Below are 142,462 nucleotides of genomic sequence, written 5' to 3' on the forward strand. Positions count from 1 at the left end.
TTGCTCCGTTGGGGGGGGGGGGTTAAGGTCACCTTTTTTAGGTCGGCCATGGGAATAATTTTTTTTTTTTTAATAATTAAAAAAAAAAAAAAAAAAAAAAAAAAAAAAAATCCAAAAGGGGGGGGGGTTTTAGGTTTTTTTTGGGGGGGTTTACACACAAAAAATTTCCAAAGGGGGGGGGTTTAACCCCCCAAACCCCCCCCTGCGTACGCGCCTGATGGTGACAGGTGCTCTGTTATAACAATCGCACCTGACTTTAGTACCAGGAGAAAATTAATGACCAGTCGGTCGGTCTTGAGAATTTACACCTGTTTCAGGGTTTCCCTGCCCTCGACTGACTCCGAATCCTCATCCGTGTTCATTTCATATCAGACATGCCATTGAGATGATACTATCCGTCTCTCTCTCTCTCTCTGTCTCTGTCTCTCTCTCTGTCTGTCTTTCTATGTCTGTCTCTTTCTCTCTCTGTATGTACATGTATGTATGTCTGTCTGTCTCTCTCTCTTTGTATGTCTGTATGTGTGTGTGTGTGTGTCTCTCTCTCTCTCTGTCTCTTTCTATCCGTCTCTCTTTCTGTCTTTCTCTCTATCTGTCTGTCTCTCTCTCTCTCTTTCTCTCTCTTTCTCTCCCTCTCTTCCTCTCTCCCGATGTACATGCATGTCTGTCTGTCTCTCTCTCTATTTCTCTCTCTGTCTCTGTCTCTCACTCTCTCTCGCTTTCTCTCCCTCTCTTCCTCTCTCCCTCTCTGCCTCTCTCCCACTCTCTCTGAGACAATGGTCAGTCTCATTCAGCTCACGGTCAGTGTGTGACGTATGAGATTGTGTAGCGAAAGGGCGGAGGTGTACGATATGCATGTGCCCCTATCCATAATAAATAGCGAAAATGAAATAAAGAGTCTTTAGAATATTTGTAATAAAATCATCTACGATATCAATATAAAAGCAAAAAGTTATTGTGCTAACGTAATTCAGCCAGAAAAATACCTTATTCCCTTCCACCACCATGTTCCCACACTCTCTGGCAGACAAATCAAATAGTGAAACAGCGCCCTCGTGAGGTCTCTCCTGCGCTTCGATGCCCCAAGTCATATGACTGAATATAAACAAGCCAGTACCCCCCAACTCGTTTGATCATATCGCAGTGTTTGAACGTTCAAAACTTCGTTGAATGAAACAATTCGTTTAAACATTTGACTGACAATGATTGTATGTCAAATTATCCTAATAATAACAATGAACTACAAATACTTACATTCTGACCTGACAATTTATGAATGTATGGGCTCCATCGTGTATGCCCTCAAATTGCTTTTTTCGGATAAGTGTATGTATTTCATTATACTCATACTACCCGTGTATGACTAGGATTTGTGTAGTACTTCCATTTCAATTGCCAGATGAAACCCGAAACAATGATGTCTTGAAAAATGAGATTATCCATGCCGAAGAGGGCGTCTTCCACTTTACCAGAAGAAGCGTTCAGACACTCGTCTTTGACAATGCAATCCTCTGGCCAGAAAGCAAATTTAACCATTAGCTTAATCCTTTTATATTTTAATTCATGAGCATACTGTTCATTCCATTCTAGAGTCTCCGGTAAACACTCATAACTCTAATAATATTTATATTCTACGAACGCGAACGGTTCCACTGCAATCAATAGTATCAATCTGACTTTTTACGACTTTGCAATAATGAATTTTTATTGCTACTAATTGTAAGTAATATTAGATTTTAAAAAATCAAACCAAGTTATGAGTCTTAGAGGAACCTCCCGGTCCAAAAATATGTAGATTATACGACTCATGCTTTACGATTGCTCTAAGGTCAATCCTGACACATTCCTATATTAAACCTTAGACCAAACACCATACGAAATCCCATCCCCAAACCTAAACTCTAAGACCAATCGCATCCTTAATCCTCAGGGGTGGTGTAGCGTCTTTGAAAGTGTGTATGTGTGTGTGTGTGTGGGGGGGGGGGGACAAAGGGATATCTCAACGCGAAAATACACTTTTTAGATATTGGTATATCCCCCTACCTCTACATTGTGATTACATTATCAGGGATGATTTCAATAATAACTTTGTTCTCTTTACATGGTCCGGCCAGCTACTGCTTGCATCATACTTTGTAGTTGGGTGTGATGGTCTGAATATTCATTATTTTAAAGATTTGTCAGGTCGCTGTGACGAAATTTACGTCTCATAAAGAGGGAGAGAAAAATATCCCGATGGGGTTTGGTACACAATTTAATCATTAAAGACTGCAAAGATATACAATAAGAGATATATTTATATCAACTATAAATGCGAGCGAGCGTAGCGAGCAACCTTTGGGGGAAATTAAAGAAACAATTGCTATTACTTGCGTTAAATTAGGGGGTAAATTTTATGGTTAAAAGAAAAAAGGCACTTATCAAAAGGGAAAAGGAGACTTATTGTAAAAGGAATTGAGCATGTGTCGAAGTAAAAAGGGCAAATATGCTAAAAGGTGAACATGCGGCACTTCTCGTACCTGAAAAGGGGCACTGACTAGGGATAAAAAGGGCACTTATAAAGGGAAAAGGGGCATTTGTTGAAATGAAATGGGCATCTATCAGATTTTAATAGGGGCATGTATCAGAGGTGAAAAGGGGCATTAATGAGCAGGGACTCTTTGGAAGAAAAAAAAGAGCCACATATTTGAAGAAAATAGGGTACTTATTTGAAAGGAAAAGGGGCATGTGTCAAAATGGGCACTTGTTAGAAGGTAATTTCTTATTAAAGAAAAAGGGGCACTTGTCAAGGTAAAATGGGCACCTTCCAGATTTGAATAGGGACAACCGTCATATCAGGTAAAGGGGAAACTTATAAGAATGTCGAACGGGTACCTATTTGAAAGAAAAAGGGGCACCCCCCCCCCCAAGCGCCGTCTCTGCTAACCCATGTCCGAAATCTGGACGGTGTTATTTTATTTCACAATCGCGATCCCTCCCATTCCCTACCTGCGACAAGCCGAAGATGGTGTAATCCACGATGATGTACCACACTCAATCTTCGGCTTGCAACAAGCTGGGACCATCGCTGTAATCTGGCCGGTTCGCTTATTATTTTTTTTAAAGACGCGGTCGGTTCTTTATATTATATTCCCTACAATTGATTTGAAGATGGCGTTATCAACGAACTCATATGATACGCTCACCAGCCCGCGTCCTATTTTTATCGTACCACGGCGAGCCCAGATTCCAGTATGAAATCATTTCCATACATTACAAGCTACGTCAGCTTGCAAAGAGGTCACAAACGATATGACTTTGATTGTTTATTGCTTTGCCTCACTATTTATAAAGGAAAAAAAAAACTTATATTGGAACCTTCAAGTCAACTCCAAAGAGCTATTAGTGACACGCTGTCCATACCGATTGAGCTAACGATGAGTTGATGAAAGATTGATTTGTATTTTATCACCCTATTGACCACCCTACCGGATTACATGTGCGCATGCGCTGGTTTCCTTCTTGAGTGCGCATGCGCAGGCTCGCCGTGGTACGAAAAAATAAGACGCCACCAGCCCAGCTTCGCCGGGCGTCCTAATTAGAATCCCTTCCCTTCTATAAAGAGACACTAGTCCTTATTTAATGATCACACCATCTTCGGCTGGCAGCAAGTCAGTTGGGGGGAGTTCGCAATTAAATAGGCCATATTCTGAACTACGCTTTACGGTGATGAATGGTAATTTCACCTTTAATGTTTTGAGACACGGAGCTAAAAAACTGGATCATTGCTGAATATGCCTGTCATATGACCATATCTAGTAAGTTGTCATATATGCAACAGTCCATGAGACCGACACTATCAGTCTCTCTAGGCTCTCTTATACAATAAGACCGACAGCCCCAACATTTGTTTTTTTAATGCCGGTTTCATAGGTTTTCTGACAAATTTTCGAGAGTTCACATGACTGGCAGCCCACGAGACCGATAACTCAATAGCCCAACACTGTCAGTATCGCTATCCAACCGTTTCCTTTTCGTATTTCTTTGTTTTGTAGGTCTCGTGGACCTATTGGAATATTCTACTCTTTTGGGGGTATTTTTATAGGCGTGTATAGGTCTATTTCTTTTCTTTTTTTTTCTGGTCTAGGGGACAGTCATAGGGTGTCGGGCTGCTAAGCTAACCGTTGTTGTTTTACAACGCCATCAACGATAAATGTCTTTTAGCCTTTTGGCATCAATTTTATGTGTCAAGTCTCACGCTCCTAACAGTGTGTTCAAAATACACCTTTCAAGCGCAAGCACTTAAGCCCAAGAGTCCGTGAAGGTATTTCTTTTATTCATGAATATTGAAATGATTTCCAAAACACACAATATTTTGGTTGAATTTCGCTTCTTAAAGATAATACAGAGTTTTGGTATGGGGTCATGAATTAGGTTCAAATATATTGGAAGCATATGCGATTTTACAATATTCAATGATCGTTGTCGCGGTTGAAATCGAGTCTAAAGTGCTGAAATTGTAAATAGTAAACTCTATATGTTGTAAAGCTCCATCTCAAGACTGATATAACTTTAGCTTTAAAACGATGTTTTGACTACAATCGACCGATTTGCTATTCCCGTTTGGAAATTATGTATCAAAACTGCATATTCTGAGGTTTAATGGTCGCAGCTACCATGGCGCTATTTGAAATATTTGAAATTTACTGGGAGCACCGGTAAATTTTGATTATTCTATTTGCTCGAAAGCAGACGTGCTTATTTTACATCCAGAGGGGCATCCAAATATATAAACATTTAAAAGAATTACTGTCCATCCAATTTTCAAAATTTCCCAAAACTTGACATTTCCTTTAAATAGTCAACAAGATAAGCAGTATTCATTTCAGCATTTACTTTTTTTCTTTTTTTCTCTTGTCACATCGTATGTAAGGCGACATTTCACCCCATATTCATTGTCTGTACATGATGTGAAGTCAGCACACCAGGGAACCGTTTCACAAAGCCTTTTTTTAATGACAAATTACATAAATCAGTAACAAATCTGCTGATAATCAATCAGAAGCAAAGATTTCACTAGCTTTGTGATTTGTTACTGATTACAAGTTTTGTGAAATGGGGCACTAGTATCGATATTATACAACCCTCCCAATTTAACATTATATGCCTAGCAAGCAGTTATGATAGAGAAAAGCTATTTTTCCTCCTCCTCCTCCTCCTTCTTCTTGTTCCTCTTCTTGTTCTTCTTGTTCTTGTTCTTGTTGTTCTTGTTGTTCTTGTTGTTCTTCTTGTTCTACTTCTTCTTCTTCTTCACCTTCTTTTTCTTCTTCCTCTTCTTCTTCTTCTTCTTCTTCTTCTCTTCTTCTTCTTCTTCTCCTTCCTCTTCTTCTTCCTACAATTCTTCTTCTTCTTCCGTTTCTTCGTCTCATTTTTTTTCTTTTCCTTCGTTTTCATGATTAGAATTAGAATCTTTATACGATGGTATTCTTCCTTTCTCAGCAGTTCTTTTAATCACTGTAAATCTATTAATTCCAGACATGAACTTATCATTTTTTATTTGCAGGGCTTAAACATTGACGTCAATTGTACAATAGCATAACCGCATTTGTAACATCGTTGGAATAACTACAACAATAGGATTTAAATGCTGTGGTAAACATTGCACGCTGATCAGCGGGGAGCATTATTTTCTCCCTCTGTGGAACATTTCCGAGAAGTATTCATACAAGTTTTAACAAATATAATGCTTGGTAAAGAGGGATGAAAATATGTGGTGGTTTGTACAAACAAACATATACTGAGATATCTTTTTTGAAAACTTGCTCGGAAGTGGTACAGAATGGAATGATCATGCTATAATCAAACTTCATTCAGATGCTTTAATTCATAAGAAGGGGGGGGGGTGTTTTTCTCAAACATAGTATACTTGCGCTCCGACTGGAATCACTCTTCACAAGTGAGAGGGGTGTACACATCCAAACTCTCTCAGAAGCAAGCAAAACGGAGGCCATTACCTTCTGCTGTGTACGAAGGGGGGGGGGGTGCCTTTTCTTCACAAACATAGTATACGAGCGCTTCGACTGGAATCACTCTTCAAAAGTGAGAGGGGTGTACACATCCAAACTCTCTCACAAGCACAAAGGAGGCCATTACCTTCTGCTGTGTACGAAGGGGGGGGGGGTGCCTTTTCTTCTCAAACATAGTATATGTGCGTTTAGACTGAAAACTGTGAGGGGGGTATACACAAGCAAGCAAAAAGGGTGCCCATTACCTGCTCCTGTTCACGTTTTTATCACCCCAAAAGGAGGGGTCAATCACACCCATCTTACCCCTCCCCCGATGGTTGTCTCCTGGTTGTCCATTCGTTTCTTACCTTCTACGTGTGAAGAGTGGACTTTTTCACTCCTCTGTGTTCAAATACGTTCAAAGTTTATATAGTTGACATGATTTGTTAACACAAACAATAACAACCTCAACAAATACCATACGGTATAGGCTACCGATAACAATTTGTTAGATTACTGGTAGTTTACAGGGAAAATATGTACATATAGAGAGAGAGAGAGAGAGAGAGAGAGAGAGAGAGAGAGAATATTTACTAGCGAAATGTTAAGTAAAATGGTCTCACTTAAGTAAACATCGACTACATCATCTGGATCTGGATCGGTAATTATCTATCCCTTTCATATCCAAACTTAATATACTGTTACTGTACTTAAGGAACCGAACTCATGTATTATCATGAAAGCGTTTCTTAGTTTTTACTAGATGACTTAATCGTTTATATTGCTCCACAAAGACCACAATCTCAGTATTTTGTACGAAAATTGAAGAGGTCGTCATGCCTCATGCGGTGCTCAATAAAAAGTGAACCACCCACGTTAGGCTTGTTTTCATTTTCATTTTCATTTTTGTTTTTATTTCATTTCCAGGAACATATAAAGGAGTATAACAATACAAAAGAATGACAACAAGAAAACGAATTACAATTTGCTCCCTCCATTTGTAATACCATTCTGAATTTCAAAGGAGTATCAATTACTTATCATTTTTCCTTGAAAACCCTATCGATTATGCATGTCGGTTGTATAGCCATTGAATGAGTAACAATAGAATCATCTGAACCCAGATAAAAATATAGCTAGATTTTAAGACCATAATAGACCATAATAGAGAAAGTTATGTCTAAAATGTATAGACAGCATTGAGTTTATATGGGCATGGTGATGATAGCCATAGGGGTTAATCGTTTAGGTTAGGTGCCTGGATATACGGTAGTCTGAAGTTGTGTAACCTGGATGTGGCAGATAGTTGTCCCATGATGTTGTCGTCCCGTTGCATTTGACTTGGGATAGTCGTCCAGGGGTAGTAGTCCTGACTCCCGGGTAGTTGCGCTGCGGTAATTGTTCAGGGGTGGGTAGTGGTACATGGTTGTCCGTAGGGAAGCTGCCAAGGTTAAGGTGTCTGGGGCTAGTTGTCCAGGGGTAGTCGTCCAGGGATAGCTGTCCGGGTAGTTGCCTCGATCGCCATATTTTGTAACAGTGCGAGGTCTAAGGGTTAGCTGCCCAATGTAGATGCTTGTATGTGGTACTAGTAAGGAATGGTATAACTATAGGATGTATGTGGTAGCTGCCCTTAAGTTGTTCCTTACATGTTTCCGTTAAACGTGGGACATGCTGCAACGAGTACAAATAAGATGAACACACAAGGGTCAGGGGGCAGAACGGAATGTTTCATCGAGTCAATTAAATTATCAGACCAATCAAACCAAACAATCAAACCAAAGCTAAAGTAACCGAAACAAAGTAAATAAAGTAGCATTCGCAACGGTTTAGAAACAAATTATTTGCGAATCAAAGACAAGACAATCATATTACAAGTTTACATACCACAGGTATTTGTTTATATTCTAATATCCCAGTATTGCAATTATCAGGGTTTATAGCATTCTCATGTTTACCAAACCGGAATAAACAACGCCAAAGTAAATGAACACCTGTATTCACCAACTGATGATTAATAACATTTATATAATATTGGATGGCTTTAAGTGTGATACAAGAATACATTGCTCGAGCTCGAGTTCAATATTGTCATAGCGAGAGAAATGTATAATATATATAATATATATATATGTAGAGGTGTTGTGGTCGAGTGGATACGTCGCCGGACTGTTGATCACAAGGTACGCGGTTCGAGTCCCGCCGCCGCACTAATGTCCTTTGGCAAGACATTGATCTACATTTGCCACACTCCACCCAGGTGAAGTCAATGGGTACCTGGTAGGAATTTATTCCTTGAAACGCAGCGCGCGTAACAGCTGCACCGCTAAAGCCAGGGTAATTATGCTTCATTATTGTAGAGCGCTTAGAGACTTCTGATAAAGTAAGTGTTAGGCGCTATATAAGCAAATATAATTATTATTATTATATTCTAGTATCACACAAAAACGAAGCCATTTACGATTATTATTATTAAACTACATATATCAGGCTGACCAGCGAAAAAACAAAATTTAACTTACCTCGTTAAATATGGCTTTTTTTGTGCCAAAGATATTGAATACACTGATTTATTGTACCACTTGGAAGCCTTATATAGATAAAAATCATCTACTTTTCCCTCTTGTTATTGTTCTTGTTCTTGTTCCTGTTCTTCCTCTTCTCTCTCTCTCTCTCTCTCTTTCTTTTTATCGACATTTTATATTGACTATAATTATTATGTAATGTTTTATGTATGTGTATTTCATTATGGCGACCCCATCACAAACTTCTTTCTTCATCCATGATGTTATTGCAAAATTCATTTGTATTCATTTGATTAAAAGAGGGAAATGATTTCAAATCTGATTTAAAAAAAAAAAAATTGGGGGCGGTTTTATTGTTGTGACTGAGGATGAAATCACTGAGGAGCTTAATTAGAGCACTCCCATGATCTAATGGTTTGACTATCTGTCATGGTTATAGTGTCCCTCCCATTCCCTCCCATGCATTCATCCAATCACAGACTGAGGATAACCACAATAATTCGTTGATTAAATAACCCACTTTTGCCCATAAATGGGAATGAATGGGAATGGCCTTGACTGATATAACTGGTGTAGCGCTTCGTTGGTTAGCTGTGTCAATTTCAGTCACAGGTATTTTATATGTCCATCTCTTCCAAATCTATCTCTCTTTAGCTCCCCCACTCTCTCTCTCTCTCTCTCTCTCTCTCTCTCTCTCTCCGTCTCTCTGTCTTCCTCTCCCTTGATCTACTGCGATGTGTCAGTCATTAGTGTAGCCAAGCCTGGGAACAATTTGACATCCGCAAGGTGCCCCACACAAACAAATATTATTGAAAAACAAATGAAAATATGATGCTTCTTTAATTATTGGAAACACTTCATACGCTCTCTAATGCCTCAAACTGGCAGGTTTTATTACATAAAAATGCAAATTTTCAGGTTCATCCCACAGAAGATGGTGACCTCTTAGTGCCCCCACTGGTGCAGGACCCCATTTGAGACACCCATTGCCACACCACTATGTTTGTTGAGGTTATGGGTGTGTCGACAGGGGTAGAGGCGTGGACCGGTTCCGCCTCCGCCCTTTGCTTGATAGCCCATGAGCAATCTTATTGTCAAAAGCGGTCATGAGTAGTCCTTAATCATGACATTTAGGCCCTCCCCTTCCCCCAGAATGGAATCGTTAGAGTAGGGATATTGTCAATGTGAGGATACCATAGCTTAAGGGTTCATCGGCAAACCAGTCGATTAAAAGCTCAGGGGGATCGACTCCCTTCCCGGTTCGTGTGTCCAGGCATTTTACCTACGGCAGATACTCTGAACCCAGGTGTAGAATGGCCACCATGCAGTGTTCCTTCCTCTAATAGTGTTCCACACATACTTTAGAAACGCGAAGAGACATTCAAAAATCATGTAAGAGGCGGTGTACACTAACGAACTTTTACCGTTATTTGCTAATTTATTTTCAATGTTTGAATAATGCGTGGTGCATGCGTTTGTGCACTTGCTGTCAACGGGGCTCAAAGGCTCGATTATGGCGAAAATGCTTTCATAAACATACCAACTCTGATAACAAAAAATAACGCACCGAAACTAAAAACAAAGAAAATGATGAGTAATTGCATTCATGTAATAATTCATAATTAACCACAAAAGGCACTATTTAGTTCAAATGGTATGGCTGGGTGTGGTAGAAATCGAATTACCAATCTGATATACAAATCTGGGGGAAACAACTCGTGAAAAACTCTAGATTAATTTTCCAACAGATCACATGTACTTGCAATCTGTCTCTTTTGGAAGAACTCCAGGAACCCTGACAAGTTTTTAAAAACCGTCATACATGTAAATGTATATCCTATTTAGGCGAGTTAATTCCCTGCGTTTCTAGAGGATGTCCACAAACTTAGACACGTTACCGTCTCGTGGAACAGGCCCCAGGCTATATGTCAGCTTGTTCGAGATTGCAATCATATTCCATATTTGCTTTGTCCTCATTTCCTTTTTTCTCGATTTACCAGTGACACTGTGGCAAAATGACACTCTGTATGGGTTACACACGCTTTCGAATTAATCAATAACAAAATTAAATATATAAAACTACAAAGACCACTACTAGGTCATGGCTATGAGCAATTTGTCGTAGATCTGTGTCGATGAGAGTAACTTTTGTGGAAGGGGAGAAAGGGAGAAAATAGAATAGAAAATTGTGAAAGAGTGTTCTGAAAGGTGCTTTGTGTACCGTACATCCTCAGGAGAAGGCAATAACCTGCCTGCCTGTAAACGGAAAGATAAATGAGGCTTGATACATTGTCATTTTCAAACCAATTCTATGCGCCTCTTTGATAGAAATCTCTTTCAAATCCATCACGTTAGTAAGCGCTCAATGTTGATATTGCAGACGTATTTGTCGATGTTTGACACCATGGCAATGCATTCATTCCCCCCTTCTCACCCCCCCTTTCTTTTTCTTGTTTCCTTCTCTATCTCTGTCTTTGTCTCCCTTTCTTCCCCTGTCTCTCCTTGTCTCTCGATCTCTCTTCCATTTTCTCTTTCTCCTTCCCTTCCCTTTTCTCTCTGCCCTACTCCTGATTTTCTCCTTCGCATTCGGTCGTTCGCCATGAAAGTAAAGATCTCTACTCTCCCACTTTCCCCCCTTTAAGAATGCTTGTTATCTATCTCATAATTCTCTTGATTTTTTTCATATTTACTCATTTTGTCTCGTCCTCTAGCGCTTTCAAAACATTGATTGCTCTCCTTTTCACCCTTCCAGACATATATATATATATATAATATATATATATATATATATATTATATACATGTATATTTCTCTCCTCATATATACCCCTCCCCCTAAACTATCTCCATTTTCATACCCCTTTCATCCTTTCTTGCATCACCATTTCTCAGGTGATGACATCAGGGCGTATTCTCTATTTAGTCGCCATCAAAACGATTCACCTGTCATCACTTTTAGTGCATACCGCATGAGATAATTATTTATTAGAAGCCAATAATAGCTGTATTTATTTTTAAAGTCAGATGTTGGTTACAAGATGTAACAGGTACTACATTTTGTGTCAATAGAAGTTCCGCATATCGATCACGAAAAACATGAACCATATTTTCGTTACTCGGTAGAATATAGATACCGCAATAGAGGAAGCATATCGCAATTGTAATTCACGGGGGTCTTGTTTGCGCTGAATAGGTGCAAATATGCCCCCTTGTGTGTTTCTGTTTAGCGTTGGAGGTAATATCGTGTCTTCATGCGTGATTGGAAATAATGAATGGATAGCCAGCCACACTCGCTAAACAAAACGCGTTGCTCATGCTTAGTTTATTTTTGCCATTAATCATTGATTCAATATACATAGATCATGTTGAATAAAAATAGAATTGGCAAGCAAGTCAGATTAGCTGGGGGAGGGATACTCTCAGCCTCCCTTAAAGAATATTGAGAGATTTTCTCGGTGCATAGTATGGACTAAAGTTAGGGCCACTTAATTCCAGATACATTTAGAGTAAAATGTATTTCCTCTCCTGCCTCTTTTCAAATATGGTATCCTTAAACAAATATTTACCCAGTGTAGTCGCAAAAAATGTAAGCTCTGTTGATTTGTCAGATTAGATCTGAATTAATATCTCACATTCACCCAATGTAATCCTAAAGAATGTAAGCTCTGTTGATTTGTCAGATTAGATATGAATTAATATCTCACATTCGCCCAGTGTAATCCCAGAGATGTAAGCCCTGTTAATTTGTTTTCACAAGCATTTCCTCCTCCAGTGAAAAGTGAACTTATCTAATATAAAATAAAACTTTGAAAGGTTTGATCTATATCCTAAAGAATTATTTTCAAAATCTTATCCTGGACTTCCATCGACAACGTAACAAACTAAATAACAACAAATTAAAGTAAGATTCTGTATTAACTCAAAGTTTAATTTGAGTCCTGAATCATTTGCAACAATAACGATTTGATTTGATTTTAATTGTAGTAATAAATCTATGGAATACTAATAAATAATATTTACTATAGGTCCAAATAATTTCCCAGCAAGGGCAGTTTTGACAATCTATATGCTGAATGTCTCCACGGCTTAAAGTGAATACAGTAAAATACAATGCTCATGTACTGGCAAAGCTCACATCCAGATTACAAACTAATCAGTATCCATCTTGTCACGACTATATTGAGCTTTTTTTATACTCTGGAATTTCAACAAAAAAGGAGTAACTGTAACTGAAAATCGCATAGTGAGAACCAAATTACCATGAACATTGGTGTACACAGGTAAACGAAAGCAGGACATGCGCCCACGAGTCAGAGTATTTCGGGGCGACACCCCTTGGTGTTTCGGGTCCATTGACTCCAAACTTGAAAAGTGGGTCTAAGCTGGGCGGATTCACACCATTCCCACGTTGGGCTGCCGAGCAAAGAGGAAGGCGTTACAGTATTCTCTTCTGGCACCGAGGAAGTCTCGTTCTACAGATAAATTGTTCATTTTTTGAAGAACCTGAACAAAGTGACCTGTCTCTTTTCTCAGACGAAATTTGTTCAAGAATACCTTTCATGATGATGTCGTCCTGGATGTCCTGGAAATTTGTCGTCATGTTCTTTGCGACACTTGTATCATCTGGCTTTTGCCAAGGCAAGTATTACCACACTGCTTCCTGTAACTTGAATTTCCAGAAGTCATACCGTAATAGCTTCACACACAATTCGATGTTGTCCTCTATGGCGTGACGTAATAATGAATGTGATGATGGTGCCATGGTGGTGGTAGTGGTGATGGGGATGGTGCTGATGGTAGATGATGAAAGAGAGGAGGACAAAGAAGAAAATGTTGGGTGAGGGGAAGGATGAGAAGAACAGTGTAAAAGAAGGAGGAGAAGAAGAAGAAAAATAAGAAATTAAAGAGAGGAAGAAGGAAAAAGGGATGGTAACGATGATATGGGGAAGGGGGCAAGGGTAACCATTTGTATGGAATTGCGGTTCTGGTGACACTTTATTACATTAAACATCCAGCCTCTAGAAAATTGTAAGAAAATACAGAACGGCTACTGACTACAGGTATATTGAGAAACAGAATTCTGAGAAAGGAGTATTCTTGACTCGAGTATGAATAATAATAATAATAATAACAGGTTTATTTATATAACGCAGCTTCTAAATAAATATACTCTACTGCGCGTAATACAAATTATCATATCATTACCCAGACTGTAGCTGAGCTACCATAATAAGGCGCTAAAGCATTTAATGAATACATGCATGTCTTGGAATGTGTTGGTATTTAGACTTGTATTAGAGATCCACTCTGGACAAAGATAGGTTTTTTCTCTCACCTGGGTGGAGAGTGGAAAATGTAGAAGAGCAAAGCATATTCAAGTGGATCTCTAATACGTGTCTAAATACTTACACATTCCCTAGACACACCTTTTCAGTATTTCTGAAATTATCCAGTTTGGTCAACCTCCAAATCATCTACCAGAATTAATCAAGAAACCTTTCGAAGGTAAAACAAAACGTTCAGTTTTGGTCACTATAGGCACATATGGCCCAGGAGTAAATCTTCTATTATACTTTGTTCGGTGAGGCCGTATCCATTGGCACCATATACAGTTATTTGTTTTAAGTGTTTGCGATATCCAGTTTTTTTGTTTGCATAATGAAATTATATTTTCCATCGTTGATCAGGGGTTGTCTTTAATTTGGGCTGGTCTCTTTTTGCATTCTACTAAGTATTTCCTGTTTGCATCATGCATGGTTTACAATGAGACGAACAATGAATTATGAGTTATTCAAACTTGTACCACGTTTAAACTTCGAACTCTTTGCACAGTTTCAAATGGTTGGTAGAGGATGCCAGTTGTCACACCCGTAATGTTTCAAACGTAACATTACATTCTCACACCGAATCATATTTCCATTCTTATTTCTTTACTATTGATTAACAGTTGCACCTATTTAAGGCGGATGTATGCTTGTAGTCATGACAGAGTACCTTCTTTTATCAATTACTATTAAAGTGCAGTGCCCCCAAGCCCTCGAACATTCTGTAGTTTAAAGATAACGTTGAGTTCTGGTCATGCGATTGCATTGTGAAAGAAACGTTGTGGAATCGATCAGAAAAGGTTGATCTTCTAACATATAAGTATCGGTGTGTACTGCAAGGTTCTGGAATCGTCAACATGATAAGAAATTTGGCCAAGTCTTGGTAAAGTTACAATCACTGTAGACAGAAAGATTTATATGGGACTACCCGAACATGTGGCATAAAATTCCGTCCCGATTGTTATGATGTTACATGCCATACTTAGAATATTAAGGCATTTGAAGAGCCATGCTTTTCAGGGAACATGTTTTATCTGATATTCTTCCACACTTGCATAATACAATGATAACGCTCACAAATTATTTTTACTTCTTCCCAGAACTCAACCTTCTCTTTAACAGTCGTTTCTCCTTAGCTTTTGTGGTCAAGCCTCATTTAATGTTCCTAATATAATTCTGCATTGCTGAATGCGAGTTCATTGATGTGATAAAATGTGATTAAACAACATTTATATCCTGATTTTACTAAATAACTGAGTTTCTATTTAAATGTCAAATTGACTTTTAGAAATGACGAAAATAGGTTCTCACATGCACAATCAAAGAATTTTCAACCTCCATGTTCAAGACTACAGATGAAAAGGAATTATTAATTTGCCAAAAGATTTTTGCTAGGAATGATTTGAGAAAGATAAGGAAGTAAAACGAGAATCCCCCGTCTACCCGCTTGCATAGTCAATATTGTTCTCACACGCCCATTGAAATAAAAACAAATATTTGTAGCAAGTTTTCGGTAGGTAATTTACATTTCCTGCTGAACGATTCGAAAATACTTTAATATAGTTTCACTCGAAAATTTGATACTGGAACTCAAGATCAGGTTTTAATTGAAGAAAAAGAGAATGAATGAAAAAAAAACGACTGAGGAACTAGAAAGCTTCTGTTGCTAGTTAAAAAAAAAACGAGAGAGAAAGAGAAAAAGAAAGAGAGTGAAGGTGAGAGAAAGAGAGAGAGAGAGTGAGAGGGGAGAGAGAAAGTGACAGACGGAGAAATAGAGAGGAGCAGGGGTAGATAGAGAGAAAGAGGAATGGTAAAGAGATCATCCTGCTATTATTGTTTTAGCGAAACATTATGGAACATAACTAAGTTATTAGTACCACTATCCGGGTTTAAATTTCTGTGCCCTTACTAGAAATGCGGAATAAAAATTGTTTTTATTATAGTATAACAGAATGTTTTCATATTTTTTAAATGAAAACTAACATGAAATACCAAATGCTAGTTCATCATATCTCCATCAAACACTTGTGAGAGAATGAGGCAAAGTGAGAAAATAGGAAAAGGTCTTGTTTGGTCAGATCAAGAGACGATTTCTTTTCTTGAGGAATAGTGTTATGGGAGAAGGTAACAGGACCTAGATGAAGAACCCTGAAAACCAAGGACCAATGGAAAAGACTAAAGAGGGGTTTAAGAGTGGAAAAGAAAATTTGAGACAAGCAAAGTAAAATCTAAAGCAATAAATTTGTGTTACATAGGCGTCAATCCTTACGTAATACCTATTGTTCAGGGGGATGAATGAATAGATCACCCCCCCCCCCCTGAACAATAGGTATTACGTAAGGATTGACGCCCAGGATTTGTTAAAATATTGAAATTGCATATTAGAAACACAAATAGAAGTATTACAAGGTGAAACATAATATGCAGATTAAATTTGAAAAAGAACTGGGGCTTCGTTGCACAAGAGTTGCGACCCGACAACACCTGCGCTCAGTCGTGACTTTTCCGGCATGCATGGGCCAATCAGGCGAGATCAAGCGTTTTAGTTGGAACTATTTCACTGTATGCGGGAACCTGATTGGACAATAGTCTGAGTTTAATGGTACCTGTTTTAACAAAAGACACGCCCCGTTTATGAGCCGCGGAAATCTTAATCAACATGATCATATTCATGTTAACAGTTGAGGTTTGCAAGATCCAACATTGAATGAATCGACCCTTTTGGTTGTTGTTTTATTTTTGTTTTGTTTTGTTTTGTTTGTTTGGATTTGTTTGTTTTGTAGACACTTATTAATTCAGAACGCTATGTGTTACACTGTTCACTATGTATGATCATTTGTTGATAATACATTTCAATAAAACCTAATAATAATGAAAATTGGGCCTTATTTACCCAGGGTAGCCACATTAATAGGCTATGTATAAATACTGCTAAATATATACTAAATATTACCCTAGCATAACCAGGTAACCATTTACACCTGGGTGGAGAGTGGCACATGTTTTGATTGATCTCTAGCCAAAGAATGTTTGTGCCGGGCTGGTATTCGAACCCTCGACCCTCAGACTGAGATTCATTATACCACGACAAAAATGTACCTTACTTATTATCGCCTGATGAAGAATTGTAAAATATATGATTAAAGACATGGCCAGTATTGTGTTACATGGTACATATCGGAGTAAACTATATCTTTGGTGGACAATCTCAATCCGGACAATGTAACTCTCTTTAGAGGTATCACTTTGTCAAACTAATATAGATAGCCTTTAACACTACGTCACAGGCTGTTAAACCCGAAAAGACCCAAACAAAGAGGACCTCTGTTTAAAAAGCAATTAACCTTAAAAACTAGCACACTTGATATTTATGACCTATAAACGTCACGAATATTGTATTCCATTGAGAAAAAGTAGTTCGGTTTGAACCTACGACCCAGTCGCGTGATACCAAGTGTTATAACCACTTCACTGCGATCTGTCCAGGAAGGGGGTGAGGTGCGAGGGGGGGGGGGATTTTGGCAGACTTTGGGATTTGACCCCTAATGCATCCCCAGAGTAATACAATATTTTTAATGAAATTTCACTGAGCAAAGGGCTCTCTCCCCCTTTGATATTTGAACACATCTCTCTCGTTCTTCTGAAGCTATTGGTGATGGAGGTTATTTTACTTGACTGCTAAGAAAGCATAAATGCGTGTAAGTAAGCAAGCAGAGGACCCTGGTAATGAGGATTAATGCCTTACCAAAGGGCACTAGCGCATCGACTTGGTTTCGAACCCGGGTCACCGGATTACGAGACCACTGCTCTACAGACTGAGCTATCGCGCCTCCGCACTGGTTGTCTATTCGCAAGCGCATACAGTTTCAGATACTTCTCCTGACATGGAAAGTTGTAAAGGGATTTGGTCTGATGGGAACATCGTAAAATACTTGATTGAGAATGAAGGACCATGACTGAAAATTATCAACGCCGACAAATAAAAGTCATTTAAATTGCACAATGATATATTTATTTTTTGTTCGTCATTTAGCCCGAAATGAATCAACAAGTTACTAAAAATGTACATGTAGTTAAATACTTTGTTTACATTAAAGTTTGTGCAGCCTGAATGTGTAAAGACCTTGGGACCGTAAACTTGGACTTGCGGAATTTGTCGATCGTCACAAACCGATGCACACAAGTGCAGATCAATGACTGGTTATTTGCTGTTTCTGGTGGTACTCCCACGAAATAATTCCTCTGCTGATCAAGGGTGAAAGCGAAGAAAAAAGGAATAATCTCTTTTATCCAGATAATGGATGTAAAAGGCCATAAACAATCTGATCATACTACAATTCAAGCATGTTGGGAGTTATAGAGCGAGAGAGAGAGGAAGAGAGAGAGAGAGAGAGAGACAGAGACAGAGAAAGAACGAAATAGATAGAGATAGAAACAGAGGGAGACAGAGAGACAGAGAGAGACAGAGAGACAGACATACAAAGAGAGAGAGAGAGAGAGAGAGAGAGAGAGAGAGAGAGCAAAACAATAAAAGAATGCTAGAAAATGAAAAACGAGCCAAACAAAAATTATATGTGCATAAAGAAAAGACATATTATGGAAAGAGAGAAATAAAAAAAGGGTGTGTGTGAAAGAGAGAGGGGAAAGATAGAGAGAGAGAGAGAGAGAGAGAGAGGGATAGAGAGAGAGAGAGGGGGGGGGTAGAGAGACTATATATGATAGTACTAACTAAGCAAGATACAAACAGAAGGTAATTATAAGTAGCTAAAAACAACATGCAAGAAAACGGAAAAATATTTTAAAAAAAGACAAAAATCATAAACCCATGGAGATAAATGACCTGAGAGCATCACGCTGGTTAGCGGAAGGTCATTTGATGAGTAATAAGTAGGTAAATTTAAACCTTGGGCCATTTATGAGAATCTTTGGTGCTTGGAATAGGTAGTTTTCAAAACAACACAGAAATGCATGAACGGTCTTCCTTTCTCGAGGGTGAAGGATATATACAAATCTATTTTTTTTTAAATCTTTTTTAATTTGAATTACCTTTTCAAATACAACATGTCAATAAGGGAGGATATCCCTATATGTAGGTGAAGACGTGTCATGCATCGTTCTTCTAAGAATCCTCTATTCTCCTGTTAAGTGAGAGTCGGTAATTCATTGGTTTAATCTAAGGGAAGATATCCCCTTGATAAGAATACGCCCCGAAAAGCTTACATTACTCATACATGCTGTAATAACATTCTTGAGGATAAAGGGGTGTGTGTTCGGTTGTATGGGGGAATGATGCCTTCCACGGCCCGGTAATGTTGATCAGACATCTGTATAGGCCGAGGGTGTGGTCCTGTGGTCTATGATAAATTGCTCTAAAAGCCACATAACAACAAAATGGAAGGTGTATGTTGTCATTTTGTTGTTGAAAGAATGTATTAATTGTGACTTTATTGTCTATTAGTATGAATCATATTTGTATTGTTGATATAAGCATATAAATATGCAAAACCACATAATACCCGGGCCAGTCTAACCACGCCTTGCAGTGTAACTTTCCTATACACAGATAAAGGGAAGGAGATCCGGGGAAGGTGGAAATAATTAATTTATAATGCTTCCTCGTAGGTATTTCATCAAATAAGCTTAGACAGAATGGATGCAAAAAGAGAAAGAAATAAAAGTAACTTGACGTGCAGGTGAAAAGCGTTTGAAATTTGCGCATTCTTAGTACAGAACTATAGTTTTCATTTGATGTTTTCTCGTCTGATTATGAGATATAGAAGCTCTAACTGGATATAAAAGCAAATGCTTCATTACGGGGATTATCTAGAAACACGACTCTAATCTATGCATGGTAGATCGTATTCAATCTCGTTTTTACTAGGTTGGCATAATTGAATATAAAAAATCCCTTCCATGACAAAAGCGAAAGATATCTCTAAGGAATCAGCCATATTAGTGGGTGATTGTTCTCTCTTCTTCTTCTTTGTTCTCATACAGCCTAATACATTCCTCCATGAGGGCGGACTGAGCTTTCTTTCAATTTTGTCTTCGGCGCGTGTAATGAATTTGAACCAGATAGTAATGAAGAGGTCCATTGAAGCTCGAATAAACTGAAATACATCCTTTAAACACAAACAATACTGACAAAATCCACGATCGGAAAAAGTCAAAAGAATGAGCGAGATATGCATTCAGGTCGCTTCCCCGTCAGCGATGATTGCGTCAAACGAAGACAAAGGATTATATGAACATTGGCGCCGGAATGGTGTGACAGGAATGCATCATGGTCTAGTAGTAACATATACAGTGCGTCCCAGAAAAAAAAACGAAACCGAGAATTATCGATGTTTTATCATAATTTAATCACAATTATAATCAATAAATGACACTTATTTGTAAAGCTTAGCTCCTCTTTCATTTGATGCAACTCATTATGACGCATATTTCACGCTTGAACGATTAAAAACAATTTGGAGAGAGGGTACCAAAAAGTAATTTGGCGGGCGGTATTTGAATTTCAAAGAGAAAATCACATTTCTATAAATATATGACAACTCAATCAGGAAAAATGAGCCAGGAATAACAAAGTTCTGTCGGTTTAAAATAATGCTTGCATTTAATAATAATATTTAGCTTTTATATAGCGCTGAGTACAATGTCTCTAAGAGCTTTACAAATATACTATTACCCCGGTCATTGGATTCAGTGCTTGCCCGCACACACTGTGTGCACAATCTCCACTGCCTGGGGAGCATTCCTGCTAGGCGTTACTTAACGCTCAAAACTGTTTGACCAACAAATTTGATCAAACGAATTCGTTTTCACTAGCTGCCTGCCGTAGCAATAAACAGAGTTGACAAAAGACTTAACTCCATTTCGTTGACGATCAGCCATGCATCAAGTCTTTTGTCTTCTTTTGATTCATGCAAGAAATGTGTGGCTTTCTTTATGTATTGCATATACTGATGATCTTTGCTTGTCAAACAAAAAGGATACCTAACTAGATAATGAATGAAAGCATGATTGAATGGATAACCGAATAATTAAATGAATTAATGAATGAATAAATAGGTAAATAAATATATAAATAAACCGGGTAAAACGGATTGTCGGCTTCCTGACATCTCCGTACTTCGCGGACAGAGAAAGGACTGATATGGAGTTGGTCAAACGGTTCCATGCAACGACCCCAGGTGACCGGTCGGTTCGTTCGTGGTGGTGTCGGTCTGGGGGTCCGTTGAGTTTCATTCCTAATATTTCCCACCCCTGTTAGTTTCGGACCTGTTTCATTGTTACCTATTCATCTTCGTAGTTTATTTATTTCGTACTCTCTGTCACTTAATTGTTTTTAATGATCACAGCTGTATTTTGGCTCGTAGGCATTTATCAATTCCATGTTATGACAGTAATTTAATTGATTCAATAAAACATTGATATTTTTTTTTCAAAAATATTTTAAATATACATGTATATTTAATGACCCTTTATTTTGCATTCACAGACTGTTCTTCGGATCCTTGTCTAGAGAATGCTCCTTGTGTCAATGCTACTTTGGGGTACTACTGTCAATGTCCAGTTGCTCCTGTTCCATCGCAACCTGAAAAGGAAAATGTTTACTCTGGACAGAACTGTAATGAATCATTTATTGGTAAGAAAAGACTCATAAATACCTAGTGAGGGTCAGCAGTTTTCTTGCGATATCTGTAGCCTTAAACCTAAGAGTAGTAACGCATTGCTAAACGTCGATTTTGTTAGATCATTACTTGAATCAGGGTGGCCTACTTGAAGATTGTCATCTCTCACCCCGAGCATGGCAGGACTGCAAACAATCATCACAAGTTGCAGTACAGAGAGAAAGGTTCTTGAATTAACTTAATGACCATATCCGAATTGAAATATGAAATGGTTGAATTATGTATCAACGGAAAGTTTATAAGCCATAGATTAAAATACTATCAATTATATGCCATGTTAGACGAGTATTTACAATGTCAGAGGAGTGTCAGCTTTCTGAAAAATCAAAATCTAAAGCTTTGAAAATCGGAATTTGTTGACCTAAAAACTTGCTATCGAATTGATGACATGTGTACGCATATTCACAATGACTTTGCATCAATTAAGCACGGCTCATCGCCTTAGCTATATATATATATATATATATATATATATATATAGGTGAACCGATCGGGTCTACATGTTATGTCGTCTCTGTAACTTCGGCAAATTGACCTCTGTTGAGACGTTATTTGGAGGGGGTACAGAAAATGAGGTTTTTAATTTGCTTGTGTGCATTAATGAAAGGTTTAATACTTTTTATTCCTTCATAATTCAGTTTTCAATTTACATTAAGTATTTTCAACGGATAGGGTCTTTAAGAACTTTCTGAAGAAGTCTGATGAGGACGAAAGCTTTACACAGAGATAGCGTGCGTAATCAATTGCCTGTATATTACTCTTAATCATAATATGGTTATTTATATAGCGCCGGTATCCGTTAGGTTCTGACGCTCATGGCGCCGAGCTGACAAAGTAACTAGCGCTCAAGCATACCAGGTACCTATTCACACCTGGGTGGTGGAGAGTGGCACATGTAGATTAACGTCTTGCCAAAGGACATTAGTGCCACGGTTGGACTTGAACCCCGTACCTTATGATATGCAGTCGGGTGACTTATCCACTAGTCCATAACACCTCTTACACAATGTTCTACATTATTATGCAAACAATGAAAATTGGTACACGTACACGTATCGAAACAAAATATACCCAACCTTGGCAGATTCCCAATCCAAGAGTAATTGATATTTAGACACCTTATGCATAACTCTGCTGCCTTGTTGGCGTCCCTTACTAGTTGGCGGCGTTCTGAGAACGTTTATCGGCGACTGATCGTATATCATTCGTCGATCAGCTTCCGTTCTTTTCTCAGCCAAACACAGCCCGGAAATAGTCGTCAAGCAATGAAGATCACTTGGTGATAAGTCACCGATCAATTTGAGATATGTTGCCTACTCTTGGAAAAGCTAAGAAAAAACTCTTTCACGACCAGTTTGGTCGGCAAACGATTTTCGACTACCCATATGATAACCATCGTTTGCCCTAGGGGGTAGTTGTCTGGGGGATAGTTTTCCGGGGTGGATGTCCAGGGGGTAGGTGTCCGGACACGGTCGTCAATTTATGCAACTTTTTCATCGGTTGTCGTCACTCTGTTAGTGATTTAGGGTTGCATCGGAATAGAAACGTTCAATCTATAAAATAATATCTCTTTTTAAAATATTTTAAATTCTTCGCAGGGGTCGCTGGATGCAATATCAATTACTACGACAGTGAAGGGAATATCACGAGTCCCGGTTACCCTAATGATTACCCAAATCGTCAGGATTGCTACTCTCATCTGAAAATCGCAGATGCAACACAAATCACGCTCATCCTAGAGGAATTCGATTTAGAATCACCGCTCAAGGACACCCTCATTTTTGGAAAAGGTCCCCAATCTATGAAGTAGATCCCAATCAACCGGACATTTATGAACGTGGTAATGACCTTGCAGGCCTGAGCGAAAGGACATATGTATTCAACGACACAAACCAAATCTTCTTCTACTTCTTCTCGGACAAAAACGTAGGCCGTCCGGGTTATCGCATTTCTTATACGGCTGGTAAGAAAAACGTCTCGTTATTTTTTTCCAGTATTAATTTTTGTAAACGATTTGTATTTATAGTTTTTATCCTTATCGGTGAAATAAGAATGGTTCTTTGATCCATGCAGGGCCCGTGAATGTATTCCCAATATTAATATTAGTAATGTAAATTTATTGTGATAATTTCACGTTATGTTAAACGATACGAATTCCTTCGCCTTTTAAAAAATCTTTAATGTACAGAAATGCTGCTCAGTATTATTTCTAATTTATGGCAGTAATTGTACAGGGCCAATATTCAGATGTATCTGCCTAATAATATTCTTCATAGTGGTCGATGTAAGATGAAGTATTGTTTACTCTCATTGCCTAAAACACTGAATGATGATAGCGGTTTGGTCAGGGTAGTTAATTTCATCTTACAGCCAGTATGGTTGTAAATGCAAGCAGAATATATATGCAGTCCCTTCCAAGGGAACCGCAGTTCTCCTAATGGACTATCACGCATCCTTTAGGTAATGACAATTATTACACCGTCCACTCGAAACGTATTTTTTTACAAACAAAATTTATCTTTATTATGTTACACAACACGATTAAATCGACGAAATAAAATCACTAGAAAGAGAGACAAATGAATTGATAATTTAATCAATTAACGAAATAATAGGTACATATTAATAGCTTTCCTGTTTGTCAAAACATACATTGTATAATGCATTGAGAATTCACATTAATAAATGTTATTCTTTCTTTATATTTTCACCAAGATATTGATTCGTGTGGGTCTGGACCATGTCTAAATGACGCAACGTGTATGGATAAATACTATGACTACTCATGTATTTGTGCGCCTGGGTATACCGGTAGAAACTGCGGAGACGGTTAGTATATATAAACAGTTATTCTCATCATCTGCATTTGAAATTTATATCGAAAATTGTTTTTATGATGGCTACATGGATAATATACAGTATGTTTACAAGGTTTCTAGGATTAAATATAGCAAGGTCGAGGTGTTATTCTTTCCGAGTCACCACACGAGCCTGGCGATGTGGAGGACGCTGGGTCTGCATGGCCTTGGCGTTAAAACCATCTGGCATGTTTATTCGGTAAAATTGTAACCAATTTTGAGTCGGTTTTACCCAAGTCGAGTACACTTTATTTCAATACTGAGTGACATTTTACCCAATAAACATGCACGTTCCCTTTTCACCAAAACTTGGGTAATACCTTGCCGAACTGTTTTTAGAACGAAAAGCAAAATGGGTGATCTAAATAGGCTTGTACTGCCAGATGACACGTCAATGACGTCCAAGGTCACGTTCAAAGTTTCACTTTACCCCCGCTACAATCCCATAACGTTTATGTCAGCGAAGGGGAACATATAACAAGTCCCGCTAGGATAATAATAATTATAATAATAATAATAATGATAAGAGTAGTAGTAACAGTAGATGTAGAAATAGTAATACAAATAATATTATCATTATTAAAAATAAACCGTTCTTGTATAGCACATATCATGTTATGATAGAACGGACCAATGCACTTCCACAGAAGTTTGGAAATGAATATCCTTAATTCTGGCTCTGGCAGCCGTAATAAGCGTACAGTGCATTTCAAGAATTAAATCCTGCAAAGTGCCCTTTTTACACCTAATGGAGATTGGTAAATGTAGATTGATGTATTGAAAATAGACGAGAGAGCCGAGCTGTGATTCGAACCCTCAACCCTTTGATTGAGAGCCAAGTGAAATGAACCATAAATCGACCACGGCACCTCCACAGGTAGATAGGTAGACTGTGCCTTGTCAAGTTTTGTTGCATGATCCTTTGTATGCGGGGAAAACGTTAACCATTTTCAAGTGTTATATACTTTGGATAAATATGCCCTCCATAAACATTAATCACGCATGTTTTATTCCCAGATATCAATGAATGTGGCTCCATGCCGTGCATGAATGGTGGGAATTGCATGGATCTTGTTAATGGACATTTCTGCGATTGCATTACAGGATTCAGTGGTGATTACTGTGAAATTAGTAAGTAGGCCATATTTGTTGCCCAGGCTCCCTCGAGTAGTCCCAAGTGGATTATACGACATAAGCCCTAGTGACAATGTTACCCCTCTTTGTTAAACATGTAATTTATTGTCATAACAAATGACAATTTGGACAAGTCATTGGTAAATGTCTGGCATAGCTGGCTGCGTTCGCGTGACGTTAGTGTTAAAAGAAATATCTTCCCATGCACTAAAGACAGGTGTTAATTCCGCGCAATTTACGACAACTTATCTCAATTCTTTTTTTCCTACCATGAAAGTCATCGTTTTCAAAAATACGGTCCCTGATTTTCACGACTGCTAGCCATTGCCAGGCTTTTATACATTTAAAGGAAGTATACCTACTTAAAACATGTTGGTCTCGAGCGCCGGGTAAATGTAGACCCTTTAAAAGTCCAACTAGAAAATTTGGACTTCAAAATACAGGTAAATTCACTCATTTGGGTAGTGTTTTAGATCAGTATCTTGATAAAGGATATAGGTGGTTTACATGTACTTTGGCTGGAACCCACTGCTTTGAAGTGCTTTCATTTCCACAGCCTAGTATGTATCTAAGGAAAACATTTTACTGAGCATCTCGAGAGAGAGTTATGAGTGTATCGACGTTTGGATTTAAGACACCAACACAAACTGTATAGTAACATCAATAAGCACCCCGAGGAAGAATAATTCAGTATTATCATTCTTAATATTTGTCGATAACCCCCCCCCCCCCCCCGAAAAAAAGAAGAAAACCCGGTTGCTTTCAATGACTTTTCCAAATTTATCACATAATTACTTACACAAACATTGGGAAGCGTATCATGGTGCCAAAACAATGCGTGAATATTAATACAAGAACGCGTACGAAAATGAAATAGTCTATTGATATTTGTGTGTATCAGTTTGTCATTTTCTTCTGTAAATTAATTTTCCAACCACTTTCTCTTTGTAGATAGCACTTTCTCTGCATCCCAATTTGTTTTTCATCTACTATGGTATCCTTATCTATATCTGACTCACCCCCTCCAAACATGCTCGTTCCTGCTCTTAATATGGTGTTGGTTTTGTTTTGTTAAACAGATGACGATGAATGTATGGCTAATCCGTGTCGGAATGGAGGCTCGTGTACTGATGGTGTAGCAGGATACACTTGTACCTGTGCACAAGGATGGGACGATCCCAATTGTCAAACAAGTACGTACAAGCATTAAAATTATTCTATCCTTTTTATGGTGTAAATATCCAGTGATATATGAAAGGAGATGACTTGTAGGGTCCCCTCTCCGAACTTTAAGAACTGAACTTCGCGAAATTATTATTAAGTTAGATTTAAAATGAACTTTTGGCAGGCCGCCCATACCACATGGATGTGTTGCATCAAACAAAATCATTAATTCTGCAACAAAACCGATTTCATTCATTTACATCATCCTCGGTAACGGTCTCCCAGGTAGATTTTCTCCTCATAAAGCTGTAACGTGTTGGATTTTTAATTTTTTTAAAAAACATGCGTTCTAGGCCTTATGACGTTATTGGTTCACCCGCCCCCCCCCCCCCCACTCAGTGTTATTTAGGGTACGCATATGCTCGTTCCCTCTTTTTGAAAGCACCCCCTATCTGAGGACTGCCAACATTTCCGAACCCCCCTTTCGCGGGCTTTTCGCGGGCTTTTCCTGCCTTGGAGACCCCCCTAAATCAGGAAAAATGCTCAATGTACCCCCCTAAATTCGGAATAATTTCTCAGGAGTCCAAAGAGATGAGAGAAAAAAAGAAAAAACACCCCCTTTTTAAAGAAATCTCCGGGTGAAAAGTCAAATACACCCCCTTTTTTTATAATTCTCGGGCCGGACTTTGTCGCACGAAAAATACCCCTTTACCGGACATTTTGGCAACACGCATGCGGTCATTTCGAAACCTGAGTGGGGGGCCGGGTTGGTTCATACGCGTTCTTGCTGAAGTACAGTGTGTATATGGTGATCTTTGACAAGTTTTATGGTGTTTTTTGTTGTTGTTGATAAAATAACAAAATGCGAACCTTTCCCTATCTCCACTCTGATGGTGTGCCCACTTGGGTGCAGTAAAGGGGAATTCAATCGTAATAGCAAGTTGCTCTGAAGAAATGCTGAAAAACCCGTGAACCGTTCTCGTGAAATATTGAACGAAACCGTACAAACAACGAGAACATGGGCTTAGTAACAACGAACGATTAAATAATACTTTATTTATTTGTATGCTGATTTAAAGGGATCTGGTAACTTTGTCTTAGATTCTTTAAAAAATCCTTGATTTAGCTCATGCTGCAATGATAATTATAAACCTTTAGATCAGTCAGTAACCCCATGACTTTAACAAGCCGATCGCCTGTCTGATTATCAAGATATTTATGATTGAAAATCGAAATCAAATTTTGCTTTTGCAAAACGGTTTCCATAACACTACAGTCTATTGGGAAAACGAGTATGGAAGAACCGGTCACTCAAAGGTTTTTACTCTTTTGAGGCACTTCTTGATCATTTTGAAGCGCATTTTTTTTGTAGGGCTTCAATATAACACCATATCACAGACACTGATAACACGTAGGGCCGTGCATCTCAGATTTAACATTGTTAAACGATCCCTTTAAGCATCATTCATCCAATCGGATACTTGAATAAATTAGGTATAGTTGGGACACACAAGTCTCTTTCATTCAACATGAAATCAGGCCAATCTTGCATCAACTGAAAAATTATTAGATGCACAACAAAAGATTATCATAATTGGATTTCATACTGCTCTGTGGGGCACATACTTGTCAAAGAAAACATAACTTCTCATGTCATGCACGTAGCCGACGTTCTATCTCTTACTTCTAAAACTGCATAATATAAGGATTATCACTTTGTATTATATACTATTTTTTTTATTCATTATCCAGATATTGACGAATGTGTTCCTCAGCCCTGCGAGAACGGAGGAACATGTACAGATGGAATTAACATGTACACATGTACCTGTGCAGAAGGATATATGGGCGATCGTTGTGAAACAGGTGAGAGCTGAATACAACAATATGTCATACATATCGTTTCGAAAGATTTGTTTGAATATGATAGACTACTTGCTACTAGAGAATTAAAAGAATCAAGGGGGTCAGATAACTGATAAGATTAACCAGGACAAATAACGAAAACTTCCTTTGGATTATGTGGTAAGGTAGAAAGATATTCATCAAATCTTAAACTTTAAGTTATAGATATTGCAGAAAGCGTCTGCATATTTATTTGACTTAAGTTGATACTGTATGAGAACAAAGATTACAAGGAGTGAGGTGAAACGTAATTCAGATAGATCTTTATCCGTGATTTCAGTTACTTGCCCCATGCAAGTTTCTTTTAACTGTTTTTTTAAAGTAAATTTAATTAATGAATCCTGATAGAAGCAACTTTCTGGCTTTTGCCAAAGGACTAAACTCTTGGATCATGTGGGTAGAAGTGACAGCGTAACAAATATTTGACTGTATTAGTTCAAAATTCATATTTAGGCTCCATTCTAATCATATTTTGGATATTTTGATTTCTGTTGAACAATATTGCCCTAGATTAGTTATTTAATATTCAGGTTGTTTTGGAAAGGAAATTTTAAAGAGACATAGACATGATTTTTGTTCAAGAGAATATATAATAAAATTTGCAGGCCTTCACAGATTTCATTTGCGACACACCAGTGTGTTTGTTGTATAGGATATTGTCATGTTAGATATCGACGATTGTGCGACCGCCCCTTCTCGAATAATCATATTGATAGATAGGTACATGAACAAATGAATAACAATAACAAATAAACAAAACAAAAACTTGCAAAATTCTCGTTTTCCCCGTGTGAGGAATATTGTGGCAAATTCTTGCCAAACGTGATCATTAGTTTGACACATATTATACAATTGTGTATATTAAAGCGTAACCAATTAGATACCAACCCTCATGCGGGAAAACGTTTAGGGTGGATTGTTCAGCATGATTGATGTTTACACTTTGTTTAACCACTGCTTTTCACTATCCAGAGATTGACGAGTGTTCTTCCAACCCTTGTGAGAACGAAGGTACTTGTACCGATCTGATTGCAATGTACACATGTACATGTGCAGCAGGATTCGAGGGCAACGAATGTCAAACAAGTAAGTGTTTCCTCCTTTGATATTTGAGGATTCACTCCGAATTTCAGTTCAAATAAATAGCTGAGTTCAGGGAAAAGTGAAAAGTAATTTGTGATTTTTGTTTTCATTCTTTGTATGTTAGTATGGAAAGATACCATAGAGCAAATGTCCCCTGACTGACAAGGATGGCTCTTCAAATGCCCATATATTCAGAATATGAAAAGGGATAGCTTTGGGTATCTTCATGAAACTATGAAAACTGTATTGTTTTTGTTCTTACATTCTTAATTCATCCTTTCTCATTGTGTTCTGATATAACAGAATCTTCAAAGTCAGAAAAAGGTAATTGGTACCATCTTTTGGAAATTCACAGTGAGAAGAAAAGACATTCGTGCAATATTTAGAATTTTAAAGTCTTTTGCAGAATAAAGTTTAAAAAATTACCAATATAGCCGGATCTGAATAGATTACCAAGGAGTAAAGAAGTGTGTACGTGCAAGGCTTTCGAATGACAAAGAATAAGCATATTATGCATATATCCTATCATAACCCTTTCTTATTTAACCAAATGACCGATGTCATGTCCTTCTTCTCTTGATCCGTTCCAGACATCAACGAGTGTATGAGTGCACCGTGTCAAAATAGTGGTATTTGCGCGGATGGGGAAAACCAATACGTCTGTGTATGCACAGGCACCGGTTTCGACGGAACCCTCTGCGAAAACAGTATGTACCAATTTGTTTAAACTTAAAAACCATATTAATACAAAGATTGCTTAAATTAATAATAATAATATTGATAATAATAATGTTGATGATAATCATAATATGATAATAATAACAATGATAATAATAATAACAATAATAATAATAATAATAATAATAATAATAATAATAATAATAATAATGATAGTAATAATAATAATATAAAAAAAATAATAATAATAATATCAACAATAACAACAATAATAATGTAAAAAATTATCAAAATTTGTTTGTCCAGGGCAGCCTTATCAGCATAAATGCTGTTCTAGCTGGGGCCGTACAAGACTATTATTACCATCAATTGTCAGGTACCCACTTACACCTGAGTGGAGAGTGGCGAATGTGGATTAATGCCTTGCCGAACGATGTTAGTATCGGGCTTGGATTCGAACCCTCAACCCTTAGATTAAGATTCAAGTGAATCAACCAATATACTTAGACTTCTGCAGAATATTTCTTTTAATCCTGTGGTGTACGTCAACATCAATCCATCTAAACCCTTTTAATAGATCATTATGGGATTCAGCGTAAGATTATTGCGCAAAAATATCAGTATAGGGGACAGCTGGTTATACCAGCATTCCTTGTATTAGATGACCTGTATTGGCTCGCTACTGTTCATATAACATTTGATCTGATTTGATGTTTATTATACATCAACATATTAACAATGTTATACATTTAGACGTATGAAATCACATGGTGTATACAGAAATAAGTCGTCTTAAGAATAAGCTAAATTTTCTACTTATCTATTGTAAGTTATTGAAAACAAATAGCCTCCAACAAAGCTTTGAGTAATATGAAACCAAAAATACATTTTCCTAGGTAAGTGATGAATATAATACATTCACATCAATAACAGAAAAAATAGATCCTACCAAAACAAACAAACAAAGAAATCGAACGAACCCAAAGAATTAAACAAAAAACAAAGCAACATGTAATTTTCTGACGGTTTTCTGGAACGAACACTTTACACGCCGCGTAAATTTGTTATTTTGTTATTTTGCCAACATAGTTTGAGGAAAGATCACGATAAACCTTCTTTTTAAAAATTGGTTTGCTGTACGAATGATTGTTCTGATATTTTTAATTTATTTGATCTCATTTGCCTTAATATTTATCCATTCTTGTGAAAAATTATATTTGTGGAGGAGTTTTTATTCTATTTAAGTCTAAGGCATTTATTTAAAAATGTATATCATATCGAATGTTAAATTATTATGTATTGTATACGTATCTATTTGTAAAAATGCATATTATTTCAACTTGAAATGAATAAAACTCTTGAATTTAAATGATTCATGGACAATACAGGTTCCGATATTATATGTAGAGCTTAATTTATATGGATTTAAACAAAAATTGTGGGATAGTGAAGATTTATAATGTGTTTTCAGTCATTTGGGATGGATTTATGGAAGACCGTATCCGACCAAAAAATAAGTTACCTTACCTAATGTGACTTTCCTACTCCCTTCACCTAGATATTGATGACTGTGTTAATGGCCCGTGTTTGAATGGCGGAGCATGTATGGATGGGATCAATGATTACAGTTGTACTTGCGCGCCTGGATTCGTCGGAGAAAACTGTCAAATAAGTAAGTATGTTTGGTGTATGCATGTGTGTTTTCTTTGATATACTGCATGTAAAGATACTAGGAATATGATAATTTCTAGTTACTTACTGCTGGACAATATATATGTATATATATATGTGTTATATGTGTGTGTGTGTGTGTGTGTGTGGGTCTGTCAACATTCAGTTTAATCTATGGGGATCAGTCGAATGACTCACAGGATTGTCGAACATTTGAGCTGTTACATTATGTAATTGGCTAAATAGCTTTGCATATAATACCTGAATCTTGGCTTATAGTTTTTGTCTCTCAAGCCAATAGGTGAACTCTGATGTACATAATAAGCGCGTGCTTGTCTTGTAACAACCCCACTCTTCTCTTTTATTTTTTTTTACTATCAAATAGACTTCAACGAGTGTGGAAGCACACCCTGTCAGAACAACGGAACATGCATGGATGGAATCAACAGCTACTCGTGTGACTGTATGGATGGATGGACCGGTCCTTTATGTGGTGACAGTGAGTATCCCTAAGCTCTAGGAATCATCTCACCGATATGTTCTTGTGATATGAAGCTCTCATATGAAGTTTAAATATAAAGCTGAGTACTGGCCATGTAATCACATTTTGAAATAAACTGTTCTGGAAGCTATAGGAAATGTTGCTTATGTAGTACATACAAATTGGTGTGTAATGTGGAGTTTCGAAATGATAAAAAGGATAAGAAATTGACTCCGTCTTATTGTTGATGGCATGCACCGCACGAAAAATGGTATATGGGACTACGCACAGGTGTTAAGACCAACATTTTCAGCTATCTTTTGTCTAACTCGATTCATTAGGAATTTTAATTGGAATCCTTTTCATAATGCTTTTTCACTATCATGACTAATTTGAAATGCTTCAAAAGCTGACGTATAAAGAAAGAAATAACGTTTAAGTTACATCACCAAACAGATGAACCTCTCCGGCGATTTAATGAGAAAGATATTATCATATCCGATTGATACACGTCTGTATAGAAAATCACTCAAATACGGTGGTGTAGAAAAGGGCTATATCTGAAGGGACACCTGCTTTTCAGTTTGCATTTCTCTTCCATTTCTCTCGGATTTTATTTTTTCGTTATCGCGAATCGATTTGGAGAGCCAAAAGCACATAGATATTAGTGTAAATTTACGATTTACATGTACTACTTGACATGTAAGCAACCAAAAGATGGATTCGTGAACCATACCATGATCTGGAGATGTATGAGTCGTGTTCACGACTTATGGAAAGGTACAAATACATCACTGGTTTTGCACTCGCGGACCTTCAATTCCTATCCAACCTTCCTGAACGAATGTCCTTCTTGGTTATGGCTATCACTGGGATGCCACGATTGTATTTCCTACCTTCTTTGACTCTTTAAGTTTTTTTTCTGTCTTTGCCATGAAATTAAATGGTTGAATAAATAAATCTACATTTTGCTTTCTCTTCAGATATTGACGAATGTGCTAGTAATCCTTGTTCTAATGGTGGAACGTGTGATGACGGAATCAACGAATTCAGCTGCCAATGCGCTCCTGGGTGGACCAACCTTACATGTGAAACTAGTAGGTCATTGTATTGTTACAAGAAGTACCATGGAACAGTCGAGCCTTTTGTAATGCCAAGTTCTATATTGAGTATACCTCTGTCTGTAAAGGGGACTTTATAGTCTGCTACTTCCTGAGGTGCAATACAAATTGCGCATACTTTATTCAGATAATGCAACATAATGTTACCTCGGGCCCATTCATACTAAACGTTGTGATTGATTAGTTAGTATTAGGCGTCGGATTATGATTCCTAACCGAACAACGTATTAAGCAACAGGTACATGGCGATACGTATACCCCCCCCCCCCTCCCCTCAACACAAACATGTTTCATATCTTGTGTTTAAAAGATATAACTTGCGCCCTCCCCATGTGCGCAAAGACAGTACATATAGACCAACTTGGGATAGCTGTATTCATTTATTTATTTATTTAACTATTTATCTATTCCTTTATTTATATAATTATTTTGGTTCTTTGCTTGTCGTAGAACTTGCACGGCTGACAAGCCCCCGCTCCTAAACACGACTACTAGGGAACGAGTTGTCAGCCACTTATTGCCACCACTGCATCTTATTCTGTCGCTCTCCAACATTAAGACGCCTTCCCGAACAGTAATACAATTATCTAAGAGCAGTCTCTCAAATGTAAATCTTCCATCTTCATCGCAATGAAGAAAGCTATAAGTGTAATCATTTGCGCATACTGTCGTCTTTAGAAGAATTAAATCCTAGTTTTTGTAAAGATGAAACCATTTCATTACATAATAATGTTTGTCTTTTCAGATATCGATGAGTGCGAGAGTGGCCCATGTCAAAATGGCGGTACGTGCTACGATGAGGTAAATGGCTACACATGCATGTGTCCCGTAGGTGCAAATGGTACAAACTGCGAGATACGTAAGTACAATATTCCTCTGTGTTCAACAATACATGGTATCCACAGCAAGTGACATTCATGCAATCATTTACATAATTGTGTCTTAGCATTCCACAATCCTTACAACTAGCCACTACCCCAGTCTTTCCCAGGTGAATCACGAACGGCATATTCAAAAGTATTTTTTCAGTCTCACCTGCGTTTTGGTATTAGGCAACTGTATACTTCTGATCTGCAAATCCCCAGATTGGATTGGATGTTTCTCTTTTTGATTTTACAATGAACTGTAATCATGGGGTAAGAAGCATAGACGTATAAGCAACCAATTGTTTCTGTACATTGATAAAACGTTCTTCGTCAGTTTATAATACAATTCGCTCGTAAGTATGATTAAAAGTGTTATTCTTCCTTGTGAAGTTACATCTGCTTCAGTAATCATATAATATATTATAACTTATTATTAGGTACTTCAGCAACATTTGATTTTCCTATCACCCATTTATCAAATTGATAAAAAAACGAACTTTGCGGATTAAGTTTTTTTTTTTTTTTTTTTTTTTTTTTTTTTGGGGGGGGGGGGGGGGTTATTTTAATGTCCAAATTTTATGTACCTCATTTAACTTTAAACACCATTTGATTTAATTTGTACATTTCTTATTAAATTGTACACAATATTCTTATTTAACCAAAATAAAATTTCTCAGATAACGTTTGGAATGGACAGCCTGTCGAGGTGCAACGAGATGACACTTTATGACCATTTGTACATGCGTCAATACCACTGTCTGTGGCAACAATGGACTAGGGGTTTATTCCTTGGTTCTTTGTTGTGATAATCAAAACAAATATGTATATTATATATTGATTTTAATATTTCGAAATCCAATCCCATTTTAGTTGCGAACGCCTGTATGAGTGACCCTTGCGCAAACGGATCTACCTGCGTCAATTCCGGAGTTGACTTTATCTGTATATGCGCACCGGGCTTTGAAGGGGATCGTTGTGAATCGGGTAAGATATAAAAACATGTTAAATACTTAGGTAGAATCAGGGTGTCACCGAAAGGGGGCGGGGTAGGGATGAAACGCAAGTCTCTGTAAAACATTGTCGGAAGTTGTAGCTTTGAATTTTTTTTCTGCTTTTGAATTTGGAGTTTGGAGTATTCTTCTCTTCCTCATTTTCCTCCATAACTTCCTGCTCCGCTACCCCTTCCTCTTCTTCTTCTTCTGTTGCACAACTTTCTCTCTCTCTCTCTCTCTCTCTCTCTCTCTCTCTCTCACACACACACAGTGTCCATTGTTTGGATGAAGTAGGGCAAGCTCCCCCCCCCCCCCCGTTCAGAGAGAATTCGGACACTATATCAAAATATCCAATCCAAAGCTTTTAGATTTCGAATGATACTACAATCTGAACGTTTATATATTGAAACGCGATATTTTACTTGCTTATTTTCCTGACCTACGACATGTGATAATTCATATCATCTGTTTATTTGGCAATCATTTTGGAAAAATTGAATTGCACTGCCATGCAAAAGGGCAGACAATTATTTTTGGTTTCATAATATGTCCGACAAAGTGAAGTTGTCTCTTTCTTATGACGTTTAGGAGGGATCTATCGACACATGCCTTGTTTAGCACTTCTGCATCTTATATCCTGTCGGTCTAAGGTATCCTAATCATTCTTCTTAATAACAACATTTCTGCTGCTTGAAATTTGCTGTCCAAGATTTTATTTCACGTCCAGCACTTGCAGCCGTACAGGAGGACGGACCATACGTAGCACTTCAAAGTACCCGGACTTTAGTGATTACTTTTACTTTTAGTGATTACTCCTCTGCCCATTTCCCAGGCCAAGGCCGAAGTCTGCATACGCCATTGTGTGCAGCTAAAGTGTATATGTAGACCGGGGTTCTGAAATTGGACACGTTGATCAATTTCGATTGGTAGACGATGAGAACTTTATAACAATATTTATTCCTTTATTTTGTGTTCTCTCCCCTTTCATAGAGCTTCTATCGGAGTCGCACCGATGAAAATACCGATAGAATTTTCCTTATAGATAGAAAGAAGAAAAATCGGCGATTAAAAATTTGATCGCCTATTTCTCTTCTTTTCATCGGCTATTCTATCGGCTTTTCCTCCTCTGTACCATTCATACTGGCCATTTCATCGGATGCGTCAGGATGCATCCGATGAAAATCAGGCCAGTTTGAAAGGGGTATGATCATTTTTTTTTAGAAATCAACGAGTGCCTCAGCCTACCGTGCCAAAATGGCGGTACATGCACAGATGGACTGGACATGTTCACATGCGACTGCCGCTTCGGATACTCGGGACTGATCTGCGAAATATGTAAGACTTATTTACAATTCTAAAAAGTGCTTGTAGAGCTGTTTGCTGAGTTGACAGTAATAGACCAGTTCTTATGTATCATTACGATAGAAACGACCCGAAAGACCCACAGATACTTTAAAAATGGAGAAATGCCACTGTACCGAATGCATTTTAGAACAAGAAGAAAATCACTCTCAACGTGATGAACATGCTTCATGAAAAATTTGTGACATTACCTTTGAAAAGAATGATAATGACGTCATACCTATCTTATTATCATTCAATCAAGGTTTTTAAAGACATGAATGGCAGTCATAGACTGAATTGTACATGCTATCACAGTGCAGGTAAAATACAATGCAAGTATAAATAACAACATGAGATCAGGATAAATGGAATTAAATATAATGTGTACAAGCATTAATTCAAAATTTGCTAGGTAGTGAAATATATACGGAATTTAAAATGAACGATTAATATTGCCTCACTGTTAAAAATAACATTATATTGCACAGTTGTTAACGTAATTATAAGCTTGGATTTGCATAGTAAAAGTTTAACATACGCGTGAGATTGGGAAGAGCACTGATACAATGGCCTTTGTCTGCTCATGCGCAGATATCTATTTCCAAATCTCTTATCACTAACACTCTGCATGTTAGTACGATACTATAATTGAACAAGCTGACAGCCGTATACTGTAATGAAAGGGCAATTCAACACTCGTTATAACGCCCTTGGCCTTGGTATGAAAGAAGTAAAATAAAAGAAACAAAATGGTGAAAGTGTGAAATATTTTGAAATGTTTTCCTTTTATATCTTTTTTCCTACTCTTATATATTGCGACATGATTTTCATTCATCGGAAATGGCCAAACAATAGTTTAGAAGAAAAAACACAAATATACAGATATAACAAAATATAGAGAATTAAAGAGAGAGAGAGAGAGAGAGAGGGGGAGAGAGGGAGAGAGAGAGCTGTTAATGTGGTTATGCTTCTTAAATGCATGCTCTTATGCTGTATCGTTATTTCTCTCTTTTTTCAAGTCGATCTGTGTGATTTACAGGGAACCTGGTACAACGAAATCAACGATAAATTGATCATCGTGCAGACATCTACTGGCATGCTTTTGGGAGACTACATGACGTATGTCGAGCAGCTTACTGGCATGGCAGGTTAGTTTATATTATATAGTACAAGCCTTTGTCTATTTTTTTTTGTGCCACTTAGTACATTATCAAGACGAGGGTATTCTTAACACTGGATCTGAATTTATTTCCAAATTTCTATAATTGTAAAACGTCTACAAGGAGATGATTAAAACAGGTTGCCATGGAGTTTAATGATTAAGACCAGGACAATGTCTACAAAACGGTAGCGATTACTCGCAATTTATTTGCGATTGATATCAATCACAACTAATACTAAGACAGGGCCCACAGATATTCATACCCTTCGTAACACATGGCGAAATCCTTCTGTTAATTGGTACCTAGTTCTGGACTCTTTTTATTGATTCTTAAGATCCAAAGGGTCAAATCTTCCCCGCCCTTTGAGAACTCATATATAGTGTTCGGAGATCTCTTCAGGTCCTAAGCATTGGCTGTATTTCAGCGTGTTGTAATTGATAATTACCATTAGTTCCAAGTTTTCCAAGCATTGAATTTTGATGAAATTGTCCAATCAAAGTTTTCACCTTTGCAATAATGATAATAAAAGTTTTTTTTTTTACAATCTTCGCACAGCTGCTTTAGGCTCGCCGCACACTGCGATCCAATTTACGAAGAAATAACAATAGTTAGATATGGAAATCTATCAAAACAAACATCATATTCCTGACTAAGGTTCTGAATAATGATAAGAATAGTAACAACCGGAGTTTTAGTGCACTTAACACTTCTAGTTAAAATGAAATACGGATCGGCTTCAAATCGTAGGTGATCGCACGACCGGTCTGACATCACTACGATTCTGAGCCAATTTAGCTTTCTCTCCTCAAGTTAACCCCTGAAATTTAGATTTGTATTACTCATTACTCCTCGGTCATTGAGATTGAAATGTTCATATCAAATGCTATTGCCAGTTCTTCCTAAATCGGACCGTAGACAGATCATATAGTGTGCGTTGGGTTTTAGGCGATAGCTTTCTTCATGCATTATGTTTGTGAATCTTTCGTGTTATTGATAATTTGCGTATACTTTCTCTATCGCCATTTCTGCAGCCTCCACCGTTGCTCTGGGGTATGCGGGGCTAAACCCTACTAACCCAACGTTCGGCTTTACCGTGGTCCGATGGGAAGGCCAATCAACAACCAGTTGGACCGGACAGTGCCAGATCTGTGATGAGCAGGAAGTCCTTTACTCAACCTGGATCAACATTCTATCCGTCAATACGTGTTTCGAAGTCAGGGAAGCAACAAAGTAAGTTGATGTTTCTCTCTTTGAAATTTATACTAACCACGATCGCAAAAGTGACAAGTAATAATAATAATAATATTCGGTTATTGTGTAGCTCATATCACATTATATTGCCTCTATGCGCTTCCAAAGAGCTTTGAAAATTATTATTAGTATATTTGTAAAGCGCTCAGAGTTGTGATAAGCGCTTTTTATAAAAACTAAATATTATTATTATTATTAGTAGTAGTAGTAGTAGTAGTAGTACCCCCAGACAACTACCCCCCCCCCTGACAACTACCCCCGGATAACGACCCCCTAGGTCAACTATCCCCCGGACAACTACCCCCGGACAACTAGCCCCAGACAACTACCCCCTACGACAACCATCCTCTACGACAACTACGCCCGGAAAACTATCCTAGGGGGTAGTTGTCTGGGGAGTAGTTGTCCTACGGGGTAGTTGTCCGGGGGTAGTTGTCTGGGGGTAGTTGTCCTGGGGGGTAGTCGTCCTAGAGGGTGGTTTCCCTAGGGGGTAGTTGTCCTAGGGGGTAGTTGACTGGGGTTGTTTATCCGGGGTGGATGTCCAGTGGGTAGGTGTCCAGATACGGTCATTTTGATCGCATATTACTTGCGCTGAATAAATATATATATGTAATGATGATGATGTAACACACCGTGTTCTCTTTCTCTCCCATTCCCCGTCGCTTTCTCTCTCTCTCTCTCTCTCTCTCTCTCTCTATTTCTCTCTCAATTTCTACCCTCTCCCCAATTTCTCTATATGTTTCTCTCTCTCTCTCTCTCTCTCTCTCTTTGTCTCTCTGTCTCTCTCTTTATTCCGTTATATTTCCTTCTGTGTAGAATCGGGCAGGACAAATGGACTCGATACATGCAAAGCACAGCACCTTCGAACAGCACTGTTTGAATTATGTAGACCTTTCGGACGAAGGAGAATGTTTACTTCATCTTACTTCAGCTCGTATCATAGGATAATACGGAAAGTAGAAGATTGGTATCAACCAATAAATTTCAAAATGTCGTCTTTTTGTGAAGGCAATTCTAAATCTGCTGGTTTGTGGTTTAGCTTTGATCGTACGTAAATATAAATACTTTTAGATTTTACCGTAGCTTATGTTATGTTTTTGGTTATAATAAGAGGGATTATATCTATATTTGTTATTTGTTATAAAATGTTTCCCTATTTGTACTTTTTGTGTCGTTTTAGAGGATAGTAATATACACGATACTGGTATAAAAGCATTCTATTTGGAAGGGTGTTGTGGTTTCATTTTTGTTCTCTATGTGTGCTTACAATATTACTTCAGTACGCATACCTGTAATAAGAGAGAAAAGAATTCGGGATGGTAAACATAATGATCCATATTCTACTACAATTTTAACAAAGAAATTTAGTATGAGGTCTAAGTTTTCCTTCTGTTAAACGTGATTTTCGACCCTGGGTCGGGTTGAACTGAATTAGTAGAATACGGAACAATTTATTGTTTTTTTCGTAGAGAAATAGGCATATAGGCCTAAAGCGTATATATATTTGGTATTTTCTAAGATAAAATATCATCGTATTGTACATATTTCATTGGTGCGTTTTTACAATTGTAATATTTGTTTTAGATACATTTAACATGCAGCTAAAGGGTGGTATTCTCATAAGTTAAGCCGGGACTAAGTCCAGACTAAACAAGAATTTTAGTTCACACTTCTATGGAATGCTAGGTTTCATCTTCCTCCTTCAATATTCATGACAAAGATAATCTACCAAAAACTTTGTTGAAATTCAGTTCATACTCATATTATCTTTTTCTTCCCATTTCATCGCAAAATTAATTTTTTGAAAACTCTTCATTGAAGGATTAAAATAATCTGTACAGGGTAAATTAGTTTGCAACAGGCACTCCATAGAAGTGTGAATTAACTAAGTATGCGCTAACTTAGTACGCGCTACCGGAATACCACCCTAAAGAGTCTATACGAGTATATCTTATAAATTGATTATTTTTACTACGTCTATCTTTCAGAAGATGTTTAACCATTACAACTGCGCTGGCACAAATACATATTTTTTTTACTGCCCTATAATATTAAAAGAACATCAGGTGTCGAATAATAGTATTGTGAATTACCATGTAAAATTTAATTGGGGACCAATGGCTTTTCAGACTCCCTCTGCTTAAAGGTCCTTTAGGATTATAATGGGGACATTACCCCCCCCCCCCCGACCCCTCTCAATCTCCTCCACCCTCTCCTTCTCCATCCCCTCCCCGACGACTAAAAGAACAAATTAATATTCTACGTTTTATTTTTTCACATGTACGTCCCATAACATTTTCACTGTTTAGGATGTACCATCCTTTGAGAAAAAGAAGACTTGAACTTTGCTGCAGTATCTATTCAGGTATATAATATTGTCAGGTTTATATTTTGCATTATACTACCTTTTTGTTTAAGCTCTTAAATTGGGTAATTTCTTTTAAAGAACTTAATGCATAAACCGTTGTGTTTATTTTGAAAATTGTTTATAATTCTCAGTAATGGTAGGATTGTAATTAAAGAGTAGAAATTGGTAATAACTGACATCCCTTGTGTTTATATTTTATGATTGAGGAAGACTTTTTCCTCATCTTTTTATTCGTTGTATTGAGCAATTTCTCTATAAATTGCCATTCAACAGTTTATTGTGTCTTTTTTATGTACAAATATGCTCTCACTCTCTTTATATGTATGTCCGTTTCTCTTTCTCTTAACTCTCCCTCCCTCTGTCTATGTATGTCTGTATGTCTGTGTATGTCTATCTGTTTGTCTATGTTTGTTTATGTATGTCTTGTATGTTGTCTATGTATGTATGTCTATGTACGTATATGCATATGTCTGTGTGTGTCTATGTACGTCTGTATGTCTATGTATGTCATCTCCTTCTCGTCTCTCTACTTCTCCCTCTAGTTGTCTCTCTCTTTCACTCTCTGAACAAAATATAAGTATTCCAATTGTCCTCGCTCCTCTCCCAGAATAAAAAATCATGGAAAAGAGTAACATATATAGCGGAAGAAAAAACATGTCAAAAATATTGCTATTTCCAGAAAACTAACAATTTCTAAACTGCCAAAAAAACTTAGTATTAGCATGAAGAAATTGGATTAGGCCTACATTATTATTGCCTGCTCACATAAAGGTCATTTTTGCCACATACTACACATAGCATTTGCGGCTTTCATGCGGGCAGCAGACGATATGTTTTTGAGGCTTCAGTTAGCTTTAAATATTTGGAAAACAAAAACAAAAAAAATCAATAAGGGGGGGGGGGATTAAACATTTTATGCAGTACGCTTTCATAAGGAGACAAGTTATGATATCGTCATGAAATACAAATCAAGTCGGCTTATACGCCATTTTTACTTCATTACCTTTTCTATATAACTCGGGGATAAGGAGAGTAGGATGGGTCCTATCCACGTCTCTCTTCCTCTCTCTCTCTCTCTCTCTCTCTGCCCTCGCTCTCTTCATCTCCTCTCTCTCTCTCTCTCTCTCTCTCTCTCATCTCCCATCTCTCTCTCTCTCTCTCTCTTCATCTCCCCTCTCTCTTCATCTCCCTCTACCTGGTATTATATTCACTGTTCATGTACATTATTCCAGTGTTTAGCTTTCAGGAAGGCTAAATCCAATTTACCATTCACATATCTTCCTATTTACACGAAAACTGATGAAATGTTTTAATATTTGGTCTTCGCAGCATTTTATTTTAAAAAACGAATGATAAAAAATGTTTAAAAACAAGGCAGTGCTTACAGTCAGACATATTCACATTTTGTTTCCAAGACCGTTAATTATTTAATACAAAATTTATTTGATCAATGATCCTATTAAAAACATGACGCATTAATACTATAAAAAGTGATATAATATGAAAAAACAAAAAGGTATTAATATATTGTATGATAAAACCAGGTTGGAATCAGAACAAGCTATACGAATAATGCGAATAACTAGGAGACTAAAATTTGAAGAAATACTGATTTGGTGAAATGTTTAACCGCCATGAATATGCTTGTTACTTATTCAATACTTCATAACATACATTTGTAAAACTTTTGTACAGCTATAATCTCAGGATAAAAATAGTTTTTCAATCTATGATAACTGCAAAACCGAGTATCTCATGTGACTCATTGACATTTGTTTAAAATACTTTAAAAAGTGCAAAGATTCGATAAAAGTTAGTACTAGTACTTTTTTCAAACAAATTTACAAGACGAGTACTAGATGTTATTCATGTTACAATATTAATGTAGTTAAATTGCCTATGCATCAGGCTGAGGTGCGATGCTCTGTTCATAACGCGTCCATTTGTCCTGGCCAACCCTACAGAATTCAAGATAAAAAGCGAAAATGAGGTTAAGTACTGATGTCACATATTTTTGATATTAAAACAAAAAGAAAATGGGAGTGAGGCTTTGCATATTTTTTATTTGCCCTTGTTAGGTATTGCACAGTATATAGGATTATGGGTGTTGCCGCATTTGGCTTCATTGTCAGTGTGTGGATGATATATTTCAGCCTTGACAATTCATCACTACACGTTTAACAGGTCAAATGGAATACTTGGAAATATTGACAATGAATCCAAAGGGTTATACGTTCAGGGAGACAAAGATAGAGAGAGAGAGACATAGATAAGATAGAAAGGTGAAAGGGGCAGCCGAGAAAGGAAGGGAGAGAGAGAGAGAGAGAGAGAGAGAGAGAAAGAGAGAAACCGTCAGAGAGGGAGAGAGAAAGAGGAAGAGAGAAACCGTCACAGAGAGAGAGACATAGATAAGATAGAAAGGTGGAAGGGGCAGCCGAGGAAGGAAGGGGCAGCCGAGGAAGGAAGGGAGAGGGAGAGAGAGAGTGAGGAAGAGAGAAACCGTCAGAGAGAGAGAGAGAGAGAGACATAGATAAGATAGAAAGGTGGAAGGGGCAGCCGAGGAAGAAAGGGAGAGGGGAGAAAAGAGACAAAGAGAGGGAGAGTCATTCAGAGAGAGAGAGAGAGAGAGACAAAGATAAGATAGAAAGGTGGAAGGGGCAGCCGAGGAAGGAAGGGAGAGGGAGAGAGAGAGAGGAAGAGAGAAACCGTCAGAGAGAGTCAAAGAGAGGGAGAGTCATTCAGAGAGAGAGAGAGAGAGAGAGAGAGACATAGATACGATAGAAAGGTAGAAGGGGCAGCCGAGGAAGGAAGAGGTACTCAAATTTTCAATGTATTTTTAACATTTTGGTAATTAAGGATTGAAGGAAAGAATGATTTACTGACTAGTGAATGAATGAATCAATGTATGGATACATGAATTCATTCATGTATGAATGAATGAATGCATACGTGAAAGCACGAATAAATATATGAATATTGGAATGATTCGATGAAAGAATGAATGAATGTACTCACATGTTTGATTTCTTGATGTCCTGGCAGGTGCTGACCATGTTGGTGTTGATCCAGGTGGTGTAGAGAACCTCTTCACCGTCACATAGATGGCACTGACCGGTCCAACTGGTAGTAGACTGACCATTGTCACGGACCACCGTGAAACCGAAAGATGGGAAGTCATAGTTGTTGCTGGCGTAACCGACCACGACGGTTGGGGCTGAATAAAAAGTATTATCAAATAGCAATTGAATTAAAATACAAAGGAAAGGGTAATTTCATGCATGCATAAAGGTCAATAACAGTCTTTATCTCTCAATCGCTTTTATGATTTAATTGAAATCAGACTTTGATAGATAGGCCTACTAATATTTGTTTTGCATTTAACGTGTCGAGAGGTAAGCAGGTCAATGGCCATTCATAGTCCCAATCATGTATACTACCAATATGATGCGCGTGAGGATTCGCGGGGGGGGGGCAATAATCGGATACTGCCCCCTTGAAATCCAAGTAGCATTACTGGATTCCTTGCGTTCCAAATGACATTTATACATCATTTTTCAGCCCCCCCCCCCTTAAAAAAATCAAAACAAATCCTGGATCCGCCCCTGTGTACGATGGGATTTATATTTACCTGCGTATCCGAGGGCACGTTCATTGTAAGTCATGTAATCTCCAAGCATCATTCCTGTAGAGGTCTTGGTGATGGTGACCTGATCATTGCACTCGTTGTACCACATACCCTCCAAGTCGCAGAAACCAACTACGAGAGAAGAAAAACAAATCATGAATAACATTTACACATATATTTGGGCGACCGCCGATTCGCTCCTTATGACGATTAACCAATCTGTTTGGAGTGTCGGATGCCTATCTTTGCATTTATTACCCGGTTTATTCGTCCTTTCAAAGACATCACCCATGCAGGAAAGAATAATTCTTTTTTCTACATTTTGTCTAGTTATCTCTTTCTCTCTCTCTTTCTCAATAGTCCATAAGTAGAGAAAATCAATCAGAAATATTCCTAATTCTCCTGTTTACTCATTTTCCTCTTTCAAACCCGAAATATATTTTCATTACTACCCTCCTCAAAATAATGTCGAAACCGTGCTCGACGACATTTATGGAGTAATTAGGCTCAATTTCTATTTATGATAGGGTCATATTCGTTTTGATTGGTCCAGTGCAACAATTCCAAAGTAGAGAGGTGCGAAAGCAAAAGTTAATTAAGTCTACTCTAATCATGGAGGCAATCATGGGCCCTATTTCATGCGTTAAGTGTTATAAGCTATTGAAATCGTGATTTGATAGGCTGGGAGAAAATTTGTCGTAGAAATTTAGCATTGGTTATTGATGAAACGGGGCCCGATTTCGGCAAATGACGCTGTATGTGCAACGGGCATTGTGGTTGTAATCGGTAAAGCGTTGGTTGTAACCTGAAATGTAATGTGTGATGATACATACCTTCCTCGCAGTTGACACCGATGTATCCTAGACGGCACTGACAGGTGTATCCAGCAATACCATCAATACATAGACCGCCGTTTTGGCATGGAAGACTAGCACACTCGTTGATGTCTGAAAGATTGAAAGAAAATCGATTGATTAATAGCTATTTGTCGCACACATATGGAGCTCAGTGAGTACTCAAGGCGCCTAAAAGTACGACTATTACCAAAAATGCTTAAAACATTGAATGAAGTACTTCCTCAGTTAACCATTTATTTCAACTGGTTTGATCTCGATTAATATTTGCTATGGGCGGCAGGAAGGTTATTATTTCATCTATTGTGTAAAATTAGGATAACCAAATAAAGCAGGCTAGGGCTACTTACCAATTTCACAGTTTTGTCCAGCATATCCTGGTACGCATTCGCAGACGTAGTCGGCTCCAACGTTTACGCACGTGGCGCCATTCTGGCATGGCATACTCCTGCATGCATCAAGTGCTATACAACATAGAACAAACAAATCGTAATCAACAAACATCCGCATAACACTCGCCTTTAGAAATATATCATGTAAAGTTATCAATTGCATAATGCAAGATCTGTTTTTGTGTGGGGGGGGGGTGGTACAGAAAGTGTCAAATTACATTTTACAAAAGACATTATGAGGCCGATGTGTCAACTAAACTTTCAAGCCATGTAGCTGCTACTTGACGAGAATATATACATGGTAGGCAAGGCATTTTTTTAAACATAATTGCAGAAGGATGTCATTTAGATGGATGGCAGATACCAATAAAGCCTATTTAAAAATAAAATCAGGAAATAGACTTCCATGTCTGACATGGTCAGAGAGTCTTTCACAAGTCTTCTTGTGCATTTGGGAAGTGTATACTTACAGATTTCACAATAAGTTCCAGAGTAGTTGGGAGGGCACTGGCAGACGAAACCATTGACTCCATCCACACAGATACCTCCATTTAGACAGGGGTCGCTAGCACACTCGTCGATGTCTAAGGAAACAATAAACAAATGAATGTAACTGAATTATAAAGGTTCATAAGCTGTCGTTCGGGGGAGGAAGGGAGTAACATCTGCAATTTTAATATTCAACATTGCGTTATGCTTCATGGTTGGATAATTTAGTAAAACTAGCTGTTTGAAGCAATATCTTCAAAATTTAGTGTTTCAAGGAATCCGTAAAATAAAGTCTCTTGTAGTTCATTAGGTTTTCAAATGATGTCCGAATATAAGATTTCACAAGAGACAATGATGAAGATTAAATTATTATTATTATTTTTAATTAAGACGTGGTTAAACTGCATTTTGCCAAGTCTGCTCGACTTGTATAGAAGAGTACGGGTCTGTAAGTTTAATGACGATTCATGATTATCAGTAACTTACTAGTCTCGCAGTTGCTTCCGGTGAATCCTGGCACACAGGCACAGATATATCCGTTAATGGTATCAGTACACACACCACCATTCTGGCAAGGGGCACTGGCACACTCGTCAATATCTGAAGAAAAAAACGAAAATAAAACAGATGAGTAAATTCCCGTCCAATTCTACGTAAGAAGGCGATTCCGTGCAATAGATCCCTACGGCATATGTCTCTTTTACCCAAATATATTTCACCCTAAAATGAGGATTCTCTTAATATGACCATTAAATAATTGTACTTTCTGGTACCACTGCCGATAAACAAGAGATTTTCTTCATTCATGAATGAAATGTATATGTCATATGGGACATGTTGGACGTAATCGCCCCCAAATTTTCCATATTAAATAAAAATCCCATTGTCAGTTTGTTATTAAAACATTCGACGGGGAATAAAGTTAGAGCGCATTGTTATGGACGATCAAGTTATTTGTTTTGTTTTAATGGGCAAATGCATGGGAAGACGTAGTGACTTGCGTTAAACAAAAAATTACAATGGTACAGACAAGTCACAATTGTTTAGTAAAAATTACAAGTAGAGGAAATGATTTTTGTCGTTATAATTCAAAGCGTATATCAAAAATGCATGTGAAATTCAGACTGGTTGAAGGGATTAACGTTTTGATACCCTTGTGGAACCTCAATAGGAATAGCACAGTGATATGCTGGATATATCTAACTTTAAAAAGTTGTATTGGAATCTGTAGCTTGTCGGGTTTGTCTTGAATTTTTCTGAATTTTCTTAGTTTGTTATTTAAGTACATGCTCCGCAATTGCGAATTAGTATTGACCAGTAATTACTGGTCGTGCCGATTTTGAAGGACGAACAAGGCAAAAACGAAAAACAAAGTTACAAACAAAGACGCGGCACATGACGAAATGGCAAACATAAAATGGACATGCAACGTGACAAATAACGACAGTGTTATCTCTTTGCGCACAGAAATGAGAAGCAAGATGGTTTAACAATGAGGGCGCCCTTAAACATCTACCTTCGCTCTCACAAGCATAAATCACACGTGCAAATGATATGCAACACATTTCCCAACAATCGTGCTTATTCAGACATCCGTCATTTTCTCGCTACGCATCCAGTCAACTATATCCAGACAATTTCTGCTTATGATTGTATTGTATTGTATTTTAATCTTACTGAAATGTAGGAAAAAACTGTATAGCTCTAGGTTTTAGAGGAAATACATTACCAGTCTCGCAAATAACCCCAGTGTAGCCAGCTACACACTGACAGGTGTATCCGTTAACCATTTCAATGCACTCTCCTCCGTTCAAACAAGGCATGGAAGCACATTCGTCGATTTCTGGAAGAGGAGAAATTAGGAAATGTTCATATACCACTGTTTTACGAGTTGAAGTCCTTGAACACTTCTGAAAATAATTTTAAAGATTAATCAATTACCTTTAGAATCAGCAGCATTTCAAGAAGGTCACTGCCTTTTTTGCTAATCTTTCATGAAGTAGTTACATTCTAATTCCTGGACTTTACTGTTTATTCTAGATGTAAACAAATTGATTTTCAAGGCGGAACCTCGTCAACTAAAAGACACATTAAATTTGAATCAGTACTTTATTTGAATGATCACCGATTCACAATTTCTTTTTGATATCAATTCAAATCAATAATTACTGTTCGATTACAATAAATGATTTTGCTCATTATTTTCTCTTACAAGCTATATCTTTAAGAGGAAAACCTTTTTTGAATATTTTTTGAGTAATGGCCAGATTTCTTACCAGTTTCACAGTTATCGCCAGTGTAGCCTGGTGCACAATTACACACGTAACCATTAACTCCATCAACACACACTCCGCCATTTTGACAAGGGGCAGAAGCACATTCGTCGATATCTATAAATAGAAAGACAAGAAACAAAAGACCCTTTAGTTAATGTAGTTCAATTCATACTAGTTTCGCTCCAGAAACCCAGAGCATGTTTCACGAAACGGCCACAAGTTATTAGATATAATGATAATATGTTTCAATGGGCTGTCAGTGAACTTGTACTTTGCCAGTTTCCTGAAACAGTTCCCAGGTTACCAAAAGGATACATTTTCTATAATAAGTAATATGAAGTGTATCTCTCCCCCGTTAATATTCGTATGTGATGTACTTGGAAATGCAGAGCCAAAAGCACATAGATATTAGTGTAAATTTACGTTTGACATGTACTACTTGACATGTAAGCAAGATTCGTAAACCATACCATGATCTGGAGATGTATGAGTCGTGTTCACGACTTAAGGAAAGGTACAAATACATCAATGGTTTTGCCCTCGCGGACCTTCAATTCATATCCAACCTTCCTGAACGAATGTCCTTCTTGGTTATGGCTATCACTGGGATGCCACGATTGTATTTCCTACCTTCTTTGACTCTTTAAGTTTTTTTTTATCTCTCTTTGCCATGAAATTAAATGGTTGAATAAATAAATCTACATTTTGCTTTCTCTACAGATATTGACAAATGTGCTAGTAATCCTTGTGCCAATGGTGGAACGTGTGATGACGGAATCAACGAATTCAGCTGCCAGTGTGCTCCTGGGTGGACCAACGTTACGTGTGAAACTAGTAGGTCATTTTATAGTTACAAGAAGCACCAGGGAACAGTCGAGCCTTTTATAATGCCAAGTTCTATGTTGAGTATACCTCTGTCTGCAAAAGGGACTTTATTGTCTGCTACTTCCTGAGGTGCAATACAAATTGCGCATACTTTATTCAGATAATGCAACATAATGTTACCTCGGGCCTATTCATACTAAATGTCGTGATTGATTAGTTAGTATCAGGCGTCGGAGTATGATTTCTAACCAAAAAACGTATTGAGCAACAGGTACATGGCGACACGTCATGCCCCCCCCCCCTCCCCTCAACAAAAACTTGTGCCATATCTTGTGTTTTAAAGATATAACTTACGCCCTCCCCATGTGTGCACATACAGTACATATAGACCAACTTGGGATAGCTGTATTCCTTTATTCATTTATTTAACTATTTATCTATTCCTTTATTTATATAATCATATGGGTTCTTTGCTTGTCATAGACTTTGCAGGGCTGGCATGCCCCCGCCCCTAAACACGACTACTAGAGAACGAGTTTTCAGCCACTTATCTCCACCACTGCATGTCATTCTGTCGCTCTCCAACATTAAGCCGCCTTTCCGAACAGTAATACAATTATCTAAGAGCAGTCTGTCAAATGTAAATCTTCCATCTTCATCGCACTGAAGAAAGCTATAAGTGCAATCATTTGCGCATACTGTCGTCTTTAGAACAATTAAATCTTAGTTTTTGTAAAGATGAAACAATTTTCATTTCATAATTACATAATAATATTTGTCTTTTCAGATATCGATGAGTGCGCGAGTGGCCCATGTCAAAATGGCGGTACGTGCTACGATGAGGTAAATGGCTACACATGCATGTGTCCCGTAGGTACAAATGGTACAAACTGCGAGATACGTAAGTACAATATTCCTCTGTGTTCAACAATACATGGTATCCACAGCAAGTGACATTCATGCAAACATTTACATGATTGTGTCTTAGCATTCCACAATCCTTACAACTAGCCACTACCCCATTCTTTCCCAGGTGAATCACGAACGGCATATTCAAAAGTATTTTTTCAGTCTCACCTGCGTTTTGGTATTAGGCAACTGTATACTTCTGATCTGCAAATCCCCAGATTGGATTGGATGTTTCTCTTTTTGATTTTACAATGAACTGTAATCATGGGGTAAGAAGCATAGACGTATAAGCAACCAATTGTTTCTGTACATTGATAAAACGTTCTTCGTCAGTTTATAATACAATTCGCTCGTAAGTATGATTAAAAGTGTTATTCTTCCTTGTGAAGTTACATCTGCTTCAGTAAACATATAATATATTATAACTTATTATTAGGTACTTTAGCAACATTTGATTTTCCTATCAACCATTTATCAAATTGATAAAAAAACGAACTTTACGGATTAATTTTTTTTTTTTTTTTTTTTTTTTTTTTTTGGGGGGGGGGGGGTTATTTTAATGTCCAAATTTTATGTACCTCATTTAACTTTAAACACCATTTGATTTAATTTGTACATTTCTTATTAAATTGTACACAATATTCTTATTTAACCAAAATAAAATTTCTCAGATAACGTTTGGAATGGACAGCCTGTCGAGGTGCAACGAGATGACACTTTATGACCATTTGTACATGCGTCAATACCACTGTCTGTGGCAACAATGGACTAGGGGTTTATTCCTTGGTTCTTTGTTGTGATAATCAAAACAAATACGTATATTATATATTGATTTTAATATTTCAAAATCCAATCCCATTTTAGTTGCGGACGCCTGTATGAGTGACCCTTGCGCAAACGGATCTACCTGCGTCAATTCCGGAGTTGACTTTATCTGTATATGCGCACCGGGCTTTGAAGGGGATCGTTGTGAATCGGGTAAGATATAAAAACATGTTAAATACTTAGGTAGAATCAGGGTGTCACCGAAAGGGGGCGGGGTAGGGATGAAACGCAAGTCTCTGTAAAACATTGTCGGAAGTTGTAGCTTTGATTTTTTTTTCTGCTTTTGAATTTGGAGTTTGGAGTATTCTTCTCTTCCTCATTTTCCTCCATAACTTCCTGCTCCGCTACCCCTTCCTCTTCTTCTTCTTCTTCTTCTGTTGCACAACTCTCTCTCTCTCTCTCTCTCTCTCTCTCACACACACACACAGTGTCCATCGTTTGGATGAAGTAGGGCAAGCTCCCCCCCCCCCCCCGTTCAGAGAGAATTCGGACACTATATCAAAATATCCAATCCAAAGCTTTTAGATTTCGAATGATACTACAATCTGAACGTTTATATATTGAAACGCGATATTTTACTTGCTTATTTTCCTGACCTACGACATGTGATAATTCATATAATCTGTTTATTTGGCAATCATTTTGGAAAAATTGAATTGCACTGCCATGCAAAAGGGCAGACAATTATTTTTGGTTTCATAATATGTCCGACAAAGTGAAGTTGTCTCTTTCTTATGACGTTTAGGAGGGATCTATCGACACATGCCTTGTTTAGCACTTCTGCATCTTATATCCTGTCGGTCTAAGGTATCCCAATCATTCTTCTTAATAACAACATTTCTGCTGCTTGAAATTTGCTGTCCAAGGTTTTATTTCACGTCCAGCACTTGCAGCCGTACAGGAGGACGGACCATACGTAGCACTTCAAAGTACCCGGACTTTAGTGATTACTTTTACTTTTAGTGATTACTCCTCTGCCCATTTCCCAGGCCAAGGCCGAAGTCTGCATACGCCATTGTGTGCAGCTAAAGTGTATATGTAGACCGGGGTTCTGAAATTGGACACGTTGATCAATTTCGATTGGTAGACGATGAGAACTTTATAACAATATTTATTCCTTTATTTTGTGTTCTCTCCCCTTTCATAGAGCTTCTATCAGAGTCGCACCGATGAAAATACCGATAGAATTTTCCTTATAGATAGAAAGAAGTAAAATCGGCGATTAAAAATTTGATCGCCTATTTCTCTTCTTTTCATCGGCTATTCTATCGGCTTTTCCTCCTCTGTACCATTCATACTGGCCATTTCATCGGATGCGTCAGGATGCATCCGATGAAAATCAGGCCAGTTTGAAAGGGGTATGATCATTTTTTTTTAGAAATCAACGAGTGCCTCAGCCTACCGTGCCAAAATGGCGGTACATGCACAGATGGACTGGACATGTTCACATGCGACTGCCGCTTTGGATACTCGGGACTGATCTGCGAAATATGTAAGATTTATTTACAATTCTAAAAAGTGCTTGTAGAGCTGTTTGCTGAGTTGACAGTAATAGACCAGTTCGTATGTATCATTACGATAGAAACGACCCGAAAGACCCACAGATACTTTAAAAATGGAGAAATGCCACTGTACCGAATGCATTTTAGAACAAGAAGAAAATCACTCTCAACGTGATGAACATGCTTCATGAAAAATTTGTGACATTACCTTTGAAAAGAATGATAATGACGTCATACCTATCTTATTATCATTCAATCAAGGTTTTTAAAGACATGAATGGCAGTGATAGACTGAATTGTACATGCTATCACAGTGCAGGTAAAATACAATGCAAATATAAATAACAGCATGAGATCAGGATAAATGGAATTAAATATAATGTGTACAAGCATTAATTCAAAATTTGCTAGTTAGTGAAATATATACGGAATTTAAAATGAACGATTAATATTGCCTCACTGTTAAAAATAACATTATATTGCACAGTTGTTAACGTAATTATAAGCTTGGATTTGCATAGTAAAAGTTTAACATACGCGTGAGATTGGGAAGAGCACTGATACAATGGCCTTTGTCTGCTCATGCGCAGATATCTATTTCCAAATCTCTTATCACTAACACTCTGCATGTCAGTACGATACTATAATTGAACAAGCTGACAGCCGTATACTGTAATGAAAGGGCAATTCAACACTCGTTATAACGCCCTTGGCCTTGGTATGAAAGAAGTAAAATAAAAGAAACAAAATGGTGAAAGTGTGAAATATTTTGAAATGTTTTCCTTTTATATCTTTCTTCCTACTCTTATATATTGCGACATGATTTTCATTCATCGGAAATGGCCAAACAATAGTTTAGAAGAAAAAAATCAACACAAATACACAGATATAACAAAATATAGAGAATTAAAGAGAGAGAGAGAGAGAGAGAGGGGGGGGGGGGGAGAGAGAGCTGTTAATGTGGTTATGCTTCTTAAATGCATGCTCTTATGCTGTATCGTTATTTCTTTCTTTTTTCAAGTCGATCTGTGTGATTTACAGGGAACCTGGTACAACGAAATCAACGATAAATTGATCATCGTGCAGACATCTACTGGCATGCTTTTGGGAGACTACATGACGTATGTCGAGCAGCTTACTGGCATGGCAGGTTAGTTTATATTATATAGTACAAGCCTTTGTCTATCTCTTTTTGTGCCACATAGTACTTTATCAAGACGAGGGTATTCTTAACACTGGATTTGAATTTATTTCCAAATTTCTATAATTGTAAAACGTCTACAACGAGATGATTAAAAAAGGTTGTCATGGAGTTTAATAGTTAAGACCAGGGGGGTGTTTCACAAAGATCGTAAGTAGAACTTAACACTAAGTTGGACTTAAAAATTATGGACAGCCATTGGAGCCTTAAAATGAAATATATTCAAAAGCAGAAATTCAAGTATTTTAGACTTTTTATAAATTCCACATCAAGAACATAGAATCTCCCATGATAATAGAAAATATGAATAATTGGAATCAACATGTTTTTGCTTTAAACAAAAATTTTACAAAATATTTTCACAGATGCCAATGGCTTTCCATAAATTTTAAGTCCAACTTAGAGATAAGTTCAACTTAGGATCTTTGTGAAACACTCCCCAGGACACTGTCTAAAAACGGTAGCGATTAATCGCAATTTATTTGCGATTGATATCAATTACAACTGTTAATAAGACAGGGTCCAAACATAGGTTATGCACACCCTTCGTAATCCTTCTGTTAATTGGTACCTAGTTCTGGACTCCTTTTTTATTGATTCTTGAGATCCAAAGAGTCAAATCTTCCCCGCCCTCTGAGAACTCATATATAGTGTTCGGAGAGCTCTTCAGGTCCTAAGCATTGGCTGTATTTCAGCGTGTTGTAATTGATAATAATCATTACTTCCAATTATTCCAAGCATTGAATTTTGATGAAATTGTCCAATCAAAGTTTTCACCTTTGCAATAATGATAATAAAAGTTATATTTTACAATCTTCGCACAGCTGCTTTAAGCTCGCCGCACACTGCGATCCAATTTACGAAGAAATAACAATAGTTAGATATGGAAATCTATCAAAACAAACATCATATTCCTGACTAAGGTTCTGAATAATGATAAGAATAGTAACAACCGGAGTTTTAGTGCACTTAACACTTCTAGTTAAAATGAAATACGGATCGGCTTCAAATCGTAGGTGATCGCACGACCGGTCTGACATCACTACGATTCTGAGCCAATTTAGCTTTCTCTCCTCAAGTTAACCCCTGAAATTTAGATTTGTATTACTCATTACTCCTCGGTCATTGAGATTGAAATGTTCATAACAAATGCTATTGCCAGTTCTTCCTAAATCGGACCGTAGACAGATCATATAGTGTGCGCTGGGTTTTAGGCGATAGCTTTCTTCATGCATTATGTTTGTGAATCTTTCGTGTTATTGATAATTTGCGTATACTTTCTCTATCGCCATTCCTGCAGCCTCCACCGTTGCTCTGGGGTATGCGGGGCTAAACCCTACTAACCCAACGTTCGGCTTTACCGTGGTCCGATGGGAAGGCCAATCAACAACCAGCTGGACCGGACAGTGCCAGATCTGTGATGAGAAGGAAGTCCTTTACTCAACCTGGATCAACATTCTATCCGTCAATACGTGTTTCGAAGTCAGGGAAGCAACAAAGTAAGTTGATGTTTCTCTCTTTGAAATTTATACTAACCACGATCGCAAAAGTGACAAGTAATAATAATAATAATATTCGGTTATTGTGTAGCTCATATCACATTATATTGCCTCTATGCGCTTCCAAAGAGCTTTGAAAATTATTATTAGTATATTTGTAAAGCGCTCAGAGTTGTGATAAGCGCTTTTTATAAAAACTAAATATTATTATTATTATTAGTAGTAGTAGTAGTAGTAGTAGTAGTAGTAGTACCCCCAGACAACTACCCCCCCTGACAACTACCCCCGGATAACGACCCCCTAGGTCAACTATCCCCCGGACAACTACCCCGGACAACTAGCCCCAGACAACTACCCCCTACGACAACCATCCTCTACGACAACTACGCCCGGAAAACTATCCTAGGGGGTAGTTGTCTGGGGAGTAGTTGTCCTACGGGGTAGTTGTCCGGGGGTAGTTGTCTGGGGGTAGTTGTCCTGGGGGGTAGTCGTCCTAGAGGGTGGTTTCCCTAGGGGGTAGTTGTCCTAGGGGGTAGTTGACTGGGGCTGTTTATCCGGGGTGGATGTCCAGTGGGTAGGTGTCCAGATACGGTCATTTTGATCGCATATTACTTGCGCTGAATAAATATATATATGTAATGATGATGATGTAACACACCGTGTTCTCTTTCTCTCCCATTCCCCGTCGCTTTCTCTCTCTCTCTCTCTCTCTCTCTCTCTCTATTTCTCTCTCAATTTCTACCCTCTCCCCAATTTCTCTATATGTTTCTCTCTGTCTCTCTCTCTCTCTGTCTCTCTTTGTCTCTCTGTCTCTCTCTTTATTCCGTTATATTTCCTTCTGTGTAGAATCGGGCAGGACAAATGGACTCGATACATGCAAAGCACAGCACCTTCGAACAGCACTGTTTGAATTATGGAGACCTTTCGGACGAAGGAGAATGTTTACTTCATCTTACTTCAGCTCGTATCATAGGATAATACGGAAAGTAGAAGATTGGTATCAACCAATAAATTTCAAAATGTCGTCTTTTTGTGAAGGCAATTCTAAATCTGCTGGTTTGTGGTTTAGCTTTGATCGTACGTAAATATAAATACTTTTAGATTTTACCGTAGCTTATGTTATGTTTTTGGTTATAATAAGAGGGATTATATCTATATTTGTTATTTGTTATAAAATGTTTCCCTATTTGTACTTTTTGTGTCGTTTTAGAGGATAGTAATATACACGATACTGGTATAAAAGCATCTATTTGGAAGGGTGTTGTGGTTTCATTTTTGTTCTCTATGTGTGCTTACAATATTACTTCAGTACGCATACCTGTAATAAGAGAGAAAAGAATTCGGGATGGTAAACATAATGATCCATATTCTACTACAATTTTAACAAAGAAATTTAGTATGAGGTCTAAGTTTTCCTTCTGTTAAACGTGATTTTCGACCCTGGGTCGGGTTGAACTGAATTAGTAGAATACGGAACAATTTATTGTTTTTTTCGTAGAGAAATAGGCATATAGGCCTAAAGCGTATATATATTTGGTATTTTCTAAGATAAAATATCATCGTATTGTACATATTTCATTGGTGCGTTTTTACAATTGTAATATTTGTTTTTAGATACATTTAACATGCAGCTAAAGGGTGGTATTCTCATAAGTTAAGCCGGGACTAAGTCCAGACTAAACAAGAATTTTAGTTCACACTTCTATGGAATGCTAGGTTTCATCTTCCTCCTTCAATATTCATGACAAAGATAATCTACCAAAAACTTTGTTGAAATTCAGTTCATACTCATATTATCTTTTTCTTCCCATTTCATCGCAAAATTAATTTTTTGAAAACTCTTCATTGAAGGATTAAAATAATCTGTACAGGGTAAATTAGTTTGCAACAGGCACTCCATAGAAGTGTGAATTAACTAAGTATGCGCTAACTTAGTACGCGCTACCGGAATACCACCCAATGAGTCTATACGAGTATATCTTATAAATTGATTATTTTTACTACGTCTATCTTTCAGAAGATGTTTAACCATTACAACTGCGCTGGCACAAATACATATTTTTTTTTACTGCCCTATAATATTAAAAGAACATCAGGTGTCTAATAATAGTATTGTGAATTACCATGTAAAATTTAATTGGGGACCAATGGCTTTTCAGACTCCCTCTGCTTATACGTCCTTTAGGATTATAATGGGGACATTACCCCCCCCCCCCCCCCGACCCCTCTCATTCTCAATCTCCTCCACCCTCTCCTTCTCCATCCCCTCCCCGACGACTAAAAGAACAAATTAATATTCTAGGTTTTATTTTTTCACATGTACGTCCCATAACATTTTCACTGTTTAGGATGTACCATCCTTTGAGAAAAAGAAGACTTGAACTTTGCTGCAGTATCTATTCAGGTATATAATATTGTCAGGTTTATATCTTGCATTATACTACCTTTTTGTTTAAGCTCTTAAATTGGGTAATTTCTTTTAAAGAACTTAATGCATAAACCGTTGTGTTTATTTTGAAAATTGTTTATAATTCTCAGTAATGGTAGGATTGTAATTAAAGAGTAGAAATTGGTAATAACTGACATCCTTTGTGTTGTTTATATTTTATGAATGAGGAAGACTTCTTCCTCATCTTTTTATTCGTTGTCTTGAGCAATTTCTCTATAAATTGCCATTCAACAGTTTATTGTGTCTTTTTTATGTACAAATATGCTCTCACTCTCTTTATATGTATGTCCGTTTCTCTTTCTCATAACTCTCCCTCCCTCTGTCTATGTATGTCTGTATGTCTGTGTATGTCTATCTGTTTGTCTATGTTTGTTTATGTAGGTCTTGTATGTTGTCTATGTATGTATGTATGTCTATGTACGTATATGCATATGTCTGTGTGTGTCTGTGTACGTCTGTATGTCTATGTATGTCGTCTTCTTCTCGTCTCTCTACTTCTCCCTCTATTTGTCTCTCTTTCACTCTCTGAACAAAATATAAGTATTCCAATTGTCCTCGCTCCTCTCCCAGAATAAAAAATCATGGAAAAGAGTAACATATATAGCGGAAGAAAAAACATGTCAAAAATATTGCTATTTCCAGAAAACTAACAAGTTTTAAACTGCCAAAAAAACTTAGTATTAGCATGAAGAAATTGGATTAGGCCTACATTATCATTGGCTGCTCACATAAAGGCCATTATTGCCACATACTACACATAGCATTTGCGGCTTTCATGCGGGCAGCAGACGATATAATGTTTTTGAGGCTTCAGTTAGCTTTAAATATTTGTAAAACAAAAAAAAAAATCAATAAGGGGGGGGGGTGGATTAAACATTTATGCAGAACGCTTTCATAAGGAGACAAGTTATAATATCGTCATGAAATACAAATCAAGTCGGCTTATACGCCATTTTTACTTCATTACCTTTTCTATATAACTCGGGGATAAGGAGAGTAGGATGGGTCCTATCCACGTCTCTCTTCCTCTCTCTCTCTCTCTCTCTCTGCCCTCGCTCTCTTCATCTCCCCTCTCTCTCCTCTCTCTCTTCATCTCCCTCTCTCTCTTCATCTCCCCTCTCTCTCTCTCTCATCTCCCATCCCTCTCTCTCTCTTCATCTCCTCTCTCTCCCCTCTCTCTCTTCATCTCCCCTCTCTCCCCTCTCTCTCTTCATCTCCCCTCTCTCTCTTCATCTCCCATCTCTCTCTCTCTTCATCTCCCATCTCTCTCTCTTCATCTCCCCTCTCTCTTCATCTCCCTCTACCTGGTATTATATTCACTGTTCATGTACATTATTCCAGTGTTTAGCTTTCAGGAAGGCTAAATCCAATTTACCATTCACATATCTTCCTATTTACACGAAAACTGATGAAATGTTTTAATATTTGGTCTTCGCAGCATTTTATTTTAAAAAACGAATGATAAAAAATGTTTAAAAACAAGGCAGTGCTTACAGTCAGACATATTCACATTTTGTTTCCAAGACCGTTAATTATTTAATACAAAATTTATTTGATCAATGATCCTATTAAAAACATGACGCATTAATACTATAAAAAGTGATATAATATGAAAAAACAAAAAGGTATTAATATATTGTATGATAAAACCAGGTTGGAATCAGAACAAGCTATACGAATAATGCGAATAACTAGGAGACTAAAATTTGAAGAAATACTGATTTGGTGAAATGTTTAACCGCCATGAATATGCTTGTTACTTATTCAATACTTCATAACATACATTTGTAAAACTTTTGTACAGCTATAATCTCAGGATAAAAATAGTTTTTCAATCTATGATAACTGCAAAACCGAGTATCTCATGTGACTCATTGACATTTGTTTAAAATACTTTAAAAAGTGCAAAGATTCGATAAAAGTTAGTACTAGTACTTTTTTCAAACAAATTTACAAGACGAGTACTAGATGTTATTCATGTTACAATATTAATGTAGTTAAATTGCCTATGCATCAGGCTGAGGTGCGATGCTCTGTTCATAACGCGTCCATTTGTCCTGGCCAACCCTACAGAATTCAAGATAAAAAGCGAAAATGAGGTTAAGTACTGATGTCACATATTTTTGATATTAAAACAAAAAGAAAATGGGAGTGAGGCTTTGCATATTTTTTATTTGCCCTTGTTAGGTATTGCACAGTATATAGGATTATGGGTGTTGCCGCATTTGGCTTCATTGTCAGTGTGTGGATGATATATTTCAGCCTTGACAATTCATCACTACACGTTTAACAGGTCAAATGGAATACTTGGAAATATTGACAATGAATCCAAAGGGTTATAAGTTCAGGGAGACAAAGATAGAGAGAGAGAGACATAGATAAGATAGAAAGGTGAAAGGGGCAGCCGAGAAAGGAAGGGAGAGAGAGAGAGAGAGAGAGAGAAAGAGAAAGAGAGAAACCGTCAGAGAGGGAGAGAGAAAGAGGAAGAGAGAAACCGTCACAGAGAGAGAGACATAGATAAGATAGAAAGGTGGAAGGGGCAGCCGAGGAAGGAAGGGGCAGCCGAGGAAGGAAGGGAGAGGGAGAGAGAGAGTGAGGAAGAGAGAAACCGTCAGAGAGAGAGAGAGAGAGAGAGACATAGATAAGATAGAAAGGTGGAAGGGGCAGCCGAGGAAGGAAGGGAGAGGGAGAGAGAGAGAGGAAGAGAGAAACCGTCAGAGAGAGTCAAAGAGAGGGAGAGTCATTCAGAGAGAGAGAGAGAGAGAGAGACAAAGATAAGATAGAAAGGTGGAAGGGGCAGCCGAGGAAGGAAGGGAGAGGGAGAGAGAGAGAGGAAGAGAGAAACCGTCAGAGAGAGTCAAAGAGAGGGAGAGTCATTCAGAGAGAGAGAGAGAGAGAGAGAGACATAGATACGATAGAAAGGTAGAAGGGGCAGCCGAGGAAGGAAGAGGTACTCAAATTTTCAATGTATTTTTAACATTTTGGTAATTAAGGATTGAAGGAAAGAATGATTTACTGACTAGTGAATGAATGAATCAATGTATGGATACATGAATTCATTCATGTATGAATGAATGAATGCATACGTGAAAGCACGAATAAATATATGAATATTGGAATGATTCGATGAAAGAATGAATGAATGTACTCACATGTTTGATTTCTTGATGTCCTGGCAGGTGCTGACCATGTTGGTGTTGATCCAGGTGGTGTAGAGAACCTCTTCACCGTCACATAGATGGCACTGACCGGTCCAACTGGTAGTAGACTGACCATTGTCACGGACCACCGTGAAACCGAAAGATGGGAAGTCATAGTTGTTGCTGGCGTAACCGACCACGACGGTTGGGGCTGAATAAAAAGTATTATCAAATAGCAATTGAATTAAAATACAAAGGAAAGGGTAATTTCATGCATGCATAAAGGTCAATAACAGTCTTTATCTCTCAATCGCTTTTATGATTTAATTGAAATCAGACTTTGATAGATAGGCCTACTAATATTTGTTTTGCATTTAACGTGTCGAGAGGTAAGCAGGTCAATGGCCATTCATAGTCCCAATCATGTATACTACCAATATGATGCGCGTGAGGATTCGCGGGGGGGGGGGGCAATAATCGGATACTGCCCCCTTGAAATCCAAGTAGCATTACTGGATTCCTTGCGTTCCAAATGACATTTATACATCATTTTTCAGCCCCCCCCCCCCCCCTTAAAAAAATCAAAACAAATCCTGGATCCGCCCCTGTGTACGATGGGATTTATATTTACCTGCGTATCCGAGGGCACGTTCATTGTAAGTCATGTAATCTCCAAGCATCATTCCTGTAGAGGTCTTGGTGATGGTGACCTGATCATTGCACTCGTTGTACCACATACCCTCCAAGTCGCAGAAACCAACTACGAGAGAAGAAAAACAAATCATGAATAACATTTACACATATATTTGGGCGACCGCCGATTCGCTCCTTATGACGATTAACCAATCTGTTTGGAGTGTCGGATGCCTATCTTTGCATTTATTACCCGGTTTATTCGTCCTTTCAAAGACATCACCCATGCAGGAAAGAATAATTCTTTTTTCTACATTTTGTCTAGTTATCTCTTTCTCTCTCTCTTTCTCAATAGTCCATAAGTAGAGAAAATCAATCAGAAATATTCCTAATTCTCCTGTTTACTCATTTTCCTCTTTCAAACCCGACATATATTTTCATTACTACCCTCCTCAAAATAATGTCGAAACCGTGCTCGACGACATTTATGGAGTAATTAGGCTCAATTTCTATTTATGATAGGGTCATATTCGTTTTGATTGGTCCAGTGCAACAATTCCAAAGTAGAGAGGTGCGAAAGCAAAAGTTAATTAAGTCTACTCTAATCATGGAGGCAATCATGGGCCCTATTTCATGCGTTAAGTGTTATAAGCTATTGAAATCGTGATTTGATAGGCTGGGAGAAAATTTGTCGTAGAAATTTAGCATTGGTTATTGATGAAACGGGGCCCGATTTCGGCAAATGACGCTGTATGTGCAACGGGCATTGTGGTTGTAATCGGTAAAGCGTTGGTTGTAACCTGAAATGTAATGTGTGATGATACATACCTTCCTCGCAGTTGACACCGATGTATCCTAGACGGCACTGACAGGTGTATCCAGCAATACCATCAATACATAGACCGCCGTTTTGGCATGGAAGACTAGCACACTCGTTGATGTCTGAAAGATTGAAAGAAAATCGATTTTTGTCGCACACATATGGAGCTCAGTGAGTACTCAAGGCGCCTAAAAGTACGACTATTACCAAAAATGCTTAAAACATTGAATGAAGTACTTCCTCAGTTAACCATTTATTTCAACTGGTTTGATCTCGATTAATATTTGCTATGGGCGGCAGGAAGGTTATTATTTCATCTATTGTGTAAAATTAGGATAACCAAATAAAGCAGGCTAGGGCTACTTACCAATTTCACAGTTTTGTCCAGCATATCCTGGTACGCATTCGCAGACGTAGTCGGCTCCAACGTTTACGCACGTGGCGCCATTCTGGCATGGCATACTCCTGCATGCATCAAGTGCTATACAACATAGAACAAACAAATCGTAATCAACAAACATCCGCATAACACTCGCCTTTAGAAATATATCATGTAAAGTTATCAATTGCATAATGCAAGATCTGTTTTTGTGTGGGGGGGGGGGGGGGTGGTACAGAAAGTGTCAAATTACATTTTACAAAAGACATTATGAGGCCGATGTGTCAACTAAACTTTCAAGCCATGTAGCTGCTACTTGACGAGAATATATACATGGTAGGCAAGGCATTTTTTTAAACATAATTGCAGAAGGATGTCATTTAGATGGATGGCAGATACCAATAAAGCCTATTTAAAAATAAAATCAGGAAATAGACTTCCATGTCTGACATGGTCAGAGAGTCTTTCACAAGTCTTCTTGTGCATTTGGGAAGTGTATACTTACAGATTTCACAATAAGTTCCAGAGTAGTTGGGAGGGCACTGGCAGACGAAACCATTGACTCCATCCACACAGATACCTCCATTTAGACAGGGGTCGCTAGCACACTCGTCGATGTCTAAGGAAACAATAAACAAATGAATGTAACTGAATTATAAAGGTTCATAAGCTGTCGTTCGGGGGAGGAAGGGAGTAACATCTGCAATTTTAATATTCAACATTGCGTTATGCTTCATGGTTGGATAATTTAGTAAAACTAGCTGTTTGAAGCAATATCTTCAAAATTTAGTGTTTCAAGGAATCCGTAAAATAAAGTCTATTGTAGTTCATTAGGTTTTCAAATGATGTCCGAATATAAGATTTCACAAGAGACAATGATGAAGATTAAATTATTATTATTATTTTTAATTAAGACGTGGTTAAACTGCATTTTGCCAAGTCTGCTCGACTTGTATAGAAGAGTACGGGTCTGTAAGTTTAATGACGATTCATGATTATCAGTAACTTACTAGTCTCGCAGTTGCTTCCGGTGAATCCTGGCACACAGGCACAGATATATCCGTTAATGGTATCAGTACACACACCACCATTCTGGCAAGGGGCACTGGCACACTCGTCAATATCTGAAGAAAAAAACGAAAATAAAACAGATGAGTAAATTCCCGTCCAATTCTACGTAAGAAGGCGATTCCGTGCAATAGATCCCTACGGCATATGTCTCTTTTACCCAAATATATTTCACCCTAAAATGAGGATTCTCTTAATATGACCATTAAATAATTGTACTTTCTGGTACCACTGCCGATAAACAAGAGATTTTCTTCATTCATGGATGAAATGTATATGTCATATGGGACATGTTGGACGTAATCGCCCCCAAATTTTCCATATGAAATAAAAATCCCATTGTCAGTTTGTTATTAAAACATTCGACGGGGAATAAAGTTAGAGCGCATTGTTATGGACGATCAAGTTATTTGTTTTGTTTTAATGGGCAAATGCATGGGAAGACGTAGTGACTTGCGTTAAACAAAAAATTACAATGGTACAGACAAGTCACAATTGTTTAGTAAAAATTACAAGTAGAGGAAATGATTTTTGTCGTTATAATTCAAAGCGTATATCAAAAATGCATGTGAAATTCAGACTGGTTGAAGGGATTAACGTTTTGATACCCTTGTGGAACCTCAATAGGAATAGCACAGTGATATGCTGGATATATCTAACTTTAAAAAGTTGTATTGGAATCTGTAGCTTGTCGGGTTTGTCTTGAATTTTTCTGAATTTTCTTAGTTTGTTATTTAAGTACATGCTCCGCAATTGCGAATTAGTATTGACCAGTAATTACTGGTCGTGCCGATTTTGAAGGACGAACAAGGCAAAAACGAAAAACAAAGTTACAAACAAAGACGCGGCACATGACGAAATGGCAAACATAAAATGGACATGCAACGTGACAAATAACGACAGTGTTATCTCTTTGCGCACAGAAATGAGAAGCAAGATGGTTTAACAATGAGGGCGCCCTTAAACATCTACCTTCGCTCTCACAAGCATAAATCACACGTGCAAATGATATGCAACACATTTCCCAACAATCGTGCTTATTCAGACATCCGTCATTTTCTCGCTACGCATCCAGTCAACTATATCCAGACAATTTCTGCTTATGATTGTATTGTATTGTATTTTAATCTTACTGAAATGTAGGAAAAAACTGTATAGCTCTAGGTTTTAGAGGAAATACATTACCAGTCTCGCAAATAACCCCAGTGTAGCCAGCTACACACTGACAGGTGTATCCGTTAACCATTTCAATGCACTCTCCTCCGTTCAAACAAGGCATGGAAGCACATTCGTCGATTTCTGGAAGAGGAGAAATTAGGAAATGTTCATATACCACTGTTTTACGAGTTGAAGTCCTTGAACACTTCTGAAAATAATTTTAAAGATTAATCAATTACCTTTAGAATCAGCAGCATTTCAAGAAGGTCACTGCCTTTTTTGCTAATCTTTCATGAAGTAGTTACATTCTAATTCCTGGACTTTACTGTTTATTCTAGATGTAAACAAATTGATTTTCAAGGCGGAACCTCGTCAACTAAAAGACACATTAAATTTGAATCAGTACTTTATTTGAATGATCACCGATTCACAATTTCTTTTTGATATCAATTCAAATCAATAATTACTGTTCGATTACAATAAATGATTTTGCTCATTATTTTCTCTTACAAGCTATATCTTTAAGAGGAAAACCTTTTTTGAATATTTTTTGAGTAATGGCCAGATTTCTTACCAGTTTCACAGTTATCGCCAGTGTAGCCTGGTGCACAATTACACACGTAACCATTAACTCCATCAACACACACTCCGCCATTTTGACAAGGGGCAGAAGCACATTCGTCGATATCTATAAATAGAAAGACAAGAAACAAAAGACCCTTTAGTTAATGTAGTTCAATTCATACTAGTTTCGCTCCAGAAACCCAGAGCATGTTTCACGAAACGGCCACAAGTTATTAGATATAATGATAATATGTTTCAATGGGCTGTCAGTGAACTTGTACTTTGCCAGTTTCCTGAAACAGTTCCCAGGTTACCAAAAGGATACATTTTCTATAATAAGTAATATGAAGTGTATCTCTCCCCCGTTAATATTCGTATGTGATGTACTTGGAAATGCGATACAACTTTGAAGAACGACAACGTTTCACTATATGCTATATCTTATTGCAGAACAATAATTTGTCTTCATATTTAATTGGTGATCGGAGATATTCGAAACCAGGACAGCTTGTGACAGCCTTAGAAAAAGAAAATAAATACAAGTATTTTGCATTCGAAGAGATTGGGATTAAATTGCTAGAGTAATTGAGATAGAAATGTAAAGGTGACGAAGCTTACTGATTTGGCATCTGACACCAGTGTAGCCAGCAGCGCAAACGCACTCGTACGAGTCAACTCGGTCGATACACTGTCCTCCGTTTAGACATGGGCTGCTTGCACACTCGTCAATTTCTGAGGGTAAAAGTTGGAAAGATGATACGAGTTGTATTAAAAAAATATATCAAACTCAAATGAATTTAAGATGTATTATATGCCTTATTAATTGTCTGGTATGTGTGGAATATTTGTGCATATATTGTTGTATTTTATAACTTGATGTTTTTTTTTATACAGCATTTCTTCACATGGGAAAATACGAAACGGGAAATCTCTACATTGACGACACAAAAGCACTAAAGACTAATGTTTTTGTAGGCTGCTCAGTGGTGCAAAAGTCAGAAGAGTGTGTGCAGGAGATACTTTGTTCAAAGTAAAAGATTAGACATTAACCCGCATCTATACAAAATATACAAATAGTATACACGGTAATGTTTTCACGTGTATATTATTCATACTAATCATTGGCCCCCAAAGAAATCTTGATTGTAGAGTATGTTATGGCTGTCCTATGTTGGGATGATATTACAGGAGAATTCAGAGAATATCCCTTAGTGTCTTCCATGCTAAAGAAAAGAAAAGATTTGTTGTTGAATGAATGTTGTTTTTTGTTTTTGCTGCAGTAGACTTACCGGTGTCGCAATGAATACCAGTGAAACCAGGCAGACAGAAGCAGACGTAGCTATTGACCTGGTCAACACAGAGACCACCATTCATGCATGGAGAGCTTGCACACTCGTCCGTGTCTGCATGAGGAAAAAAACACACAATCAGTTTCAACTTAGTAGAATGAACATAATTAATGAAAGCATTATGTAACTATTTAGGTATTCTAATAATCTTCTTGGATTCGTTCTTATCTAATCTTTAATTCTACTTAATCCCAACAAATATCCACCTGGGCAACGCTGTATTTATCATGATATAGATATATCAAAGGCTTCAAGATTACTTGACACTTTTCAATGCACAAAGCAATCATTCCATCAATCGGTCCATATTGTTTCGTGCAAATTTGCATGTGTGTCGAGCAAGCGATTGTGCAGCGAGGCGAAAAAACAAAAACAAGTTGAACAAGATAGACAACAAGGACAGAGTTATAGAACAAGATAGTACTTACTGATTTCACAATTGGTTCCCTCCCATCCGGGTAAGCAAGTACATACAAATCCATTCACTACATCCATACAAGCTCCACCATTCAAACATGGGGCAGATGCACACTCATCACGATCTGAAAAAAGAGAACAATTTATAATTTTTCTTCATAATATGAATTAACAGATTTGATGTGGAATCAATTTGCAGATAATTTTATTTCTCGAATATCCATATGGGGTGTAAACGCTAAAAGCTCAATTCAATATCAGACTCTCTGATAACACACTTTACATGTAATATTTGCAAATTTAAACAGAACGATCTTATTTCTAAATTGAAAATGGTAAAGGTTTTTCTGGACATATGAAATGCATTCAAGAAAACCGTTTACGATAAAACCCATTCATATTGTTTACAAGCTCTAATGGCTGCTATTGACATGAATATGTTTGTATATCGAGGGGTCAGAAAAGTTGGTTTATGTGTCACTGAGCACTTGGGCCTTTAGGAGTTTAGTCTATGTTTCACTAGCCATTGACTTCAATGGCTAGTTGGGTAGAGTTAATTTTTTGTTGTTTCCTGTAAAGCCCAAATTTTCTGAACATTTTGACATCAAATGCGCATTTTGGCAAAATATGGAGTTGCATCTTTGTGTCACTGAACCCGATAAGTGGTTTTCCCCAAGGACTGTACAATTACCTGTTTCACAGTTGACACCGAAGTATCCTGGTGCGCACACGCACACGTATCCATTGACTTGATCGTTACAAGTACCTCCATTCAGACAAGGAAATGAGGCACATTCGTTAATATCTGGAACGAGATGGTAGAACAAAACAACAGTTATATTCCAAACTATTCTTGCAAGATGAACGAAAATGAAGGCATTACGTTTGGCGACTGGGTTTATGGGGTAAATGGTTAACCATGACGTTGGCAACCCAGTATCCTTTGGGTTATTTGTATTGATGCCTTGAAATGTAGTATGACCCTACGCACGTTTGGATACTATCAAACGTTAATTATGTAAATCAATACGCTATAACATGTTAATCACATGTGTTAATTTCATTGAAGGTGATTTCTAGCAAGTCTAACTTACTATTTTTCAGTTCAATTTAGAACTTAGAGCCAGTCTCTCGGAAGGCATTGACTTTACAAAACCTGAAGATTAGCTTATAGCTCTGACGTAATTAATTCTTACCTGTTTCGCAGAGGACTCCCGTGTATCCTGGAACACAGGTGCACACGTATCCATTAACCTGGTCTGTACACGTGGCTCCGTTTTGACATGGGAATGAAGCACATTCGTCGGTGTCTAGAAAAATAAAACAGAACATTAGAAAATTACCATGGGTATTCAAAAACCAACGTTTTGGAAAGCCTCCACATTATTCGACAGATTTTATTGAATTTAGTTGGTAAATAACTTTAAGAAATGCTCAAAGCAAATTCGCAATATTCAAATTTGATGTTTTAATTATCAATGCAATATTACCCCAAAATAATATTTAACTTAAATAATTAATGATATGTGAGGAAAAGATTCTACAATATATAGGGCTTTTTGTTTTAATGCAAAACTATGGGAACTTTCTAGCACACAGTTGGAATAATTGATTCATGGCAGTTTATATTGACAGCTAGGGCAACTAAACTACGTGAGTGTGAACAATTTTTAAACAACTTTTCTTGTTCAAGAAGATTTCCAGTCCTTACCTGTCTCGCAATTAGTTCCCTCGAAGCCTGCTGCGCATGTGCAGATGTACCCGTTCACTAGGTCCGTGCAAACACCACCATTCAGACAAGGCATGCTAGCACACTCGTTGATATCTAAGGGTAAAACCAAGAAAGGATGTAAATATTTAAAAAAAAACTTGAAATCACTCATTGTCTAATTACTGATGACACGAGGAATGGAATAGTATGACAGCTATCGTGCAAAGAGTGGTTGTGATTGTAAATGGTTTTGCAAACAAAAAGACGTTTAACGCACGAATAAGACAGGATCAAGTGAATGTAAGGTTATAAAATGCAGACATAGAGGGTTATGATCACGTAAACTTAATTCGGGTCATACTAAAGTTGGGTTAGTATTGGCATCGAGATGCGTTCTTGAAGCAAATAGAGTTTTACCACAGGTCACTTTCAAATAATTGGGGAATTTGAATGATCAAACAAAAAATAATTGATAACGGTCGATATAATCTCAATAGAGTTTGTAAAAAAAAAAAAAAAAAAAAAAAATCCACTGGTCATGACACCTCAAACGTAGCAATATTTGGTCTAATGCAAGCTCTATAACTTAATTGTAAAGCGCTTTGATATAAATGTCTTATGAAAAGCGTTATATAAGTAAAAGTTATTATTATTATTATTATACTATAATCACATATGTTCATGTGGTCGGCAATATTCGACATAGTAGCTTGTCTTGCATGCACAAAGAGCATTGGGCAGCGTAGCTAAGAATTTGCTGAAGCGTGCTCGCTGACGTGGAACATATGCCGTTAATGAGGGACATCCTTGCCCCCCCCCCCAAAAAAAAATAGTCCCTCTCCATGTGATATGGTTAGTTTGTTAGCATATAAGTGCTTGACAACAAATCAAAACATTCACGGACAAATTTTTGTTTTTAAAGGAAAAAACAGATTATAGTCACTGCAAGCATTCACACAGTCACATGATCACTCGTCAAGAAATCAAAACAATCGGCCATCTTGATCATAACTCATGCCATTTAATTGGGTCTATAGTCCGGTATAGCAATTATTTTAGTCATTTAATTGCACTATCTGGTGTGTCCCGTCTCTATGTGAAACTAAAGGGAAGATCAAACACACGGAAGACACATCACACTAACTTCCAACGTTATCAAGAAATTGCTAATAATGTTTCAATAAAAAGCGTGGATATCAATTAAAAATAAAATCATAAATTTTAAGCTGAAATGTCCCTTTATCATGTCACTGTGCTACCTGTTTCACAGCGCACTCCTGTGAACCCTTGCACGCATACACAGGTGTACGAAGCGATTCCTTCCACACACGCTCCGCCATTTAAACACGGATTCGATGCACATTCGTCCGTGTCTGAAAGAAAGTACCGGAAATGAAATTCATTTTATTTATACTCTTTATGGAGATCTCTTAGGGTATCTTTCTCATATGAAAACTACTGAAGACGATGAGGACGATAGCCGTTTTCCTAGGTTTGAATACAGGTTATAAAATAAATTACAATGGCAAAACCATTATGGACATACAGATGTACAAGAATTCGGGCAGCTGAACGCATTAACTAATATTTTTGAAGCAATTAGCAAAGAAAGTAATAGGGTTTTGTTTAAATGATCGAATAATTTCGTTAACAAATAAAAGCACTTGCTTGTACAGGACACAAGACATGTGTATTCATCTTAATCGCCTAGACGTACGGTTTGTACATTTTTTCATTACCATTTTTGTTTTTATTTTTGAACAAGTTTTTATAATAACGCTCCCCTTAACAAAAAAAAAAAGGGGGGGGGGGGAGGATGACCTAACTCACCGATTTCACAACGTGTCCCCTCGAATCCAGGTGGACAGATACATTCATATCCAGCTTGAAGATCAATGCAAGTCGCACCATTAAGACAAGGATTGGAAAGGCATTCATCGGTCACTGTGCACAGAAATGCATACAAACGGATTATTAATAATTAAACGTGTGTTTCTACAGCAAAAACATAGAAAATGTCTTCTTTTTTGTGAGCGATAGTAAGAAAAGGGAGTTGAGCAAAGCGCATGTATATGCATTCTAGATTTCAGAAAATGATGAATATTTTGCCACGTCATTGAAGCGAGAGATTGAGAAGTCTTTTCTACATATGATTGCTCTAAAATATGCGAACACTCGATGAAATATGATTGTCTAATCTGCTGAAATCATGCAAACTAACTGTTTTCACGATGATCAATGATACTGAAAAGATATGCGTATGTAAGAGAAAAGAAAAAAAAATAAGAACTATAATCATGAGGAAAAAAATCCACACAAATTATTTGCCCAAGGTTGAAATGCACATCATACGTCATGACTGTACAAAGTCCTTGCTGAACGAAATTCATCACAGCATTTGCCCTAATAAAGCTGCTGCTCAACATTAAAATATATTCTAAAGAATCCAGCTTTAAACGAAACGAAAATTCATCAGGTCATATATACTTGAATGGATATTCCAAGTAATATCTTACCACGTTCACAATTAACTCCTTCGAAGCCGGAAGTAGCTATTTAAGTCCGCCACACAGATTGCACCGTTCTGGCATTGGTTGGAATAACAGCTCTCCAGTTCTATGTGTAGAACAGTGCGCAATTTCAATGTCTTGGTTTCAATGAATATTTACATGTAGATCAACATCCGATTATCATTTCATAAAATACTATCATAGCACCAAGGCTCCATCCTGTAAAGCGCCAAATGTTTTTTTTTTATTGGCAAATATTGTCCATTAATTGATATCCTTTAGCTAGCTTAAACAATCTCATTCAAATTTTGCAAAAAGAAATATATTGAAACCAATGCTAAAAAAAAACAAATAGTAAGACAATGCTAACGCTAAAGCCGAGATGAAAAAGTATCGTATCCTTATTTGAATAAATGGGGCTGCAGATAGAGCTTCGGAAGATTTTCAAAGAACTGGTTTTACATCAGTACACTTTAAGAACTGTTTAAATGTACTAATTTTGGCCCATCATTATTAAATTCTCATTACCAGGACCCGGTCTAACAAAAGTTGCGATTGATCCAAATCAATCGGAAATTTGTGTATATAGATGAGATTGATATTATTCGAAAAATAAGTTGCGATTAATAAGACTGAGCCCAGGGCTATATATATATATATATATAAGCCACCATTAATGATAAAGTTTTGTTGGCAAGAATATGATATATTTCTTCGTGTCGAAGTATATTCATGGTTATTTACAGGTTGAAAACTGTCTATACCAAGAGATATCGTCCACAATACATGAATGCATATATCAAAGAAGCGCATTGAATGAAATAAAGGGGAGGGGAGTACCTTTTCAAAGTTTGCCATCACCCTGCCTGCTTTATAGACGACACCTCCAGAAACCAAGGGGGTAGAAGAATTGGGCTCTGAATATATTCCCTGCTTAATACCAAAATTGGCTTGGAAAAAATGTTGGTTATATAGAGACAGTTCAAATCCATTACCTTATATTAAGTAAATAGAATGGTTCCATGGTTATAGATGCAAAGTTTCTCTATAAAGTGTTTCGTTGAACTCTGTACCTAACCAATATATTCAGAATTTGTATTACGTCTGGCAATTATTTTCCTAGATATTTTACTACCATAAAACAAGTCACACCACGCCATGCAAATGCACACCAAACCATACACCCATCATACCTACAAAACAGGCACACTGTCACTGTTTCACAACCACTCAAAACACTCGCACGTTCAAGCTCACACCTGTGTGCGCCCATATACACTGGTGAGGTGGGGGAACAGAGATGGCACAGAGTACCACTGTGAAGTCTACGCATGGTGATGTTAGAAGAGTGAAATTAACACCGCATACAGGGGAACTTTATACAGTGTAACTCCTTGAAAGACATTACAAATTCATGTCGAAGTGCGGAATCAATTTCTACTGTGTTCCTCACTTGGACGAAAATGCGACAACATCGTAGGAGTTATACAGATAGAAAACAGATAATATAATTGTCGTAAGAAAGAAAGCATATCTGCAAACTACGATGACGAAAACTATACCAGCTACGGTGTTATAGCATATGGGTAGATTAGAAAGATGTTAGCAACGAATTAGCTACAAGACCAAATACAAGTGAAGAAAATGGGTTAATGAATGGGTTTATTATATAAACAGGACATGCAAATGGGTACACTTAATAATCTTGCAATCAAAGAAACATTTTTAAAATATCAGTTCGATCATATTTGTAGGCCTACTGCAGCCGGATATAATTCTCGCTTTTGGAAATTTATTTATAGCCAAAATCTTTGGTGAGCTGTGAAATTCCTCTTTTGCTGAAATAATGTTCTTTCTTGTAGGAGAGCAGGTAAACTGAACATGTTTTAGTTCAGATCACTCAATAACATCCAGTATAATGAATATACTGTATGGCATTTAATTTCGAGATCAGACACTTTCTTTGTATGTTCCTCAACCGAGAAACGAATACGAAGCTATGTATTATCTGTGTACGTTACCGGTTTCACAAAGGACTCCTGTGTAGCCAGCAGAGCAGGTGCAGACGAACCCGTTTACACCATCAACGCAGACAGCTCCGTTCTGGCAGGGACGGCTGGCGCATTCGTCAATATCTAGTGATGAAATGGAATTCAGAGGATAAGCAATGTGTTCTCGGTAACAATACATTTGATGCGACTTTCTTTTTAATTGTCCACACGGTTCTTACAGTTCACATGAGTTTGCTTTATGATATGCTTCAATTAAAATATGCAACGTATGATTTACATACCTAAAAGTAAGTTCCCTTTTTTCTTTATCTTGAAACACGGATCCATACATGTACATAAACTTATGCATGTAGTTACTAGAGGTGGTTCATCTAAGATGCATGAATTCACAAACAATTGTCTCTGTCATTGGTTGCTTTTGAATGTGTTAACTAAGACTCTATCCATACACCACAAAGAATAATTCAATAGAGCTCGCTGGAGCAAAAGAAAAACCAGACTTACTGTTCTCGCAGTTGAGTCCGTCAAATCCAGGAGCGCAGATGCAGACGTATCCGTTGACTCCATCCACACAGTCACCTCCATTTTGGCAGGGGGCGCTTGCGCACTCGTCGATGTCTGTGAGATGAGAATGTTGAACATTAAGAAAAGAGTGGTTTTAGATCCATAAAAAAGGCAGCATTGTGGAAACAGACCATGACAAAAATAATAAAAGTAGTAATGATAATACTAATGATAAAGATACCAATAATATTAGATGATGCTTGTGCATACCAATCATATTGATAATAGTGTATGCAATTTGTAAGGCGCCGGATCTACTTGAAATCAAATGGTCAAGGCGCGCTTGTGAAACAAAACAAGACATCAAATTAAAAGCATCTGCATTATAAACAAATGAACAGAAGATAGAACATACAAAAATGACAAAACAATTGATTACATGCCGAATAAAGCAAATACGTTTTAAGATTACTTTTTAAACACACATTTCAACACCATGTGTGAACACACCTAATATGAGGTATACACTGGTCATGAGGGACTTTTAGATTTGCACGACGAGAACGTGGACTGCCATCCTTTTAAGGCAATGAAACGTCCTTTTAAGACACTGCTTGGCACTGCCAGTGCCTTAATAGGACGTCACATTACCTTAAAATGATGTCACACGTGGAAGTCCACGTTCTCGTCGTGCAAATCTAAAAGTCCCTAATATTGTCGATAGTATGACCACATGGTGTTGAATATCGTGTCAAATAGTACGAGTCATGTAATTATAAACCAGAATATATCGAATGCATAACATGAAGGGGGGAAAGGATCCTTTCTCAAGTCTTATCCGTTCTGACGCATATAGTACACGCATTTCTTTTTTGAAACAAAAATGTGTCAAAGGTTACCAGTTTCGCAATGGGTTCCGGTGTATCCAGGTTGACAGTCACACATGTATCCGTTCACACCGTCAATGCACACACCTCCGTTCTGGCAAGGAGCGCTAGCACACTCGTCAATGTCTGCAGGGAGAGAAAAGAGGTACAGAGCATTAGCGTGTAGTAATGACTGGGACAGATTTAGAGATATGAAATGATGGAGCATATTTCCTTACAGAGGTTTCATGAAGAAAGAAATATCGGGAGGGAAAATGATGTTATTACCATATAGTTGTGAGATAAGCCCTAATTATTTGAGGCGATGTAGAATAAGTGGTATGAGTTTTCTTCTGATATTTTAACGATTTATTTAACTACTAAAGATGATATCTCTTGTTTAGATTATGTTCTATTTGATGCAATATTTAATTGATAATTACATGAATAATTTTCCAGATATATGAATGTCTGTAGGTGTAATCATTATTCATCTCTATTTAATCTTTACAAAAAAACTGAGGACCTTTTTGCGGTAATCCTAGAGTTTCTGAATGACTAAATACACTTTTATGTATCGACACTGTCAATAATGTTCTGTTGGGGGTTAGGTGACAAAATATAAATCTCAAAGATGTTCGAGCAGGCTCTCGATACTTACTGTCAGCGCAGGTAGGGCCGGTCCAGCCGGGGGCACAGACACACATGTAGGCGTTGACAAGATCCACACAGGTTCCACCATTTAAACAAGGGATGCTAGAGCATTCATCATCATCTGGTAAAATGCAAAATAATAACAAGGATTTAAGGTCAATTCCTACTCGAGCTCGGCCCTAAACGAACCATCAATAGCCATGCATATTAACATTGAAAGATCACCTACTCGCCACTTCATATGACGAGCATATTTCTCAACTAACCGGTGATTAAAGAAATCCTCACCCCAAAGAAAATAAGTGGGTATTCAGAAAAATGAGATGTATTCCTGCCCTTTGATCAGATATCAGGCTATGATTGTCTAATCCGCTATGAAACAGTCTAGAGTGTATTTTGCTGTTGTAACATTCAGTGCACATGATATTAAACATGCCAGCTATGGCTAACGTCTGACAAAACCGTGGTGATGTAATTTATTTTTGCCTTTTTGTCGGTCTAGTTTCGGTATGACAATGCATTACATATTATCAATTCACAATGTTTGAAAGCCGATTTTCTTTTTTTTTCTTTTTTTTTTGTAATTATTTTTAAAATACTAAATTTGCAGTTCCATCTATCAGAATGTAGGATTAGCTTTCAAGAAATCTAGATAAATCTAACCCTAACCCTAACCTATCCCTGTTGGGGTATACTTACTGTTTTCACAGTTATCTCCGGAGAAGCCGAGAGGACATGAGCAGGTGTATCCATTGATGCCATCAATACAGATACCACCATTCTGACAAGGGGCACTTGCACATTCATCAATGTCTAGAAAGGAAGAAAGAATTTTCATGAAATATTTGCATCTATTCGTAGATTTTATAATAGGATATCATTCAAAAATATGAAAGGTGATTACATCTGGGAAAAGTAAAGATTATACCCCAATTTTGACTAACAAAACGTGGAAAATTATATGAAGTCTATAACATGCCCTTATTATTTGCGATGTTTAGTTACAAATCATTATTGATACTATGTACTCGTTCATAGTTAATGTCCTTGTTAACTCTCTAAACATGGCAATTAGTCGTTATGTAACTTGAATAATACGGTAATCTAAATTGTTCTCCTGCAAATATTGTCTCCCTTCATAGCAGTATTGAAATAAGATAAGGAGCTCAAAGCCTTTTGGAAGTTATAATTCATGAAACTCTTTAAAAGCTACAATTTGTATAATCACACATCGCCCTAGAATAGACACCTATATACGGTTAGTTGTCGCCGTAAAATTTCCGGGATTAGATGAGAGAAATGATTTTACTTACTGACTTCACATCGTACGCCAGTGAAGCCGGCTAAACAGGTACACTCAAACATGTTAACGCCATCAACACAGATGCCTCCGTTAAGACAAGGGCTGCTTGCACACTCATTGATATCTGCAATTAAAAAGTTATCCATTATAAATTGATTGGACTCGCACATAAGTTTCTTTATCGTATTGAAAATCATTGAAATGAAATTAGTCTTTTATTCCCATGACGATGCCATACATATAATCTGATATATAGTTATGATTATGTTATAACAAGTGAGTGCCCTCGTGGCTCAAAACAGATGATATATCCACTGTCCTTCCATGGATACTATAACGATGTGGTCGAAAAATGTTTTCAGCCGCTAGATAGAGTGAACACTAAGCCCAAACACTACCAAGTATAGGTCCTGTAGCTAAATGTATACTGCTTCCTATTCTTATTTAAGTCGATTCCCAAGTTCCCAAGCACATATACAAAGGATTGTATGAAACTTAATATTGCACCGTAAGGTGAGTCTAGAATCTGGCATTGGCGGGAAAAGGGGAGCGGGAAAGAATGACAACGTGGTACATGTACTTTACATGAGGTTTACTCTGAAAAAGCTTCAGAATGTCTTTAGTCGCTGCTTTTCTTCGATTGTACAGTTACCAATCATCTCTAGATTGTAGGAAGACACCGTTGACTTACTGTTTTCACATTCATCTCCGTCGAATCCTGGGACGCAGTTACAGACATAGCCGTTGACTCCATCGACACAGGCGCCACCATTCTGACAGGGATCACTGGCACATTCGTCAATATCTGCAAGGTTAAGGGTCACAGGTTTAACGAGTCCATTTCATCGTGTTTTTTCTTCATTAATCATGGAGGGGAAGAATTCATTCTCATATAACAGCCTTGATATCGTAACTACAATAATTCAATTTTAAATAGTCATTGAACGAGCTTGGAATCTAAATTTAATTTGTTCAATAGATCATTTTTAATTAGCATTTGAATTGGTAGTTTACCTCGTTATCCTGTTATACATTATTGTATTTTTAAAGTTTAGATTGCGAATCCCATATATTAGTTGTTATCAGTTGGACAAAAAAATATGCTAGAATTGAATGCCATTAGGCATAGCAGGTGAATTGAATAGTTACCTGTAGCAGTTCAGGAGAGAAATATGCATGAAGTGAATTGCAGTACCCTAGTAAACGTGGCTCATATTCATTATACCTCACCAAGCCTATGTGTCAACTAAGTACCTACAGCCCATGAAAAGGTTTTATGAATATGGACCAATTGGTGCTTACCGATTTCGCAGTTTCTACCCGTGAATCCTGGAGGGCAGGTACAAGCATAATCATTCACGAGGTCAGTACAGGCAGCGCCATTCTGACAAAGGTTGGGATCACAATCGTCTCCATCTATACAAATGATGGATAAATTCATTCATTAGTCAAAAATATGTTACTAAAAAATAGATCATTCTTAAATTATCATGTTCTGTCCCTTTCATATTCATTTTTTTTTTTTTTGGGGGGGGGATAAATTTACAAAACCTTATAAAAAAATCTTTAGATTAAAGGCCATCTGTACTAATTTGGCTAGGAGGGATTAGACAACCCAGGGTGGTCACTGACAGGTGGCTATCAACTCAGCTCTCGATTAACATAAGAAATAGAGGATCATGGGGGACCAATGGTCACCGATTAGGCATTGTGTTCTATATAGAGGGAGCAAGTAGCTTCAAGTAGTACAGTGGAGCTTTAAAATGGACCCGATAGTATTTTTAAGAGAATTTTTGTTTTATACAAACATATTAAGGTCTTACCTGATGAGAATGTAATTCTGAATCCCCTGTTGACGATATTACGATCAGTACTGAAGATGAACCAAGCCTGATCGCCCTGGACAGTGAAAGGAGCTGGGATGATGTCGTCTTGTGTCAGGTTACCTTCGAACGAACCGAGGGCCTGGTTGAAGTCTGCCTCTGGCCCAATACCATACTCGACAACGTCTATACAAAAAAAAAGAGACATGTGGTGATTTTAAAACGTGGTGAAACAAGTGATGTCTTTATGTTATGCAGTGACGTCATGAGGACCCATTTTTATTATATATAATTTTCAATATTACAAGTTACGTGTAAAATAATTCGTAAATGTATATAAGGGAAACAAAAACTATATCCAAGGAAATGGCAATTTATCACAATGTGTAGGCCTAACTATTTTGACTTATAGACCCTGGTGAGAAAAATAAGTACATTGCATCCATATTGACGATTAATACAAATGCACGAGGTAATACAAGAGACTAAAGGGGTCACCCCGCTGCCCGAATATGAGTTGACGGTTGCCCGATTATTGCTAATTATTGCTATACCGCTTCATAATAATCATGGGACGACAGCCCCTGCCCCCTTTGCTTACCTCGTACCCCAACGATCGTAGCATACATAGATACAGAATGAACATTATAGTAGCGCCATCGGGATTCAATATCGACTTTATTCACGAGTTCTACTGCAAGATACCAATGATATTCGTTGAGTTAATTACCTTTGAAGACCTCAGTCATGAAGTCTTCGATTGTGAAAGTGATGCTGCGAGCCTTGGTGATACGAACAAGATAAAGACAATCGGCACGGTTGTTGTACATGGCCGGGTAGTTAGGTGAATCGATCATACCGTTGGCATCGAAGACATTGTATCCGCAGTTTGAACCTGGTGTGTAGAATAAGTGATAGCAACAGTGATATTAAATTTCATGTATTAATTCTTAGCCTAAGTTACTTGGGCTTAGTATTTCGTTATTTCGGGTTACTTTGTCATCTATTTCTTAAAGAAAATGCAATCAAAATAATGACAACTACACCTAACAGATTATACAATCTTGTAGTAATAACTTACGATGCCGATTTTGTAATATAGTTTTAAAAGAAAAATCAGCAACAGTCCCATAATCGAGAGTCTAGATGTAGTTATAACTAAGGTTTTAAGAGAGCAAGTCCAATGTATCTGGTATGGTGTACCATACGATACCAAGTATTTAGGTATGCAAAATTGCCATGTCACTGTCAGAATATTGGGTCCGATCCGGGCCTTTTAGTAAGGATATAAACTAAATGCATGGCCCTCACTATGAAAATGACGGACAAAGAAAGAGGACAAAATATACAGCTCCTCACTCTACCCTCAACAAATGCTGTGGTAGACAAAAGAACACCCCTTCACTGCTATTATCATGTAAAAATGTGTAGAACAGGTGAATATGCATGTGACACCTGTTCTACACATTTTTTACATAATAGCAGGGAAGGGATGTTCCTTTGTCTACCTGAGGAACTGTATATTTTGTCCTCTTTCTTTGTCCGTTATATTCATAGTGCCCGTTTCATTAAGCGTTACCAATAAAACGTAAAAGTAAAATATAAAAGCTACCGGAAATAATTACGTTTGATCGGCCGAGATTAATGTGTTATAGGATTTTGGCATGAGTTGTTGACAGGTAGTTTATGACACGGAGCCCAGATTAGATACCGGAATCTTAGATGCGGTTGGAATTGCTTTAAAAGGTTCTTACCTGTGAAACGGTCGCAGTTTTGTCCATCGTATCCCATGGGACACTGGCAGATATACGACCCTTCACCCTCCTGACAGGTTGATCCATTTTCACAGGGATCGCTGTCACATTCACCTGAAAAAGAAAACACAAGAGAGAGAGAGAGAGATGTGGAGAGGTAGGTAAAGAAAGAGTAAATACAATTGCTGAATCTGCCTCGAATCTAGTACAAGTGGCACTTAAGAATAATTATATAATACAAATTGAATAAATAGGCTAGTATGTGAATGATTACTATAAAGGGAATAAATGGCTCGTAATTCCTTTTCCACAAAAACTTGGTTTTAAAGTAGTGAGATAATCATGCCCTTTGATGATTCAGCCCTTGCGGGTATACTATGTAATGACAAGCCTTCGGTTAAAGGGCACGCCTTTGTATTCTGGTTTCTTTATATTCAAGCACAATGGATTCCTGCGTTATATGGTATGTGTGAAGATCAGAGAGAATGCGTCCTTCCAGTGATTACGTAACTCCAAGAATTTCAATTGGAAATGAGATAACGACCCCACCCTGTATTTGGGCAGAATGAAAGGAAGAATTCATCCTAGTTTCTGTCGCGAATATATTGGTGATGCAACGATAAGTTAGTATTTTGTATGTCCATAATATCTGCTGAAAGGTAGCAATCATAATTTTTTCTCCGTCGTTTCATTTTCCTCCTGATAATTGAAGTGTAAAAAGTTGTCTATTTGCATGGTATATTGCGATGCTTTATCCAGAAAAATATGTACATCACTGTTGGTGTTATGCTGTAGTCATATCTTTACAAACAAAACAAAATTTGCAAATTATTGTTCCAACAATGAAATATTCAATATAACAGAAATAAACAAATAATCACATCAATCTCCCTAAATTGACAAAACGGGTGGATGTATGTTATAAAAACTGGATGGTTTTGTAATCCAATTATACAACGGATTTTTGTTTTACCTCTAGCTTGCCTCCACAGGAAGCGAGATGGTCAAGACCAGTATTGGAAACGCCCCAATTTCAAAAAATGAAATGGAAGCTCTCATTACCAATCATGTGAAAGAATATGTTTTGACTAAAACATGATAAAAAATTTGCCGGGAAACTAATTCATAAATTTGGTAAATTTGTTTCTCCCATGGTCTGTGAGAGATATAGGGTAGTCCCATATACATCTTTCTGTGTATAGTGCTTGTAACTTTACGAAGAATGGGCCAAATTTCTTATCATTTTGATGATTCCAGAACCTTGCAGATGCTAGATGCTGGATGATCAACCTTTATTGATCGATTCCACAACGTTTCTTTCACAATGCAATCGCATGACCATAACTGGTATTATGTTCAAAATTAAATAACTATTTAATGATTTTTTTTTTAAAATTGTATTAAGTTGTCCCTACTTTGTATTGGCCTTAATATGGATGTATATTTATCTGTAATTATATATGTTTAGCTCATCTTTAGTATAGCTAGGATATTGCATTGTGCAATAAATAAATCAATTCATTGCTAATGCCAGTAACCTTTCACATATAGATCTATTATTTACCACAATAAGAGCACAGAGACCCGTGTCCTGAAGAATTTCTTACGGAGTTAAAAGTAAACAGTGTGCAATGTTAGTTTTAGAAGCAATATTGACAGATTTTCTTAAAATGCTGTCATGACCCAACTTGAGTCGAGAAACATTTCTAAAACTAAGTAGCAACAGTAGCAGTCTTCAAGAATGCCCCATTTTCACAAGACTCTCACTCTCGTATCTCAAAGACGATTATAAAGTTTGCATTTGGGATCCCAATTTTATTTTATTTGCGTGTGAATATCCGGTTACCGTAGCGTATTCCGTGGCATAGTAGACCCCAAAGAAATGCTTTTCATTCGTGCAATGTTCACGTTCTTCGTTATAAAGTTGGAGTTTACTGTTAGTTTAATGCATTGACATCTTACATCTACATATTCAAATAGTCGTTACTTCTATTAAACACACCTTCGCAAGCAAACTAATAGGGTCAAATGGGCGTGGCTGTTTTGACACCAAACCTGTCATAAGGTGTGGGATCAATAAGAAATGGTGTACGTGTAACCTATAATATTTATCAGAACTACATTTATTGTCCATGTACTCTGTATTTCAATTTATATTTATTTATAGTTCAGTTCATTCATGTACACTCAAGAGCCTTGAGCATTTTTTGAGAAATGAATATGGCGATTTACTTTACTTTTATTTCGTCTTAAATAGGCTACCGGTGGAGATCGTTACTGCCTATCTGTTAAAGCCTTCCAAAACAGACAAGTAGACATCCATTGAGGAAAAATACTATCCATATAAATTATGACCATGAAGGATACTAACGTGAATACACTCTCCACACACACCTTGCCATTCATAGAACTCTAGAAATTGATAGATGACTCAAATGACAATCACCGTCACCGGTCGATGAAGTAAAGTATTGTAAATAATTATTCACAAAAATACTACACTTAAGCATTTTTAGTGCCATATGGTTTTTATATGCATTCACGAATACATTAAATGGGAAATGACCGATATACGGAATGCATTTGGACATTGATTAGGATTGATTATCCTTAAAGTATAAGATATGAGGTGTATCGACGGAGAATAAATCATTGATCGACGATCTGTATGTGTATACTGCATTTCACTATTCACATGTGGAAGTATAGTACCTTTTCTAGTACACCCGAGTGCACATTTAACGCTAATCTCGGACTTTCCCACTGCGATTCAAACGCACTCGGGTGAAGGGTGCCTTTTCTTGTTGCCTACTTGAATACATGTACACGCTTAATTGAAATAAAGCATACTGCCCAAACGTTCCTCTGCCTCTGGGCCCCGTCTTAAAGATATATATGGTTGCAATGATCCGAATCTATCGCAAGTCTGAAAATCAATCGCAAGTTTGCAGTCTCGTCTCTTATGTAAAAAGTTGCGATTGATATCAATCGAAAACAAGATGCGATTATTCGCAACTGTTTGTAAGACATGGTTTAACAAAATGGCGTCAAGTCTGGTTATGTCATACCGGTGACTGAAATTATGCAAAATGCACTTTTCGTTCTCGTGCCGAATGCATGTGTTGCGGTACTGTGCTCACAAGAACGGATAATATATTTGTTAGATGAAGGGATGTATTTGTCGTGTTTGTCATGTGCAAGCATCTAAATTTCATCTCTGCACATTTTTATAAATACATTTTGGTGTTAAAAATTCACCTCACTAAGATTTTTTAGAAGAGTTTGCAACTTTTAAATATATTTTTGCGTCAGCAGTTGTAAATAAAAGTTCCACAATCTGAATCTGGAACGTATTATAATCTGAGCCAAGAAGTGCAATCATAAAAGAGGGTGTTTTTAAGATACGGGTGTATGGATGTCCATGAAGAATATTGATGAATAACCACATTGGTTTAAGCGGTACTGGTACTATTGAATAAAATGTCAATTGAAGGTCAATTTCGGAGTATAACAACAGTAAGCACAAGCAAACACATCTCAGACACGAGAGAAATCGGAGAAGTTGAAACCATAACAAATAAGTTTGATCGTTTGTCATTTTGGGGGTCTCGTGGCGATTTAACAAATTAAGATTTAAAGTACATGTATTAAGATTTAAAGTGAAATCTACAAGTTAGGTTTATAAGGCTAAACAGATGCATTTAAAAGATACAAATCTAAATGTCCCTCTTTTGTGGACTTACCTGTTTAATTGGGAAGTTATACATGCTTATGTAAGAATATCCATTAATGGACAGAAGTAATTAACGTGTTGTTAATCGATTTTTTTTTCAATAATTGAAATTCAACGTAGACTTAACGTCATAGCCTTGGATTGTCAGAATCTTGAATATTTCATAAGGAATCTCTCAACCCAATTTCCACGAAAAGTATGGTTTCAATAATGAGTCACACGTTTTCTTCTAATAGATAAATTCATGAAAAGTTGATGCATTCATCAGGGTGTACTCCTTTAATTTCTGAAGTTCACATTTTAAGCGACACGTTGCTATGTCAGGCGGAATGCGTTATTTATATTACAAAAACACGCAAACGCAACGGCGGCCATAATCTTACCTTGCCCGTATGTAACAGCTATCACGCTGAGAAGTAATACAGCTAGTAACCACGTCCTCATTTTGAAGCGTTCTTTTCCAGCGAAGAAAACAAAAGTCACTGGTAAGGAGCGTGATGGATGAGGAAACCGGCACCTGAACAATGTCCAACAAACGAACCTGCTTCAAGCGCTGTAGTCCACAATATACCAAGGACTCTTACGTATAACAACTTCCCCAAGCAGCGAGTGAGGTGATTTTGGCGTTGGCAAAGGTTTTATATCGCTCCACCCTTTTCTTTGGTTTGACATGCTTCAGTAACCGAGCACATTGGAAGAGCTAGAACGACGCTAGGAGACAAGACACGGGATTCTGTCATGCGTGGTGAAGCCGAACCGCGCCCATCTTTTTGTTTGCCCCAAACCCTCCTTCACCGTTCACTTTCATCTGCTTCTAGCCTGCCCCCCCCCCCTCTCCCCCTCCCTTCTCTCCACATAAAAGGCTGAGTTCCCTGCCCCATTGTTAATCATTGAATGGCTCTTTATGTATGGTGGCGACATTCGGGACAGAATATGCGACGTCTTAACACAATTATGTAAGGTCTTAAAGTGTAACACGGTGATAGAATGTTGAGGGTAATCAACAAGGATTTTAACCTTAACAGTGTTCAGTGGATTTGGAGTACCTGTTGGATTGTAACAATTTTATTTAGGGGCTCTCAATACTTGAAAGAGGCTTTAACTTTCGATCTACGTTACTAATTTGACAATTTTTAACACTTTTCTCACCCTTTAAAATATAAATAAAAGTACTGAAAATTAAAATAACCTGATCAGCCATGTACATTTTTCTAGATCTTGGAGAAGGAAGTGGAGGTAGGCCTACCAAAGGGATTTTTGTCCGAGATGGCCATCTTGCATGCTCCGGAATTTAAATTATTCGTCATCATTATCATCACTATTGTACGGCATAAAAAAGAGGGAAGGGGAGAGAGAGAGGGAGACAGAGAGAGATAGAGAGATAGAGAGATAAATAGAGGAGATATAGAGAAAAAAGTAATATAATACTAAAAGCACGAATTTCTCGACATCGCATATTTCTTCGCAAATTTCGTCTTTAATTTTTCGCGATTTCACAATTCGCGATATTCCTTCTGGGCCACCATATTTATGCGGTGCGAGTCTTAAATTCCAACTCTTTTGACATAACTTCGAGAGAAGGGATCAAGGCTGGGGGTGAAATAGTTGGGTCCTCCTTTTGAGATGTAAATTCATTACCCCCTCTTGGAATTTGGCGAGGTGTACCAAAAAGATAATCCCGGTGCTATAAGAATATCTTTGTCAGGGAATTCTAAAGACTTTCTCCGATTAAAGGGTCCATTTGTTTTGGAAGCGTAAACACATTACCAAACCGGTCCCATTTGAGCATGTCTAATGAGAATTTGGCATTCTATATTATTCAAGTACCAACGCTCAAAGTTTGCTTTCAAAAATCACAGGCGACAGATTCTATATCACAAGGGGATTGACAAACCAATCAAAACAATTGGTCGGCTATATCTCTCGTTTCATGGAATAAGTATCGCTTTGTCTAGTATCATTCAAGGGTATATTTATACCTCTTTAAAATGATACCATATTGTTTATGATCTGCAGCAATATAATGATTAGTAGGCCTACATCAGAATATGGGGCGTGGTCAAAAGTGAAAAGTGACGAATGCAAAGAAAAAAAGAATGCACACCCGAACAAGAGCAGAGCATTTTGTTACTTTTCACTTTTGACCTTGCCCCTTATTTACATGTAATGCACATTCCATGACTGCAAAAAGACAAACAACAACAAAAACAGATAGGGTATCATTTTAAAAGGGTAATATATATATAACACTTTTTGAAATGTTTACATTTCATAAAATTCTAGATTACTAATGTTATACACACTTCTTGAATTCAATGGATGGAATCCTATTCCCATAAAATTAGTTGTTGCTACATCGGGCAAGCTGTTGTTAACCATTTTAGTTGTCAAGAGATGCTCTTATATAATTTTCCTTAGTTTTGTCTTCGTTTGAGAGAAGGAGTCCTAACTAGCTCATTCCCTTTGTACCGCATCTTCGAAGCCGCCAGGAGAAAATATGTCAGGCATGTGCTTAACTGGATCTTTATGCAGATACGTAGACAAAAGATTCTTGCCTAGCTGCAAACTACCGGGCCACTTTCAAAGAGAATTATGCGTTTGTAAAGATAATTATTTTTCGCTACCACTCCTCTGATAAAACGAGCAGTGCACAGTGCTTATCTTTACAGGAGGCAAGCGAGAGGAATTCGAGCAACATTTTCTAAAATATTGATCACAATTACTCGATTTATATGCTTGCACAATAGAATCTACTGGTGTGCTGTTACCTTTGATGTCCACGGTTCGAAGCCGCCAATAACAGTTATTTCTAGAAGGTAAATGAATGAGTTGAATGAAGGAAACCTGCATACATGGACAGTTTTTTTTTTTTTTATTTATTTTTTATAGAAAACAGGTCTATTAGATAGTTAGTAACCATTGGGTTCAAATGATAAATATGCTTGAACTAATAGTAGCAAGCAGGTCTATTGAACGCTCTCTCTCTCTCTCTCTCTCTCTCTCTCTCTTACTTCTCATTAGTTCAATCAGAGTTCAGGCTTCCCATCCTTTTATCAACACCCCACCCTTCCCCTTTAGGCGGAAATACCCCCCTTCTCCTCCTTCTCTCTCTCTCTCTCTCTTACTTCTCTTTAGTTCAATCAGAGGTCAGGCTTTCCATCCTTTTAACAACACCCCACCCTTCCCCTTTAGGCGGAAATAACCCCCCCCCCCCCCCCCCCCCCCTCCTCCTTCTCTCTCTCTCTCTCTCTCTCTCTTCTCTTACTTCTCTTTAGTTCAATCAGAGGTCAGGCTTTCCATCCTTTTAACAACACCCCATCCTTCCCCTTTAGGCAGAAATAACCCCCCCCCCCTCCTCCTCCTCCTCCTTCTCTCTCTCTCTCTCTCTCTCTCTCTCTCTCTCTTACTTATTAGGTGAATCCGAAACAAAACCCAAGCATAATGTACATTGCCAATTTTGCGATAGCATAGCGCCAATCTTGCATGCGATCGACAAAATAATATAGTCCCTTTGCTTGTTGCATATGATATGAGCACGGGCGTAAATCTGTAATTGATACCTATTGTTCAGGGGGGATGAACTATTCATTCATCCCCCCCCCCTGAACAATAGGTATTACGTAAGGATTTACGCCCATGGATATGAGGCGGTATTGCTGACACGGGAATGCGTCAGAGACTGGCGTGGCATTTGAGACGCCACTCATGTGCGGTGATATCGCACAAAGAGCCAACAAAATTATTGCAAAGGATGCACACATTAGCTTGAAATCCTGTGGTATGTTGGTTGCATTCACATTCACGGGATTGATTGTCGCAGGTACAAGTAGTAACGCAATCCAAGTCTAATTGTTAGAAGGCTTTGATATCTTCTACTCGGCTTACACTAAATGGACGGTGAATGTGATTAACTTTATATTCGTATCGTGGCGTAAAAATCGACGTGAGAACACTATCACGTTTTCATAAGTATTCATCTCGGAGAAACCTCAGTATACCCGTAACAATTCGGACAATACGGACAATAACAGGCAATACAAAGGTTTTATTCAAACTGTACATCCTTTATGCCCTTGCCTCGACCAACGCCGAGATGAATCTTTGAGAAAGACATGCTAAAAGCTAGAAACTCTTACGACGCCTATGAAAACTGCAAAGTGAATTGAACGCTTTCAATCTGCCATAAATACGTCAGTTGATTTTATCGTCAGTTTCGCCGAATAATTGTTGAGAACAAACAACAATAGCAGAGTATTTTTGTAATACACGTTTATAAATTGAACTGCCCTACATGCTAGTAATTAGATACATACCAACGGCCATTGTACAGTTATATAAATAGAGTGGCAAAGAATTGCTTTAAATCTATGTGTCAAAGCAAAGAGCTAATGGTGCATGGATGAGTTGTACATAACGTTGTTCCTTTGGAGATAAGCAAGGACGTTTGTAGGTCATTTTTGTAATGTAACTAAATCTTTGTTAAGTGCCTTGATACAAATTATTTCATTCACCTGTGACATAATTTTTGTCCTACCGAGCAACAACCAATGTGTGCAATTCGCTTATATTGCATACAATTATTCGTAACAGATGAATGAAAGTGGCCTATTCAAACTTAATCGGTCGACAAATCTTGATAGTGAAAATGTAGTGGGCCTACTAGATATCTGCGTTCGTTCGGCACCTATCGATACTAATGACTGTATTCTCGACAGCTGTAAGGGATACGTTCACTAATTTTATTCATACATCTTGATCGAAGCTTTCTCTAGACAACTCTAAATCTTACCAGAAACATGGCAGACATGGCAAGAACTAACGCGTGCAATTTGGAGATGCCATTATGCGTATGAGGTGAATTTATTAGTAACTATGGGTTCTGGAGAGAAACATACATGAATAAATAGACAGGTTTATTAACATACATTTATATTTTGTATGCAGGCTCAGATTTGGTTTGGGAGGGGTGTGCGGCTGAATTAAGCCTCCAAACACATTCTCATGTTAAGCATCCTTTTGGCAGAAGAGGGTATCCTTTTTATAAGACTTAGGATGAAATACGAAATGATGTAATATTTGTTTTTGTATTTTGGAGATGCACTCTACGCCTGGAAGAGATATATTATTCTGAAAAATATAGAAATTCATGTTTAAAGTCCAGATCTAACAATGGTGCGATTTTTAGGGGTTTTCCAACCTAAAATAATATGAACCCTATGAATCATAATGTACATCACCTGTGACTAATTATATCATTGTCATTGGTTTATATACCTATCTCTAGAACATCATACTACTCGGGCCGAGCAGCAATAAACCTTATTACATCATACGTAATCAGAGGCGACCCTTCGGGGGGGGGGGGCAGGGTCACAGTGCCCCCCCCCCACTTTTTCAAGCACTTGACAAGTGCCCCTTTTACTTTGACAAGTGCCCCTATTAATTTGTAAAAGTGCCTCTTCCCCTTTTCAACTGTGATAAGTGCCCCTTTTATCTGGACACATGCCCCTTTTCCTTCGACAAGTTCCCTTTTTCCTTTCAGTGCAATAAGTGTCCATTTTCCATTCTCATAAGTGCCCTTTTTAATCTCTAGTAAGTTCCCCTTTTCAGGAACGAAAAGTGCCTTTTTCACTTTTGATTAGTATCCCATTCTTCTCTGATAATTACCCTGAGAGGTGCCTCTTTTACTTTGACAAGTGCCCCTTTTCCTTTGTAATAAGTGCCTCTACCCCTTTTAATAACTACCCCCGTTTTTAATTCGGATAAGCGCACCTTATATTTTCACATGTGTCCCTTTTCCTTTCTAACAAGTGCCCATTTTCCTAATGATAAAAGTGCCCCATCAAAAAAATATTCCCTTCCCCTTTTCATAAGTGCCCATTCTCTGGTACATGACCCTTTCAGATACGAGAAGTTACTCCTTTTCATTTTTAGATAAGTGCCCCCTTAACATCCGATAATGCCCTTTAAAATCTGATCGGTGCCCATTTTCTTTCAACTAATGCACATTTTCCTTTATCATAATACCCCCTTTTTCATTCACATTAGTGCCTCTTTAGATATCTGGTGATTGCCCCTTTTCAGGTGCGATAAGTGTCTCTTTTCACCTCTGATGTTTTCCTTTTAACAATGATACGTGCCCCTTTTTCTTTCTAATAAGGGACCTATTCCCTTTTCATAAATGCCCCTATCAAAATCTGATGGGGGCCCTTTTCCGTCGACAAATGCCCATTTCCTATTCTCATGACTGACTTTTTTTTTTTTTTATCCCTGGTGAGTGCCTCTTTTTGAGGGTGTAAGAAGTGTCCCATTTTCACCTCTGATAATTACTCTTTGTACTTTGACACATGCTCCTTTTCTTCTAATCACAAAACGCGCCTCAAATTTCAAGCGACTAAGTGCAATTTCTCCCAAAGCTCGCTCGCTACGCTCGCACGCATATATAGATGATATTTTAATTTATCAAGAGTCTTTTCAGTCTTCCGTTATGAGAATGTTTTTATAACCCCATCAGGATTGGGTTTTTCCTTTTTATAAGATGTAATTTCGCACTGCGATCTCACAAGTATTAATTGTTTTCCTTGCTCACTTCGCTCACTCGCAAATAAGTTATCGGACCATCACACCGAACTGCAAAGCATGATGATTAAGCAATATCTTGTACTTTAGTATGGTGTATAAAGTGAAACAAATATTGAAATCATTCCTGATAATGTAATCACAATGTAAGGGCATATACCAATGACTAAAAGATTGTATATTTTCGCTTTGAGATTTCCCTATTTTCTTAGCCCCCCCCCCCCCCCCCCCACTTTGGAAGTCGCTCGGCCGCCCCTGTACGTAATTACAGATCTTAGTCATTGCAAGCATAATGGTAAAATAAGGAGAAACATTTGCAGAAAAGGGTTCACATATTCAGATCTTAAAGGAGAACTAACCCCACAAAATAGCTTTGGTTGTTCTGAAAAAAAATGTATTGCATTCTTGCCCATTAATCTACAATATTCCCCACGACAGTGTATAAGAAAGGCATTGGGGCAAGAATGTTTCTCATCAGCAAGACATGGGCATCGCCATGATTTTCTTGATTGCATGACGTATTATGCGGAGTCAGTCGTTTGGTGTAATTTGTAATGCAATTTCTGTTTTCCTATATACTTATCAACTATTTTTTCTAAACCACTTAGAGGCAATTTGCGGTATACAAATATCTTGTTATTTTTATTATTATTATTATCAACTAAATGTATTCACATCTATGGATGCTTTCTTCCCAGATGTTTGTAGTCTTGAAGCATTTTATTCATCTGCTCATATCTTTTGTGCTCCAATAAAATTGCCAGAACGCAAATTGCATAAATAAATTGGTGCTGTTCTGGGGTGAAGGTTTCGCATGAATGAAATAGATTTTTCAACCGCTATATTTTACTTATTTTCAAATAAATGATTGTTATCTTATTATATCTTTTTCACTAAGGTAATTTGTACTTTCTCGGCTATGAGTTTCCCTCATTGAAAAGTAAAGGTTTTGTTATTGAAGTTGAAAGTCTTTCCAATTAAAGCTTGGTGCGTGGTGTACGTGTGATACATGTACAATTCCGCCTGGTACGTCACATTTTCAAGAAAATGACGCCCATGTCATGCTATAAGGCATAACATAATGCCCTGAAATCTTCATTTATATATCTCTTGTACAGGTTCGTAAGAATTGTTGTACATCAAAAGTCAGGAATTCATCTATTTTTACCGTATATCTGCACTGAATCTTTGGGGTTAGTCCATGACACGGAATGCGGAAACATTCGCAATGTCTTGTTATTATGACATCTGACAGCTAATGCCCTTTCCCCCGTCAATGGTCTTTTATCCCACTTCTTTCCTATTTGTATAGTTCAAAACAGTGAAAAGATTAAACTCCCTTGGATCGATTTGGGCTAGACTGGGACGTCACACATGTCTATAAAATCCCAAATCAAAACATTGGTGGTGAAATAGAACATGTTTGAATAGCTCTCGGAGCTCTCAATAGCTTCTCTCGAGTTCACATCGGGCGATCATGTGACCCAAGAAGAGAGGCGGTACCGGGAGTTCGAAAAGAAATGGGGAAAATGGGGCAGCTGTCAATGAAAAGAATGGACAACACAGCAAGTTGAACATCACATTTTAGAGGATGATGGGGGAGAGCAGAGGATTTATGGGGGAGGGGTTCATATGGGCCTGCGAATCCCCCCCCCCCCCCCCCTCCCTGGTCCACCTTATTTCTGTTACTTCGTCAACTCCTTTTCTTTCTCTTTCCCTCTGGGTTCGACATACAAGACGTTATGAAAGAGAGCAAATTTTGCCTAGGGTGTTTTGTTGTTGTTGTAAATAGGTCCAGTGAAAGAATGTCTGGATTGGCATGTACAGTATTCGAGGTTGGTCGGGTTCGATAGATCGATCAAACAAACTCATATGAACAAATTTGACCCACATTCGGCCAAAAGATCAATGAGGCATTTTGTGTACCTCCCACACAGACGACGAACGTTCGAGTGCACTAGAGCGTAACACCAAGGTACCGGACTCGTCGATATTTATGAAATAGGGGTTTATCGTAGAAAACTGGTGAGAGTGTGAATGTCAACACCGCTGTTGCGAGCGTGACTTGTCAACTCTCTCTCTCTCTCTGTCTCTTTCTCTCTCTCTCTTCCCTCTTCTTCTCCCCCAAAAAGAAAACAAATCAGGAAATTATATATATTAGTCTAGTAGATGCAGATGCACATCATTGTCATCCATCCCTCCGTCTAAGATGGGCGGGATCACCCTGCAATATGAATACGCGATTCCTTCACTACCAGATCGACCATGAATATTTAGATCTGCTCATAAAGCGAGTTCAGAGTGCCACTACTTTGCTAAATTTCAGGAAAACTAAAGAATTCAGTGTCTCATGAGAGATATAATCTAATCCCTACACATCTTTTTTGTAAAAGATCGTCAATAATATCTAAATTCCTTTCAGTAAATTGCTGAAATCAACATAAAATGTGTCTTTTCCATCGCCGCGGAGCTGAGTCAAATTCGATGGTCGAAATACGCACGGCTGCGAGCACGGTGTGTAAGCCTCATTGTCCGCTGTGTTAAAACCTCGCCTACGCACAATGCATAAATTACGGAGGTCGATGCGTAAATTTCAGAAAGCTTCTTTTTATTGGATTGAAATTGGCCCTAATTTCTCGACAACCAATCAAATTATGTGTTACATCAGACGACACGGGATTATATACCCTATGATTTGGCGCCCGAGATGGCCCAATAACAAGTCGCAGTTACTCCTTGAAGTACACAACCCCAGTGAAAAAGGCGAATTTTCCTGTGACCTCGATCCATAGAGAAATCACAAATTGAATGATTGTTGTCCATTTTTGAAGACGAAAAGGCCCTATTTTCCGGTATTCAAATCAGTTCGAAATTGGTATCAGTCGAAAGAACAGTATTTGAATATGTGATTTCCACCCGAGATGGTGTGTAATCAAAGTTTGTTTACCTCGTAGGAGCATTTCTTTGCACACTTAGCGCATTTTCAAAGACGATTTCACGTGTTGTAGACCGCTGAGCGAGACCGCGTGAGCAGATGCCCAAAATTTGTTCATATGTAATGGCCTTAACTTGTGAAAAATGAAATTCAATTCTGACATTTCAGATGAAGTTTTAAAAGTTATTTATTTATACTACTACTACTACTACTACTACTACTACTACTACTACTACTACTACCACTTCTACTACTACTACTACTACTACTACTACTACTACTACTACCACTTCTACTACTACTACTGCTACTACTACTACTACTACCGCTGCTGCTACTGCTGCTGCTACTACTACTACTACTTCTACTACTACTGCTGCTGCTACTGCTACTACTACTACTACTTCTTCTGCTGCTACTACTACTACTACTTCTTCTGCTGCTGCTACTACTACTATTACTACTTCTTCTGCTGCTACTACTACTATTACTACTACTACTACTACTACTACTACTACTACTACTACTACTACTACTACTACTACTTTTACTGCCACTACTACTACTACTTATACTATATTTGCATTGTCCTTACATAATACGGACCTCTTTTGCTAAATCCAATTTTTGTTGCTATTTGTTTTCCTCTAACGGCCGGATTAAGACGATTCCTGGAATTCTAATCACATTTGTTAATTATTATGAAAATGAGAAAGGAGGATTGTGTCACAGAATTACCTGGGTGGAGTACTTAAACAACATCCACCCGCTTTCGTTGAATGACGCCACAAGAAAGGCTTTTTCAAAGAGAGTTATAAAAGAACACGATTCTTAAATAACCCTCTTCGCGGCATAAATTGAACAATAAGCTTCAATTCTTTTGAGCAACTCTCATCTTACGACATTCGTCATAATCGACATATAATCAAGGGTCCTTTTAGTTCTTTATTCACAGATTCTTGTCTTGATAACCTTCCCTAAGCTAGCAGATTGTCAACTAAAATAAATGAGAAAGAAGGAGAAAGAGATGGACAAATTGACAAATGAAAATGAGAAAAGCGGGAGGGAAAAAGAACAAAGATAAGGAAAATAAGAGAAAATTATAAAAGGGGCAAGAAAAAATGTATAAGGAGAGGGAGGAGAACGAATACGAAAGGTGACAAAGGAGATAATACAGAAATGAGAAAAACGCACGTACTATTATACGCTGACGCAGTCTAGTCCTACGTCAGTCAAACTATGGCTTAAGGTTGTAAATCTTTTTAGTACATGTATTTTCTTTCAAACAATGTCAATCGATGTTGTTGTTGCTGTCGTTGTTTTTGTGTGTATGTGTGTGTGTGCTTTAGCAGGTTTAGTTACATATATTTGTATATTGATATAAATTACATGTGTCACTGAGATGTGAAATGATGTTGGGTTAGTTTAGTTAGGTAACTGATAGTTAGTTAGAAATTTGCCCAAAGTTATGTTACTCTTGCCCAAAACTGTTAACGACGAATTAATCAACTAGTGTAATTTAAGTTGCCTAGCCTTGGTTATAACCAACCTTTGTGGGCATATTAGTGTTAGGCAAACTGGACTGATGCATTTGAGTAAATTTATTGAGATGCTAATTATTATTAAGTAATCTCAACCATACGCAAATCATTGCCGGACATTATGGTAGGGAGCGCTATTATTAAGGTTTGCCCAAATGATGTGCATATCAACAGTGTAAATTCCGTTTTCCAAGTGAAGTTTTGGTAATATAATTAGCCAAAGTTGTGTAAATCTGTTTCATATCTGCTGGTAGTTTGACCGATTTGTGTCAAAGCAACATCTTCCCAAACGCTGGTCTCATTTTCACCCATAATTGGTGTACCTTATTCAGCAAGTTATATCCATCTGTTGGTAACATTACATTTTAACGAATAATATGCACTCTTAAAATCAGTGCTGGGTAGATTTAGATGGGATACAGATAGTTGGTCCAAAATTTCCCTACAGTTCTGCTACTTTTGAAGAAATCTGTTGAAGATATACTGACTAATTTGTGCAAAGCAAGAGATGCTCAACAGTTTTGTTGGTCGTATTCTAATCAACCATTGTGGGCATATTAATGTTGGGCAAATACCATGAACTGTGATTAAAGAGAACTTGCCGGAGCTCGTACATGTAAATAGATCAAAGAAATCAAATGAAAACAAGATGTCTACATTCTGGAGTCAAATATAGTTCAGCGGAGTACAGATAAAAGACGAGGTTGAACCAGTGAGAGTGTGGTTGGATATTACTCAAGCAAAACTACCAAGACCTTTGTTTGGATCGAAATCCTAATCCTTCCTTGAACCAATCGATTTAGTGCAATTGCGACCTCAATAATGAGCCTATTACCAAAACGATAATGGGACTTTACAAGCGCATGTGAAAATTCCTTAGTATTAAAGGGTATTACGCGTTACTTTCACCGCGTTGGACGTTTCTAGAGTAAATGACAAGTTTGTATGGAAGAGTTCTTTTTCTCGCTTAATGATTATGGTTTTGTTTTGATTTATTTTGCTTTGATATATTTTGTTTTGTGTCGTTTTTGTGGATTACCCAACCAAGTACCAAGTAAATCCCTGTAATGGCCAAGGATTTATTTCTTTAAGTACATGGCTTTGTACACGAAACCCATTGTCTATGGAACTGGGTGGTCCATGCGTTAAGTATATGGGAATGAGAAAACTCAAGAGTTGATGGGTTCAAAAGAAAACAAATCATTATTTTTGAGCAGACAACAAACTGAAATATAATCAAGATGGGCAGAAAACGAGCGGCTTTACCATCATAATACACTTTTTGGACAGTGTTTGTTTAACATTTTGATAATTAACAATAATGGAATGAAAATAAATCACATTTTTAGATTATTAGCATAAGAAAATACATACCAGAGAAGAAAAAGTATCATGATGTAACGCTATGTGTGATGATTGAATGGAAGAGCATGTTTATCCACTGTATATAAATGTATATATCATTTCCAAAATCTAATACATGTGGTAAATCTATCTGGAAATAAGATTATTGCAATAACATCCAGTCATAATAACACTGAACCTTACTTTATCCTGCAACTCATTTTTTTTTCAACCAAAGATGACAAGTTACCAAAATAAAACAGCAACAAACATGATATCATCTTTATCTTCAGCTTTTAATAATCAGATATTTTACAAGACATACAGTGATTGCATTGTATGCCAGCTTTGAATGCATCACACAGACATTTACATACCGTAAGTATAAATTGACCACCAAGAGGAAACAGCAATTGATAGCCACTTTCTTACTCAGTGTACTTTCTTTAGAATACCAAGCAATACATGACCCTCAAATGAGAAGACATACAAAGTACATGTATAATAGGATCAATACTCTCTGCAGGCTTTGCATAACCTGGTCATACATAGCTAGAGTAATTGATGTACTTTAAAAGGTACTATGTCCCATTTGCAGGCCAAAAAAATGAAAAAGTTAAATTCCAACTGCATTTGAAAGATAATACTAATTTAGAACTTCCCTAAAAAAGGTGGGGCTTGAAAATGTCTTCAAGTGGGAAAATAACAACTATTAGTTGTCAAATCGACTTTAGGGCTATAGAGCCCAAAACTAATAGTCTTGATTTTTAGACAATTGTACCGAATGATCATACGTTTTATGCTGCGCAAAGATTCAATCAGTTTAATCTTGGCCATCACATGAAGCGGGTTATTGATGTAGACAAATGCTCATGTACCCTTTACAACTCTTTTCATGTATGTTATTACCAAAGAAGAAAAAAAGCCAGTCAGTCACTCAATAGTGTCTGACGGTGAAGTCTAGCAAGTAAACAGGTTTCCTTGCATAGTTTGAATATGAGGACAATGCTGACGTTTAAATTTCACAGATAGGACATACATGACATATTCATAATTCCTGCAAAGTTCTACAGAATTGAGGTTGGCTGCAAAAGGGACATAGTACCTTTAAGGAGTTACTTTACATAATGACAACATTTAATTAAAATAAATATATGTAATAATCAATAGTTGTGCAGACGAGTGCCTAGTCTAGTTTGTCTTACAATAGAAGAATCTATCCACTGTATACAAGCTTTACCAACTGATCACAGTAAAATCAACTCGCTAAGGAAAACTATGGAAATGACCATGAAACGGTCGAAGACATAATATGGGTTTTACTCAGGGATTATGTAAGGATTCAGCATGATATGCACTGAATGTGTGTTTAACTGTCAATGGTCCTCTTCAATGGTTCTCATGGAGGCCGCTGAAATGTAATGAAAAAGTACAGCGAACTATCTTTAGATCATCTGTCTACCACCAATGCTGTTTAAATTCCATAGCCTCATATGCAACGTTACAATGCTATGACATAAGGAGGGTAGAGGCGGGGGGGGGGGGGGGGGGGGGGGGGGGGGGGATACAAACAGAAAATAAAACAAAACAGATTCTTTCTTTAACCCTAAAAGGGTTGGGCGTTAGATTCGACCCCCTGTAGTTTTAATGCGATAACATCGCAATTTTTGTGTTTGTGTTCCGGCACCTGCTAGTGCTGAGCCCTGCAAAGGATCATGTGAGTGAGTATAACTGTTGCTCTTGAAATCAGTGAATTTAATTTAAAAAAAGTTATGGTCACTTTAAAGATAAGTATATGTACTTCTCATCAGAGTTTATTGCAAATTGCATTTTTTTTTACCACAGTGGATGTACATGTACCTTTTTTCCCATCTGAGCCATATACTGTAACACAGAGGCTTTGAATCAATTGCCAATATAGAACAATGATTCTGATCGGTTAACGGTCAGCTTTTTGAACATTATGTGCAAGCAAGGATGATCTTGATTGGCCATTGTCATTTTGCAACTGATTGCAAACCTTTTGTGTTATGGGGCCCTGGTATTAGTGGACACTTCAAAGAGTAAGACTAAGTAAGCCCTTTCCTAACATTAGCAAGAAGAAGGTTTCAAATATTTTTACTTTCTCCTAAATAAACATGTATCGGTACGTATACATGTAAATACCACAATGTTTACATTACATGTACTTCATGTATCTCATCCTTGAAGTTCTGCTATTGTATTAAAGCATCATTATATGAACACAATAATCATGTTTTAATGTGCAATGCATCCGCCAGTTGACATTTAGACCTGTTATAAGGTTAACATAAAATAAATTGATCCCTATTTACGGGGAAAAAGTCGTGTGCATCGTTTCAAATATGACAAATAATGCATTTTACATGTGAGAAGTAAAGTAGAAGAGTTATAATGTCATAACATGAGAAACATTTTTTCACTGCTAATAAGATAATATTGTACATGTGGATAGAAGATAGCATCGAATGACTGTTACATGTAGAGCGGTTACCATCATCGTGTTGACTGGGTGATTCCACTTCCTACCGCTACTCCCTCTGATGCACTAGAATTGTCCTGTAGCTGGATAGAAAAAAATAAAAAAATAGAAGTAATAATTAAACCAGTGATGACGATAGAAAATTTGAAGTCATGAAATCAATTTCTCATCCCCTTCAAACAAAACTGCCTGTACATTTAGTCCCATTCCTGTTGTTATACCTACACAAGGCTTTGCATTTTTTTGGTATCATATGCAATTCTCACAACAAAAAGATTTAATTTGCCATCTATCATTTCCATGTAAGTACACTATACATTCTTCACCTTTTATTTCTATTACTAAGCATATGTGCACAATATTCAAATCAAACTTTGAACATCTTCATACATTGAAAATGATTATGCACCTACATTTACATTTCTGACTTTTCATTCTTGTTACAATATTGCAACATAGAGCAGTATCTGAACGAGAAGGAAGGGGGATCAAAACAATCAAAAAGGAGAAACTGGGAAACGTGTGCAAACTGAGGGGGGGGGGGGGAGGAGTAGGAGTAGATAGACAGGTACATGTACTGTGAGCAGATGGAAGGTTGTTTTGTTATATTAAACTAAATAATAAAAATAACCTGATGCTTTAGTATCAACACACTTTTCCCCTGGCCAGAATATCTCCAAATAAAAGATTCAAAGGGCTTGGCACATTCTTTTCAACAAGGAAACTTTTTTTGTCAGGGTATCTGGTTTATCAGCAAATAAAAGAATTTGAAGAAGAAAACAAATGTTGTGCAGGCAATGAAATCTAAGATGAATGGACCAAATTGACTACATTTTACATTTTTATGTACATGACATAATTATACAAAATGATGATGAAAAGACAAACAACGTTCATATGAAAGGAAAAAAAAGGAAAAAAGAGTAAAAATGGAACAAAAAATGCTAAGAGAGAATGACCCAAAATGTAGAAAGTAATTTTATTCACATGCTTACATGTGCACCATCTGTGGAGAAACAGAAGGGCTTCACTTTAATTTCACCTTAAAAACAAGCTGTTAACTCTTGGTTGCTTTCTCTGGCTCTATACGTGGTCACTTCTTTGCCACATGTGCAATTTTGCACAAAACAATTGACACCAATTAAGGATTCTTCTTCAACAAGTACATTGACTTTCCAGATTTTACTATGCTAAATTTTAATGAATATCATTATGTAATATAAAACACAGTACAAGGGGGCTTAACAGGTTGTCTTCTTTCATTCTGAACTATATAAAGCAACATTGGGGTATTTATTTTTAGGAGTATCATTTGCTTGTAGCCTGAAAGAGACCAAGACATATTCAGGCCTTTCTTGTTTTTCGCGTTTAACAAAAATTTGAAAAAGCTTTACAGAAAAAAAGTGACAGAGTCTGAATTCTGGCAAAAGCGTGAAAGTGGCATCTTTGGATCAAACTCAAAGCAATTATTAGAAACGCCCTTCTGATTCGCAGCAGGTTATATGGCAAACAGGGAGAACATGGGAGAGCAGGCAGGCAATATAAAGCCCTCACCTCCGTTCACACTCACATTAGAGAACTAGTACAGTTTAGCGTCCACATTGGAAGAAACGACACAAGATTCATGTTAGTTGTTATAATGGTAAAGCCCCCATCACACCAAACTAGTTCTCACTACGTTCTGGAACCGTCCTAAGTACGTTGTCTCTCCGTCTAATTCCAGGACGGGGACAATTTTGAACAGGCTCATACTTATTCAAAGTTCTAGAGCACTCTCCCGTACTAGCCAGTCCGAGCCCGTCAGACCCCATGAAGTTCTTAAACAGTTGCTACTACGTTCAACTTCGTTCGCACACAGTTGAGCCCGTTTGGCAACATTTTCCAGAACGTAGTGAGAACTAGTTTGGTGTGATGGGGGCTTAACAAGCAAGCGTGCCATATCCTTAATGCAAGAATCTGATTAAATCATTGGGCCATTTTCGTTACGTAATCACATTCAATAAATATTCAAGTCTTTGATGAGTGCCTTGTTACAAATTATTTCATTCACCTGTTAAGTAATTGTATTTCAATAGTCACAATGCAAATTGCATACATTATGTGTTGTGAGGTAGGAAAAGCTTTAATGTTTGTGCTAAATAGCAACAATTTTGCATGCAATTCAAATTCTGACTATTGAAATACAGTACAATTATTCATAACAGGCTCATTAAATAATTTGTAACATCGCACCTAACAAAGATTTATGCATTAAATTTGATTCATTAATAGTGATCTGTCAGTTCAGTGACCCAATCAAAATTTTATATCAAGTGTCTCTCCAAGTTCCTCGGTCTTGAGCCATCCGTTTCAGCATTTCATACTCTGTTGCTCTACATTCTGTAATTACGTCATCTAAAAAGCCTTTACGAGGTCTTCCTCTCTCTTCTTCTTCCCATGAATACGACCTTCTATTTAATAACCTTAAATTTGATTACATTACGAAAAAAAGGTCTATTAAAAAGAGATGGGTTGTTCATAATTTCACACTATGGGAATTGTCAATACTTACATGTATGAACACTACAGTACTTTGAGATAGTATGTGATACATCTCTAGATAAATAAATACAGATCTTTTTTTCTCTCCTACTAGTTTAAAAAAAACTTACAGATGATCTAACTTCTCTGTGTAAAACAAACAAAGGTAGCACAGTTGTCCATAAATACATCAGAAATAAAACCATAATGGAAAGGCTTTTTACTTTTCTCTTTTTGTTCACATTAATTTGATATGCTTCAAAAAGAAAAGAAAGTTTTGATGATCAGGAATGATCAAAATTTGTGCAAAATATCTTACTGCTTACGGCTATTTGCTATTAAAACCCCATACATACACATATATCGTTGCTGTTTTCACGAAGTGACGGTAGTGAAAAAAATTGCGTTCACTTTGCGTGACGATTTTCCTCACTACCCTCACTTCGTGAAAACAGGGATGATATTATTACCCTCAGGCTTTTGCTCTGGCAGCCGTAATCAGCGCACAGTAAAATTGTCCTCGGCTCAACCGAAAAATATGAAAGAAATGCATGTACATGCACGTTCATTTCAGTACCCTTCACACATGTACATATATACATGAACTTCTATAAATTCCTCATATTCTCTAATCATCATCACAAAAACAAAGTTTCCCCTTGACTGGAATAATCTGCCTTTGCATGATTTGGGTGAAAGTCCAGGGATTAGAGCTTAATTGTCTTCACTTACCTTAACTTGAATGTTATTCCTAAGCATGGCTGATCTCAAGATTAAAGCCTGCAATAGAGAAAATGATGACAATTCAGTGAATTCTGCACAAACTAAACAAATTTTTTTCAATCAGTGTCAAACTCAAGAAGTCGTAAATTTTATTATGCTTTCGGAGATGAAACAGAAAATCAGGTATTGAGTGGTTTCCTCTCAATGTTCATGTACATGCTCGATATTCACATCTAAACTTTATGAACAATATAGCCGGATGGAATATAGATGTGATATAACTGTTGAGTCTGGTTATAAATGACAATGTTTATAATGGGGATCTTCAACTTCATTTGCATCATTCATCAACGCAGAGCTACTACAATATTACCATAATCCTTAGCCCCCCCCCCCCCCCCCGAACCTTTAACAAAGTGCTTGTCCCAACTGAACAAAAACAAATTATAATTACAATAAACTGTAAAACATATGTCATGCAGCATAACAATAACTGAAATGCCTCGGATAGATTCTTGAAGTAAAAACTGATAAGATTCATTTGTTTTCTAGATAAGCATCCCTTTGCATCTTGTTTACCTTTAATTTCCAGCATAAAAGAGCATAAACATGAGTTCCGCAGCTGTCAATTGTCTCTTGTACACTGCGTATAAAAGAACCATCCTCTGAGCTTTCCTAAACTCTACCAATTATAGAGGAGAAAACTAAGATTAGGCATCTTACCTTTGTTCTTCTTTGGAAAGCCTTTCCCATTAGAAGAGACTTCTGAAACGTCGAGCTTCTCAGATCAATCTCTCGGGCATACAGTATCTGAAAAGAACAGAAATAAACACAGTAAACAACTAAATTATTATAACCCTTACCAAGTTTTGTAATTTCCCCAAGTATGAGATAGATTAGTTTGTCCCGGGCTACGATTCTTAAGAATGTGACATATAAAAGCTTACATCTAAAAGTATTCAACAAAAGCCCTTCATTAGCTAGTCCCCCTTTCATTTTGTTCTTCATTTGAATATCGCGTAGAGTACATTGGCTGATAATTTACATGCATGTCTTCAATGGTAAACACTTTTTTGGGGGGGGGGGGGGCTTTAATTTGTTCAGTAGGTTACAAGCACTTTTTTTCTTCAAAGAAATTGTAACTTTCAATGAAATACATGTATGTACCGATATTAAGAGGTTTAATTCTCGATTGCTAAAAGGACTAAAGAATTCACTTTGAAGGACTCACCAAAAGACGTTAAAAGATGGGAGTTGTTGCTACCTTGTTTGGCGTTCAACAATAAGGGATAGAGCAACGTCGATCTGGCGCTGCTCAGTGGCTGCCGGGCTCACGATCAATTGGGCAAAAAGAATTTCCGTTTCGGTTTAATAAAAAAATTTGGAGTGGACTATTAGGCTATTATTATTATTATTATTATTATTATCTTTTATAGCATGGTTATAAAGGAGTTTTTTCTGAAAGACGACAATTACAGGACTTTCTCTGTTCATGTATTGATGAAAGTCTATTATTACTTGATGTAATGGAATTTGTATCTGTATTGATGACGGCAACAAACATGTTATAAAAGAGAGAATCAAAGGCAGTTCCTTTTTTATTTCTTTTCTGATCAAATTTTAAGGATATGAGTCACGTTTTGAGGGAAAAGACTTCTTTTACTACATGTGATTAAAGCCCCTTTGCACTGGTTTGACCAGGAGGGACTAGACCTCCCTGCAAGGTCACTAGCAGGTGGTTATCTCATCAAATCAGCTCTCAATTAACGTAAGAAAAAGGGCATAGTGGGGGATCAATGGGTACCGCTTAGGCATTGTTGGTTGTATAGAGGGCGCAAGTAGCTAAAAGTAGTGCAGTGGGGCTTTAAAAGAAAGGTACGTGAAGATGTGATTTGTTCCTCATTTCCAAAATCGATTGTGTACAATGCAGTATGGTGCTGAGCTTACAACTAATTGTTTACATCCAATTGATCATATTGATTTATTCACATGTATTTTCAATGGATGAACATTCATGCTTTCCCTAATTGAATTCCAATTTGTAACTGTCTGCATGGTTCAAACTTAAATATTCATGCTGTTGCACAACCACTTTCCAATTTAAAATGCAGTCAGTGAATCCATTCAGTGACTTGTTTTCCCTGCAAAATATACATTTGAACTGATTTGTGAGTCCAGCCCCATTGTGATAGTGTAGCAGGCATATACTTGCATTTATACTTGCTAATTTATACTTGCAGGTGTTTTTTAAAAAAGATTTGTGATTGATTTGATTATGATTTATGATTTTTAAAATCTATTTACCTACAGCAATAAAGCAATACATTTCAAACAATGATATTCACGTTTTACATAAACAAGAAGGGAAACTATTGCTTGTTTAAAGGGGCCAGGTATGTTCTTGTCAAGCCTATATCCCTTAGGGCTACACAAAGTAGTTTGGTACAAAGTAAAGTTCAGGAAACAAAACAAAATTACCTACAATGTATTACAGTCAATACTTTAAAACCAAAACTTAACAATTTCTTACAATATACAAACTGATAACATGAAATAGAATTTGTGTACATATAAAGACTATTTGGATGGATTTTTCATTCAAAAGAGGGTTTTTTTTTGTCTCATGTCCATAACATACATGTACATGTATATATATATATATGCATAACAAAAAGAGAGAAGACATACATGTACTGGCTCAAAGCAGACAAATGTTCCCTTTCTCAGCTCACACATGTAATTTGGTCATAGATTTATTCACAGACTACACTGGCAATATAAAACCTTTTCAGAATCTTGAAGAAAAAAATAAGGGCATCTCTTCAGAAGCTTAAAAAGAAAGGAATGTCAACTAGTCTATAATTATGTATTATGTATCTGGGTCTTTGAGGGAGATCTTAAGAAATTCTTCAACTGCAGAAGACCCTGGATCGGCTCCTCCACTAAGTGGGACTCATCTTAAACCTGCTTCAAAGTGAACGTTACTGGCTATTGTACATGTACTCCATAATTATAATTATGCATTGGGAGGGTTTGAATGGTGAATAGTCTATTGTGGGATGCTTTTTGTCAAAGAGTTAGCTGGCTTATTACATAAAACAGGGTAGAAGCATGAATGGACCCTTTGGTGAGGAGGTGCCTCCGAGAGAATCGGATTTGGAACTGGGAGGTCCCAGGTTCGACTCGAGTCTGTGAATCTAGTGCCCTTGGTGTAAAGTCAATAATCTTCATTTCTCTAGTCCCTCCCATAGGACTTAGAGTCTACCAATCACCACAAACTATTTTGACTTGTATGTTAGTAGTTCCATGAAGGAATAGTACATTCAAAATATGAGCTTCAAAAGTTGATACTCCCCTATCAATTAACATAAATTAACATATATGCACACAAACACTTCAATATTCTTCTTGTAAATGTTTGCTAGATCTAGTAATTTTCATAATATCTTATTTTCTATGTTAATGTCATCCCTATAGTCTATTCTTTAATGCATACTTGATGATAATCCAGTTTTTAATTTTCATATTTACTGTACGGTATATTAATATCATTTACAGGATAAATGTTTCTCCCACTTAAACAAAAATTGCTAGCTTGCTAGGTGCCTTGTCTGTTCCAGAAATTGGTGATCAATGCTTTCCATCTAATTCTTTCTCTGGTTCTTTGAATTGTGTTTTTCCATGTATTTTTCCTCAATTTCTCTTCTCAAATGATCCCACCCCCCTCCCCCCCCCCCCCCCCGAAACAGGGGGCAAAAGCTTAGTCAACCCTCAAAGGTTCTCATGAAAAGATCTACAGAGCAATTAGTGTACAAAGAATGTGGCCAGGGTGTGTTCTCATCCTTTCCACCCCACTCCCACAAAACAAAGGATTTACTTGAGAAAAAAAGTTAAAGATGAAGTTGAGTTCTGGTCATGCGATTGCATTGTGAAAGAAACGGTGTGGAATCGACCAGAAAAGGTTGATTATCTAACATATAAGAATTTGTGTGTATTGCAAGAATCTGGAATTATCAAAATGATAAGAAATTTAGCCAAGTCTTGGTAAAGTTACAAACACTGTGCACAGAAAGATGTATATGGGACTACACGAACAGGTGGCGTAAAAATCCTACCCTGGATTTTTACGATGTTACATGACATGTTTAGAATATGAAGGTATTTGAAGAGCCATACTTTTCAGGGAACATGTCTTATCTGATGTTCTTCCACACTTGCATAATAAGAATGATAAGGCTCACAAATTATTTTCACCTCTTCCCAGAACTCAACCTTCTCTTTAAGATTGAGTAAATCAATAATCTCTTTGTATGATACCACTTGGCCCCACCTATAGTGGTATTGTCTTTATATATAAGAGCTGTCTCCTGCTCTTGGCAGCATTTAATCAGGTGCGCTGGAAAGTTCAAAACAGGTAAATGGCACCATACAAGTGCTGTTGATTCATCATTGAATGCCAACACATGTCCAAACAATGTAATTAACGCTGTCTCGTACTTGCCCGGGGGTGTTTCACAAAGATCCCAAGTTGAACTTATCTTTAGGTTGGACTTAACAATTATGGAAAGCCGTTAGCATCTTTGAAAATGTTTAGTAAAAGTTATTTTAAAAGTCATAAAATGTTGATTCAAATCATTCATATTTTCTATTATAATGGGAGATTTCATAATCTTGATGTGGAATTTATGAAAAGTATAAAATACTTGAATTTTTGCTTTTTAATATATTTTATTTCAAGGCTACAAATGGCTTTCCATAATTTTTAAGTCCAACTTAGAGTTAAGTTCGACTTAAAATCTTTGTGAAACACCCCCTGGAAGAGATCTTTAGAAAATGGATAATCTCTGAAGAAATTGATTAATGGTCTTGGTGACAAGCCCCTTATATGAATACGCATCATTACCAGTTCTACACCAACAGCACAAATGCAAATCAAGCTTTATTGATTGTAAAGTTGCGTTCTTGGCACAGATTTGTCCTGCTTTCTGACTTAAATAAAGCCAGGGTAATAATATGATTGCAGGGCCCTCAGGGTGAACATTTGTGGAAGTGGTAGTGCATGGTAGGGATTGTGGTAGTAGTAGTAGCAGCAGCAGTAGCATTAGTTTTGAAAGATAACTCAATATCCCGACTGGCTAGGACCACCTGCGCTCATTTAAAACTATCAAAGTGACAGGATAATCTGATAGCCAGGTTTTAATTTTTTTTAAATCAAAATATGCCAAATCATTCACAGATGAAGAAAACAATTGGGACAGGAAGCTCGTTATATGATTGCATCTGATGCATCACAAATCCATCACAAATTTACAAATGGATGTACATGTATGTAAATGTTTTCGTTTTGTTTCCACATGTAGTTATGAACAAACATCAAACGAGGCTACTGAAATATGTGGAAACCTTGGCTAATTTAGACTTAACCAATTGACTTCTGAATTCTTGTATTCCCATAGGCTTAACCCTATATAGCCTGGGCTAGTTTGAAACTGCATAGCCGGGGAAGGGAATCTCGGCCGTGAAACGGCCGATCGCCGCGAAAATTTGCATGCATGTCAAGTGAGGTGTACACCAATTGTTATATACTACAAACTTAACCTTTCCCAAATACTTCCAGAGAATATCTTTTACAAAAAAGTTAACTTCCTATGAAAATAACTTTACTTTTATCTCTAATAGAAAGTGTAGACTCTATGAAACCACATACACACTATCTGTGACCCATTGTGCGGTGATACCCTTTCTAAACCGCAAAGTGAACCCATTTGTGGCATTCAGGACATGGGTGAGGTGTAATCAGGCTCTCCTAAAGATTAGGACTTTCTAATTCAATGGGTCATTAAATCTTCCAATCTTCTCTCTCACAATGAGTTTTATAACATCTCCTCGAACCCACCGTAGTAAAGGAATCGTTTGGTAACAATGAGCGGCCCCAGGTTCAATCACATCAGGAGGATAGGACAGAAGAAATCTGTGAGCTATAAAACTCATTTACTTTCTTACAAGGAAGGATTTTAAAGTTTAATAGATCAAGGGGGAACTGTTTCAAATCTTTTCTTGATGGGGTCTAATAAAAAGGCTGAAGATCTATACACAAAGAATGGGTACACACCCATTATCCATCAAAATGTGATTAAAGTAAACCCTTTTTGTACAGGAATGAATGGTACGGAGCGTTTATCATCTTTTGCCACTTAGATTGCTTGGGATCGCCAGAGTCAGTTTGTAGCTAAGACAGAGAGCTGACCAAGTGAACGTGCCGCTAGACCAACTCACATCTCCACTACCATGATTATCAGCCACAGTTTATCACTTCAGGGGGTGTTTTACAAAGATCCTAAATTGATCTTATCTCTAAGTTGAACTGAACAATTTTGGAAAGCCGTTAGCATCCTTGAAAATATTTTAATAATATTATTATTATTATTGAAAATATTTTGTAAAAGTTATTTTAAAAGGCATAAAATGCTGATTCAAATCATTCATATTTTCTATTATCATGGGAGATATCATGTTCTTGATGAGGAATTTATAAAAAGTCTAGAATACTTACATTTTCGTATATTAATATATTTTATTTTGAGGCTACAAATGGCTCTCCACAATTTTTAAGTCCAGCTTAGAGATAAGTTAGACTTCGAATCTTTGTGAAACACCCCCCAGATGTGAATGGATCTTTACAATTTTGGAGTACCTGGAGCTTTAGGGAGGTTTGACATGATGATGATAGGAGGATGAGAGTGAGAGGGGCTTCAAAGCCCTACAACAGCTGCCTTTCAAGGGCCGCAAAGACTCGAAGAGAAGATGAAAGGGTTAAATCTGAGTGGGTTCATATTACAAAGAAAGGCCTAAGGGTGCCATTTGGGAGAGCTTCATCAGTGGATGCAGCAGACCATGACCAGAACAATACACACAAATCAAAGGGATGCCGAGGAAGAAGAATCTTCCACATCCCTGGGACCTCTTGATTGCTTGTTATTTCTCTTCAAGTGGTAGGACAAGGCTCAAAATAAACTTTTTCCTGGAAGTGTTAGGAAACAAATACAAATGATGGGGGTCTGTGTTGACCATGCCCATGCTTGCATTTTTTTGGCCCTGTATCAATCCTGAATGGGTTTTGGGAGGCTGTGGGGGGGGGGGGGGGGGGAGGGTCTGTGTGCACCAGGAGCTGATCGATACATGCTCCTGCAACAATTACTCTCCAGTTATTTGTATCACTAAAGGGATTGGGTAACTTTGTCTCAGATTCTGAAACAAAATCCTGGATTTAGCTCATGCTGCAATGAAAATTATAAACCTTTAGGTCAGTCAGTCAGGAACCCCATAAAATCTACAAGCCGATCGCCTGTCTGATTATCAAGATATTTATGATTGGAAATAAAAATTTGAAAATTAGTTCTCCTAACGGTTTTCATATCACTACAGTCTATTGGGGAAAATGGGTATGGTAAAACCGGTCTCTCAAATATCTTTTACTTTTTGAGGAACTTGATGATCATTTTGAAGCGCAATTTTTTTAGGGCTTCAATATTACACTATATCACAGACACTTATAACACGTAGGGCCATGCATCTCAGATTTAACATTGTTAAACGATGCCTTTAAACCAAATTGCTAAACTAAACCTTGGACCCAACCCGATATATAACCCTAACTGTCACCCTAAACCTAACCTGCATACCAAATTGCAACCCTTATCCTAAAAGATCCTTCTGAACCTTTTTCAGTTGTTGTGCATGCTAGAGTGTGCCCCTGAAGCTTTCCAGTTTAGGTGTGACCAGCCCTTACAAAAACACCCGCATTCTACACAAGAAAATTATAAGATGGATGAATACCACAACTCCTTCAATCTGCCCCATGCAGAGGGAAGGCGGTAACAATGTGGATGCTCTTCGGAATCTTTTAACAGGATTAGAAAGTCAGCTCTATGGCATCGCTACATAGCTGGCTTTGCAAAGAATTCCTAGACCTACGAAAAACACCTCCAACACTTTTGTGAATGATGCCAAGAAACCATAGACATGTTTGTAACTTAGTGGTATTTGTAAGACTTAGAAGGTATTACTTTCAAATGTGCATCTCAGCTCAACTAATTATTATGCACATGCCAGTTCAGTTACCAGCAGGTTTAAAAGATGTTATTTTTTTCTAGTGGGCTCAATGCAGGCCCAAACAGATTCATCATTATGAAGTTTGGACGATAATTACCTTATTTGCGCTTGCTATAAGCTCTTATGAATGATTCATTTTGTAAGATGCTCTCTTTGTAGCAAACAAGGAATACTCACACATATTCATTGGTGTACCAAAGAGAAGAGGGGCACATTTACCCCCTCCCAAAAAGAAAGAAAACGTGGAGGCCTAAAAGGAATGAGAGAAGAGAACATGGAAAGAGGACACTGGGAACCGCCCCCTTACCCTTCCCCCTGATCAATGGCTTTGTTCTTCATCCAGTGCCCTTCAAATAATGACAGTGTCCCTTCTTCTTGAAACATTTTTTGTTAGTCCCCCCCCCCAAAAAAAAAAAAATAATAATAATAAAAAAATAAAAAATAAATAAATAACCAAATAAATAAAAAAAAATAAAAAATGAAGAAAAACAAATTAATAAATTTAGAAAAAATATTAAAAATATTGAAAAAATATGGTAATTGAAAACATAGATTATATCATTGTATAATTGTATAGAGAACATAAAACCTTCCCCAAGGTGTGCAATTCAAATGTTTAAAGAGAACAAGGGGAAAGAAATAGATTTAATTTCAAGGATTGCATAGAACTAAACGTAACCCACATTTAACTCTTGGCATGTGTGCATATATAGCACTGCTTCGACTTGTCTCACTCACAAGTCACTTTAGGGTCATTTCATATCAAATCACCAAACAGTTGTTTTATTTTAATGAAACTTAGTGTACTTGTTTAGGGTGATCTCACAGCACCCAATCTCAAACTTTAGGTCAATCGGGTGAGGGGTTAGGGAGATATGGCCCACCAAATTTTGAGATTTTCAGCAAAAATGGGCGTGGTCGCCTTATTTAAACCCTTGTATCTCGGGAGCTAATGGGTCAATCTTCACAAAATTGGTATTGTTGGAAGGATAATTCAATAAGGATACCAAATCTGCCATAATTTCGAAGATTTCTACATGTTAGTGTACCTTGACCTTTTGACCTTGACATTGACCTTGTGGATCTTGTGACCTTGACAACATTTTTTATGAAATGTAATCTCTGACATGTTCACTAAAACATATACAATTTTCAGAGATACAATATTTGTTATTGTTGTTCTTGTACTTTTTCATGCCATGAGCACCGAAAGGTGGACCAGTGCGCTATACAAGAAGTCACTATTATTATTAAAAGCTAAACAGTTGAAACTGCAAAAGCAGTGGGTTGGCTGAAGATGTATGTGTATTGTACATGCTGTATGACATGTTTATTATAAAGTGTACAAACTAAAACCAATTTGGAAAATAAAAATGGATGAAAAAATCAAAGACGTTAGCAGTGTTAAGAAGATGTCACATCCCTGGAATTGAATAACATTCTTTTTGAAGCCTACCTTGTTATGTGAGTCAATTCTAGCGTTGATCTGGCCATCCAAGATGAGCGTCATGAGTTCATCCTCTAAGTCTGCTTCAGAAGTATTGAATGCACTGGCCATCTTCTGCATGTCAGCTGATACATACGGGCTGAAGTACTGTGAGAGAAGAGAAGAAGAATAGTTTTGGTACCAGAGCACAATCATCATTTATTTAAACAAGTATGGTGAAACATGCTTTAGCAACGAACTGCATAGAAAGACCACCTGCCTATAAATACCAGTAGACTATATTTTGTATACAGTGTATGTACCTGTCCAGGGGCAGATTATCTTTAATCTCCTTCAAGAGCTTGAGACAGGAGGCATTCTTTGACTTCATCATCATCATCATCATCATCATCATCATCATCATCACCATCATCACCATCATCCTCATCATCACCATCATCATCATCATCATCCTCATTATCATGCTCATCATGCTCATCATGCTCATCATCATCATTATCATCACCATCACCATCATCATCATAACCCTTATCATCCTCACCCTCATCATCCTCTTCATCCTCATCCCCACCATCATCCTCACCCTCATCATACTCATCCTCCTCATCCTCATCGCCATCATCCTCATCATCATCCTCATCCCCATCATCATCATCCTCACCATCATCATCCTTATCATCCTCATCTCCATCATCATCCTCACCCTCATCATCCTCACCCTCATCATACTCATCCTCCTCATCCTCATCGCCATCATCGTCATCATCATCCTCATCCCCATCATCATCATCCTCACCATCCTCATCTCCATCATCATCCTCACTCTCATCATACTCATCCTCCTCATCCTCATCCTCATCCTCATCATCATCACCATCATCACCATCATCACCATCCCCATCCTCACCATCATCATAATTACTACTATTATCGATAGATAGACTAACCTGTATGAGAGCTCTGTTTCTGATCTGTGAGTAGAGGACCGTGACATGTGGAGCCAGATACATGTCAAGGAGCAGATTATCTTTAATCTCCTCTAGGAGCTTGAGACAGGAGGCATACTTTGACTCATAGAACATGAAGATAATATCTCTCAGCTGTGGCTCCAGCTCCAGGAACAATTTGAAGGAGCTGAAAAAGTAAAAACATATAATTATTCTTAGTGTTACAAATCTGATGAATATTCATATTGAAGATAGTTAATCTAGTGCATGTGTATGGTTGATGTGAATTGGTGAATGGGAGATCAATTAAAGGACCAAGTAAGTCTTTTGAATGGTGACGTTGAAGGTCGTCCCCAGACTTAGATATTAATATCTGATTGATACACAGCTGTATAAGCCAAATTATATGGGCTAAACTTGGGTTAGTTGCTAACATTTTTATTTTTTCTTACTTTTTTTGTTGGGTGCCCTGAGATGCTGGAGGTGATCTAACGACCGGGGTAATAATATATCTCTAAAGCGCTTGGAGACATCGCTGATGTATTAAGCGTTATATAAAAGCAAAATATTATCATTGTATCCTATACTGATCACAAGGTGGCGCTGTTCACAGTCCAATCACTATGGTCAAAAGTTGCCATCTTCAGGATGTTCTACAGTAATGTTCATGCACACCTTAGCTGCCCAGAGCCAACTGATTATGTATCTTCATATATGCATGACACCAGGAACTCTGAGCATCGCGCATGGCGGATTCATAACCAGCTGTCCCTGTGCATGACCCTCACTGCAGAATGTCCACAAAATCAGAAAGAACATTATGGGAGAGTAAAGCGCTTTGAGACATCGTTGGTGTATTAAGCGCTATATAAACGCAAAATATTATTATTGTATATTATACTGATCACAAGGTGGCGCTATTCTGCAAAATGAATTCGTCATAGAGATCTCTGTCGCTTGAACCCTAGCACAGCTTTGACCCTGCACGAAATACAGATTATGATCACTGTAGGCCCTTGCGCACCGGAAGAGCACAGAGTTGCATACAATTATGTCTTTAAAACAGATTTGGAAAAATCCATGGTAACATCATCTTTGCTACAAGTAAAAAGTTAGATTGAGGCATTTTTCATTGCCACAGATGATAGTCACACGAGAGGGGATGGGACATTATAATATAGTGTAAGCCTAGTAGGGGTTCCAAGAACATTAGAGTTACTGAGGTGTGTGCACAAGAAAATATGCCCGGCATTATTTTCAAGACAGCTGGTTTGTATTTGCTGTCTGACATTATAATGGCTATATTATTCATGCATAAAATTTGCTCTGCCAGCTGCATGATAATATTATTCAGGCATAAAATTTGCTTTCATTTTACTAACAGCTGCATGAACAGAAGAAACAGAATAAATTCAGATATTTAATTGAATATCTTGGCCCAGTCTTATAAAGGAGTTGCAATTGATAATAAATAATTTTACAATTGATATTAATCACAACTCTGTACTAAAAAGAGAGGAGCTGCGGTGGATATCAATTGCAAAAAATATTTGTTATCAATCGCAACTCTTTTATAAGACGGGGCCCTGGAGTAGGCACATTATTACCTGCTGGAGATCACATTTTTCTGTAGTTCTTGTCGATCAAATGAAGCTAAAGCACAGAACCCACCATACATAGCTACATTATTTGGTGACATCAGCTGTATATAGTGATAGGAAAAAGAAGTTCTTGTTGTTCTAAAAGAACGTCGATTGTTTCATAAATACTGATGACAAATACATGTAAGGTTATTGTTGAGTCTTCATAGATTAGATTACAAAGGTTGGATATAAAAACATATAATACAGAGAAAACATTTTGGGAAAATTTATCATGCAAAATCTTACAATTGCCCACCATCATTTAATGACTCAAATAAAGATATAAAGAGTTTATTACAAGAAGCTTTTCATGACTTGAAAATGTTGTAAAGAGGGTATTTATTTTGATTGAGTAGTTTTCTGAGAGTATTTGGCTTGTTAAATATTGGCAAACACTGGTCAGTGCAAGTACATAATAGACCATTTTAGAAATGTAACAATTTAATGCATGCATCTTTGTGGAGTGTCTCGATACATATTATTTCATTTACCCATTACAAAGAATTGTATTTCAATAGTCAGAATGAAAATTGCATAGGTACATTAGATGTTGCTAGGTAGGAAAAAAAGGTATGGCTAGCCCAACCTAACAACGCGTCATGTGTGCAATTTGCATTCTGAATATTGAAATACAATTATTCATAATGTGTAAATGTGTAAATCATATGAGAATGAAATAATTCACCTCCAGGCACTTAACACTTTCACAGAGTTTGCATTAAATTTGGTTTTCAGTTATGGCATATTAAAACATGGATGTTCTCGAAAAATTAATATTTCAATCTATGATGAATCTGTAATAATATAATATTGGATATTTATATAGCGCACATATCCACCATGCATGGTACTCAAGGAGCTCCAGCTATTACCCTGGCTCTGCTAGGCAGCCGATTTTGGCGCTCACAGCATTCAAGGAATTTCTGCCTACAGGCACCTATTTAACACCTTTGTAGAGAGGGACTCGAACCGCAGACCCTGTGATACACAGTCCAATGATTTATTCACTAGACCACAACACCTCTATACCTCTTCATAGGGTAAACTTACATCAGGAAAGTCACAATGATCAAAGGAAGCTTGCAGGAAGTACTTTGCCGCTGGCTTGTATTTCTTGGTAGCTAGCTCAGCTAATCCAGCAGCACACTTCAGCTTGGTGGCTACCATTAAATTGTCTTTAGTATCTTTCTGTCAGGTCACAAAAAAAATTCATAAATAACATTGATCATCCATGAAAACAGAGGCCTTATTCTGAAAACGATGTTTTCTTTCATGCTTGGGGAAAATGATGTTAGTTTTCATAACAGACTCAAATTGCGTGGAGCTACCACTTGTAATTGGTGCTTGCGCAGATGTATCTTAAAATTTTACACAAACAAAGCCAGCTGTGAGTAGCTATTAACCTATTATTATTTTTCTTGTTTTGTTGTTGTTGTCACAATTAAAATCGGTTTCCTAACATAAAAGATATTATCATTACCAGAATACCACCCCAAAATATTACATGCAATACAGATTTCCCAAATTTCAAAAATCTATGAAACTCAAAGTATAGACAAATTCAGTAAAAACATACATGTAGGTGCATATGAAAAAAATATTTGAAGTGTTTTCTCTTCTGCTTTGATATATTAAAGTTTTATAATATAAGAATAGGACAGCGCTTAGAGACATTTGTATTAAGCGCTATATAAAAATTAAATATTATCATTATTATTATTAACTCGATATGCTTAGATTTCATGAACTACCGGTATACCCTTAGTTTAACTGCAATGTGTTATCTTGGCTTATACACAAATTGATGAAAAGAAGACTAAAGATTATTGGACTAAGTGAGAAGAAAACAAATATAGGAAATGAAAATATTTGTATAAATAAACGTTAGCTTTAAATAATGAACTATTCAAGAAAATATGTTGATGTTCTATTTGACTTACCTCTGACAGTTCAGGCGTTGCCTCTGCTTTGTTGACATAGCTTAGCACGTGAGACCAATTCTGGAGATGAATGCTTACCTGATAACAACAAAAATCATTCAAAATTTCATCTTAACTCTTTTTATATGACCCTGTGCCACATTGTATTTATCAGGGGATGAATAACTAAAGGCTTCAAGACTATTTAGTCAAAACCGATGTTAACAAAACGGGTGTCATGGAGCCACTCACGGCCGGAAATGGGTGATTTTGGAAATCCACTGTATTGCACGAAGCAATCCTTCCCTCAAGTGGTGCACACATGGCAAACAAGTGAACATGCAAAAAGACAAAGACAGCAACCAAAGTATTAATGTAACACAATCAGATAACAGGCTTCTTGCTCTGAACAACACTATGTGTTTCTACACTGCTCATTGTATTGAAAGGTACATCTTACAAAGTTTCATTTCAGATTCAACCTTGCAATATACCTAAGACTACACAGACATGGCCTTTTGAATATCCTTTCTACTGTAAAACAAGAAAATATGCATACAAATTTCACAAATTTTGCGAGTGGTCAGATTTGCGGAAGCTTCATGCTACAGAATAATGGAATCACAACATAACTTAGTGTAATTGTGTGAAGTATTTTCCCCTGAAAATGGCTGTCCTTAAAAATTCATGATTGTTTTTTGCTTTTACAGTCTTGCATCAATCTATATACATCTCCTCTCTGTTAAAGAAAACAACCACTAAACATGCCAACTATAAAAACTTGTGAGAAGCCTTTAAACATCTAGAATGTACTTACTTTAATAACATTGAGACACATGTTGATGATATGTTTGGGACTGGTACAATAGTCCCTGGCCCTGGAGTAACACTTGAGTGCATTGCTGAGGTCTCCTTGGTCTAGGTAGTGATCACCTAGGTCATCATGACCCCTCCTAGATAGGTTAGAGAGCAGAAAGGGGAGGGGGGATGGATACAATCATCTTCAAATAAGAACAATTGATGTTTTAATCTATACTTGGTACTCAGCTTTGTCGTAACTTCGCAAAAGAAATGATCTATCTTGTAAATTAACATGTCAGATTGTTCCTCAAGTTTCACATTTTTGTCCCCTTTCATTTTCTTGCAAATGGTTAGAATAAAATGTCAAATTATATTGTTTAGGTCACACATTTAACAACAATTTATCAATAGTAAATCTATTTTGTATAAGTCTACAATATCTAAAAATTTTTTTTACTAACCCGATCATACCAACAGGTATTTTCACAGAATATGGGGGTTTGGGCTGACCTACAAAATTACTGTACCCAGTGTCATTCAATAAATTCTTCTCAAAATCATCCGTAAAATGAGGTCATTGAAAAGGATATTTATCTATAAAATCAAATGACATAAATTAGGAATTTATATTCTGCTTCACAATAAAACAGAAGAATTTCATCAAACTGATTTCATTAAACAGCTGTAGCTACAGGTTTGTTACAGTTGAAACATTTTGGCACATACATGTAGCACTAACTGGCCTCAATTCATAAATTACCTTAGACCTTGGTAGAAACGCATAGGATATGGGCACAGCCTCATGTCGGATTGGCATACAATAATATGCATATACATATATACTTATTTTAATCCATGGTAGGTTCAAAACCATGATTTACACTATGTGAAAGATTGATCCTCCTCTTTGAATGTGGGACACTGAGGTCAAAGGTCACATTTACCTGATGCTCTCTTTGATAGAGTTACTCTTGTAGTTCTTGAGATCCGTGTCCAGCTTCTCCAGCTTGAGAGCTGCTTTCTTATTGGTTGTTTCAATCCATTGAGTGTCCAGAGAAGGTATGTTGTGCACTACACCGGCTACGGCATCGGGTAAGACCGATGCATTGGATCTGCAATGGTTGGTAACAAGAACAAAAGGAAAGAGATTGACAATTATTGCATTAACTGATAATTTTTGTTAATGTGTGTGCAAAGAAAGTTGGTAGCAAATGACTGAATCAGTAAACCACCAACTGTGAATATACTGGAGTGTAAATGAAATAAAGAGATTGTAAAAAAAAATGATATTCCTAAAAACGTTTTGTTTTAAATAGCCCTTACGTTTAAATAATATATACAGGAGGGGAACATTTTTTTTTTTTTTTAAATCTGAACGTTTTTTTGTTGAAGAGATGGGATGTATCAACTTGCTAAAACTCAAAGCAATCCCAATTTAGTGCAAATATAGCCTTCAAAAAATAGATTCCATTTTGTGTCGCTTGGATTCAAAAGTAAATAATGAGTTTACAGTGGATGTTGGTACTCTGTTGTGTACTTAACTCAAAAGACATAGATTTACTGCAGCTCTGCCAACAATTTCATGTTACAAAAGAGACAAAATATCCACTAACCAACTCTTAGCAAAGGTATAGTAAACTAAATTATTCATACCCGTACTAAGTTTTTGTAATTTTAAAAGTATGTGAAAAAATTGATTTGTCCAGATGTATGTTGACCTATTAAAGCTTACACTGTACATCTAAAAGCATTCAATAGTCCACCTTCCATTCTTGAGTTATGAAAAAGACACACCATTTTTATTTTTTACAAGGAAGGGTATTAATAATTTAGTTGTTAATGATATATTTTTTTCTTTTTTCTTCTTCAAATAAAGTCTTTATCCAATTTTTCTAAAAGCATAAAACAAAAGAAGCAAATGTACAAAATGATGGATACATACATTTGACAAAGAGAGGTACAATGAAAAACAAGATTCTAGTATTTAGATAAGTTGGACGCATATAATACAGTAACTGTATACCCGTATACACTATATAATAATAAAGAGCTACAGAAGAATCAATTGATGAATTGTTTCCTTACACAGCATCAGTGAGTTTCCTGTGTACAAGCTGGTACATGTGTGTATTGTAGGTTGTCTGTGTGTAGTTCAGTGCCATCCGAAGAGACTCAATCTTGAAGGCTGGACAGTGGAGGGCGACAAAGAGGAGTCTGTTGATTTTTGCCAATCCCATGTAACTTACTGCATAAGCTTCCACATCCTAAATTCAAATAATAAAAACAAATATCAAAAAAATATAACAGATAGAACTAAATTGTCATTGTGTATGAATAAAGAAAATACAAAATATAATTAAAACTACCGGTAATCATGAAACAAACAACGACAAAAAAGGTATTTCTTTCATTCCAGCTCGATATTCATTTGGTATCAGACTACCAGTACACACACACATAAAGCTATCACATTAAAGGTACTTTGTCCCATTTGCAGGCCAAAAAAATGAAAAAGTTAAATTCCAACTGCATTTGAAAGATAATACTAATTTAGAACTTCCCTAAAAAAGGTGGGGCTTGAAAATGTCTTCAAGTGGGAAAATAATGACTATTAGTTGTCAAATCGACTTTAGGGCTATAGAGCCCAAAAGTAATAGTCTTGATTTTCAGACAAGTGTACCGAATGGTCATACGTTTTATGCTGCGCAAAGATTCAATCGGTTTAATCTTGGCCATCACAAGAAGTGGGTTATTGATGTAGACAAATGCTCATGTACCCTTTACAATTCTTTTCATGTATGTTATTACCAAAGAAGAAAAAAAAGCTAGTCAGTCACTCAATAGTGTCTGACAGTGAAGTCTAGCAAGTAAACGGGTTTCCTTGCATAATTTGGATATGAGGACACTGCTAACGTTTAAATTTCACAGATAGGACATACATGACATATTCATAATTCCTGCAAAGTTCTACAGCATTTGAGGTTGGCTGAAAAAGGGACATAGTACCTTTAAGTGGTTAAAGTGGCATGTATGAATGTATTCTTTTATGAGGATATTAGTTGTGTTATTTAAACCAAATTACCCATCAAAGATACACATTCATGTTGCAGCACCATTGTGTTCTGTACTATACAAAGTATGGAAAAGACCGAGTGACGCTTGAAATCTGGCAAGAGCATTCCACATGTTAGGAGTCATGGATACCTGCTATTATCGTTAAAGAGTAGCAGTTACAGTTACAGTTTCATGTATGTCCTAATAGCTATTTTATGGTTTCAATATGCTGTCAGCAAATGTTTTCATATATACAGTGTATATATATATATATATATTTTTTTTTTTTTTTGGGGGGGGGGGGGGGCAAACAAGTTGAAAGATAAAATCACCTTCAAACTCATTTTAGCATTTAAACTTGTGTTGTTGTTCTGGGACCCATTTCACAAATTTTTTCAATGACAAATGACAAGTCTTCTGATAACCAATCAGAAGCAAGGATTTCAGTAGCTTATAACAGAAACTGTCATTTGTCATTGATTACAAGTTTTTTTAAACGCCCCCCAGGAATGAATTCTTACCAGTGTTGGATTTTCCACGCTGTACCTCAATTCTTCCTGTGAGTCAGAGCCCTCTCCTTGCATATCAACCTGCATTGGCTCTGCAGGGCCCTGTACATAGAGGAAACAACAAGGATTGTAATTATATAACAATATGGAGAACGCTGTGGATTAGATAACAGACGATGGGGGTGTTTAACAAAGATTTGAAGTCAAACTCTACTTTGGACTTAAATATTATGGAGAGCCATTAGTAGCCTTATAATGAAATATAGTCAAAAGCAAAAGTATTTTAGACTTTTCATAAATTCCACATCAAGAACATGAAATCTCCCATGATAATAGAAAATATGAATGATTTGAATCAACATTTTATGCCTTTTAAAATAACTTTTACACAATATTTTTAAGGTTGCTAATGGCTTTCCATAATCATTAAGTCAAACTTAGAGATAAGTTCAACTTAGGATCGTTGTGAAACACCACCCTAATTTGGTAGTATGCTCAAGGAAATTTACCTTCAGGTAACCTAACAGATGTGCTAGCAAAACATTATAAAAGTAATAATAATAATAATGGTTATGGTGATGATGATAATAATATTAATAATGATACAGATAATGATCCAATACATTATTGACACCTGTAAAACTAATCATCTTTTTTGCCCTTTTCTTTGTATACATATTATTTTTGTAATAATTTTTTCTTCATGCATGATATATCTGTCTATGCTTGTCCTTATTTTTTTCTGTCAACTCAAAACATCTTTTATGAAATTTGTCTTTTTGAATGAATGTAGACGTCTGTTTACCTGTTTGTATCCATGTACCATGTACATTGTAAGTACCACAACTCTACATCGCTAAGTGGACATTAAAGATGAACTCTTTGAAGCTTATGAACCTTATTCAAGTTACTTTTTTGTCACTCTCCATCCAGATGAGTCTTGAAATTTGAAATGTGTTTCTCTGACAGGATAGCATTTACGAGGGCATATCACTGCCATTTGCTCTCACTAAGCCATGATCAGGTCCGAGAATGAGGATCGTCTGCATTAACGAGGATTTCCTCGTAAACTCTGACAAACTGCGTCCTAAAAAATAAGGATTGTCCGCATTTTCACGAATTTTTTTTTTGCGCTCTGCGGCTTTTGGGTTTGCGATCTGCATACTGGCAATGCTAAAAAACGGCTTCTACGTAATAAAATACCCCCACTGCCCCAGTTCACCGTCTACTTTTATGGGCTAAAATCATCCATCTGTCCGCGTTAACGAAAACAACTTTTGTATAAGCGGACAACCCTTATTCTCGGACCAGCGTCCCTACTGATTGATGATCACCAGTTGTGAGGTCATAAATAAATAGAGGACCTTTTTCTCCATGCAAATCCGCATTTTCGACTACAACCATGACAACTAAGTCTAGATTTTGGTGGAGTTTACTGGCATAAATTCGCCATTCTGAACTTGTTTTGTCAGTCGAATGCCATTTAGTGTTATTATGGGGGTTCAAATCTTTCTATTGATGTAGTTATCTCAATATTTGGGATCGTCTTCAATCATACTTAGGAAGTTAGGCCAACACCTCCACCGGTACACATCCTGACATACAAATTACAGCAATTTAAATATGTGGGACTGTAAAGTGTAGTGTAATATACACAGTGCACGTATTCAATTAAAATATTCACTAACAAAGTACCTCTGCAACACTCGCTCCTATAAAAATTGATCATATCTGCCAATACTTGCACACAAATATATTATTTTGTTGTTATATTACCTGCATATACATAGGAAGCGGCATTTTTCCTGGTGATTTCTGAATTTCGACGTGAAAGGAAAACTGGATTTCGGCGAAGCTAGCCAGGAAAACAAAAGAATTTGTGCTATGGTGTCTTTACAAGAAAATCGGAAAATGAATGTACAGCACGGGTGATAAAGAGAAAAAAATTATGTATAATCATTTAACACTAGTCTCGAATGTGAAGGAAAAAAGTGGCATATATATATATGTATATTATAGCAGAACAAATTATTTATAAATTGGCACATTTCAAGCGTTGAAAACGTCTAATTTCATTCTAAAGTTGTAATTATGACACACCCATTTAGGAACACGCGATTCCACGGAGTTAAGCAAACGAATCCTACGGACAATTCTTTAAAAAAAAAAATTGAGATTGAACTAAACAAAATACTGAATACAAGTTTCAAGAGTTGCAAAATGTTACCAAAGCTTCAATTCTTTTAAAGCATAGCTCTGGTCCTCATCCAATACTATATATTATACCTTGATGCGATCGCGGGGATATTTCTACTTCTTCTTCTTCTCTTGTTCCTCCTCCTCCTCCTTCTCGAGTCCTTCTAGTTCTTGTTGTTGTTGCTGTTGTTGTTCTTTATTTCTTTATTTCTTTATTTGTTCTCTGTTCTGCATAAGGCTCTTCAGTATGGTCACGGCATTTACGGTGACGGTGACGGTGTAGTTCTCGCGCTATATTTTAAAAAAAATCGGTATTTAAAAATCTGATACCACCAATGGAAAGAAAAGCCTAAAATTACCCATAATTTTGTATTTGCTATGGAATGGGGTGTGACATTATGCAAACATTGACAAAAGATTTTGCAGCATTTTTCGTCCGTTGAGAAAAAATATGAGCTCACCGCAGTGGCGGATCTAGGGGGGGGGGGGTACAGGGGGCACATTTTCATTTTTGTTATTTAATTGGCCTTATATGTTTGATGGATCAATTTTTGTAATATATCGATCAGCTGTAACCTCCTGTGCGCCAATTAAGGTCTCAGTTTTTTTCAACGACTTTTTTGTCACTAGTTTTTGGGGAGAGATAAACATCCAAAAGCATAGAGAAAAGAGACAATATTCAAACCATCATACAATATAGTGGTCTTTAACTGGAAAAGTTGTAGAAATCAACAATAATTGTGAGCTCCAAGTAGTTTTTCAATAACTGATTGATTTTTGTATCTTTAAAGAATGTATTATTATTATCATTTTTGTTATGATTATGTTTTGTTAGGGGGATAGAAGGGGGAGGGGGGGGGGGTCTTTAACATTCGGAAATGGAATAATCAGCAAACCGAAGTTAGTCTTTGACGGTGCATGGCAAGGTGGGGCTGTATCACTGAACTCTATGCGTAATAAGGGTATCATTACAATATAGCGATGCCATATTTGAATAACATAATAAATGAAATTTGCATCGAAAAGCACAATCTTAAACCAAATAAAAACAAGAAGCCTCTTCTACTATCTCTACAATGCCCACTTTATTGAAACGAAGACAGGAGTGTGTGTGTGTGGAGGGGGGGGGGGGGATCTGGTCCCCGCTCCCGCTTCCCATTAAAAATATAAGTGAGATAAGTGGTCATGTTTTGCGACAACATTGCTCCTTTAAAATTAATTTAAAGCAAAGAAATGCAACTCTCACAATAGCCTAGTGTTCCTTGTAAGAATGAATTGCCCGGTCTTTATCCCTTTTGCTCTTATTTTAAACCAATTCATGACAAATTTTGTTGTGTGTGTGCTGCTTTATTCCATCACTGCAGTCCACCCCTCTCCCCCAATGATATCTAGTTTTTTTCCAGACAAGCCTGCCTCTCCTGCAACTGAAAGTGCCCCTTCTGTCATAAAACAACGGCCCCAACTGCAACATCAAGATATTTCAATTATCATTTGTTTTTGTTTTTTTAATTTCTTTCTCGTTCCTCAGCCATAATTCATACTTGACAAGTAACACATCACATAAGATACCTGCCCACACAATCATTTCATTTTGTTTCCAATTCACCAGGAGACAATATATTTATTAAAAAAACAAAATCTGTACATACTTCACAGGTTCGACATCTAGAATAGGGAGCATCACTTAAATTTTTAAAGATTTTTGTACTGGATTTACTTTTATACCTCTGCAAGAAGATTGTTGACATGTGGTGCAAAACGATGAAATTCCTTTTATACCATTCAGCAACCATTCAGTATAGCATCAGAACCCATTAATTGTTTGTTCGAATATCGAATATTGTTTACATCGAATATAGAATTTAAAATATCGCTATCAAGTACCCTTTTCAACCTCATTCAACTTTAAGGTCTAATATAGTGTTGTTGCTTATAACTTGGAGGTTGTTTTTGGTTCTGTGGAATTTTAACAATGCACCCTCTACACAAATATACAGATATAGTGTACAAACAAAACTCTTCTGAGATTTAAAAAATTCTAAATGAGATTCTTCATTTTCTCCCTTTATTCCCCTAATTCATACAAAACTTACACAAGGTTCTGATTGGCGTATTTTTTAACATACAATGTACAGATACATGTATATATACATTGGCACCACTAACAATTCCAATTTCCTGTTTATAAGCAGCTCAAGATGTTGTAAAAATAAACATCCATGACTTTCTGATACATCAAATGTTGTTTCCAGGAGAACACCAAGAAGTATATCATTATGTACACTCAACAATAACAATGGATTAACAGATAAATTTGGACTTTACCCATCTTTCCCATGCCAACCTACACTACAAAGGCGTACAGACACATTTTCTTGAGGGGAGCTGGCGCTTTCTGCCCAAATATCAACGCTTCGGTTCCAAAACTTTCCGCACATGAGCAAAATTTTGAAACTCTTATATTGTGAAAAGTTACAAAAATTACATGTTTGTGCACCTGCCCGAATATTCAAATATTTGGGCATCCTGCCACCAGATTATTAGATGGTGGTTGTCTGAATATCTGAACTTTCAAACTCCCCAGGGGGGCTGCAGCCACCCTAGCCCCCGCCTTGTACACCTATAACTACCACATTTCTTTATGTACTCATCCAATTACATTTAAACAAATCATATAAAAAAGCTTTTTTTAAAGAAAAAGAAGTTATTATTAATCTCGTCATCTAGTGCAATTAAAACAGTTTTATAAACTATGCACATGTTACTTGAAATTAGCGTAGAAAGCCATTTCAGAATCCAGGCAGTAAACTGCCACAACCAAATTGAATCTGATGGGTCTAGCATTTCTGTGGCATGTGCTGTATATCTGTATTTTGTAACACTCGGATAGTGGCTAGTGCTGCCTCAGCTATGTATTATGTACCCCCCCCCCCCCCCACACTGCCTTTTGCATTCATTAATTCACTTTATTCACTGGTACTGGTGTTCTGCAGTGTGAGTTTTGTGAGGTGGTTTACAATTTCACATCTGAATAGTCAGCAATACCATAGCAGCAAAGGTGGATATTAACCACTTCCAGTGCCTCAAAGTTTATGAACGATCAAATATTACATTTCAGTTGTCTAATACTTAATTTCAAAGTGTTTCAAGTTGAAACTAGGCTTGAAACAGGTTTTTATATATATTTTTATACCATAGGAGGTTGATATGTTAACCGTTAAATAATATTTCTGAATCAAAATCAAAATAGTGGAGAATGTTTAGGGGGAAATTTAACAAGAGACAACCCCCCCCCCCCCCCCCCCCTTTCCCCAATAAAAACCTTGTGCCATTTTGATATCATTAAACACTACATTCAGTAAATGTCCTTTCTCCGGATATAGAAGGAACATGCTAAATTATATTTTCTTTTCTTCTTCTTTTGAGAGGAGGGGGGGGGGGGGAAGGGGGGGGAGGTGAAATGGTGTATATTTCTTTGTTATCTTATCTACATGTACATGCAACGTTACGACTGAACTGTGTAAGAATTTGAGGTTCTCTACGGTTCAATACTAGTACATTCCAACGCATCTCCCAAACATTAATTATGTCCTATCTAATCGCTAATCGCTTTCACCCAGTCCGGAGCGTGTCAGGGCTGCCTCCAAGTGTTTCTAATCAATACACACATGTTCTTCATGAGCTCTGACAAGCCTATAACACTGAAGTCTACATAAGGCCATTTCTCCCTTTCTAAATACATTTTGTAGTATTTTCATTTGAATTCTAAAAAGAGACAGAAGAAAAAAAAGATGAAAATAACAGACTTGATGTCTGTACGTTGACTCGGGTCTATTAGTAAAAAGTCATATTTTGACGGTGAAAACCACTGGTTTCTGTGCTGAGGGGGTCGCTCCTTTCTTGAAGAGGGCTTTCTGGACGACTCCCGGATCAATGCCTGAGGGTACAGTTCCTTTGGGCATGCTTTCAAATGGTAACTTAGGATTGTTCTCAGGTCTCATGCCCCTGAAATAGAAAGAAAGAAAGAAGAAAAAGAATTTACAGCTTGAGTAATCAATGAGTAACCGTTCGTGTCATACAATCTATAGATACATTAAGAAGGAGTTGGTATAGTTTACCAATACCAGTACAATGCAATGTGAAACACAAATCAGCATGCATTCATGATTTTTTCCCACTATCCTACAATCAGTGAATAGAACACACTAAAACTTGAATGATGGGCTGGTGAAACAAGAGGAGCAAATCTAACACCTTTAATGACCATTTTCTTCATAACTTTTTTCATTAAAAAGATGTGGAATTGTGTTTACCTCCATATAACATACTTGTACTTGCGAGTTAGCCATAAATTGCACAGACTCCACCCCCCCCCAACCCTCTAGTAACTTTACCATGGTGGGAAGCGCAAGGACTAGAGGACACTTTAGAGGTTGTATACTTAACCCTTACTGTACTGGGGGGGGGGGGGGCCTGGGAGGCCCCCCCCCCCTCGACATTTTCGGAGATTGCGCCGCAACCGCTCGGAATTTTGAATTGTCGTTTCATGACTTTTTTCCCTCAAGTCTTACGCACATTTTGATACCATTTTCGTCGAAATCGGATATACCTGTAAGGTGTTACATAACAATTAGTATGCGCATGTCATCAAAAAAGTGCTATAATTGCGTATATTCATGTACAAGCAGAAATGTGAAGATATGAATTGATATCAAATAGGCCTGTTTACTAATGTATTCACGGACCTTTAAATTTGCACACGGTTGTAAGCTCTGGCAAACAAACCGAGCGCAGTGTCTGCTACGGCCCTGCTACACACACTTTGTATACGGCGATGTGGGGAATGCGAGGAAAAAAAGGCTGATCATCGTCCTAATAAACTTCGTTTAAAACTGTTAGTTTTCCAACCTTAGGGTATATAATTAAAATAAATATAGTTTTTCTCAGTTGTACATGACAAATCTTCGATTTTATTTTCCGAAATCCGACGAAATATCGCAAAAATGGGAGGTAAGCATTGCTGTTACGGCACGTGTAACAGCGATTCACGGTACGCAGACAGACCCCATATGAATGGTGTGTTTTTCATCCCGTTCCCCAAACCAAAGACGAACCTGGAGAAGTGTAAAATATGCTTTGAGTTTCTTTCTGTCGTAGTCAGTTCTATTTACTATCAGGTAGTTGAAAATGTCGTATAATCCGAAATCTGGTATACTTTCAAAGTTCTCGGTGTAGCCGGTGATTTTCATTGGGTCGTCGAACGAGCACCCCGCACGCTCCAACTTCTCCCGCAGCGACCGTGCGGAGTCGAAGCTCGCAAGGTCCGGGTCTTGGGGCAAAGCGATATCGGCCACAGCAGTCGCAAGTTGAACTAGTTTCTGTTTGTTGTACCCTGATGTCGTAACTCCTCTCTTTCTTAAATAATCGGTGAGCTCCTTCACTGTCCACTGCGAAAACGGCTTGCTGGAACTACAACTCGATGTCGAAGGCGATGCCATTGTAGAAATTAGGGTGAAAAAACGTCGCGGTCGCTAGCAATGGCTTTGTATGTGTATAGCGTAGCGGGCATGGAAAAACAATGTGGCGACCGTGCCGCACCACGCAAAGCTTGCCCTACGTAGTAACAATCGCTAGGGTGCGAGGGATTATGACGTCACTCGCATATCACTAGTAAACAGGCCTATTGCTTTTATATGTTTCTCAAAGTAACTTGATGTATTTTAGAACAAAAGAATACATTATAAATAAAACAATATATATAATAAGAAATAAAAAACAATAAAATACATAAGAAAATAAATAGTTGAAAATCGCATCAAATTTGCATAAATTATCATTATTAATTACTTCAAATAACTATTTTGTGTTAGAAAAGAAGTGTCATATGGATAATGAGTAACAATATTCAAAAGGTGGAGTCTGACAATTTTTGTAAGGATTCAAGTTCCCTATATATATTTCCAGATTTGATATTCATGGTTGCGTATTCATAATTTATGCAAATTAACCTATGCATTTTCAAATATCACAAAAATAATGATACCTCATGAATTTGAGATGAAGGAAACATTTATTCAATACATTTTCATCATTCTTCACAAGTCTACAGACAAATATGTAGAGTTTTCTGTAAAATGCATAAAATTAGCATTTTGCATAATTAATTAGGCTATAACGACAAAAATTTGCATATTAGCAAAAAACTAATTATACTATCTTGTTCCTTACGTAAATATCTACAAACGTGCAAATTTTCGCGTTCATTGGACATTCGACGGCCGAGATCATAGGGGGGGGGGCCTCCCAGGCCCCCCCCCCCCCCCCAGTCAGAGAGTGCTCGAAATAGCCCAGTACAGTAAGGGTTAAAGGGCCATCCAACCCTTGTAAGAAGTTCATTTGAGGGCAGGTCCAAGCTATTTGCTTTGTGACGTACGGGACATTCAGAGACTTTAAACAAGAAATAACAATGGATGACATTATTTATATGACTATCTTTTGGTATGAGTCTGTGGCTATTATGGGCTAGTTCATTTGTGGAAAGTTTTAGTTCTGACCAATTCATAAATTAATTTTTAATGTAATTAATGTGCTGCGTGACGTACGGGACCAGAGAATTTCTGACTTTTTCAAAAAAAAGTTCATCATAAAAGTTCTCTGAATTTAGTAAGTTATGAGATTTATGGTAATGATATCTTAATTCATTATGGAATCAAGAATTAATCACAACTATTACCATATTTTTCTGACCTTTCGTTATTATGTAATATACCAAAACATAAATGTGTGCATGTGACGTACGGGACACGTGACGTACGGACAACTTTTCCCTATGGGAAAATGCATTGAAATGAAGAATTTTCGTCAAAATTTGTTAAATGTGAACAATTTTAACTTAAATCAGTGACAATTAGAGTGTTTTAGAACCCAATTAGATCCTCTGACCATCACTTAATATCATCTGTGTTAATTTATGAGGTAAATCAATACAAATATTACTTTAACAAAGAAAACAAATTGAATTAATATTCAATTATTCATACACACTATATTACCATTTTTATTCCATTTACCCATCTATCATGTGCAGTCATTCTTCTTTTCTCATTTCTTTTATCCATTCCATTCAACATTGCAAAATGTTTTTAAATAATAAATAATGAAGAAGATGAAGTTGAACTTGTTTGAAACACAGGGGCACACTCGGCACATCATATTTTGTCAAAGAACATTTCTTATGCTTTAAGTGTTTGTGAACAAAGATACATTAAAAATATGAAGTCTTTTCTTCATAGCTTGTTTCAATTACTTGATAGTAATATCATAGAATGTTGAAGGAATTCAAAGATAATGCTGGACATATTGTCTTTTTTATATCCTTTTATCACAGATTAGAACGTGTATATGTTATTGTCATATATTCAAGAATTTTGATGTACATTAATGTAGCCTACATGTTTGTGAAAGATGGATACAAAAATATAAATCTTGAATGTATTTTGTATTGATTAAAATATCTTATTAACACCACCAGATATAAGAAATTAAAACCCTAAAGGTTTGTGTGACCTTTTTCACAATTCAAATGATTAATTTAAAGCAAAATCAACAAAAATGCATTGGTGTAAAAGTGATAAAAATCTTAAGTGGGTGAGAGTGTGAAATACTCAAAAAGGCTATCCTTCCTTAAAAGTTATGATTTAGTTTTTAGGAGATCATAATTCCCTAGCTGGCTCCATAACATGTACAGTGTATGCTGTAATCCTTTACCATCATATATGACATTTAAATAGAATATCAAAAAACCTCACATGGAGAGCTTGATAGCATACATGTGCTATTCTTACCTGCAGCATCTATGAGTTGTAAAAGCCAGCTTCTGGCGCATCCACTACCATATAATTTCATTAGACTCATTCCAGGAACTAGTACACTATTATGATTTACATATTTAGCATCCTGCCAATGTTGGGGACATCAACTGGCAAAATACCATAGTTGATAATACCAGGGGTCTGGCTTGAAGACTAATTACATTAACAACAAAAGTACAAACAAGTAAATTCCTAGAAGGGACCCAGTTGGAATGTTATCCCTGTATACAACAAGTTTCCTAACACAGTATATATTCTCCTTTTGGTCATTTCCTTTTTCACATCTTGCATTGGTTTTATATGAGGTTGTCCCGTACGTCACACACTTGTCCCGTACGTCACATTTCTTAATTTGATTATGTAATCAACACAGAATTTTTGAAATTTTTGTTAAACCTATTTTTTGTTAGGTATTCATCTAAATTAGAACTTCCTAGAATATCTTTCAAAAAAAAAATTATTTTCATAATTAAAATTAAACAAATTATGATCAAATTGTGACGTACGGGACATCACACTTTGGAACCTACCTCATTTGCATAATTAATTAATTTTGAAAGTTTTTATATTTTTTTCCTATTTTCTAGCATGATGGTCTTCATGTCCTGAGATATTTAATTTTAAACAAATAATTCAAATGAGATACAAAAATAAAAATGTAATGTCCCGTACGTCACGCTAATTAATACAAATCGAAGTTCGTGACCTTGGCACTCTTCGTATTTTGATAATTTTTTTAATTTTTTATCAGATTCATAAAATTCATAGTTTCAGCTTTAAAATGAGGTATAGTTTATTAAATATATATAAAGATGAAATTTGACCCCCAGAGGGGACAATAGCTTGGACCTGCCCTTGAATGAGAGCAGAACAATAAGATGTACAGAATGGCGAAAGTTTGAAATAAATCGGACCCAAAATGAGAAAATAATGAATGTTTGAAATATGAGATCACTAAGTTTATGCGAATCTCAGATTGGCAGTTCGGTCACGTCGTCACGGATAACTTTCCTGTTTGTCATGCACACAAATTTCATTAATTTCTGTTTTCTCCTTATTGCCTTCTCTCCTGGGGCACTACTCAAAACATACTATGGATAGCATATATTTATACGTCCGCTAAAGGGGAAAGTCCCTTTTGAGTCACACATTTTTGAGAAATTGAAATTTTGTCATTTTGTGTGGGAACAAATGGGAAAGTTGACCGTCACTATATCACAGAGACATTACCGATTCAGCCAATTTGAAGAGCTCATACCTATAGTGGTTTCAACTAAAAAATGTCATAACTTTCTAATCTTTTGTCTAATTCCAATTTCATTTAAATTTTAACCAGTCTACTTCTCCTGCTTTTTCTCTAGGTAGTTTGCTATCAGGGTTGGATTTCCTTTAAACTCCGGCGTCGTTTCATGAAAGCAGCATGAATCTACAAGTTTGCCGACATTCCGCTTGCACGCATGTATTACATCTAATACGCGTTTCAATGGGACTTCAGTTAACTTGATCGCATGACGGATTCGTGAATCGATGCCTAGATAACTATGGTTAACACACACACACACATACAAGTAATGGCAAAGATACTAACTTGAATCTGTCGCTGAGTGAATTAGGCATAGTCCTGTTCCCAGATGCTTCGGGAACGGTACTCGTGTCCAATTTGCAGAGCATGGGTTTTCCGTCAAGCTCTCGGTTGTGATATGTGCTTATCGCCTGAATGGCATCAGTCCTGCTGACATAGACCACTTCAGCTAGACCTGGTTTCACCATCCTCGTCTTGGTCAGTTCACCAATTGCTCCAAACAATTCCTATATAAGAACATGATAAAGTTTGTAAAAAGTATATGTATTGAAATCTTTAAATTGGCAAATATAGAGTCCAATACTATATAACTGATTGATACATTATGTAATTTACTTTTCCATATACTTTGATTTAGGGTTTTGATCAAAAGAAAGCCATATTCACAATTTAAAATGCAATGCTTGATTTAAAATGCAGTGCATGGCAAACAATGTATCTACGCATGGTGTCTTTTCCAGTAATTCAGGTTTAAAACTTGTTAAAGGCACATAGAAGTGGGCTCTCATGGGGAATTTGATGCCATTTTGGTGTTAACCCAGTAACACCCGTTGTCAGTCACAAGGATTTGCCTTCAGTTTTAACACCAACAGGCTTCATGTAATGCTCTGCCTTTTCCCAATAGGTTAAGGTCATTAGACATTTGCATCCCCCCAAAGACTCTCCTAGAGACAAGGGGTGTTGCTAGATTGGACTACGAGTTCACTGTCTCCAGACTTGTACACACATTAATGGTGTCAGCGAATTATGACCTTCTGCACATAGAAACTGACGGCCCTCTCCCTTCAACAAAACTTAGTTTTCAGAATACCCCACCCCCCCCCCCCCCCCCCTCTATGGTTTAAAGCTCATCTGTACTAGTTTATAGGAGGGAATAAACCACCCTGCAAAGTCACCGGACAGTTGGTTATCTCATCAACTCAGCTCTCAATTACCATAAGATAAAGAGGATCATGGGGGACCAATGGTCACTGATTAGGCATTGTTTTCTATATCGAGGGAGCAAGTAGCTACAAGTAATACAGTGTGGCTTTAAGCCTGTTGGTTTTCATAGAGTGAGTTGTAGGTTACCTTGATATCGTCCACTGTTACACTGATCTGTAGGTTGGAAATGATAAGTCTTGTTCCTGGGGGCTGGGCATGGGTATGAAGTCTGGCTGAGAAACCAGTAGCCTAGAACAAAACAATCAAATAATCCATGTAGCAATTTACTTCAGAGCACACAACAAATACTGTATGCGATTCATGAATTCACCAAGAAGGCAAGGACTGTTGTGGTAAAGATTCATGGAGGTAATAATATACTGCCAAGTTTCAAGAAAAGTGGGTTTATCTTTGAATGTTTAAAAATACTTCTGCTGCTTGTTTGTAAGACCATTGCCATTTTATCTCTAAATGATAGTTTCATAAGAATTTTTACTTGGGTCTTTTTTTATTTTATAGATATGTCCTCTTGCTATCTATTATCATAAACACTGTGGATAAATTTTGCATCATGGCCACAGCAAACTAAAGATTGCTAACACAACTAGTGACCATTTACAATGAGAAAGTAGATACATTTAATATTTTGTTACCAATAAATAAACTTACCCAAGCTCTATTCTGTGCCATAACACTTTCAGGCATGCGTCGCTGTACCTTGGGAGGATTGGGTTGAGGAACACTTATTAAGTCATCATTAAAGTGTGGATAGTCAACAGCTGGTCTCTGCAACTACATCAAGGGGAAAGAAATACTTGTATTACATCACTGTCTCTGACATTAAAAGCTTAACAATATATTTAGGTAGTTGTAATTTATGGAGAGAAAAATTATATTGAGGGGCGCTTTCTGTGTTACAATGAATATATGCAGCGTTCCGTTTATAATTAAATTCATGAAGAACATTGATACACAAGTTATATATTTTTTTTCTAGGAGAACAATTAGATGTAGAGGTGTCGTGGTCGAGTGGATACGTCGCCGGACTGTCGTTCACAAGGTTCGCGGTTCGAGTCCTGCCGTGGCACTAATGTCCTTTGGCAAAACATTGATCTACATTTTCCACACTCCACCCAGGTGAAGTAAATGGGGACCTGGTAGGAATTCATTTCTTGAAATGCAGCGCGCGTGACAGCGGCTCTGCTAAAGCCAGGGTAATTATGCTGCATGATTGTAGAGCGCTTAGAGACTTCTGATAAAGGAAGCGTTAGGTGCTATATAAGCAAATATAATTATTATTATTATCCATCATGAAAATATTTGACAGGTTGTGGCAACAAGTACACCTTACTTTTGTAATAACTACAGGGGAAGAATTAATTCTGCCAGTCTTGTTAACAGGCAATGCTTTACTGCAACACTGTCTTATAAATACAGAGATGTGATTGACACAAATCTTTGTAGCCATACACTGAACAGACTCCACCCCCCCCCCCCCCCAATAACCTTCCTTCGTAGCTTCCCCAGGCTGAGTATATTCTTACAGGACAAGCATTCCGCAATTTGTTGTTCGGTTCAGTACTTTTTGAATTTAAGCCCTAAAAAATATGCCATAATCATGAAAGAGAATGGCAATTTCTGTACACATATCCTCGGCCTGGGGAAGCTACAAAGTTGACTTGCAGCCATCTGGCCTACCTTTTGAGGTTGTGGAACAGCCTTGGTGACTCTGAGAGTACTGCTACCCGCCAGTAAGGGGTTGTTGCTCTGACGAGGGGAGGTTCCGTGATGAGAGGTGGCCAGGGAAAGAGATGATGTGGATTCCTGCTGAGGGGGATTCCTTATGGTGATCTGTGTCTTGTTCTGTACTCTGGCTGGATTACGCACTGTGAAGGTCGATCCCAACTGCACCGTTGGAATGAGTGAGAAATCAATTATGACAAAGTGATAATAAGAATTACAGCTCAGAAATTTGTCGAGTAAAGTCAGACTCACAAACAAACACACACAAAACTTCACTGAAAATGCATTTAACTGATTGTACATGTTTAGGAATTACAGTCCTTACAAACTTTGTACCTACAGTATATTAAGTTTAATTCAATATTATAATCTATATTTAACATGCTTTGTATCTATGTTAAGTTTAATTCAATAATATATTATATTCAAATGCTGTAAGACAGTTGTATGGCGTAAAGTATAGTAAATGCTAGTTATTAATAATATCATTAACTAGGCAGTTAAAATTTGATGGAGTCTCTACAGTGGAAATACAACCCAAACAAATAAGTTCCCAGAGGTTTGCATGAAGTCTGATAAAAGTTTTGATTGTATTCTGTGATGATAGCTAAGGAAAAGCAAGAGATCCTTTTCAAAACAAACAGAGGGCATGGACATATAAATTACCTACCAAAGCTAATAAAACTATATCCTCTCTCTCTCCCTTCTGCAACTAATAAGATGCTGCTTAAGTATAAGTATCGGCTTGCATGGTGATGTACATGTAGATATACAGTAGGTTTGCGGTAACACACACACTCAAGAAAGAAAGATTATCGAGTCCTTTTCAGGACTTGCCAATCCTCCCTCTCTCACATGGTGTAACCGGAAGCCTACTGTATGCGTACATGTATGTATCCATTTCTTTCCCATTCCACTTACATTTGGCACCGTTCTAGCAAGGGGTCTGGTCTGAGCAGCATCGGGAGGAGGGGGAGCCAGTTGCTCTCCACTCCTTGGTTGCCTCACCACCTGTCCGTCCGCGCTCCTCTTCTTCGATGTGAGCTTCAGCCTGGCATCGGTCTGTCTTGCTTTCTTGGCCAGCCGGTCCCGGGCATCACCTTGGTGGGCCTTCTGGATCAGCTTCTGTCTTGCATCGACGATGACCGGCTTCTCCAGCGGGAATTGTTGCTTTTGCCAGTTGCCCTTGCCTCTGCCTTTGTTCTGGCCTCTGGGGTTCCCTGGAGGTGCTCTTCCACCCCTGTTGCCTCCTGGACCTCCTCTACCTCTCCCCCTGCAAGACAAAAATAGAGTTTACATTCTTGTAATAACTTTGTTTACCCAGGGAAGCCTCATCAGCATCAATGCTGTTATTCCTGAGGGCCCTGCAATTATTATTACCCAAGGCCCAATCTGTCAGCCATTTTCGTAATGTAATCAAATTAATTTAACATGCATTACGTCTTTGTGAAGTGCCTCGATACAAATTATTCCATTCACCGGTTACATATAATTGTATTTGAGTAGTCAGTATGCAAATTGCAGATATTTTGTGTTGTTAAGTAACGCAATCCATGTTTGACCTACTTATATTAGGGATGTCAGACGCTCGCACTGCAATCCTGAAATCGAGCCATCAATGTGCGTACGAGCCAACGGTGATAGTAGTCGAAATAAAAACATGCAATCTTTAAAAATTCATTAAAAATCAAAATTAGCAGGAAAGCATTAATTGATTAATAATTACCGTAGATTAAAGTTGTATTCCAATATTGGAAGCATTTTCTTCACAAGTAGAATCGTAGAATCAATCAAAATATGGCAGTAAAGATGAGATCTAATTCGCCCATTGGCCCTTTGCAAGCGTTTGAAAGGCATTGCTGCAGCCATGGCAATGCTTTTCTGTGACTCTCTGAAAAACTGCGCATGTTTACATCGAAATCTGGAGGTGATCCCGGGGTCACACAATGCCCAAATTTGGACATGCCATTCATGAAACTTAGAAAAGTTGACCATGCGCGTTGACTTTTTTTGCCTACCCCATACTTTTAATATATTTGAGCAGTAAAAAAAAGTTCCAATTTATAGCGATCTTTTTCTTATAAAAATGAACTTTTTGCAAAAGTCAATGTTAGTTTATTTATAAGTGATATCCAAGCTATCTTTGAGCCAAAAATCTAAGGGAAATTCATTCAGGATCATCTACAGATAATCACAAACTTCCGATGTATACTACCCAAGACTGAACAACCGTAAGTCTTGACACTCGCCCTCAACCCCTGGTGATTCTGTGCTAAACACGTATGGACCGAACGAAATATTTGCAGCTAGAAACTACTTTCCATGGATAAATTGAGAATTTTGATCGACTACAAACGTTGAATATAAGTTTTTCATAATTAAAGACTCCATTATTAAAGCAATAACTCAGTATTTATTATAGAAAAAGAAGTTGAAATGTTGAATGTGTGTACGAGTGAAATGCCGGGAGGAAGTATAAATGAAAGAAAAGCGTGATGTTATCATCAAGCCGCAATGGCCACGTGCGTGCACGTGGAAATTTCCATTGTAAGCGCCGGCATGTGGCTCGTCTTCTAAGTGTACAAACTCCCTCTTTAAAAAAGATAAAATGCAAGAAATTATTAAAACAATGTTTCAAGGGAAACTAAACACTGTTTCGAGGGAAATTACGTAGAAATGAGCAATTCTAGTGACTCAGCTGTAATTGTAAATATACAGGTGTTATTCTCCTGATACATTTGTAACATTACAAGAGGTTTTCTGGACATTTACCATATTTGTTTTCCTTTATCAAAAAGCAATTTTACATGTACTTGGAATTGATATATTTTTCCACCATGACTGCCAGAATTTTAATCCAAGTTTACATTGAAATATCATCTTATATTTGTATTGCTGATTATTTGAAAATCTTTACTTGAAAATCAGCGATCCTCCAGATCCTCACATCGATCCTCAAATTTTATCAGGAAACATTTTTCCTGTGATATTTTTTTTTTTTTTTTAAATCTTTGTTTTTCTTTGTTTTTCTTTGTTTGTTGCCATGGCAACCTTATATTTTAATTTAAAAAATGTTGTGGAAAGATGTCCCTGCCATTATCTTGGAATGCAAAGTGTTTTGAGTAGCAATTTGATCTGGAAAGTAAATACCGGTATATTACTTTTTAAATATTTTCTTATTTTCTTTGTTTTGTTTCCATGGCAACAATATATTTAATTTCAAGGTTTCTCTTAAAAATGTTGATAAAAAGAATATAATGAAGAAAAGTTCTGTTGAAATTTCAATGAGAAACAAGATATATTTTTTGAGATATGGCACATCAAACAATGCTTGCAATGTTGAGGTATGCATGTACTCTTTACTATGTACTTAAATTACACTCGGTGCCATGCTTACATTGTAAGTTCCTATGCAAAACTTCAGGAAATACCCCTAAATAAAAATATTAAAAATGAATATCTCGAGAGTCGAATTATATTTTGACTCAATTTTTTTTCCATATTGAATGATAAATTGTGTTCTCCAAATACAGTGCAAAATTGTCATGATTTAATGGACTTCAATTTTTAGTCTAACATCCCTACTTATATGCTTTTCACACTGGTAAAATTGTGCTAAGCCCTGGACTATAGGTGGGCCTAACAAAAAAGGGGGGGGGGGGGGGGTTCTCAGCCTCACCTGCATGTATAGTCCTGGGCTAAGCTTATCCCACTTTCTGTTCAGATTTACCAAAGTGGGCACCGGGAGCACTGCATGAACATACTGGCACAATTAAACTGTTCGAATTTTGTATGAAATTTTTGCATGAAAGAAATATACAAATTCTGTGAACCATGTAAAGATAATCATAATCCAAGCTTCCATTTTATTGGTCCATTATTTAAAAATAGATTGAAATAGATTGTGATTCATTAGTACTAAGATCGAAATTGACAGAGTTTGTATACTAATCTGTATGCGCTGCTTGGCCATGGAATGGCGCACCGTAAACAAAACTATATGATCTTGATACTTGAGATCTATTTGCTTTATTATTGTTGTGATTTCAATGTAGTTTTCATGAAAAGACCAAGAATGCAGAAGCTTGGATTATGATTATGATGGCGTGGATCACAGAATTTGTATAATTATTTTCAAAGTAAAGATTTTACGCGAAAATAGGTCCATGGTTTGCGCCAGTACAGTATGTAGCAATCGAATCGAATCGAATCAACTGTGTGTGTGATGTAGGCATAGAATCATCGCATACACGTACACGCATGGCCGCTTGGCCTACAAAGCACATCCAGCAAGATGATCGTCATCCGTATCCGCTGTGTAACTCTTTGATTAGAGGACGGGTGCATGCCTTGCTGCCTTACTCTCACGGGTATATTGCCTCCTCACAAGGACAATCGACGGCGACCAAGTGGTTGACGTGGCAATCGGGATACGAGAGACATGCCTCGTGGAATTGTGTCACTGTTCTCGGGCCACGGCAAAGCGGCAAAGGCTGGTACGGTCGAAGAAAGATGTTTTTCATCAAACCAAAACTAAAGTACCCGCCCCGCGACGATTTTGCGTTATAGATCTAGATTTAGAATCTATAGACTAATAATATACCTTTACCTTTATCCGAGATTCTGGAAGAATGCTGTGTTCTCAGCAGTCGGATTCCATTTCCATTTCAATCAATCATTTCGATGTTGTGTTTCTTCCTTCTCATAATTAAAACATTTGATTTAAATGTCTTCATTTTTAGGAAAAATGCTCAAAAAATTATAGATCTAAGAAAATTGACACAAATGGGGTAAGAAACATAATGAATGTTGAATCATAACAATTTTTGGAACAGTTGATGAAGATTTAGTTGATTTTTTTGTATGTTTTACTAGGTTATCTCCACGCCGGAGTTACGGGTCAAAGTCTGGATACGAAAGTAGACTGGGGCCTAGTAGTAGTACATTGTCATTAGCGACACAATTTCTACAAAACAGACAATATTACGATTCTTACCTCCCTAGACGGTTCTGAAAATTGGAAGGTTTTGATGTTTTCCTATTCCGGATGATGTCATCTAGGGACTGATCCATCACTTTTTCATGAAGATAAGCAAAAATTAGTGATTCGGGAGCCAAAATACGATCAACTGACGCTCAACTATTTAGCGTGTTTCGCAGCTATCCAGATCCATTGCATGACGTTGACGACGTGCATGAGCTAGTAGCTAGCTAGCTCTGCCCGCGCTGGGCGCGCGCGCTAGCTTCGAATCACTAACCTCTACCATTTTGAATATGCATTTTCTTGATTTGTATAGCGCAGCATGTGCGACGTGCACTGTAGGCATGTGTAGAGGTCAGTGGCATGTACATGTACTTTTGGGTGTGTGCGTTTTTTTTTTCATGCTAGGAGAGAGAGAAAGAGAGATCGAGAGATCGAGGTATGTTCATGAAACTTTCAACAGAGCATTATTTGATAAACTAAGACTGGAAAAAATGGTATACATATATATATATTACCAATAAATGTAAACTCGTTGAACTAAACATAATCACTAGAAACATAGAGCATATATCATCAATGAAAACTGAAGGTCAAAGTTTAAAGTGCGTGGGGAAAACCCAAGTATTGTTATACAGTGTGTATAAAAAAAAAAAAAGTACTCACTTCAGTGTAAATATCAACATTTTAATTTCATGATGTTTTCATAAATATTGTTTTAATACAGTTGTGGGAGAGGGTCTATTAAATCGGATATAAAAGGTTCTGGGACAATCACCTCTGGAAATTCACCCCGGCCATGCATTTACCAGCAGGTAAATCCCCCCCCCCCCCCCCCCCCCCGGAAATTTACCCACTCCCGGAAACGCCCCCCAATGACAAACACCCCCGACGACAATTACACCACTGGAAAATTACCCCCTAGAACAATAGATTTTTTCTTAATTTTCCGAAAGAGCATCAAAAATAATGTCCGAATGCCGAAAACCAATTGAATTAATACGTTAAGTATTGGCCGGGATATGACCATCTGAATAAAAAAAGTGTCCTATGAACTCAGTGTTTATATTGCTCTGGTTCATAACATTACGAGCCAGAGCAATAATAACACTGAGTTCCTATATGCATCTTTTTATTCAGATGGTCATATCTCAGCCAATACTTAACATATTCAATTGGTTTTCGACATTTGGACATTATTTTTGATGCTCTTTGGAAAATGAAGAAAAAAAATTGAGAAATTCTAAAAAAAGATTTTTATGACGTCACTCACATCTTCGATACTCTATTACCCCTCGTGGACAATCACCCTCCCTCCTCCCAGGACAATTACCCCCGAAAAAAAAATCTGCTTTGATTAAAACCAACTTCTTATCTGGATAGACTTCGTCTTTAATGAACTGGGGGGGGGGGTCGTCTTCGATGGGGGGGGGGGGAGTTAATTTTTAGGTGATCAATTTCTTGGGGGGGGGGGGGTAATTGTCATCGGGGTATTTCCAGGGGGCAAATGTCCTCGCAGGGGTGACTGTCCTTAGGGAAGGGTATTTCAAGGGAGTATGCTGCGGGGGTTATTGTCCAGGTGGTAATTGTCCTGATACGCACTAAAAGTGTTCACAATTAAAATTGTACGAACTGGCTAATGTCGAGAGAAAAAAACTTGCTGACATTGGTTTGCCCCCAAAATGCTTCAGCCTCGAATAGGGTCAAAAAACAAATCAGGCAGCTATTGTATAAGTTATGTTGGC

The 142,462-nt window shown here is 37.3% G+C and overlaps 7 protein-coding genes across 9 annotated transcripts; 3 read left to right on the top strand and 4 right to left on the bottom strand.

Annotated features, from left to right (window-relative positions):
- The first annotated feature begins 12,828 nt into the window (after positions 1-12,828).
- On the top strand, positions 12,829-23,330 carry LOC115929840 (fibropellin-1-like). Its single transcript, XM_030999860.1, has 3 exons — positions 12,829-13,140; positions 21,328-21,474; positions 23,119-23,330. Exons 1-3 carry the CDS (start codon positions 13,062-13,064, stop codon positions 23,328-23,330), a joined length of 438 nt encoding a protein of 145 aa, XP_030855720.1. The 5' UTR covers positions 12,829-13,061.
- A 3,275-nt stretch (positions 23,331-26,605) lies between these two features.
- On the top strand, positions 26,606-40,536 carry LOC105447629 (fibropellin-1-like). The gene is made up of 13 exons (XM_030999863.1): positions 26,606-26,705; positions 28,429-28,542; positions 29,554-29,667; positions 30,255-30,371; positions 31,901-32,014; positions 32,399-32,512; positions 33,478-33,591; positions 34,361-34,474; positions 35,352-35,465; positions 36,695-36,808; positions 37,837-37,965; positions 39,012-39,210; positions 40,048-40,536. The coding sequence occupies exons 1-13, from the start codon at positions 26,606-26,608 to the stop codon at positions 40,109-40,111; spliced, it is 1,521 nt and encodes a 506-aa protein (XP_030855723.1). The 3' UTR covers positions 40,112-40,536.
- A 2,375-nt stretch (positions 40,537-42,911) lies between these two features.
- LOC115929603 (fibropellin-1-like) lies at positions 42,912-49,366 on the bottom strand. The gene is made up of 9 exons (XM_030999135.1): positions 49,236-49,366; positions 48,689-48,802; positions 47,446-47,559; positions 46,941-47,054; positions 46,429-46,542; positions 46,058-46,171; positions 45,228-45,356; positions 44,615-44,813; positions 42,912-43,557 (listed from the first exon to the last, which is right to left on the bottom strand). Exons 2-9 carry the CDS (start codon positions 48,780-48,782, stop codon positions 43,497-43,499), a joined length of 939 nt encoding a protein of 312 aa, XP_030854995.1. The 5' UTR covers positions 48,783-48,802; positions 49,236-49,366; the 3' UTR covers positions 42,912-43,496.
- A 117-nt stretch (positions 49,367-49,483) lies between these two features.
- On the top strand, positions 49,484-57,330 carry LOC575026 (fibropellin-3). The gene is made up of 8 exons (XM_030999866.1): positions 49,484-49,490; positions 49,956-50,069; positions 50,848-50,961; positions 51,834-51,947; positions 53,173-53,286; positions 54,318-54,446; positions 55,798-55,996; positions 56,843-57,330. Exons 1-8 carry the CDS (start codon positions 49,484-49,486, stop codon positions 56,904-56,906), a joined length of 855 nt encoding a protein of 284 aa, XP_030855726.1. The 3' UTR covers positions 56,907-57,330.
- A 2,536-nt stretch (positions 57,331-59,866) lies between these two features.
- On the bottom strand, positions 59,867-85,470 carry LOC115918009 (fibropellin-1-like). 2 transcript variants are annotated; one of them, XM_030999121.1, is made up of 29 exons: positions 85,227-85,470; positions 81,111-81,224; positions 80,087-80,251; positions 79,357-79,542; positions 78,836-78,949; positions 78,225-78,338; positions 77,544-77,657; positions 76,930-77,043; positions 76,238-76,351; positions 75,610-75,723; positions 74,711-74,824; positions 74,216-74,329; positions 71,515-71,628; positions 70,944-71,057; positions 69,685-69,798; positions 69,170-69,283; positions 68,665-68,778; positions 67,985-68,098; positions 67,497-67,610; positions 66,826-66,939; positions 66,218-66,331; positions 65,671-65,784; positions 64,428-64,541; positions 63,923-64,036; positions 63,406-63,519; positions 63,047-63,160; positions 62,217-62,345; positions 61,598-61,796; positions 59,867-60,512 (listed from the first exon to the last, which is right to left on the bottom strand). In XM_030999121.1, the coding sequence occupies exons 1-29, from the start codon at positions 85,285-85,287 to the stop codon at positions 60,452-60,454; spliced, it is 3,423 nt and encodes a 1,140-aa protein (XP_030854981.1). In that variant the 5' UTR covers positions 85,288-85,470; the 3' UTR covers positions 59,867-60,451. The 2 variants fall into 2 exon arrangements, with proteins under 2 accessions (XP_030854981.1, XP_011684229.2); XM_011685927.2 differs by lacking the exons at positions 70,944-71,057; positions 71,515-71,628 and having other exon boundaries at positions 59,870-60,512; positions 85,227-85,469.
- A 13,367-nt stretch (positions 85,471-98,837) lies between these two features.
- Positions 98,838-123,294, bottom strand: LOC582815 (COP9 signalosome complex subunit 1). 2 transcript variants are annotated; one of them, XM_030999150.1, is made up of 14 exons: positions 123,197-123,294; positions 121,433-121,522; positions 119,943-120,121; positions 118,802-118,969; positions 117,874-118,009; positions 117,078-117,155; positions 116,188-116,325; positions 115,102-115,196; positions 113,495-113,681; positions 112,557-112,694; positions 103,712-103,798; positions 102,998-103,045; positions 101,300-101,324; positions 98,838-99,828 (listed from the first exon to the last, which is right to left on the bottom strand). In XM_030999150.1, the coding sequence occupies exons 1-14, from the start codon at positions 123,218-123,220 to the stop codon at positions 99,812-99,814; spliced, it is 1,410 nt and encodes a 469-aa protein (XP_030855010.1). In that variant the 5' UTR covers positions 123,221-123,294; the 3' UTR covers positions 98,838-99,811. The 2 variants fall into 2 exon arrangements, with proteins under 2 accessions (XP_030855010.1, XP_030855003.1); XM_030999143.1 differs by lacking the exon at positions 101,300-101,324.
- A 1,906-nt stretch (positions 123,295-125,200) lies between these two features.
- On the bottom strand, positions 125,201-140,913 carry LOC115929611 (polymerase delta-interacting protein 3-like). The gene is made up of 7 exons (XM_030999158.1): positions 140,733-140,913; positions 136,658-137,009; positions 135,692-135,898; positions 134,663-134,785; positions 134,141-134,242; positions 133,076-133,296; positions 125,201-127,621 (listed from the first exon to the last, which is right to left on the bottom strand). The coding sequence occupies exons 1-7, from the start codon at positions 140,807-140,809 to the stop codon at positions 127,462-127,464; spliced, it is 1,242 nt and encodes a 413-aa protein (XP_030855018.1). The 5' UTR covers positions 140,810-140,913; the 3' UTR covers positions 125,201-127,461.
- Between the last annotated feature and the right edge of the window lie 1,549 nt (positions 140,914-142,462).

Source organism: Strongylocentrotus purpuratus, unplaced genomic scaffold (assembly GCF_000002235.5).
Source record: "Strongylocentrotus purpuratus isolate Spur 01 unplaced genomic scaffold, Spur_5.0 spur5_contig_861, whole genome shotgun sequence".
In the NCBI taxonomy this organism is placed as follows: Eukaryota; Metazoa; Echinodermata; class Echinoidea; order Camarodonta; family Strongylocentrotidae; genus Strongylocentrotus; species Strongylocentrotus purpuratus.

Coding starts and splice junctions, on each gene's coding strand:
- LOC115929840 (XM_030999860.1), top strand. CDS start 13,062: ATGATGATGTCGTCCTGGATGTCCTGGAAATTTGTCGTCATGTTCTTT. Junction 13,141..21,327: donor ATCATCTGGCTTTTGCCAAG/GCAAGTATTACC, acceptor TTGCATTCACAG/ACTGTTCTTCGGATCCTTGT. Junction 21,475..23,118: donor CTGTAATGAATCATTTATTG/GTAAGAAAAGAC, acceptor AATTCTTCGCAG/GGGTCGCTGGATGCAATATC.
- LOC105447629 (XM_030999863.1), top strand. CDS start 26,606: ATGGCTAATCCGTGTCGGAATGGAGGCTCGTGTACTGATGGTGTAGCA. Junction 29,668..30,254: donor GGGCAACGAATGTCAAACAA/GTAAGTGTTTCC, acceptor GATCCGTTCCAG/ACATCAACGAGTGTATGAGT. Junction 30,372..31,900: donor CGGAACCCTCTGCGAAAACA/GTATGTACCAAT, acceptor CCCTTCACCTAG/ATATTGATGACTGTGTTAAT.
- LOC115918009 (XM_030999121.1), bottom strand. CDS start 85,287: ATGAGGACGTGGTTACTAGCTGTATTACTTCTCAGCGTGATAGCTGTT. Junction 77,658..78,224: donor CGGAGATGAATGTGAAAACA/GTAAGTCAACGG, acceptor TTTTAATTGCAG/ATATCAATGAGTGTGCAAGC. Junction 67,611..67,984: donor GGGAACCAATTGTGAAATCA/GTAAGTACTATC, acceptor TTCCTCATGCAG/ACACGGACGAGTGTGCAAGC.
- LOC115929611 (XM_030999158.1), bottom strand. CDS start 140,809: ATGGATCAGTCCCTAGATGACATCATCCGGAATAGGAAAACATCAAAA. Junction 135,899..136,657: donor TTGCTAGAACGGTGCCAAAT/GTAAGTGGAATG, acceptor CCAACGGTGCAG/TTGGGATCGACCTTCACAGT. Junction 134,243..134,662: donor TGGCACAGAATAGAGCTTGG/GTAAGTTTATTT, acceptor GTTTTGTTCTAG/GCTACTGGTTTCTCAGCCAG.
- LOC575026 (XM_030999866.1), top strand. Junction 51,948..53,172: donor AGGGGATCGTTGTGAATCGG/GTAAGATATAAA, acceptor ATTTTTTTTTAG/AAATCAACGAGTGCCTCAGC. Junction 55,997..56,842: donor GAAGTCAGGGAAGCAACAAA/GTAAGTTGATGT, acceptor CCTTCTGTGTAG/AATCGGGCAGGACAAATGGA.
- LOC115929603 (XM_030999135.1), bottom strand. CDS start 48,782: ATGCCTTGTTTGAACGGAGGAGAGTGCATTGAAATGGTTAACGGATAC. Junction 46,543..46,940: donor TGGAACTTATTGTGAAATCT/GTAAGTATACAC, acceptor TATGTTGTATAG/CACTTGATGCATGCAGGAGT. Junction 44,814..45,227: donor ACGTGCCCTCGGATACGCAG/GTAAATATAAAT, acceptor CTTTTTATTCAG/CCCCAACCGTCGTGGTCGGT.
- LOC582815 (XM_030999143.1), bottom strand. CDS start 123,220: ATGCCGCTTCCTATGTATATGCAG. Junction 120,122..121,432: donor GCGTGGAAAATCCAACACTG/GTAAGAATTCAT, acceptor ATTTGAATTTAG/GATGTGGAAGCTTATGCAGT. Junction 103,046..103,711: donor CTTTCCAAAGAAGAACAAAG/GTAAGATGCCTA, acceptor TCTCTATTGCAG/GCTTTAATCTTGAGATCAGC.